The following is a 137,156-nucleotide window of genomic DNA, read 5'->3' on the forward strand; positions in this document are numbered from 1 at the left end:
TTCTATCAACAACTTGGATAAAGCCAAAGATAACTGCTTATCAACTGTGCAAATAACACAAGACTGGGAGGGAAGGCCAACACATTGGAATTATAGAATCAGGATCCAAATTATCTCAACAGGAAAGAATGATTGGTGGAATCCAACAAGATAAAATGTAACTGGAATACATGTAAGGTCCTGCAGTTAGCTCCAAAACTCGATTGCAAAAGTATAGGATGTGGTTGGAAAACATGTCCGACCTCACCCATAATCAAAGAAATGCAAATTGAAGCAACCATGAGATAATCGTTTTCTTTTATCAGATTGGCAGTGATTAAAAGAATGAAAATTCCCTGTGTTTGGTGGCTAGGATGTGGGGAAATAGGGTCTCTTGTAAACCACTTGTGGGTGGGTAGACAAAAGCACCCCTGCTGGAAAGTGATCTGGAAATATACAGCAAGAGCTATAGAATGTACCACTTGTCCTAACAGCTTCATTTATAGAAATGTATCCAAAGACAGGTATGCAAAGATTTGTGTACACGAATATTTATAAAAGCACTGTTAAGCAAAGAACACTTTTGGAGGTGTGTGTGCAGTTGGGAACAGAAGTCTGGAGCCTCAGAAGGGCACCACACAGGTATTGCCAAATCCTTGATGCTATAAAGAGGAAGGATCAGGGTCTGTGTAGCTCCTGAAGGCCAGACCAGGACTTACAAGAGGTAGATGTGGCTTAATAGTACACAGCAGATTCCAACAATTCATCCTGTTCAAAATCAGGATGAGCTGACCGCCTTGTACCGTTCCCCATCACTGGCACATTATCACCCCCAGATTATGACACTTTGTCCAGGGTGTCAAAGAGGATAGGCATTGCTCTTTAGCCATTGGGATGAAATGCTCATCCTGGTTCCTTCCAACACAAAGAGGCAATGAGTCTTTGCTGCATTAAATCATCAAAGGGTGGAGTCCCCACTCAAACTCACGGTGGCTGGGAGGTCACACCAGATTCTGCTTCCTGACACTGAATTCTAGGAATAAAGCGAGAAACCCTCTTGCCATCTAATGCCACTGTTACTGAGAGCCTGACCATCCCCATTCGCCCCAAATCTTTTAGGAGTACCTGCTGTGTATTGGTCCCCCCAGAGGTATACCTAAGGGAAGTTTTTGGCTGAACCTGAAGAAAAGAAATAAAAGATGTAAGCTCCTTCTCACCAAATCATTTCCACTGTATTTTGGCTTCCGGTAGGCAGATGTATGGGGTACGTCCATGTACGCCTTTTCTCCTTTGTGTTAATTTCATCTAAAACTTTCAATTTTTGGGGCACCTGTCTGGCTCAGTCGGTAGAGCATGCAACTCTTGATCTTGGGGTTGTGAGTTCAGGCCCCATGTTGGGTATAGAGATTACTTAAAAATAAACATTAAAAAAAACTTTCGATTTTAATCATAAACCACATCTGCCTCAACTATGTTAAACTAACTTATATTCAGCACCCCCAAATATGGAGATTCAGTACTTTTGGATGCCTATCCTTTGTGGGCTCTTATGTTTGCTTATCCCTCGGTTTATGAAGTCCCTTCCTGGACTCTTTTTCATTCAATCTTTCCATCAACTGTATCAGGCGGGCATTATTAAAAATACCCATTGTTAACTCTTTTTTAAAAAAGATTTTATTTATTTGACAGAGAGAGAGCACAATCAGAGGGAGCTGCAGAGGGAGAGGGAGAAGCAGACTCCCCACTGAGCAGGGAGCTGGATGTGGGGCTCGATCCCAGGACCCTGGGATCATGACCTGAGCTGAGAGCAGGTGCTCAACCATCTGAGCCTCCCAGGCGCCCCTCTTATTAACTCTTTACTGAGCCCTAACTGCAAACAGCTCACCAGGCACTCTGTCAGGTAGTCACACAACTCTGGAGCTGGGAGGAGCCTTCCTCCAACGCATTTGGGGTCAGAGTAATCCTTCCATAAGAAAACTTATCACATCATCACCAACAACAGACCTCGGTGGTCTCCAAGGCCCTGTACATTCTGCTCCCTCAACCCCCCGTGTGTCTCCTACCAAGACCCCTCCCTCTGAGCTCAAGCCACGCAGGCCTGTCATTTCTTCCAACCCGTCACAGTCCTCCCAGGCACAGAATTTCTACACATATTCTTCCCTCTGCCTGGAAGGTTTCCCTTGTCCCAGATCTCCTTCCTGTGCATCCTTTGGGTCTTAATAATCCTATGAGATGGATTGTGCTTCCCCACCCCTCAATTCATGTGCTAACCCCCAGGACCTCAGAATGTGACTATATTTGGAGATAGGGCCTTTAATGAGGTAATTGTGTTCAAATAAGGCCGTTAGGGTGGACCCTAACCCAACCTGACTGGTGTCCTTATAAGAAGGGATTAGGACCCCTAGAGAGACACCAGGGGAACAGGTGCACAGAGAAAAGGCCATGTGAGGACCCAGCAAGAAGGCAGCCGTCTGCAAGCCAAGGAGAGAGACCCCAGAAGAAACCAAGCTTGCGATACCTTGATCTTAGACTTCTACCTTCCGGGACTATGAGAAAACAAACTTCTGTTGTTTCAGCACCTTAACCCGTGGCATTTTGTTACGGCAGCCTGAGCTGACTAACACAACTGAGAAGTCATTCCCTCAGGGGCGCTTCCCCCACCCCTCCCCTCCTTCAGCACCATATGGCTTTTCCTCCATCACACTTGTCACAGTTTGTGAATAGTCATGTATTTGGATGACTATATGGCTATTGTCTGTACCCCTTCCTCAGGATGTAGACTCCGGGGGGTGGGGGTGTGAAGAAACATGTGCATTCAAGTTCTCCAGGGTGTCTTCAGCAACTAGCACAGGGCTTGCTGCTCCTATAGGGGGCTGTTCTATATCGCTGGGTGAAAGGCTAAGTATTGTGTCCACGACATTACACATGAGGAAATTGACGCTCAGAAAGGTTAAATTTCCTGAAGTTCACCAAGCAGCTAAGTGGCAGAACGGGACTGGAACCCAAGCCCCTACAGCTCTGGTTCTTCACCACTAATGACACTTTTTTTTGTTTTTTTTCTGTTGTTGTTCCCCCCTTTCTTTTGAATCTTAATCACTTGGCTGAGGTAGGGTTTGTGAGTGTTTGCCATTGCCTTTTTTCCTAAGTCACTAGCTGTCCAATTTTGAAATGCATCTGTTCACTCAACAGAAACTTCCTGAGCACCTCTCACATGCCAGTTTCTGTCTGGGAACTGGGAATACAGCAATGACAAAAGAGACAAAATTGCTGCCTTCATGTGGAGCAGGACATCGAATACGATCAATAAATTACGTGGTATATCAGAAGGTGATAAATGCAATAGAGCCCAATGGGAGTGAGGGACTGGGGAATCGGACTAGTGTTTAAAATCAGGTTAGAGGGGCGCCTGGGTGGCGCAGTCAGTTAAGTGTCCGACTCTTGATTTTGGCTCAGGTCATGATCTCAGGGTCCTGAGATCGAGCCTTGTGTTGGGCTCCATGCTGGCCATGGAGCCTGCTTAAGATTCTCTCTTGCCCCCACTCCATCTGCGCCCCCCTCCCCCAAATCAGGAAGTTAAGGAAGGCCTTTTTCAGTAAGGAATGTTAGAGCCAAGACTTGAAGGGGCTGAGGGAGGGTGCCCTGGGGATATCTGAGGACAAGTTCTTTGCAGAGGTAAAAGCAAGTTGTGTCCCAGAAACAGCCTTGCAAACGACCCATGTGGCTGGAGTAAAGTGAGTAAGGGAGTCACAGTTAAGGGACGGGCTCAGCCAGGTTCTAGGAGGCTGGTAGTATAGGACATTTCTGGCCACGGTAAAACTTTGCCTTTTATTCAGTGCAAACGGAATCTTTAGAAGGTTTTCACACAGGAGCCGCATGATATGACTCTTAACAGAATTATTCAGGTTGTCGTGTGAACACAGACTGAGGAGGAGAGGGCTAAAGGTAGAATCGGGGAGGCCAGTGAGGAGGCCAGTACGATAATCCATGTGAGAGATGATGGGGACTTGGTCCAAGATGGTGTCAGTGGAGGTAAAATTCTGAATAAGTTTTGGAGAAAAAGCCAATAGGATTTACCAATAGGACAGACCGAATGTGGGGTGAAGGAGAACTCAAGGTTTGGAGCCTGAGAAGCTGGAAGGAGGGAGGTGTCATTACAATGAACACAGGTAGAGCACCTTTTGGTGGGGGAAGGTCAGGAATTTCGTTCCGAACATGATGAGTTTGAGCTTGCCTACTAGGCATTCAAGTTTTGATGCCAAACAGGTAGTTGTACATTCAAGTATGGAGGGTTGGGGAGAGGTCCAGGCTCTCATCAGCAAAAACAGATGGCCTTTAAAGTCACGGAACTAAATGAGATCACTTAAAATATTAAGTGGAAAGAGAGAGAGAGAAGTCCAAGGAACTAGTCCCAGGGGGCATTGCTACATTTAGCGTTCAGGGAAATGAAGAGGAACCAGCAAATGTGATGGAGAAATAGCAGCCAGGGATACAGCAAGAAAACCAAGAGTGTGTGGCGCCTGGGTGGCTCAGTCGGTTGAGCATCCAACTCGATTTTGGCTCAGGTCACGATCTCAGGGTCCTAGGATGGAGGTCCCGCCGCCCCCCCGCCCAGGCCCCGCTCAAGGGGAGTCTGCCCAAGAGTCTCTCTCCCTCTGCCCCTCCCCCTGGCTGCTCTCTCTCTTAAATAAATCTTAAAAAACAATCAAAGAAGAGAAAACCAAGAGTGTGCTGCCCCACAAGCTAAGTGAAGACTGTTTTGTGGAGGGGACGGCGATAACTGTTTCAAATGTTGCAGATAGAGCAGATAAGGTGGCCACGGGGAAGGAACTGTGCCGGGAGAGGGTACAGTGGGAAGCGAACTAGGGACCCGAATACAGACACTCTTCCAAGGAGCTGTGATATTTAGGAAAAGGGAGAGAGAGATGAGCTGGGAGCTAGAGGGAGAAGTAGAACCACGGAAAGGTTTTCTCAGGAAGAAATAATATATTCATATGTTATGGGAAAGATCTGGAGATTTTCTTATGGAGAAGAAATTGAGACTCAAAGGGGTTAGGTCACTTTTGGCACTAAATCTCCTGGGCCAGACTCTGCTTCCCGCCCGACGCTGCTTAAGCGATAAATTTTAGCCTCACTGGGGCCTCCAGCCCTACACGGGATGCAGCCTAGGGCAGTTTGAATTTCTACTTTACTTGGGCCAGAGGCACATCCGGTATTTACTATCTTTGGTGAAAAAGCTCCTCAAATTGCATTTTGGGCTCGGACTCTAGCTTTGAGGGTTCCCGGGAATCGCCCGTCCGCAAAGCGCTAGGGCGTCCGGGTTGCCAGGGGAACCCGCGCCGCGAGCGCGCCACGGGGCCTACGCGCGCGCTTTCGAAACCTCCCCCAAATCAGCTGACCAGCTCTCCTCCAGTCCCGTCTCGGAGGCGGGGCCCGGCGCACCGTCTCCACAGCAACGCCGTTGCCAGCCCGCGCTCAGGGCTTCTGCACGGCAGGAGGCGCGCTCGGATGACGTCACACACCCGCGGCGCTTGCGTGACGTCACACGGGCTCCGCGGAGGGCCCCGCAGACCCACAGGTATGAAGGCGAACGGGGCGTCGGAGATGGCGCATGTGTCGTGTCAGGTTGGCGCATGTGTAGCTCTTAAACACCAAGTCGTGAGCGAACGTGGTGGAGGTTGGCTGGCAGCCGCGCCTTGCGTCTTACCCGGGAAATCGGCGGAGGTGCTGCAGTTCCATCTGGCTCTCTCGGAGCTATGTTAAGGGCAGATATCCGAGAGTCAGACTGTTTCGATCGCTTCTCTCCTGGGGCATTCCTCGTTGAATCCATAATGCCACCTACCCGTCTGAAAATGCTCGTTGAATTCCCAAATTGCTGTTGCCAGCAAGCGTCCTTAGCAGGCCACCTCCTTTCTAAACCGGCGTTTGTAAGATCAGCATGCAGTTTGTGGCTCAGGTTGTAAAGTAAGAGTAACCAGACTCCGACTGAGGGCCTCAGAAGTTCTCGGAGTCAGGATTTGAACTTACAAGGACTTGGGACAGTCGACCTGGCTAAGTAGATGCCCTCCAGGTGAATGAAGTGCGCTGTCCCCCAACTCCTGGCCCGCACCGTATTGACCCTTGGGGTACAGTGATGATGACATCCTGCCATTGGTGAGAGCTCATTTCATTGATTAATTCAAGAAACCTTTGTTGACCCTCAGCTGTGTGCTAGGCACAGTTTAGATTATTACTGTTCATTGAGAGAATGAAGTGTGATTTAGGATCTAACATGTGGCTGGGAGTCAGATTTGATTTTGAACTCAGGCTCTGCTGAGTGATCTTGGGTGAGTTAGATCCCCTCTGCACCTTGATCTCATGATTTCTAAAAATGGGCATAATAATGCCTACCTCCTACAGGTGACTGATAAGAGTTAAACCTCATGCTACAGTTTGGGAGGCCCTTTCTTTGTACCTTCTTGCGTTTCGTCTCTTCTCAGCCCCTGTCTATCTCAGGCGTACATGGAGGACCCCACCACTAGTGGAAAACAACTTCCTGACCAGCACACAGCCTTAGAGGTCATCCACAGATTCTCCTGAAATTGTTTTAAAAACAGCTTTCACGCAGACTCTGCTTTCTGTGGGTCTGTATGCTGAGGCCAAGTTATATTTAAGCAGAGCCCTCCCACCTCATCCCCAAGAAAGCTCCTCTAAAACCACCTAAATCCAAAAAAAAAAAAAAAAAAAAAAAAATTCCCTTTCTTCAAGTGCACAGTGACTTGAAGCTAAACATGTGCAGTGTGTTGGAGGGTGGCCTGGGAGATTGGGTCAGATCCTGGGTCACTGTCTGGGGAGGGACGAGGCACCAACAGGGTTGGGGAGCGAGTGTCTGGCTCCCTTGTCACCACAAGGCCTGTGGTTTCCAACCCTGTCTGCATCCACATCCCACTAAACAACAGTGGGAAAGAAAACAGACTTGCACACAAGCGGACACACACACACACACACCCAGACTTGCACAGCCTTCAGAGGAAGTGGAGCACCAGATGTTCTGGGTTTCCTGTTCGATGCTTCCACAGCTGGTCGAGTCTGTGGTTGTGGTTTGTCTGTCTCGGGCTCATGTGAGAGACAAAAGCTGGGCTGACGGGAAACCTCCCCTCCCGGCCCCCCTTCCTCAGCGCTAACTGATCAGTCACACGGAAACCTGGCAGGTCAGACATTTCCTGAAACACCCAGAGCTTGGATTCTCCCAGGAGGGGGCTGAATCCCCCTCTGCCTGAGAAGCAGCCCCTAGGCTGAGGGTCAGCCCTCAGAGAACCTAGGGATGACGGCAACGTCTCCGAATTCACTATTCATAGAGAGTTGCCTCCCTGCTGAACAGAAGGAAGCTGAGGCCAGGTGGCTACAGTCACTAATCCGGGGCCTGGCATAGAGCAGCCACCCAGAAACACTCAACGTGAGAAGGAATGAATGAGAAACAGGGAACTTCATCTATGGGGGTTGGATCTAAAAGCTCCTGCTGGCCCTCACTTCTTATAAGTGGCTTTGGATTCAAACAGACAGGGTCTGATGCTTCACAGTGCTCCTGATCTGCTGCAATTAATTCAACCTCTCTGGGCCCGGGTTTCCTCATCTGTGAAATGGGGACGGCAATATCTATTTCACAAAGTTGTGAGGCCCAACGAGACACGTGGCTTTGCTTGATAAGCAGTCTTGCCCATAGTAACTGCTCAGTAAATGCCGGTTCCCTTTTCTCTTTGAAACGCTGCAGTTTATTTAAGGGTGCGCCAGCAAAGCAGCCGAGACCACCAACCAAAGCATCGATCCCAGCACAACCGCCCGGTGGGGCAGTGGGGCAAGATTGCTGGTACGGGTGCCAGCACCCATTGTCGGGGAGGGGGACGCTAGCACAGGGGCTGGGGCCACCCTGGGGTCTCGAGGCTCCAGGAGGCAGCAGCCAGTGTCTTCCTCTGGGTGTGGAGGAGGGTTAGTACCTGGGGGCTGCAGGGGAGAATAGGTAGAGTGCTCCTTCACCCTTCAGCTCGGTAGTGATATTAATAGTTATGGCCACTGTGCAGCCTGCCTTTGGACCTGTGCAACCGGGACCCTGCCCTGAGCCCCAGCTTTCAACAGCATGCACTGGGGCCCCCTCCAGCCCTAGCCCTCCCTGTGAGATGAGGCATTCCCAGCTAAGTGTAGCATTAGGGTCACGGCCTCTGAAGTCTGACCAACTGGGTTCAAATGTTGGCTCTGACACTTAGGAGCTCGCTCTGCAGCCGTGGGCAAGTTACTTTACCTCTCTGTGCCTGTTTCCTCATTTATAAAATGGGTAAAACAATAACCACATCATCGGGTAGCTGTGATGATGAAACGGGTGAATGTATGTCAAGCACTCAGAAGAGCCCTGGCATGGGTAAGGGGATCACTAAAGGTCAGCTGGGGTATGCCCAAATGCATTTGATTCTTACAACATCTAGGGTCCGTGCCTAGTTCCATTTCACAGATGAGAACACTGAGGCTCGGGGAGATGAAGTAAGTTTTGCAAGTTCAAACGGGTCATAAGGAGTAAGGCTGAGACTACTCCAGTTCTTTCTCATGTGTGAGGTTTTAACCACCTCCCCCAGCTGTGCCTTTTTCTTCTCCTCGGAGCACCCGGGCCCCTGCACCTCTCCCCCTGCCCCCAGGATGCTCAGCCTCTTCCTGCCTCCAGGACCTCACCCCCTGCAGTCTCCAGCTGGATTTCAGCTCTCAGGGCAAGGTCTTGACTCCTGACTAATGTTTCCCTGCAGAAACTTATCTTGCAGCGTCACTTTTTACAAGCAATTGTTCTTTCTTTCTTTCTTTTTTTTTTTAGGTTTTATTCATTTATTTGACAGAGAGAGACACAGTGAGAGAGGGAACACAAGCAGGGGGAGTGAGAGAGGGAGAAGCAGGCTTCCCGTGGAGCAGGGAGCCCGACGCGGGGCTCAATCCCAGGACCCTGGGATCATGACCCGAGCCAAAGGCAGACGTACAAGCAATTGTTCTAGCCGAGGATAATGTGAGTTAATTCATGAGCAAGTCTCAAGTGTTTTCTAGGACAATTTGTATTTTAACCCAAAGAAATGGCCCTTTGGGAGAATTTCACAAAGAGCAGTCCAGCAGGGGAGACCTTTTGTTGTTGTTTTAGTTGGCGAGCTGGTCCCTTGCTGCACCCTCAAATCCCCCCACTCTGGTGCTGGCTTCATCTGATGGGAGAGGCAGCATGGTGTGGTGCCAGGGCCCTCAAACAGTATAATTATGGCCTGAGGAGCTTTGAAAATGCAGGTTCCCGGGCCCCATCTCAGAGTCTGTGAGCTACAGTTTGAGAAATACTGGCATCATGGCAAGAGACACAAAACCTAGGTTCAAGTTCTTTAATTAGCTGCGCAACCTCAGCCTCAACATTAAATCCTTCTGAGCGTCAATGTCCTCATCTTTAAAATCAGAAATAAGCCTCTGTCACTTGCCTCATGGGAGATCACCAGTGAAAGTACTTCGTGCTCTGTTAAATGCCTCGGGATGTAAGAGAGGCGTGTTTTTATGCGGGTGTCCAACCAAGTGCTGCAGAGACATTCAAAGGCAGGCACAGACCCGGGCCCAAGTGCAAGGAAGTTCCCTACATCTTTGGGGAGGTAGGGGCCCCTGAAGATACCCTCATTAGCTTTGGGTGAAGGCTGCTGGAGGAGGAGGAGTCTTCCTTCCACTTCTCGCATGCTGGTCTCTCCCAGTGAACCACATGGTAAAGTATACTGGAGTGTGCCAGGAGCGTGAGCCAGTCAGGGTATGCTGGGTAATGCTGCAGGCACCATCAACCCCGGGGTCTCAGCGCCTAAACACAATAGAAGTTTATTTCTTGCTCACCCTATATGTCTCAGCAGGCCAGCAGGTGGGTCTGCTCCACAGACTCACTCAGGGACCCAGGTGGACAGACCACCATCTTGGAGCCGCACCACCTGGAACACACAGCTTCCAGAGTTCCGGTGGCTGGGAAAGAGAGCCTATAGAATGGGCCATGGGCTTTTTACTGCCCTGGCCTGTCACTCACACCCATCGTGTGTGCTCAGTTCCCCTGGCCTGAACAAGTCATTTGGCCCAGCTGGGACATGCAGGAAAGCACATGGCATCTTTGGTGAGCATTCTTGTTTCTGCCACAGGATACTCCCAAGAGGTGGATCTGAAAACCCTTGGTCCAGATTTTCAGCTTAGGCACAAAGACCTATGTCCCTTGAGAGAAAAGGCAGGAAGACGTCTTTGTTGAGTTGCTCTTGTACCTACATTCTGAGAGGCTCAACTTTCCTGTCTGGTGGAGTGCAGCTTTATTTGTTTGAGAAGGTGGGTTTTTTTGTTTGTTTGTTTGTTTGTTTATTTTGCTTTTTCTCATTCTTGTCTACTCTCAAAACATGTGGGAAAAAGCCATCTGCCCCAGCCAGCCAGCAGTCTGGCCCAGGCCCCTAGGATGGAGAGGAGCCATTCCCCAGCAGGCCAAGAACTATCCCAGGAACTCCCAGGGTCCTGTGGGCGCTGGGGAGGGTGCTGCCACGGCCAAGAGGCGGCATGCCCGGCCGCCGACTCCATGGTCAGTCCGAGCGCTCCGTGCAGAGCATAGCCAAACGCAGTGCAAATATCTTTGAAAATGGAGAACACTGGACTGGGACCCAGCAATTTGGGGCAGCAGTTTTCTGGAGCACATAGCTTGGGAATTTGCCTTAAGAAATTTTTCATTCCTAGAGTGTTGGTGGATAAATGGCACTTATTTGTTTAACCTCAAATCAAGCCACAGCCCCCATTTCTGGGCTGATTTGAAAGGGTTGGTTTAAAATAGCTGAACAAGCTGAAAATCGTGGGCCTACGTTGCTGGAATGGCTTTGCAGAAAGCGGCGGGCTCAGGAAGTTCCTTAATTTTCCATAGAATGTGACTAGGAGGCGTGGGGAGTAGGGGAGAGGAGCAGAGCCCGGGGCCCCTCTCCTGGGAGACTGCGCGTTGGCTAGACTGTCTCTGCGGTGGGTTCAACCTTGGCCTGGCCAGTGTCTCCTTGGGGGTTTCAGGGTGGGAGGAAATCTGGAACAGTCCTTTCTGAGATCTCTCTTATTTGTCTGACCAGCTTCTACTTCCCCTCTTTTGGTACTAGAGTATCTCTGTCCTTAGGAGATTCCGTTTCATTGGTTTAGGTGGGGCTGACTCAGTGGTATGTGTAACGGATGGCTCTGGAGGGTGGGCTGAAAAGCCCCGGTCTGTAGCATCTGCCAATTTCCACGGTGTAAATACTCTCACCATAACCAATTTCAAGCTACAAACATCACTTCCCTGAACAACCAGCCCTCACAAAGCCCATCACTGCTGCTGATTTTACCCCATCCAGGGATGGGCACATGACCATGAGATGCCTTATCAGAGTTCTCAAGGGTTGTCAGAGGAGGTTGGTTCTAACCCTTGACATTGCTAAATAGATAGGATGTTAGTCTGAGGTGGCCAGCCACCAACTTGCCACTTCTAGGGCGAGAATTTGTTCGAGAGAGAGAAAGGACACTCCTGGCATCAGCTGAACTCCTGAATCCAGCCATACCTGAAGCCGGTATATTCATAGACATTCCGTTTGTACACATCAGTATTTCCCCTTCTCTGCCTAGGTAGTGTGACTTGAGTTTCTGGCACCTGCCAATAAAAATGCCATGAATAACACAAACCGGCCACTCATAGGAAACCAGTAAAATAGATTTTATGTTTGTCTCTTGATTGAGGTGGTGATTTTATACAGGTGTCCACATCCATAAAGACTCAGTGAATTGTACACTCTAAGTGGGTGAAGCTTACTGTAAGTAAATTACCTCTCAAGATGTTAAAAATACAGATTGGGGTATGAGTGGGGGGGGGGTGGGAGTGGCTTTTTCCATATTTAATTCTGCCAGGCAAGGTTTGGGCAGGAAAAGAAAATGAAAGTAGGACTGTTCTACCACTCATGTCAACTGGTTCTTACTCTAACCTGTGTCATGATTTATATCCCCCAGCCCACTTACTACCTCGGACTTCTTGGAGAAGAAGGAGAGGAAGGAAGGAGGGAAGGAGAGAAGGAAATGCCTCTCTTGGAAGTGGGAGAAGCGGAGTTCTTCCAAGCTGAAGTTCAGTGTTATCCTCTCTCAGGAGCCCTGGAAACCAGCCAGAGTTACCATTATCATTCCATACCACTGAAAGTAGCCTTGCAGGGCCGCAACCCTGACAAAAGCAAATGGGGCCCAGCAGAGCTTTGCAAGGTGCTCCTTTGAGAATGAGTTGAAACAAACCCGTTCTCCCTTTCTATCTCTGGGGTCTGGGAGAGGATGGGCCCCAGACTGCAAGGAAGGGAAGAGCCCACATCAGGCCGAGTGCCAAGTCCCAGCATTCAGTCTTGGCTTAGGGCTCTGAGGCTTCTGACCGACTCACACCCCCCTGCCCCCAGTTGCTTAGGGGCACCTGGAACAACATCTCATCTGCTACCCTGACACCTTAGTCACAAACAGAGTTGAGAAATAATATTGGTCACAGCAGCTACTGCGACTTCTATGAGACCATTTGGCTGCCCACCCTGTGTCTGGCTCTGCAAGCACGAGCTGATTTAATTTTCACAATTCTAGAGGTAAGTTCTCTGATAATCGCCATTATATAGATGAGAAAAGCTGATGCTCAGAGAGGTTAAGCCATTTGCCTGGGGTCACCCAGTGAAGAAGAGGCATTGCTGGTCTCAACTCAGCTCTTTCTGGCCCCAAACCTGGCTTCTGTGACCGCAGAGTGTAAAGCACTGAATTCATAATAATCCGCCTCAAACAAGAGTGAGCCATCCTAGGCAAGAGATGAATTCCAAATGGCTGCTGCCGGTGTGAGTGCCCTGAGCACCGTCACTAGGGTGGAGGTTCCCCAGCATATGCACTAATCCCCACTTGCACTGCTTCTTCTGCAAAGGTCCCGGGGAGATTACTGGGGGGCAGAGTGGGGCCACCCAGCTACCATGGATCAGATCAGCCCGGGACTGGCTCACGGCTCTGCAGGAGTGGCTGGGCACTCATGCCCTCCCTGGCACGGGCATTATTCCAAATGTGACAGGAGCCCTATTCAGTCCAGCCTGCCCCCCCCTGCACCTCCCAGCTGACTGCCTGGCCCTAGAGAGAGGGAGTGCAGAGATCCACAGCCATTGGCTCTCCTGCAGGAGGGACACAGGTGTGGCTCCTTGTGCCCAGTTCACTCTGGTCACGCCTGTTCTGCTTCCTGAAGCTCCCATTGGAGCCACCCCCTTCCGCACCAGCTCTTCTCTGCTGAGAGACTGCTCCAAGGAAAGAACCCTCTTTGGGTGAAATTTTAGCTGAGTTCCAGGGATGCTGGCCTGGTCTGGTTGGGTGGTGTGGATGGATGGGATGGGGGGGGCACGATGACCTGAGTGGGGGAGGAGTCATAGGAAGAGGCTCAGGTGTGGAGGAGAGGATGAGAGCGGAGGAGGAGGAGGGAATGGGCGTGAAGTGGTGGGGTGGTCCAGCGCGTGGGATGTGGACCGCCAGAGCAGGGGAGGGCCGTGAACTTAGTGGGAAAGATGGAGGCTGGAAAGCGGGGAGGAGGAAGCGGATGGCCCCCCAGGGCTGGAGAGAGGAAAAACACCAGAGTAATTAGAGCAAAGAGAGAGCAGAGCAGAGTTACAAAACAGTTGTAAACCGTAGTTATAAAATGATTATAAAACATGACTGACCGACTGGGTTAGCAGGTAGGGCCCAGAGGTCCCAGGATGGGGAGGGCGGAGCTGCCCCAGTTTGGGGATGAGTGTCTGCTTTGGGTGGCTGCATGCCACTGTCTGGGTGTGTCTGTGACTGGCAGGAAGCCAGGCAGGGGCACCACCTGCCAGGTTTGGGCTTCACTGTCTGTGGGGGCGAAGAGGGCAGCTGAGGGTCGCTCAGCCCTGGGGGGCCCCAGAAGCTGACCTGGTAGCTAGACGTGGGAGGTGTGCTGATCACGATGATCTTGAAGCTCTTCCATTTACAAAGCGTTGACAGTCTGTATGAGCAGCACTAGGTACACTCAGCGTTAGCATGCATTATGTCACTGAATTTGCCCTCCAGTGAAGGAGGCACTGTGCCTGCAGATAGGGAAACTGAGGCTCAGAGTCCAGTCTCCTACGAGGTAACAAGTAATGGACCTGGGCCATTCCTTTCGGCCGATGTCCGTGAGCAGCTTGTCACTCTGTCTCCGTGGAGAGGCGCGGGAGCAGAGGCAGGGGCTGCAGCTGCTGGGGGCCCTCACACTTGACCCTGGGGGCTACCTCCCTATGAGGGGCGTTGACCAGGAGTGCCTGTGTGTGTGTGGGCCAGGAGGGAAGGCGGCTCCAAGCAAGAGCGTGTGCTGGGTGTGTGAGCGTGTGCTGTGTGTGCGTGAGCGCATGAGCGCGTGCGGGGTGGGAGCGTGTGCTCTATGTGTGTGCCCATGTGTGCTGTGTGTGCGTGTGAGCGCGTGCGGGGCGGGAGCGTGTCGTGTGTGTGCGTGTGCGCGCGTGCGGGGCGGGAGCGTGTCGCGTGTGTGTGCGTGTGCGCGCGTGCGGGGCGGGAGCGTGTCGTGTGCGCATGTGCGCGCGTGCGGGGCGGGAGCGTGTCCTGTGTGCGCGTGTGCGCGGGAAGGTGGGAGCAGGCGATCCGGCAGCGGGCGGGCAGCGCGCATGCGCAGCGGCTCTGGGCCGGAGCCAGCCGGGAGGCGGGAGGCGGGAGCCCTGTCGTCTGGCGGCGGCAGGAAGTCGCTGGCCCTGCGTGTTCGTGTCGGAGGGCGGCTGCGGTCCCTGGGCCGGGACAGGATGCTGTGGTCTCCACAGAAAAGCGGGAACCTGGGAGGGAGCGGAGGCTCTGGCAGGGTGGGCGTGGGGCAGGTGCGGCGGCCTGGAGGCTGGAGGGGGTGCCCCCGGGATGGGGGGATGGGAGATGGGTGGGGGAAATGCCCTCAGACACTGAGGAGTGCGGGCCGGGGGCTGTGCCTCCTGTTCGCAGGGACCTGCGTGCCCACCACGCGTCCACCGCCTGCCTGGCATCTCATTGCTCTTTCACCTCCCAGACCCTCTGCCGCGGCTCTCACTGCCGGCCCAGAGCCCTGGAGCCCCCGGAGCCCCACGCCCCCACGCCCCGCCCTGGGACCCTGCAGGAACCCTGCTCTCTTAGAAGAGGCGGCTTCGTCTCTGAGAAACCTTCCCACTCACGGAACAAGGGTTTCGCCCTCGTGGTCCCAGCCGCTCCTTTGTCCAGATTTCAGCTCCCCAGCTACCAGGACTAATCTTTGAATTCTCTCCACCCTTTGCAGCAGCCTGTCCGCTATGGCCAGGGCTGAGCTCAGGGACCCCGTCACCACCTGTGTAAACCCCCCCCCCCGGGGTGGGGAGAGGGTCCCCAGTGAAACCTCATTCCCATTTTTCTCTTAATACCATTTGTTGGGATTAAAGATGGGGGCTTTGGCGTGACACCCATGTGGAACCCAGGTCACGGTGTTGTTTCACACCATAATCCTGCATCTGGAAATTTAGGGATTTGACTCCATCTGGAAATTTAAGAATCTTAAAAACGCAAAAGACTTTTCCATGTGAAGATGTTCACAGCGGTGTTATTTATAACAGTGAAGATTTGGAAACTCCCCAGATACGCTAATCTGGGAGAAGAGCCACACCAGTATGTACTATTCACACATAAATAGCAGACATTTGGGAAGACAGCATGATAACTTGGTGGTCACATAGAAAAGTTTTGGAATAATGGAAAATGATTATAACTGTGTCAAACGTACAACAACATCCCCACACTCAAAATGTCTGCATAGGAGGGACTGCAAAGTGTTAATAGTTAGCAGTACTTTGGGTGATTTCTGATTTCTCCCCTCACTTTCTGTAACAAGCATGAATACTGACACCAGGATTAATTCTACCTTAATAGTCTTTTTTTTTCTTTTTAGGATTTTTATTTATTTATTTTAGAGAGAGAGGGAAAGAGCACGAGCAGGAGGAGCAGAGGGAGAGAGAATCTCAGCAAGGAGAATCTCTGCACTCAGTGAGGAGCCCAACTGGGGGATCGATCCCACGACTCCGAGATCGTGACTTGAGCCAAAATCAAGAGTCAGATGCTCAACCGACTGAACCACCCAGACGCCCCTTAATAATCTGTTTTCTTATCTTGAAAGTCGTATCTATTTTTGGTAAGACAATCCAATAAGGAAAAGAAAATAAGCATGGTAATATTTCGTGTATTTCCTTCCAGTCCTTTCTCCATGCATATTTCCACATCTATAAATAGATACTTGGTAGACTAAGGAAGAAAAATCCTAAGGAATTTTGGAGGCGTTCTCTCTGGGCTCGGAGGTCCCGTTGCCTGGAAGTAAGTGTCCTGTGGCTTTGGGAAGTTAGGCTACTGGCCCAGGCTCGTGGGCCGAGAGCTGCTCCCTGCTCAGAATCTCGGGCCAGGGGGAGCCCACCACTTGGGAACCAACTTCTTGACCGGCGGTCCCCAGGCCCACCTTCTGCACCAGACCTGGTCCTGCTTTCTCCACTGCCTTCTAAGGACCGGCAGAGCAATCTGCTAATGAATCCTGACCTTTCCAAAGTCTGAAGTCTCCAACCAATGGGAAACTCGCCATTTTCAAGTGGTTTGGGCAGTTGTTGGCCATGGGTGGTTGGGGTGGGGGTTCTACCTTGGTTCCATGGGTTGGCCAACCAACAGCAGATTTGGCCAGGGGTCAGGGTCTGCTTGGCCCTGTCTTGCCCTGCTCAGGTGGGGACACTTGCTCCAGGCCTCTGCCAAGGCCGCTGCTGCCCTGACCCCCCCGGGAATCTGCTGTCAGGATTCAGGTGGCCCTACAGGGCTGTGGACTCCTTTACCCTCCCTGGCGGGGCCAGCCTAACTACCCCGCCCCCCACTTCTCAGGACCGGGACAGGCGCCGGGCCCTTGATCTCAGGGAAAGCACTGCCTTTGCCCTTCCTAGGAAATGCCCTGCACCCGGGGGCGGGGGGGGGGGGGGAAGGAGGAGGGGGATGAGGAAGTGTGTTCTCAGCAGACGCCCCCCTCCCTTCCCCATCTCCTCTCTCTCCCCACAGCCCATCCTGTGGCCACATCTGCCCCCATGAATAAGATCGTGTGATTCAGAGCTTCTCCATTCCCCCCCACACCCCTCCTCCTTCTCCGGCCCCCCCCACCCCCCAACCACCCCAGCCTCTCAGCAGCTTTCTGATAACCACAGCTGTGTTTCTGTCTTGGTCAGAGGTGAACATGAATCAAGAGTCACTGGGTTCTGCCCTGAGCTGACTTTCCTTTGCAGCAGCCTGTTTCCACTCAGAAGGCAAAACAGGTCAAGCTGGCCAAGCCCTGCTTTGCTGGAGCAGGACGGGGACAGGGCGGGGAGCCTGGGCTCGGGCCCAGGGCAGGAGTGGGAGGGTGGGACAGGGGCACCCAGCGACTGCTATCTGCACTGCCCTCCAGCGCCCAGCCCGGTGCCAGGCGCATCGGAGGCACTTGGGAGTATTTTCGCAGACTAGATGCTCCTCCCAAGCCCTTAGGGGACATGGCATGGGATATGGTCACGGTTTTATTTTTTAGTGTGGGCAGAAATTCTTAGGGGTCATTCTCTAAAAGCTTAAATCTACCCAAAAAAACTGCTAAGCACCCACGGGGTATAGAATTTGTGCTTTGTTTTCAAGGGAAATCTCTGTCATCCTGTTGCTGACCTGCCACCCAGCCCAGACTTGGAGTGTCATTGTCCCCAGTGTCTTAAGCCCTTAGCCCCAAGTGGGAGAGCAGGATGCTCAAAAGACGTGACCTTATGTCTAGGCCTGGCGTGTTGGAATTTAAATGAACTTCTTGGCAGGCCTGAACCACCCTCTGTGCTGGGATCGGGTCCTTCCGATTTCAGGGAGAGAAAGTCCACTCAGGCTTTCCTCAGAGACTGGGGGACCACTGGAAGGGTAACTGTGGAGCTAAAGCGGGGAGGGGCCTCAACCGGGGCACTCCAACCAGGGGGCCCTGCTGTTCTGTAGGCCCAGCAGCCCCTCCACCTGCTGGTAGAAGCCTCGCTCTATCAGGTTAGAGAATGGGCCACCACTGCTGAGACCCCGCCCTCCTCTCCTGGCGGTGGGCCCAGGACTCAGAGCCTGCCAGTAAGGGTACCCACTCCCACCTCTGGCCACAGCGATTGGCTTAGGAATACACACTTGACCCAGCTTGGTCAGTGAGAAGCCTTGGGGTGGGGGCTGCTGAGTCAGAAGGATGGCAAACTATGGGTTTCAGATGCCCCTGGTGATGGGCTTCTAGAGAAATCTTAATCTTAGAGAAGTGGAGAAAGATGACCTGATGACAGCATTTGCACTTGAAAATCATGACGTACCTGAAGCTAAAACTGTTCAGTTTTCAGATAAAGCTAATAGCTGTCCCCTCCCCCCCAAGCCGGTATGAATTGTTTCTGGCACGATTAAGTAAGGGACAAGCCCACAGGTACTGCTGCTCCACTCTGATGGATGTAGCTTGAGTGTCCTCAGGAGGAACGCGTTCAGGTTGATCTTTTTAAAGGAGGCACCTGGCTGGCTCAGTTGGTAGAGCCTGCGACTCTTGATCTGGGGGTCATGAGTACAAGCCCCACGTTGGGCATAGAGAGGACTTAAAAAAAAAAAAGTTCTGGGGCGCCTGGGCGGCTCCGTCGTTCAGCGTCTGCCTTCGGCTCGGGTCATGGTCCCAGGGTCCTGGGATCGAGCCCCGCATCGGGCTCCCTGCTCCGCGGGAAGCCTGCTTCTCCCTCTCCCACTCCCCCTGCTTGTGTTCCCTCTCTCGCTGTCTCTGTCAAATAAATAAATAAAGTCTTTAAAAAAAAAAAGTTAGAGCCTGTTGCACAAAGTCTGGATCCCTATTCTTTCTGCATCCCCACAGCCCCAGTCCCCCCAACACACTGTCCCACACAAGCTTCTCTTGGCCGACAGCGTGCTAGACAGAATAGTGGCCCTCCAAAGATGTCCACACCCCAGTCCCCAGAACCTGTGATTATGTGGCCTCACATGGCAAAAGGGACTTTGCAGATGTGATTGGAGTTAAGAATCTCGAGATGGGGGAGGCTGTTTTGGATTATCTTGGGCCCCATGTAATAATCTCCAGGGTCCTTATCAGAGGGAAGTGGGAGGGTCAGAGTCAGAGACAGAGATGTGACAACAGGAACAGAAGCTGGAGTGAACTGGGGAAGGGCCCAGAGCCACGGAATGCGGGGGCGGGGGGCCTCTAGAAGCTGGGAAGGCAAGGAAACAGGCTCCCCCTTCAGAGCCTCCGAAAGGAACCCCTTCAGTGCTCCCCAAAGCCCAATTCTAGCCCAGTGTGTTAGTGTATTTGGCTCTCGATAGCAAAAACACCACACTCTAGGTGGTTTAAACAATAGAAATTTATTTTCTTACAGTTCTGGAGGCTGTAAGTTCAAGGTCAAGGTGCCAGAAAATTTGGTTTTGGGTGAAGGCTCTCTTCCGGGCTGGTAGAGAGCTGTCTGTCTTCTTGCTGTGACCTCACATGATCTTTTCTAGGGCGTCTCTCCCTCTTCTTATAAGGACCCTAGTCTTATCAGATTAGGGCCCCACCCTGATGACCTCACTTCACCTTAATTACCTCCTTAAAGGCTCTATCTCCAAACACAGTCACGCTGGGGGTGAGGGCTTCAACACAGAAATTTGGGAGGAGGGACATATATCAGCCCTTAACATTCAGTGAGACTGATTCTAGACTTCTGACCTCTGGAACTATATATAAAAAAAATAAACCTGTGTTGTTTTAAGCCACAAAATTTGTGTTAATTGGCTACAGCAGCCACAGGACCCTTGCACATCCAGCCAGCAAAGCTCTGACTTCTCACACGCTGCGCCTTCTGCCTGGCACTCTTAGCTGGCTAGCTCCTGCCAGGCCTTCGAGATTCACCTCAGGTGTCCACGAAGTTTTTCTTGGCTCCATAAAACCTTCCATTTATACATCTGTCTCTCTCCCCGCCGCCACCCCCGCCACCCCGCCAGGCCCCAAACACCTGGCTCCCATTCCTCCAACGACATGTATATTATTAAGCCCTTGCTGTCGGCTCCGCACAACCCAATGCTCTTGCCCTCTTGGAGCTTTTGTTCCAATCAGGGAGCTGGACGTGGGGACAGAGGGCAGGATCGCCACCTCTCTCCCCTGTGTATCCACAGCACCTGGCAACGTCAGGCACATGCTGGACCCCGTAGCTGTCAAGTTGACGCCAGACCCAGTAGCGTGAGGAATGGGTGATAGTCTGAAAGAGGCCCAGCCTTCCAGGCCCCACCCTCGCACAAATCCCTAGGGCTGCCATTCTGGAAGAAGTCCAGACTTGGAGTCTCAAGGTTGGCTAATCAGTTGGGGTGTGCTTTGCTGGCTCTTGAGTTCCCTGGGTCCTCTCACACTTGCCAAGTTTTCTCATTGCTCAGCCAGCATCCAAGGCCTGGCCAAGGCTCTATCTGCCACCACGTTATCTTCCTTTGAAGGCTTTCTGTTGAAACTTTGTTCTGGAGGATTCTACACGCTGTGGGGGCTGTGGTGTCTGGAGGCCACACCAGACTGAGAGAAGTGTGTTCACTGGTTCACAACAAATCCCCAAGCATACCTGTGGTTCTGTCCCTGCTCATCTCAGCCCAGCTCAGCTGACTGGCGGAGGACTGAACTCATCTTGGCATTAAGACCCTCCCGGGGGCAAGCCTTTGTCCTGAGCCTCTGAGCTTCAGCTTCCTGATTCGTCAAACAGAGATAGTTAAACCTATCATTTAGAGCTGCAGGGTAATGAAATGTGAGTTCACCGGAATGTTGGAGCGGGCTTGTACTGGCTCATGAAAGGCAAATGTTCAATTTTCAGGAATTTTGTGAGCCAATGGTTAAATATAGCTCTCATTAATAACTCAGTTGTACAAACTTACAATTAAATGAATTATATTAAAAACAAAGCTGATGGATACTCAAAACTCATCACGTCCTGATTATTTGGCTATTGTCTCTGCTTTTAAAGATATTTATATCTACTGGAAATAAGATCAACCGTGGTAAGCAGTTCCAACATGGAAACTGACGAACACTCTTAGGACTTGCTTTATTGTTTTGCTGATCGTCTAGATTTAAGACAGTGACGGAGAAGGGGTGATAATGCAGATTAAACCTGAAGGTGAGTTGTGTCCCTGGTCCTTCCATTGGGAGGAGCACACAAAAAAATCAAGGAAAACCTCTTCCAGTATTCAAACACTATTATCCAATTCCGCCAGAAAGTGAAGTTCCAATAAACAGTTTTCGTCCTCTTACTTTTCCTTAGTCTTTCATTGAAATGGAAACATCGATTAAGCTTCAGGTCAGAATCCCACTCACTATTTCTTTTGCTGAGCTGGAGGGTAATCAAGCATTTGTTTGTAGTAAGATCGATTGACTGATTGATTGATTACTATTTTTTTTTTTTTTTAAGTAGGCTCCATGCCCAGCGGGGCTTGAACTCATGACCCTGAGACCGAGACCTGAGCTGAGACCAAGAGTCAGGCGCTTAACAGACTGCGCCACCCAGGCACCCCTATTTGTAGTAAGACTTATAATGAACTTATGCACATGTATTTATGGGGTCATTGTCCCCCAGAGAACCGGTTGTTAGACATCTAGCAGCACAGCATGGAACGTGAGCCTGGATGTGGAAATTCTTCACGCAGAGAGAAGCTTCCATAGGATCCGTAGCCAACAGCCCTGCAGCCGGAACTCTGTGTGTCTAAGCTGGGGTGAGGACTGGTTCTTAGAATCCTGGCCTGGAGGGTCCACTCTCCTTGCCCACCAAGACGCCCTGGGTGGGCCTCCTTGGGGCTACATGGCACACACAGAGGCTGTGTCCTCCGCACAGGTGAGCATCTGAGAACCCAAGGTGGGAGCCTCCTGGTTTGGGCAGGTCCAGAGCCTACCCAGTTTGGGAGATGGCCCAGAAGCCCCAGGTTCACCTGGACAGAGCGTGTTGGAACAGGAGAGTGTGAGTGTGGGTGGCCTCTTGGGGGTAGGGGGGAGGGGGGAGGGTGGGGTGGGGGAGGCCTTGAGGGGCACACTCAGAGTTAGCCCAGTCTAGCTGGCAAAATATTGGGCACCAGGTCATTTGCACTGAGTCACTCAGTCATTCAGACAGCATTCAAAAAAGTATCCTGTCTAGGGCCGCCTGGGTGGCTCGGTCGGTTAAGCGTCTGCCTTCAGCTCAGGTCATGGTCTCAGGGTCCTGGGGATCGAGCCCTGAGTGGGCTCCCTGCTCAGTGGGGAGTCTGCTTCTCTGTTTCCCTTTGCCCTTCACCCTGCTCGTGCTCTCTCTCTCTCTCAAATAAATAAAAAAAAAGTCTTAAAAAAAAAAAGTGTCTTGTCATCCGGCTCATTCATCTTTCTTTCTCTTGGAGAGAAGGTGTTCTAAGGCAGAAGGACAGGCCCCAGCGGCCGGGATTGGAGCTGGGGTGGTGGCAGCATGGCTATAGATGGGGTAGATGTGTTACAGTGGCCACTGTACAGAGTAAACTCTGAGCCCGGCTTGCAGCTGTCTGCCTTACTCGTCAAGCTTATAAGCAAATGTTGGTGGGGTGCAAACCATCAGGAGATGGGAAGATCACACTGAACTTTGTCGGGGAGGAAGGATCCCCACCCACGGGGCAGAAGCTGAAAGGACAATATCCTCAGCAGGACAGAGCTGCCCAGTGGGATGGTTGGTGCTGGGGGGGGGGGTCCTTTCCGAAGACCGCGCACCTCCTGCCTGGCAGGCCTGGCATGTGGGTACTGGTGAGGTCAGCAGGGTGGCCGAGGGAAACCCCCACTGTTGGGAAACCCCTCACTGCTTCACACACCCACCCCTAACGGAGCCAGATTTAGCAAGTAAAATAGGACTCCCAGTTACACTTCAACTTCAGATAAACAACAAATAACATTTTATTTTTAAAGATTTTATTTATTTGACAGAGACACAACGAGAGAGGAAACACAAGCAGGGGGAGTGGGAGAGGGAGAAGCAGGCTTCCCGCAGAGCAGGGAGCCCGATGCGGGGCTCGATCCCAGGACCCTGGGACCATGACCTGAGCCAAAGGCAGACGCTTAACAACTGAGCCACCCAGGTGCTCCAACAAATAACGTTTTAATCTAAGTATGTCCCCTGCAATGTCTGGCAACTCTATACCTCCCATGCCTACCTGAACCGGTCCCTGGGCCAGCACCCTTCCCCCCCCCCAACCCTCCCTTCTGTGCCGGCTGGCTGCTGAGCAAGGTGGGCTGAGCCAGCCCCCAAGCAGAGAGCCAGGGTCGGATCCAGAAGCAAGGAGGAGCCCAGGATCTGGAAGACAGAGAGACGCAGTGGGATCAGGCCAAACCTGTGAGGACGGAGCTGGACCTGAACCAGGATCGGGTCTCAAACTCCTTAACTCTCAGCTGCTGATGGGCATGCTAGCACCTAGCTTCTCTGAGCCCTGGGTGCCCCATCTATCAGATGGGGAGAATAAGACTGCACACAGGTGGTTGTGATGGTTACAGGGGAGGGAGGGCACTCAGCACAGTGCCTGGCCTATCCTGAGTGTTCAGTAAATGGTCGGCATGACCATATGCTTGCCCGTTACTATATTGATCATATCATGTCATTATCAATAATTATTCACCACAATAATAAACTATTATTGGTCTAGATTAGACTTGGGTTGTGCTCACTGTTATAAGGCCAGCATCTAGAATGCTGCCTGGAACATGGGAGGTGCTCAAGAGCTATGTGCTGAGGGACTCTGTCATGGGAATGAGAGCTTTGCCTCCAGGTGGCCAGGAAGGTGGCCAGGAAGGGACCAGGCACCCAGCATCACACCCGACCAAGCCACCCAGCATTGCCCGAATGATAAATAAACTAGACACGTGGGAACGTAGAAAACCCAGGCTGAAATGTGTCGCTCCATTTCCGCCAAGTTCTGGGAAATCAGACCTTTCTGACCTGGGACAGGAGGTGGGTGGCCTCCCGGTGCATCTGGGAATCCTGGCTCATCATGGCCCTGTGGGGATGGAGCATGCTGTGATCCATACCCCTCCCTCCCAACAGGTGGAGAAGAACCTGGGAAAACAAATGCAGGATAGACAGCCACAGTTTCTGTTCCAGATGTCCCCCTGTCTGCCCTGGCCCTGGTCGGGGCCCCACCTCCGTGGCGCCCAGCATGCCTGGCCGGCGCTACTGAAGGACACGGCAGCCCCCAGCTCAGGCCCGAGCTCAGAGTTCTGGTCTCCCGGTTATTTGGGCAAAGGTACTTGCAGATTCCTGGAGCCCTGAGATACCCCACAAGCTCCAAACTTGGCATGTCTGAAACTGAGCTCCTGACCTCCCACTTGGAACCTGCTTCTCCCCTAGTCTCCACCTCTGACAGCGGCCCCTCCACTATCTTGGATCTCATGCCGGATACTAGAGGCTCTCGTGACCCTTGCACACCGTCTCTCCCTACATCCAAGCCAGCACCAAGCCCTGTGAGCGCTGCCTCCCAAGAATCTTCTGATTCTTTCCACGCCCCCTGCCACCATCCTCAGCCCGCCGCACCCCCTCCCACCGGGCAGAAGCTGAAAGGACAATAACCTCAGCAGGTTGGAGCTGCCCAGTGGGATGGTGGTGCTGGGGTGTGTGGGGGGTGGGGGTCCTTTCCGAAGACCGTGCACATCCTGCCATCCCGTACTCAGCCCAGCTGAGTAATCCCTGCCGAGGCCCCACAGGACCTCCTGGCCCCAGCTTGCTCTGCGCGCAGCAATCTCTGAGTGCGAGCCTCTGTCCTGTGTACCCTCTCCCCTGCTTTTTTTTTTTTTTTTTTAAGATTTATTTATTTATTTGACAGAGAGAGACACAGCGAGAGAGGGAATACAAGCAGGGGGCGTGGGAGAGGGAGAAGCAGGCCTCTCGCCGAGCAGGGAGCCCGATACGGGGCTCGATCCCAGGACCCCGAAGGCAGACGCTCAACAACTGAGCCACCCAGTTGCCCCCCACCGCCCCCGCTTTGCTTTGTACCTTACTTCCCGCTCAGCCTCCTCGAGGAGCACCTAAAAATATTCAAGTCAATCACAGACACAACGGCACCTCACTCCTCAATGATTTCCACAGGGATCTTCTAAGATCAAGGACAGTGTCCTGCATGACCAAAATTCCGTTTTCCTTTTTTTTTTTTTTAAGGTTTTATTTATTTCAGAGTGAGAGAGAGAGCACAAGCAAGGGGAGCAACAGAGAAAGAGGGAGAAGCTGAGCAGGGAGCTCGATGTGCGGCTCGATCCCAGGACCCTGAGATCATGACCTGAACCGAAGGCAGCCATTGAACCGACTGGGCCACCCCAGCGCCCCAACATTCCATTTTTGTACCCAGCTTCTGCAATGATCTCCTTTGCCTCCTGAGCGCAGGATGGAGCCTGGCTTGGGTCTGGCAGTGTCCCTCCCACCCCTACCCCGGTCCCTGGAGTTCCTGGCGGGCGGACAGCACGCAGTCAATGCTCTCTGAAGTTGAATCGAGGAGATGACACACATCCTGGGTGCTCACAACTACCCTGTCCCTTCACTGTGAAATCTGCCTCCTGTAAAGGGGGCGCAGCTGAGGAAGCTCTCGGAACTCAGACCCTCACTCCGTCGGAACCAACTAAGCCGTCTAAGCCGTCTAAGCCGAGGGAAGCGTGAGCCATGAGGGGAGCAGGGGTAGCTCCTCTTTGCTGGGCATCGTGTTCTTGTCTGGCACGGAGGGAGGCAAAAGGGGACACCCGGGCAGGGACGGGGGGGAGAAGGGCCAACGGGAGCATCTTTCTGGCTCTTTCTGAGGGTCTTTCTTCTGCACCCCAGGGCCACGAATGCCGGGGAGGCCTGGGAAGTCCCCGTAGACGAGGAAGCGCAGCGAGAACACAGCAAATGCATCCTGGACCATGGGCTCGCTGGGTCACTCACTCTCCAAGGCCCTGGAACTGGCAGGGAGAGTGACACGCTGGCCAGAATAACAATGGCCCGGACTGGGTCTTTGGAGGGGCAGGAAAGCCTTAATGGCCCTGCGAGACGGAGAGGTCATTCGGAGTCACCAATATTTACTGACACAGCCATGACTGTTCCTGGGACAGCTGTGAATCAGAGGAACTGCCGGGAATAGCCCTCAAAGGCCAGACTCACACTGTCTGACCCGCGGCCGAGCCGCGTCCCTCCCTCACCCCTGCCCCCAGCAGCAGGGCAGGAGCTGCTGCCCCGACTCGGGCACTGCCCATGCGGGCTGGTCACAGCAGGGCGCCTCCTGCACCGTGCCAAGATGAACTTTATTCTTCACTTGCTCAATACGTCGTATGGAGCGCCTACTGTATGCCAGGCGGGGTCCTAAGCCCTGAATTTGGTTATCCGGTCTACATTTTTGAGCACCTACTGTGTGCCAGGCACGATCTAGATACCGGGTTCCAGTTATCGGTCCTTTTTGGGTGCGCCTACTATGTGTGTGTGCCAGGCGTGGTACCGGAGTGCCTGCCCAGGGCGACTCAAGGCAGTAAAGCCCAGATCCAGGCCCTGCCCTCACTCCCTTTGGGTCCTGATGGTGCTGCGGCCTGGGGCTGGGGGGAAGCAGTTTTCCCTCTGCCCAGTGGGGATCCGTGAGCCCCCAGGCCAGCCTGATGGGGAGGGGGGGGCGGCAGGAGGAGGTGGCCCAGCTCCAGCCCGGGTGGGCATCATGCCCTGGCCACTCACAGGGCTGAGCAGCCAGGCTGGCTGTAGCTCTCACCAGAGGGGCCCCCGTTGCTGGGAGACGGGCGCAAAACAGTGCTGGCTGTTCTGCAAACCTGGCGTCACCCCCCAGCCCCGAGGCCACTGCAAGGAGCTCAATCCCCTAATTAGAACCTGCCGGCTTGGCCCTCGCCCTCCCCAGGCCTGAGCTGACTTCAGTGGCCGTAAAACTTGCAAACTCTTTCCTGTGTGCTCTCCTGGGATACAGCCTGCAGGAGCTTCGGAGGCGAGTCACTTCCCCTGGCCAGGGACGGGGCAGGTGCAGCTCCCGGACAGCGGTGGGGTTGGCACACTGGCCCACGCCCCTCAGGGCCTGGCGCTCGGTGGGCACTTGGGAAGGAACTGCTGAACAAATGAGCACACCCCCCCCCCAAGCCCCGGCAGAGGCCTCTCTGCATCATCTTCTCCGCCCCAGCCCCCTCCAGCCCGCCTCCCGGTCCTTCAGGCGTTGGCCCCAGGGCACTTCCCGGGCTCTTCTCTGGGCTTCCACAGCCTCTGTGCAGACCTACTGTGTTGCCTGGAATTCCTCTAGAGTAGGAGACAAAGTTTCATCCGTCTCTGCATCTCAGCGCTCACCTCTTTGGGTCCTGGCTCCAGCGGGGAGGAGCCCTCCCTCTCCTCCAGGGCTCAGAGATACCAAAGCCCAACTTCTTCCCCCTACAGACCCCCAGAGGCTGGAGTGTCCTGGGCCATCAGTGTCTCCAGCCAGGTGGATCAGACTGGTTCCAGCTCAGAGGCAACTTCTGTCCAAGCCCGGGCCGACGTTTCTACTTGGAGAAGGTCCCCATGCTTGGGCTGGCTGAGGACCCAGTTCGGAATTTCTGACTAATCCCAGCTGTCCTACCTCTAGTCCCCGAGTGCAAGGGAGCAGGCTAGCACGAACCCTCCCCCCCCCACCGCACCCCTCCCCACCCCTCCCCCACCCGCCCCAGGTTCTCCTCGGCCTTGCCTGTGTGAGAAGTGGCCGGGAGCGGGTCTGGGCTTGGCACCCTGAGGTCTTCTGCTTCCCCCTTTGGCACCCCACAGCCCATGTCAGTTTGCAGAAAGCCATGGTCCCAGCCTCTAAGAACTGTGTGCAATGGTTTCCAGCAGGGCCAAGCCTGGCTGCAGGTTTTCTGGAAAGATGGCTTCTCTTTTCCGAGCTCTAAGGGGTGTTTGTCCACACCAGTGGGATTCCCTGGTGGGAGGCCAGAGGGAAGGGTCGTCAGCTAAGCCGGGGACTTCAAAGGGCTCCTCTGGACTCCCTGCTTGGGCCTCCAGCTGCAGGATGGGCCGAGCAGGCTCTGCTTGCTGGATGCACCAAATAGCAAACAAGGATGGTGCCCCCAGGCAACTTTCTAATCTGAGTGACTGTAGGCTGCTCCCAGGGAGTGGGGGATGGAGGGTGGCTGTAGGCTGCGGGCATAGGCAAGCATCTCCCTGGGGCAGAGGCGGTGGGATCCCCATTCTTTCAGCGTGGGTGTGTGTGCGCGACCCTGGCTGGTCCTGGCAGCCTCTTCCCCTGGGGGCAGACAACTCAGTTTATGCTGATGATTAGTTACTCATTTGTGAGTGACCCTACTGGGGCCAAGCTGGGGGACTCGATAGACTGATCATGACACATAAGGAGGCGAGGGATCTAGCATTTATTAAGCACCAACTGCATGCCTGGCTTGGTGCTTGATGTTGGGGATGGAAAGAAGGAGACGCAGCTCATGACGGTGGGAGAGAGAGGAGGGTGTGGGTCCAGGCCGCGGGCTGCCCTGGGATCAGCTGGGAATGGGGAGGCCAGTCCCCTGTCCCCGTGGGTGGGGCCGGCCAGTGCGCCCAGAGAACGAGGTGGGCCACGGCCCTGGAAAGGAGGGAGGTGTGGAGGAGAGGAAGTGCTATCTGGGCCCAGGCTGCAGCTGTACCCTCCCCCCAGCCTCTTTCCTCGAGGCTCCAGGCCCCCTCTCCTCCTGTCCCTGCTGTGATCCTAGCAGAGCCTGTGGCCGCCAGCACCCCCCCCCCCACCTGCCTCCTGGGCTCAGGCGTTCCCGTGTGACTCAGGAGGGTGGAGAAGCAACCTGACGCCTCTCAGCACCCCCTTCCCTCTCCTCTCGGCCGGCGGCCAGAACTCCCCACCTTTTCTAGGGGACCCGGATGGACTGCCCGGCTCCTCGGTCCCATGGAGCACAGGGGATTTGAACCCTGTTTCCACTCAGGAAAAGCCTGGTACATTCCACTCAGGAAAAACCTGGCTTGTCCGTGGGTGGGGCCGGCTGGCCTTGGCCAGGGGCCCCGTGCCAACTGAGCAGCCGCTGCCGTGTCCAGGCCCGTACACCCCCAGAAGGGCTCCTTCTCAGCCTCACTGACTTAACCAAAGAGTCGTTTAAAATCTCTCCAGGGGCACCTTGGCTGGCTCCGTCGGTGGAGCGTGCGACTCTTGGTCTCAGGGTTGTGGGTTCCAGCCCCACGCTGGGTGTGGAGATTGCTTAAAAATAAAATCTTAAAAAAAAAAAAAAATACAATAAAACCTCTCCAGGGCTGGGTCCCTGAGGCCTGGATGAAGGATTCCAGGCTCTGGAATCCATCCAGGGGCCAGGTCTGCAGGGTCCAGGAGACATCCTCTAGCTCCTGGCCCCCCATGACCTGTTCCTCCCGGAGGAAAGGGGCGGCACAGGCCCTGGCCAAGCCCGGTGACGAGGCTTGCTGGATGCTTCCATCCGCTGGGGTCCAGTATGACAGCACTCAGGGAGGCTCTGGGCTGGTATGGCGTGGCCCTCAAGAATGGCAGAAGGTCGCACAGCCAAGGGACTGCCAGGCCCTCTAAAGAAGCACTTTCCTTTCCTCCTCCACCCCCTCCCCCCGCCAGGGATGGCTGAGACCCTCCCAGGACACGGCCGGTGGGGTCAGCTCCTTGCCAACAAGTTCGCGGGATTCGCCCATTACGTCAGGCAGCCCTATAGGTGACAAGCCGGGGAACAAAGCTGGAACCCACCCCTCCTGTCCCTTTGCAAATCATTTACCTCTTTTCTTTTTTTCAATCTTAGAGGAGGTCTTTATTGGGTCTGAAGTTCTGCCCTGTGTTAGGTGGATATGAGAAAGTGTAGAAAGTGGCTGAGTTCCCTCCCTCCCTCCTTGCGGGGACTTCCTGGAGGGACAGTGACACTCCAGGGCACTTGGCTCTCACACCCACTAGGCTTCTGTACCTCTGCACCCCTCCCCACGCCCCGGGTGTTTTTTGGAGAAAGCTCTCCTTGGGCTGCAGGGCTGAGTGCTGGGCCCTGGTGCAGATGTCAAAGGTCAGGGGCATCATGGTCAGCTGCTGGACCCACTAGGCTGGCCCGGTCTCTGAGGTCGGTCCGAATGACCCGCTGCTGTAAGTTAGGGTGGGAAGGTAAGGGCGTTAGGATGAAGGCGAATCTGCGTAGGGGACGTGCTAGACAGAACAAGTCTGCCCGCAGCCCCCTCCCCCCGCCCCGCGGCCCAGAGCCCGTGACTATGGTACTTAGTGTGGCCAAAGGGACTTTACAGATGTGATTAAACGAAGGACCTTGAGGTGGGGTGATTATCCTGGATTATCACCAAGGTCCTTCCAAGAGGGAGGCAGGAAGGACAGAAAGAGCAGAGATGGTATGAATGTTTGTGTCCTCTTAAAATCCGTGTGTTGAAGCTGTATTTGGAGATGGGGCCTCTAAGGATGTAATGAAGGCAAAATGAGGTCACGGGGTAGGGCCCTGATCCCATGGAGTTCGTGCCTTTTTTTTTTTTAAAGATTTAAAAAATTTATTTGAGAGAGAGACAGTGCACGAGCAGGGGGTAGGGGCAGAGGGAGAGGGAGAAGCAGACTCCCCGCTCAGCGGGGAAGCGGCCGCGGGGCTTGATCCCAGGACCCTGAGACTATGACCTGACCCAGATTGTGTCTTTATAAGGGACACTAGAAAAGCTGTTCCCTCCCTCCTTCCCTCCCTCCCTCTGTCCCCTCTCCCCCTGCCCCAGGGCTGTGTACACACTGAGCAAGGCCCCAGCCCACAGTAAGAGGCGGTTGGCTACCTACAAGCCAGGAAGAGGGCTTTTACCAGGAACTGAATGGGCCAGATCGGTCCTTGATCTCGGACTTCCCAGCTTCCAGAACTGTGAGAAATAAAATTCTGTTGTTTAAGTAATCCAGCGAATGATATTTTGTATCGCAGCCTGAGGACAAGAGGGGGAGGTGGGCTGGGGGGGGACGGAAAAGGGCCCATGAACCATGAACCAAGGAATGCAGGCAACTTCTCGGAGCTGGAAAAGGCCAGGAATTGGAATCTTCCCTAGAGCCTCCAGAAGTCAGCCGTGCCAACACCTTGATTGTAAGACCTCTGGCCCCCAGCACTGCAAGATAATAAATGTGTGTTGTTTTCCGCCATTTCGTGGTGGTTTAGGACAGCAGCTGCAGGAAGCGAACACGGGGGCCGTGAGGTCTGGCCTTGCTTCCCCTTGCCCTGGTGACAGCCCCCGGTCCTTCCTCCCGGGACCTCCCGCCCCGCTCTCAGCCCCTCCCCGCATTTGGGTGGAGCAGGTGACCAGAGCAGGGAGATGTCAGAACCTCTCCCCGTACCTCTGCCGGGCCCGCAGGGCCATGGCCTGGAGTGTGGGGACTCTTATGGAAACCACGGGCGCGAGACAACCGCTCTTTCCACCAAGGTGGCTGACGATGAACGTGAGCCTGAAGCCGTTGCCGACGTCTGGTCCCTGTGGGGTGAGGGCCCGCCCCGAGGTGGAGGCCACACCGTAAATCGGAAATCAGGAACGCAGAACGGAGGGAGGATGCCCCAGTCCAGCCCCCAGCAACTTGAACTTTCTGACACAGGAACCACCAGATCCCCTGTTTTGCTTAACCCAATTCGAGGTGGCATTCTGTCCCTGGCAACCTGAAGCGTCCTGTAATCATGGCACACAGTCCCCCATGCGGGGAGCTCCATTTTCCCCCGTGGGAAAGAAAGTAGCATAGGAATCATCCTCACTCTGGCCTGTCTTATCTGGACAGCGGCCGCTTCAGTGTTTGTGGGGGGTAATTATGAGCTACCACACTTGAACAATTTCATTCGGGGGGCTTCCATGAAATCCCGAGTCCTGCCTGCTTGAATGTCTTCTACCATCATGGCACGGCACAGGGTGGGGGAACGGAGAGCAGCCTCTCCCCAGGTGAGCACCTGCTTCCGTTCTCCCGGGCACCCTACTGCAAATGGAACCCTTTGTTCCAATGTTTTTCCATTCATTCATTCATTCACCCATTCATTTATATGAAGGCTCCACGCCCAGGGGGGAGCCCCGCGCGGGGCTTGAACTCACGACCCTGAGATCAAGACCTGAGCTGAGATCAGGAGTCAGACGCTTAACTGACGGAGCTGCCCAGGCGCCCCTTCTCCAGCGTTTTATTCCATGACGGTCTGGAACAGAGTCGGTGGGGTGTGGGGAAGAAAGCACACGTGACTCTGGAGAAAACTCAGGGGTGCACGTATGACAATGGGCAGAGTAAATGCGCACGCAGGCCAAGGCAATCTCCGTCCGCGGCGGCACAGAAATGCGGCGGGCTGGGCTCCGTTGAGGTCTCAGTGGCTTTCATTCTCACAACCTTCGGGACAGAAGAGCCACCGCTTTTGCTTTGGCGTCTGGGTGTTGATAGCACTGTAATCATAACTATTATTTAGTATTTTCCACTGGCCCCTCAGATCTTGGCTCTGCCTTCCCCTGCTCCCGCCTCGAGGCTGCCCTGTGTGCACCAGGGGCTCCCGTGCCCTCCACCTTCTGGTTGGGAAGCCCCACGGCAGGCTAGAGAGAGGGAGGAGGCTGAGGGCAGGGGATCCCCTCTTCCTGGCTCTTTCCGTTCCAAGCCTGTTAGTTTCCTGGGGTTGCCATCACAGAGTACCCCAGACCGGGGGGCTTACACAACAGAAATTTGTTTTTGCACAGCTCTGGGGGTGGGGGTCATTGAGCCCGAAATCAACATATGAGCAAAGGCCACAGCCTCCCTGGAGGATCTGGGAGCATTTTTCCGGGCCTCTCCCGGCTCCGGGCGGCTCCCGGCGGCTCCGGGAGCCTCCGAGCGATCCTCGGCTTGGGACCGCACCGCTCCACTCACATGGCCGTCCCCTCACATGGCCGTGTCTCTCTGTCTCCTCTCCTTCTCTAATAGGGTCACCAGTCGGTTTAGGACCCATCCTAAATCCATGATGATTTAGCTCTTCAGCTCAGGATCCTTAAATAATCGCATCCGAAAAGACCCTATTTCCAAATAAGGTCACATTCTGAGGTCCCAGATGGACGTGAATTTTGGAGGACACTGTTCGACCCGCTACAAAGCCCTCTGGGACTGGCTGTGTCCCCCGATCAAAGGTCATTATCCTGCTCAAGGTGTCTGGATCTGCTTGACTCTTTTATTCTGGGCTTGGGTCCTTTGGCGCCTCTGGTGGTAACGGCTCTGCTGGCACTGGCCCTGGGTCCTACGTTCTCTTTACTCGAGGTCCCCCTTCTACACCCCACCTCGCCAATGGACTCTCCTTGAATGACCTTGAAGTGCCAGCTCCTTTCTGTTGTTGGGATGCCGATGGGCATACTGACCAGCTCTGGGCCCTCAGGCCATCTCCTTCCATCCTCAAGATTAGTGTCACTCCCTCCGGAATGAAGAGAGGCGCAGCAGTTCCTGCCCGAAGTTGAGATGGGGCTCAGGTCAGCCTCCGGGCCTCTGCTCATGACCATCACTCTCTGCCCTGAGGAATGCCCCCCTTCTCTCAGGATCCCCCGAGAAGCCAGCTCTGCCTCTGAGAGGCGTCCTTTGGGGCGTGGAGAGGTGGGGACGGTGGGGCCTGACTGCGGGGCCTGCTCCAGACTCTTGTCACTGTGGGTGACTGGAGCCCCCCTCCAGCTGGCTTCAAGCAAAGGAGAGAATGTGTTGGCTCGTGTGCATGAAAAGTCTGGGGTGGCGGCCTCACCCGAGGCACCTCTGGAGTCAGGTGCGCACATCATGGCTGGAGAAGGCCCGTGTCCCTCCTGTCAGCTCCATGTCTCTGTGCCAGCTCCGTTCTTAGGTGGCTGTGCCTGGGAGGGCCGGGGGACGGGACGGCTCCTGGCCTCCTGGCTTCAGGTTCCTGGCAGAAAGGGAGTTTCTCTCTCCATGGTGCCTGCAGAAGTCCCAGGGGAGATACTGGTGGCTTGGGTCATATGTTGGGCACGTGGCTCCCCAAAGGGAAATCAGGGTGCGGCTGAGACTTCTGGAAAGGGCAGGTGGGGAAGGTGGACAGAGGTCTTATCTGTCACCTGTGGCGGTGGGGGAATGGAGGGGCCAGGCAGACGGGGGACTAGGGCTTCTTCCGCTTTAGCCGAGGAGCGGTGTCTAGCCAGAGACTGGGAAGGAAGAGGTGGGTAGTCTGTCTGGGGAGGGGGACGAAGGCACTTGGGTGCAGAAGGACACTCAACCTGGCCCCAGGACTCAGCACCGTAAGCCCTCCCCAGGGATGGGGCTGCTACCTCAAAGTCTGCCCCAGCTCGGATGTCCCCAGCTGTTCTCCAGGAAGACTCCAACAGAGTGAATGAGCAGGATGGGCCCCATCTGCCACAACCACACTGTGTGACCTTGGCCCAGCACCCATCGCCCTCTGGGCCTCAGTTTCCCTGCTGTATAAATGGGGCCTGCTCCCCACTGTCAAGAGGACCAAGGAGGATCAGCAGGCATCTGACAAGCGCCCTGTGCGCATCTAGGAACCTGACCTCCGAGTCTCATCTTCAGGCCCGGCAGTGAGGGCCAGTGCGCCTCAGTGTCTTTTCCGGGTTCCCTTCGTGTCCTCTCTGGCCATCTTGTGGCCAGGCGGTCCAGAGGCCCAGAGAGGCTGGCCGCTGGTCGCCTGTTGTCTTTACCACCCTCCGCCTCCTCAGTCACTGCTGGCAGGCCACTGATGTGAGTCACGAGAGTCACGGCAGTGCGGCCGCGGGGGTGGGGGCTCCGCTTTCTCCAGGCCGGCTGGGAGGACCGGGTCTGGTGCCAACTTGGTGCCAGGCCAGCACAGGCCACAGAGGGGGCATCAGAGCACCTCTAGCCGAACCCGGGCCCTGCCTCCTCCCGGCCGGAGCCACACTTGGGGCCAGCCTGTCCCCTGGGTGCCTCGGTCTCCACCTCTGAAGGGGGGACCACTACCAATCCCGGGGCGGCACGTCCGGAGCCGAGGGAGGTGGAGTGCGTGCGCACCTTGCACGGGGCCGGTCACTAGGTCGGAGGCTTGGCGGCTAGTTGATCGAACAGCCCAGTCTGGTTTGACTCTGCTCCAGTCACTTGGTCCCCAGCTGTGCTCAGTCAAACCGTTCTTTCCTTGACTTACAGAATTTCCTTCGCTTTCAGTTTTAGCAAGCGGAGGCCTGGGTGCTCCGATTGGCCTCTCCCTTCACTCTCCCCTCTGCTCCGTCTTTGCCCCTCCTGGGTGCTGGGGAGGGACCGAGGGGAGCAGGGCTCGGGGTGTATAGCCTCGATCACCCTGGTCCTTGCTGTCTCTCCTCTGGAGCCCCTGGTGGGGGGGCGGGGGCATCAAGTCCCTTGTCCTTGCCCTCTGCTCCTGTCCCTGGTGAGATGCCCCGAGCCCCTCCCTGGGTGCAAGATCGGAAAGGATGACCTGTCACTCCCCGTGTCATTTGGTTGACCCCAGTGGGGCCCATCTCCGCCACACCAAGTCTCTTTGACTCTTCCTCTTCTGAGAAGTCCATCTCAAAGTATCAGCCTCTTGGTTCTGTGTGAGTCTCCTTCTGCTTGACCACTGACACCCTGGGACTCTCCAGCCCATACTAGAGAGTGAAATGAAGATTTTACTGACCAGGTTTTCTGTTCTAGAGACTCAATCCAGCTGGGCCTGGGGGAAGGGAGGGGAGGTGGCACAGGGCTGCCTTGTACAGGGGTTCAGGCTGTGTACTGCACAAGGGGGCCTCAACCTATGAGGATACTGTTGTCAGTGTACACATAAACTGACCTATATGAGGTGTGGGTAAGTGTGGGCATGCAGGCTTGTGTTTCTGGGTAGCTGAGGCAAGCCTCCTTTATGTGAACCCTGCATCGTCCTGGACACACTCAGGGAGGCACCTGCACATTTCTGGCCCGCACACACACACACACACACACACACACACACGTATGCGGCTGTGCTGTTCCCCGCTGAGCTCGGAGGATGCCTTGAGCTCCCTCCACCTGCTTGCTGCTCTTGCACCCAATCCCCACCCTCACTGCACTCCTTGGGGGCAGTCCTGAGGCAGGGTTCAAGAAATAAGTAGAGGCCAAATAAGTGAACGAATGGAGGAAGGGGCAAGCGGCAGGGGAGAGAAAGGAGTGGATAAGCTGCGAAGCGTCTGACCATGTGCCTTTCCTTCCTGGGTTGAGCCGCCCTTCGGACCCTGGCTAGCTTCAGGCTCTGTGTTGGGTGCGGGGATAGCTTTTCTGCCAGTTTAACCCCAAGTGGCCCTGGGCCTGGGTCTGCAGCCTCTCCCAGACCAGACCCGGGCCTTGGGACCAGTCGGTGGAGCACTGCCTTTGGAGTCCAAAATGAAAGCCCCCTGGGCCACCTGGGTGTCCACGGCCCCAGCAGCAGCTGCAAGCCACAGAGAAAGGGAAGCCCCGAGGAGAGGGCAGATGCTTTACCAGGGCCCCAGTGGGCCTCCTTTCTCCCTCCCACAAGCAGCATGGGCTCGCTGGCCCCCCTGGGAATGGGGCTGGGGCCTGGGGGCAGGGAGCCGTGTGAGCTCTGTCCCAGCCAGCCCGCCCGCGGGGAGTCTGCTGGCCCCTCCCTGGGCTCTGGTGAGAGACTGGAACACAAAGCTATTTTTATTTATGATAGTGTCAGTGGGCTGGCCTCCGTCTAGACAGCTGGTGTTATCATTCGAGGCCATCCTGGAATGCGCAGCCCCATTTATTGAGAACAGAAGACAGTGTGCAGATAAACAGCTCATAAAAATAAGCGAGGAACTGTCACTGGGCTGGGCAAACCAAGGTAACCGGCTAGGTCAACTGTCCACGTTGGTTTTGGACACTGGGATGTTTTCAGAGAAAACAAGCCTTGATGTGGCCCCGGGGGGGAGCCAGCAGGCTCCGTTGATCCCCTTCGGCACAGATGCATGCGGGGAGGCTGCAGGGTCTCTGGAGCCTCTGTGAGGAGCCGGCTGGCAGGCAGGGATGAACGAACAGCCATCTTGCTCAGGACAGGCCTTCTGGGGCAGCTGGGACTCTGTCTGTGGAAACGTCAGCCTTCCCAGGGCCACCAAGCACTCAGCCCCCCCCTTCCCCTGGGGCTTCTGGTTTCAGCCCAGAGGCCGGTGTTGGTCCTCCCCCCCCCCGCGTTGTCTGTCTTCATGGGGAGCCAAGCCCTGGGTGATTGATGGAGGGGACATGTGTGCAGATGGCAGGCTTGACCCTCACTCGCTCGTTCACTCATCTGTTTACCCGTTCTTTGGCTCATTGGCTCAGTCCATCCACAGATAATGTCCTGAGCGCTCAGTCCATCCACAGGTATGTCCCGAGCACTCACAAGGTGCCAGTCAGTGACTCGAGTCTTGTCTTCAAGAGGTCTCCAGACAGGCACGGGGAGACAGACATGAAACACAGACTCAGAGCCTGGAGTTCAGTGCTGGGGACTCTCACATGATCTGATCCTATCACTACCTCGGTTAAAGGGGGACTGACTCTGTGCCTCTGTGGGAGGCGGCACCCCGGCTCATCGCTTGCCGGTCCCAAGCCCGGGCCTGTCGGTGTGTACCCTCCTGCCCAGTGACGATGTCCACACCCACCCGCTGGGGGGGCCCGCTTTGCCTCAGAGCCTCTTTATGGGCGGCTTGCTCTGTTCTGGAAAGTGTTTCCCTGGTCCCCACCTAGAGAAACCCATCTCAGATGCCCCCACCTTGGAGAAGCCCTGGCTCCCACCTAGGCAAGGGTCCTCACAGCTGCATCTACGGGCAGTAAAGCCTCAACCCCTCCCTCAGGCCTTGGGGGTCCTGGGAGGCCCCAGGAGGCGGGAGCTGGCAGCCGAGCGCAGGGTGCGTGTGAGCCCAGTGGACATGACCTGAGCCTGCCGGTCCCCTCTGGATGGCGCACCTAGCTGCCCTGGGCCTCAGTGTCCTTATCTGTAAAATGGGCATGAACACAGAATCTCTGTTTCAGGATGAGGACTACGTGGATGAGGGGCAGAAAGAGTTTAGGAGGTGAAAGCTTTGCCAGGTCGGTGTCTCTTTAGCTCCGTTGTTATCCCTTTTCCCTTCACCTGTGAAACCGGGCCACAGGGTTGGCTGGGAAGCTCCTTTGTCTGTTAGCATCGTGGGGACCCACGTCTAAGCTCCAAACAGAACTGTCAGTTCCTGGGAAAGGGCAGGGCAAGGCAGCTGTAGCTGAGGCTCTGCTGTGGACGCGGTGGGGCCGAGTTGCAGGGGCCCAGACCTGGGCAGTAGAGAGCTCCGGTGCGGATGAAAAAGGCAGGGACCCAGCTCTGCCGCGGCGCACGATCCCAGCAGCCCCTGAGCCTCAGGTCCTGCTTCTGAGAAATGGGGGAGCTAGCAGGCCTGCCTGGGTCGGAGTGTGCCCGCTGCTCGGGGGGCAGGGGACGCCTGGCTTCTCGTGTGAACAGAGGGCCAGGTGCCGATAGAGTGCACGCCAGGTAAACCCTGCTTGCGGGGTCCTTTGGGTGGGGGCGGAAAGCAAGGTAACCTCTCCTGCTGTCCGCTGTCCCAAGCATGTCCTGCCCTCCCACTGCCGCCTTGGCTTTGGCTCAAAGTACAAGTTTGTTCTTCTGAAGGCCCTGCCCTTTTGACGTCAAGGCCCCTCCCTGCGCCGGGAGCCTGCGCAGTCGGAGAGGCCTGGCTTCCTTCTCCTTCTGCTTCGGAAAGCCCACTGGTTTCTCCTGCTAACCCTTCCCCCGAATGCGCAGCCCCACTTTCAAGAGCTGAGCCTCCAGCCCAGCCTCTTCTTTTGTTCAGCCGACACATATTTATTGAGCACCTACTACACGCCAGGGTCAAGCAGGGAGTCAGACATGGTACTCGCCCTCCCGTTCCTGTGGCAGAAGAACATCTGGGCCGGGGCCACCCTATCCCTGGGGGCCACACCCAGGGCCCACTGCATGAATGAGAACTAAGTTCTGCCCTCAACCACCTGAAGACGGCCACACAGCAGGTGTCAAGAGCCCAAGGTGTGGTGCCAAGGAGCGGTTTGAGTTCCAACTTCCCCATTTCAGCTGTGTGACCTTGTGTGTGTTGTGTGTGTGTGGGGGGGGCATCTGAGCAACCGAGGTCATGGTGGCGCACCCCCCCCCCCGGAGGACTGTCAAGGGGGTAGCACACATTAATGTGCGCACGGTGAGTGCTTTCGCTGGGACGTGGAGAGTCCTCAGGACCGGGCTGTTGAATAGAGGTAGATACTGTGATCAGACCTCCTTCGGAGGGTGGCTGTGGAGACTCACAGAGATGTGGTTTCCTTTTCCCAGGACCACCAGTGAGTCTCAGAGCTGCGGCTGGAGCCCGGATCTTGTACCCCGAGTCTTTTTCGAATCTACTATCCCCAGGAGGAATAGGCCCCAGTTCCCGCTGGGCTCCTGCCCAGGAATGACTGAGGAGGAAGGCAGCCTCGATTTACCGGGGTGCGCTGGGGTTCTGTCCACTCCCCAGAGGGCCCCACAGCTCGGTGGCAGCAACACCGGGCCGACCCGCTGACACCGTGGGTGCCCGAGGGACGCGTCGCCATGCAGAGTGGGCTGAGTGGACACCAGGGGGTGGGGCCCCGGGAGCCCCAGGGACCAGCTCAGTCCCTTCTCCAGCGCAGGGACTGCTGGTGGGTTTCAAGGATGGACCACCCAGGGCAATTCAGAGCCACAGCCTGGACCAGGAGCTGCCCAGAGATGGAAGAACTTCTGGATGTAAGCAGAATCCATGACCCAGTACCCGAAGTTCTGGGTTTAAGGCTCCTTCGTGGGGCGGCCTGGGGGGCACAGAGGCAGTGAGGTCAGACAGTACTGTTATTACTATTACTAGACCCACCCCAGCCTTCAAGGGCACTCACTGTGCCAGACACCGTTTCTAGCACCTTATAAAGAGCCACTCAATGAGCAGGTCCTATCCCCTTCCCCACGTCACAGAGGAACCTACACAAAAGGGCTCAATTCCCTGCCCTCCCCCTGGAAAACTCCTATTTATCTTTCAAAACCCTGGTAGGGCATCCCCGCCCTGATCTCCTGGTGGGGTCCATCTAGACCCCCTCTGCAACACTTGGAACCCTATCTCCCACACCTGCTGCTCTGTGCCCATCCACTGAGCTCCTTGCTCAGAAGCCTGCTTTTCTTTCTTTCTTCTTCTTCTTTTTTTAAGAGTTTATTTATTTATTTGAGAGACAGAGAATGAGAGAGAGAGAGAGCACGAGAGGGAAGAGGGTCAGAGGGAGAAGCAGACTCCCCGCTGAGCAGGGAGCCCGATGCGGGACTCGATCCCGGGACCCCGGGGTCATGACCTGAGCCGAAGGCAGTCGCGTAACCAACTGAGCCACCCAGGCGCCCTCTTCTTCTTCTTTTTTTAAGATTTATCTAGGGGCGCCTGGGTGGCTCAGTCGTTAGGCGTCTGCCTTCGGCTCAGGTCATGATCCCGGGGTCCTGGGATCGAGCCCCGCATCGGGCTCCCTGCTCCGCGGGAAGCCTGCTTGTCCCTCTCCCACTCCCCCTGCTTGTGTTCCCTCTCTCTGGCTGTCTTTCTCTCTGTCAAATAAATAAAATCTTTAAAAAAAAATTTTATCTCTTCATTTATTTTAATTTTAATTTTATTTTTTTTAAAGGTTTTATTTATTTATTTGAGAGTGAGAGAGCACAAGCAGGGGGAGCGGCAGGCAGAGGGAGAAGCAGACTCTTTGCTGAGCGGGGATTCCCAATGTGGGACTCGATCCCGGGACTCCGGGATCATGACCTGAGCCAAAGGCAGACGCTTAACCGACTGAGACACCCAGGCGCCCCTATTTGTTCGTTTATTTGAGAGAGAGAGAGAGAGAGGAGCCCCAGCAGGGAGCGGGGCAGAGGGAGAAGGAAATGATCTCAAGCAGACTCCACACTGACTGCGGAGCCTGACGTGGGACTTGATCTTCCCATCCCAAGACCATGACCTGAACCGAAATCAAGAGTGGGTCGCTCACTGACTGAGCCCCTCAGGCGCCCCAGAAGCCTGCTTTTCTGAGTCTGAATCCCTGGCGTCTCCATATGTCTGGCACAGACAGGGGGCCAAGACGCGTTTGCCAAATGGGACAACAGAGGCTGTGGCCTCTCTTCTCTTCGTTCCCGCAGGGCCTCCTGGAGGAAAAGGTTTCTCGTCTCCCTCATAGGTGGCCAGGATGCCCTAAAGAGCCTGTCCTCCAACGGTGTGTCTGGGCTGGTGTGCTGCCCCAGCTCATGCCCAGCTCATATTTCTAGGAAGCTAGGGGTGGGTGATCCCCAGAGAGGACCCCCAGCTTCCAGGGACGGCTGCAGGATGCCCGAGGAGAAGCCATAGGACCAGAGGGAGGGGTGTTCCCTTGGAGGGGCAGGCGTATCCGAGATGCTCTGAAGTCCAAACCCCAGCCCTCCTGTCCTCTCGCCTGGGTCTGTCTGTGCTTCTGCAGACGACTGTGGGCTTCACCCAGCAGCGGGCCAGCCAGGGAACTTCCTAAATTCCACCACCTTTTCTGGTTCTCGGGTGAGGGCTCCCTGCTTGTGATTTTTTTCTCTTTCCAGTTCTCTGGAGGACTCAGAGGTGAGAGGGGGCACAGGGGCTGGGGCTGGGGGACAGGGAGGAGGCGTCCCCTTGCACCTCAGGGGGCAGGGTCTCGAGGCCCACACGCTGTTCCTCTGTCTCTCGGCCACCAGGCCTGGCTCCTCCCAGCGCGGCCCTCAGAGGCGGCTGCTTAGAGGCAGAGCGCCAAACTCCAGTGAGCTAGCAGAGGATGTTTTCCTGCCCAGTGGACAAAACATTTCTGGCGCTTTCAGGAGGGGACTGAACACTCTGTCCACTTTGGCCGCGTTCGGGGTTCCTGGACGGACGCAAGTGTGCTTTCACATGCAACAAGATTAATCACTCAACCTCCCTCCCTCTGGGCTCCTCACCTGCCCCGCCCCTTCCCTTGTCATCTGCTCTGCTCCAGAGCAAACTTCTGAGAAGTCATTCCAAGTGGCCTCAGGAAGTGAACACTTGAATCACGGGCCTCCCGCCACAGGCCTCCCTGATGGGGGCAGGGGCTGAGAAACACCCCTCCACCGTGAGCCCTGTGAACCCCAACCGTGCCACATTGGGGCGCATCCCATCCCAACTGGCAGGGCTGGCCTCTGACCTGACACAGTGGCCTGGACCCCAAAGGTTGGTCCTACTGGGGCCTCCCTGGAACGTCCCTGGTTCATTCGAATTTCCAGAGGTTTGGGAACCTTCCAGAACCCTTTGGGTGAACTGTGGTCCCAGCGCTGGTCCCCCGGGTCCTTCCCCGCGCTCCATTGAGACGGGCTGGCCTCAAGTGGCCGCAGTGAAATCAGTGGGCGGGAGCAGGGCGGAAGATCAGGCGAGAAAGGGAGAGGTCCGTGTCCCGTCCTCCCAGGCCACGCCCAGGGCTTGGGGGACAGCCCTGGCCTGGAGGGCCTGCTCCAAGGGATGCCTCACTGCAGAGCTGTTCTCGAGGTCTCAAGGTCTGTTTTAGACCCTGCCTCTCCCAGAGGGCCCCGCAGTAAACATCAGACAGAACATTCCACAAGCTCAGGGTGCTGGCAAGACCCCCCAAAGTCGGGGCCTCACTGCCACCCCAGGAAGGCCTGATGCTTGGGAGATCGGGCTCCTACCCTGGCTCCGCTCCGAGGAGAACAGGCTCGGGCCGTGCAGGAAGGAGTAGTGGCGCCATTCTGCAAAGGCCCGTGGGCCGCGGCCAGGGCCCTGAACCCGCGGGGGCAAGCTGAACTCCGGCGGGAGGCAGGCTGCTAACCAGTAAGCAAGTTGTAAAAACCCAACTCAGACACAACATCTGGCAGCTGCTTCAAATAGTTCTCTGTCTGAAGCTGGAGTTGCTCGCGGCCCTCCAGTAAATCAAACCATGTGCAAAGAGGAGCCCGCGCCGACCTGAAGCACCCTGCTTGGCCGGGCCCCAGCCATGCCTCCAGTCCCTCTTGCTCTTTAAATAGCCTGGGGTTCACATTCCATTTCCTTCTACGATCAATTCGGAGCTGGCTCGGCTGGAGAGGCTGCAGGATGCGAGCTAGCGCCCCCGGTCCCAAAGAAAGATGGAGGCACATGGGCACCCAGACACCATCCTACCCTGGGGGCTCAGCCTCTGTTCCGGATGACCTCTGAGCACTGCCCGCACCTTCCTAGACCCCCGGACCGCTCACTGCGGCTGGCCAGAGGGACACCCAGGGAGAGCCCAAGAGCTCCGGCCACTGACGAGTTTCACGTTCTCCCCACATCCTGGCCTGAGGCGGGCCCCGTGGCTTCCACGTGCCGACTGGGTGCCCACCCCATGGAAGAACGGCCACCAGTCCTAGAGCAGATCTGCTCTGGTGGCACTGGCCATGAGAGGCGGGGGCAGAAGGGAGATGCCCGTGCAGTTAATGACGTGGGCAATCCTTACCTTAGCCCTCACCGGGCCTGGCACTGGGGTATATTCTCTACGCTCATCATTTCGTAAATCCTCGTGGTCAGCTTAAGAGGGAGTACTCTTATGAAGTCTGTTCTTTTTTTATTTTTTATGTAATCTCCACACCCAACATGGGGTTCAAACACACAATCCCCAGATCAAGAGTTGCACGCACCACCGATTGAGCCGGCCAGGCGCCCCTATGAGCCCTGTTCTAAAAGATACGTGAAGAGGGTCGGACGATGGCCCTCAGAAAGATGTGTCTACGTCCTAACCCCATGACCTTATTTGAAAAAAGGGTCTTAGCAGATGCCATTGAGTTAAGGATCTCAAGATGATTTCATCCTGGGTGGGCCCTAAACCCAGTGACGAGTGTCTTTATGGGACAGACACAGAGACACAGAAGGGAAGACCATGTGACCACAGAGGCAGAGGTTGAAAGTGATATGATCACCAGCCAAGGACCGCCTGGAGCCACCAGAAGCTGGAAGAGGCAGGAAGGATTCTCCCCTGGAGCCTCTGGAGGGAGGGAGCATGGCTCTGTCCACACCTTGATTTTGGACTTCTGGCCCCCAGAACTATAAGAAAAGAAATGTGTGCTGTTTTAAGCCGCCCAGTGTATGGTAATTTACTATAGCGCCCGCAGGAACCTAATGCAATGTGGAAATTGGGGGTCAGAGAGACGGGGCAAGGCCACATATCTCTTCACTGCTCCATACTCTGCCTCCCTGATTATGAAGCACCCGGGTTCTTATTTTTTAAATTTTTTTAAAGATTTTATTTATTTATTTGAGAGATAGAGAGCACGAGAGGGAAGAAGGTCAGAGGGAGAAGCAGACTCCCCGCTGAGCAGGGAGCCCGATGTGGGACTCGATCCAGGGACTCCAGGATCATGACCTGAGCCGAAGGCAGTCGCTTAACCAACTGAGCCACCCAGGCGCCCGAAGCACCCAGGTTTTTAGAAAACTGACCTCATTTCCATGTAGTAGGACAGAGGCTCTGGGGCGCAGGCCATTTCCCTGCAAGATGCCTTCCTAGGAAAGGCTTGTTTACCGACCTCTGATCACACAAGGGTCTGGGTGGCGGGGGGCCCAGGTGGTGTGAGGCATCCACATAGAGTCCGAATGCAGCTTGGCAGCTGCCAGGGGCTGGGAGAGGGGTAGGACTGCCAATGGACACAGGGTCTCCCCCGGGAGGAAGCCGAGGGGGTGGTTGCCTAACATCACGAATGTGCTAATGGCACTGAAGTGTCCACTTTAAAATGGTGAATGTGATGTTATTTGAGGTTCACTGCAATCTTTTAAAAAGCCAGTTGGAGGTCGCCTGGGTGGCTCAGTCGGTTAAACGACTGCCTTCAGCTCAGGTCATGATCCTGGAGTCCCTGGATCGAGTCCTGCATTGGGCTCCCTGCTCAGCAGGGAGTCTGCTTCTCCCTCTGACCCTCTCCCCTCTCGTGCTCTCTCTCTCTCATTCTCTCTCTCTCAAATAAATGAATAAAATCTTAAAAAAAGAAAAAAAGCCGGTTGGAAAAGGGTGATGAGGTACAGGAGGTTCTTGTACCCAGTACCTCGATGCACCTCGCCGTAAGCTTCTAGTGGTCTAAGAGGGCCCAGGGGGGCAAGTGCGGCGGCCATATCACAGATTCCGATGCAGGAGGAGCCTGTGAACTTCAGCCTAGGGACCCCACGCCGGGTCCTGCTCTCTGTGTGCTTCTAGGAGACACGATCTCAGGGACGGCTGTAAGGCCCACCCTCAGAAGAGTCAGGGGAGGGATAAATGAGGCCTTTGCCTTTCCTGCCTACGAAGGAGACCCTGAAGGGGCTGCAGCTGGGCCGGGCGGGAAGACAGAGCCAGGGCAAGTCAACGCCACCTTCCATCTAGCCAGCTGCCCTCAGCCCGGGCTTTTCCAGCGGGAACATTCCCTCCGCTCAGCAAAATCTGTATCAGACCAGCAGCGGCAGCTGTGCCCTGGCCCAGGAAGAAAGGTTCCAAAGAAGGGTTAGCTTTCGGTTTTCTTTAAAAAAAGAAAGAAAGAAAGAAAAGAAAAAAAGAGAAACAGCGAAGAAAGGTCAGAGCCCCGAAGAGGACACGGAGGTCCGAGGCTGGGGCAGGAGTGCGCGGAGCACACCAGGAGGACCGTCCGGCCCGCCTGCAGCTGAGCCCTTAGAAGCCCTCGGAGAGCCGTGAGCGGCTTCCTCTGGGCTTGCTCGGCCAGGACATCATTTGTTGATTCTAGAGCCCAATCCCTAGCTCATGATTTCCTCCCTGGTTGCCATGGCCCCGTACAGAAAACACAGCAAACTCCTGGCCCCGGGCAGCTCATTTATTTCAAATATTCCTTGCAGCTGGACTCCAACCATGTTTGGGTGTCTGGACTGGAGCATGAACTAATTGCTCTGTCTTCGGCCCCCTCCCCAGCTCCCCCGGCATACTTTATGGTTCAGTAAAGTCCACATTCCTCATCTCGCCGCGGAGAAGGCGCGGGAGGAAGGGTGGGAGGGAAGCCGGGGGCAGGACGAGGAGGGAGGGCTCTTCCCATCTACGGCCAAGCCCCAGGCCGGCTACCTGCTCGAAGGCAGGGTATTAATTACAACCACATGGGCCGGTCTGCAAGATGGTTTTATTAAGATTGCTCCTTCCAACGTGAAAGCCCGCTCCCCGAGAAGTCTCTGGGCGGTACAAAGGGTCTTATTTTCCCTGGATTTCCACCACTGCCACCCCCCCAACCTCTCCTGACCCCCTTCCTCCCCCTGCCACCTCCTTCAAAGCCAGCGGAGTTCCAACTGCAACCCAGACATGAACTCCAACCGAAAAATACTTTCGGGCCACCCCTTTCCTCCAAACGCATCTGGGGAAGGCATCTAAGGGCTCCCTTTTCCTCTGTACCCACCTTGATCTTTGGAGACTTTGCCCAAGAAGAAATAACATTTATCGGGAAGTTGGTTGAGGGATGTTTGCACCATTCTCAAAGACCAATTCCAGTCCCGAGGCTGCCATTTTCCAGAACAGAAGTGCATGAGCTTTTAAAGCATTTGTTTCCACACTTGCTAGCGTGACGGGCCCTGTTCTAAAGCCTCACTTCACCCTTGCTACCCTCCTACAAGATGGGCACTGCGAGGCCTGCCATTTGACAGAGGCTCATCCAAGAGCACACAGCGAGGGAGCGCGGGGTCAGAGCCAATATTTGAACCCAGGTCTGACTCAGGAGTCCCTGTGCTCGTCGCTGGGCCAACCCACCAACACACTGAAAGAATTTCCCTTTCCTCAGCAACTTGTCAGGAAAAAGAGCTGACACAGTTGCAAACAGTGGTCTCCAAACTCTCTTAGGCAAGGTCACTTGGGGAGTTCGAGAAAACTGCAGATCCCTGGCCTGGCCCCAGAAACGTTGATCCGGTTCATGTCAGGCAGGGCTCTGAGAAAACGCGCATTTTGGCCAATACCTCCCATGGGATGCCAATGCAGGTGGTCTGAGGAAAGCTGGCTAGGAGGGGGGCAGAGAAGGGGACACGGGACTTTGGTCCGAGGGGTCTTGGGCCCTCAGACCAGGGCACTTTTCATAGTACCGTGAGATCCCGACAGGCCCACGGGGAGCTGAAATGCATTCTTGCCAATTCTTTGCAAACTAGTCATGACATGTGATCGTATCTAGTAAATGTCTTGACTATTCACGTTATCACTCACCAGTCCTCTGAATCAGCTGGATTTTCCTGTCTCCTCTGCTAGGGGAAGAAGGGGGGGGGGCCTGCCCACAGCAGCGGGCAGAATGGGTTCCCCACGAAGGCTCATCAGCATCACTGCACACTTGGCAGTGGGAACACAGAGGTGAGTGAGGGACCAGCTCCTTCTACCACGTGTGCAGAGCCTGGACTCTGAGGATGCTCCCACGGGCTTCTACCCTGCCCCTAAAGAGCCCACTGTGAACCCAAGCTGTAGGATACCGATGAGCCAGAGGCTCTCACCAATGGGCAGAATCCTTCCTATCGGGCTCAGAAAGTCTTAGTCTGGGCTGCAGGCTCAAGAACTTCTGAAAAGGGATGGGGGCATTCTAGGATCACCTCTCTAGGATTCTCCTCCTCATTGGGGCTCTGGCTGGCCTCCCACCCTGTGCCATGAAGTCCCAGGGGATCACTTCATTATCTATTGAAAACTGGACCCGGGATGGGGCGGGGGGGGGGGGGAGGGAGGGCTTGGCCACACCCCTTTCCCTTCCCCCAAGGCACAGAAAGTACTCAAAAGTGGTTTTGTATTTTAATAAACTTTCCTTTATTAGGTTACTGACTATTATTAACCATCATAAAATAGAACGGGAGTTTTAAAACTGTACAGGTCACAAGGTTCTGGGCGGAGAGGGAAAGAAGGGTGGGGCTGAGGTTTGGGAAGCCCGGACAGAGGTGCGGCGAGATGACCACGAGCCCGCCATTCATCCAGCGTCGATGGCAGAACGCTGGCTCAAGGCGATGAGGCTGGGATCTGTGTCAGTAAAACTCGCTCGTGTGCAACATTCATGAGAACATGACCCACCCTGAAATAGGAGTGAGGAAAAGTCTCTAAAAGTCTTACAGGTAAGGTTTCTCCCCCCACCTTGGAAAAAAACTCAAAACAATAAGGGGGTAATTTACATTCCTCACCCAGACTTGGCACCAATTTTGTGCTTTAAAAAATATACTCCACTGGAAGACTTTGTTTTTTAAAGGTACCCTACAGCAGCTGTTTAAAACGTAATTCTTACAGACAAATATATATGTATATATATTAAACATTTAAACAAATAAAGTCATCTATTGTACCTGTACAGAAATGAACAGAAGTCAGATTCTAAGCGAGTTGACTTCAAGATCAAGGGAGCAGTGAGTGCGGCGGCAGGGGCTGGGGTCTGCTACGTGGGGGAGCTGTGGCAGGGCGCGAGGGGCCCTCTTCTGCTGGCTGCCCCGCCCCACCCCACCCTGCTCCTCGTGTGGCTCTGGGGGGTCGGGATGAGCTGAGGCTGCTCCCCCTGGGCGCAGAGCCTGGACGGGGGCACGAAGTGGAGGCCGGCGCTGGCTTCCGAGGGGCACGACCTCACTCTGGTCTCCCCACCCCGCCGCGCGCCCCTGGCTTCCCTGGGGCTGGAGACCCACTCATCATCCTCCCTTCTTAGTTCCGGCTCTGGGAAGCCAGAGCTTCTGAGGATGCACATGGGAGGTCTCAGCCGGGAAAGCAAAAGCAAACACAACCCTCCTCCCGCCCCCCACAGAAGACTAAAGAAAGAAAACCACGTGCAAAGATGTCTGTCTCCTGCCTGGAGACACGGGGAGCGCCACAGCCCTTGCAGACGGGCCCCCCAAGACTCTCATACTGCATGTGCTCGGGAACCCAGAGCAGAACCCCCTGGAAACTGTAGGTCCGGGGACCCACACAGGGACACCCTTGTGCCCACGTGAGGACACACCACAGCCACAGCCCCACGAGAGGGACGGGTGAAGCACACACATCCCAGGGAGGGGCAGGTGGAAGCAAAGCAACAGAACACTCCGGAGAGAGGGAAATGAAACCAGGTTTCCTTTCTAAATGGAATAAATAAATGGCTTTTGTCATTGTGAAAAGAATAAATACAGGGTACCGGGGGGCTGACAGCCGGGGCCGACGCAGGGCACTCGTATGTGCCTGTGGAGGTTCCGTTTTGGCTTCTGCCTCGGTGTCCATGGTGAGTTCCTGACGTCCTGAGTGTTGTCTGCTGTGGCGGGGCCCCACTGGCCTCAGCACCAGCCCCCATCTGAGCACCTCTCAGCGCCCCTGGGATCTGCTCTTGGCACCAGGGCACCTCCTCCCGGGACCTGGCAGGTCGGGGCGGGGATCCCCGTGCCACCCCGAGGGCGGATCGGAGCTCAGTGGAGGGCTTCCTAGGAGTCTGTTCTCTGGGTCTTTTTCCGAAGAGGGACCGTGGACACGGCGTGCGGGGGGGCGGGGGGGCTTCTGCCAACGTGGGGACAGGGAATGGAGGAGCCTGTGTCCAGCTGTTGGTGGCCGGCAGGGGCAGCGGGCAGGATGGGGAGGAAGAGCAGGGCCTTCCTCCCGGTGGCCGGATCCCGGTCCGAGGCGCAGGGTACGGCGGCAGGCCGGTGAGGTGGCACCAGGTGGCCGGCGTGCTGGCGAGGCCGGGGGGCAGCGTCACTGGTAGAGGAGGTAGGCCTTGAGGGAGGCCGGCAGTGGTAGTGTGTGGATGTCACCCAGACGCTCCTTCCCCAGGGCCAGGCGCACCGAGCGGCGGCAGAGATCCATGAGCGGCAGGGGCTCGGCTGGGGGCACGGAGGAGAGAGCAATGACGTGTTAGCACAGCTCTGGAAGGCTCTAGAACGAACAGTGCTAACAAGGACAGCCATCGTAGCGGTATTAGCGTCAATAGACGATTAGTAACGAGGCAACTTTACATTTTAAACCAGCTGTTAATCGCTAACACGGAGAACCTGCTCTGGGCCAGGCACCTTTGTGAGGCCTCTGGAGACGCCAACTCAGTTGACGGTTTACTACGGTTTGTTCCGAGGGACTTAACAATCCCAGGGAGGCTTCCATATTATCATTCCCATTTTACAGATGAGGACGCTGAGGGATAGAGTCCAAATACCTTGCCCAGGGTCACAGCACTGGTAGGAGGAGCTGGATCTGAACCCAGGCCGCCGTTCCTCTTATCCCCCCGCCCCCCCCCCGCCCCGCCCCGGGACAAGCCTTCATGGCGTGTCGGACCCGGTACGTGGAAGACAGCCCATCCCAGTACAGGCCAGAGCTCCAGACCCTGCGCGGGCATTCGGGAAGGGAATCCACGTTAGCCCAGCACTGAGGCAGAGGGGGCCTGATGCGTCAAGGTTACACGCTGCGGTCCGAATCCAGGCAGCCCGGGCTCAGCAACCAAATGCTGGTCCAGAGACACACTCTATAGGAGGCAGGCCCAGCCGCCCCACGGCCTGAAGGGGGAGTGTCTATAGAAACCCTAGGTCCTCGCACTTCTTCCCACCTGACAGAGTGGAGCCGAGAGGCCCAGGCAAGGGAAAGTGGACATGCCAGCCCAGTCTCTGCACCCGGGACTCTCGAGGCTGCCCCGGGCACCGCCAGAGCATCTCACAGCCAGGGCAACTGAGGCCAGGGCTCACAGCGGCGCTGCCTTGGGCACCTGGATTTGAGAGGGACTTCCAGCTGCAGCCTGCAAGAGCACTTCGGCCCTTATGTCCCCAGACGGCCCGGACACCTGTCTTCCCCCAAGGGATGCTCATGCAGCCTGAGTCTCAGATAAACTCTGCTCCAGAAGGAGTGTGAAAGTCACTCTCTCCCAGGCCCTGGAGGCCGCGGCGGGCAGAGTGGGCCCCGCTCTCCCTGCCTCCCTGCAGTTGACTTTTCCTGGCTCTCTTCCCAGAAGCAAGGTGAAGGTGAGCACGCCTGGAGCTGCTCGGGGCTGCCCCACGGCGTTGCGGATCTGGAAAGAGCCGAAGGGAGCGTGACTGTGGCTTTGGCCAGGGTCTCCCCTTGACACTGAGACTGCCCTCTGACCAGAAATCTGAGAAAAAGAAAAAAAAAAAAAAAGCATTTCCCTCGAGACCCCATGCCCCCCATGAGAAGTGGATCCACGTGTGTCTCCGAATATTAAAAATAATATTTAAAAAACTGAACTATTGGGGCGCCTGGGTGGCTCAGTCGGTGAAGCGACTGCCTTCGGCTCAGGTCATGATCCTGGAGTCCCGGGATCGAGTCCCGCATCGGGCTCCCTGCTCGGCGGGGAGTCTGCTTCTCCCTCTGACCCTCTTCCCTCTCGTGCTCTCTATCTCTCATTCTCTCTCTCTCTCTCAAATAAATAAATAAAATCTTAAAAAAAAAACTGAACTATCGATGAGCAAATGCTACAGCTGGAGGTGTGGAGGGATAGGGAGAGGCTGGGGATGAGTAACGGGTTTGGGGGGCATGCAGGTGCGCTAAAACCGACCGTAGTCATAGGGGCACAGTGGTCGTGCGCTTTAAACGCGGAACTAGTACAGCCTGTGAATTACATCTCAACAGAGCTGTTATTACAAGAGTAAATCTCAGGCTTGGTAACACATTGACTAAATTCCTGGCTTTAAAAGAAGGCGAGCAACTGCTCTTCCTCTCCCACGGGCCGTTAGCCACAGCGAGACGGGAAAGGGAACTGAACTGGTCAATGTTTTTCATGAAAAGCTTTGAAACGGGGCCGTTCCTGGACAGCACAGGGTGATTAAGGGGAGCCCTGCCTGGAGGCAGGAGGATGAGCTAAATGATCTTCCGCCCTTTGGGGGCCAAGCATTCCAGACTCCCGGTGAGCAGGGACGGGCTTCTCCCGCCTGCGAGCCCACACAGCCTCGGGTCTCCCTCATCCTAAAGCATCCTGCGCGTGCGGCCCCACATCTGGCTCCTCATTTCCACCCTGTCCAGCAGCCTGACCTCGAGTAGACCCCTCCCGCTGCCTAGGCCTCAGTTTCCCCATCTGGAAGATGAGGAATCCGGACCAGATGCCTCAGTCTCCTCCCGCTGGGATCCCGAAGGCCAGAAATGCCTCCCAGTGGCTCTTGGCCTGGACACGCTGAGTGGCCCTTCAGTGGATCGAGTGGGGGAATTCGGCGGCCCTTCCTCTCCTCCACGCAGGAGCTCTCTCCATCTGCCACAACGGGCCAGCCCCTTCTCCCTCCAGAATGTGGCTCGGCCCCCATGGGGAGGCAGAGGGGCTTCCCCTGGTGGCTGCGGACACTTGAGAAAGCATCAAGAGCCACTGAATGTGGCCAGAGTGCCATGTAGGGCTGTGGAGGGAGGGTTGAGAGGGAGTTCCCATCAGAGCCTCTTAGCTTAATGGTTTCTCAGGCACCCCATGGGGACGCTCACTAAGAAATGTTTCTAAAGGGCAGAGCCCTGCAGAGCCCCCCACTCCAGTTCCCTTATTTTGGGGGACAGCCCACCTGAAATTAACATCGCAGCACCAGCAGCAGCTTGTGGAACACAAATCAGGGGCCTGGCAGGGACTGTGGTCCCCACCCCGGCCCAATCCACAGATGGGGAAATGGCTTGGGGAGGGGAGAGCCAAGGGCTAGAACGTGGATATACACCCAGGTCCAGCCAATTCCATAGTCTGGCTCTCTCTACGCCAACACGGGAGCTTCCTCTGCCCGACCATCTTTGGACCACACTAAATAATCCAGTTAGGGAGCGGTTGTGAACCCAGAAGGGATGTGTCCTTCAGACATCCCAGATCTGCCGGGATGAGCTGCAGAAGGAGCAGCTACAGCAGATGGCGTGATGCACCCGGAGCCGAAAATACGGCCAGTCATGCAAGCGTCCCAGGGATGGGTCTGTTCCTGGGGGCCGCAAACACATGCACAGGTCATCCCTCTCCTTCCTGGCTCTTGTAGGGGACAAACGATGATGCACAGGGTCATGGTCTGACTGCTTTCCAAAGGCCGGGCAGAGACCAGGAGTGCAACTGGACGTGGGCACCAGGCCACGGAAAACGTCTGTCCTGATTTCAGCTGGTCACTAACGGAACCCGAGAAGGCCTTCCCCACCCCAACGCTTTTGACAGGGGCCTGCAGGCTCTGTATCCAGCTCCATCCACAAAGCCAGGTACCCCCTGAAGTTCCACCAAAGAAGTTCCCAAACAGGGAAGGCCTGTGCAAGGGGCCTCAGCTGCTAGGCCCGCCTCCAGGAAGCTGAGATGCTCGTCCTAAACTTTACATGGTTTATACGAATGGCGGGGGCGGGGGGGCACTGAGTACAGCACAGAAATTGGGAAGTGAATCAGGTGCTATTTATGAGAGCCAAAGGTTGCAGAACCGGATAGGTCTCTGCACTAACTTCCACATGTCTAGGAGGAAAGATTACCTGGTGTCCTGACCATGCACAGCCCAGCACGCCGACCTGTGGCTGTCCCGCACTTCTCAGAGAGACTACAACCCAACTCACGCCTTCAGAGCCTGCTGCTGTGCTGTCACGGGCTCAGGGAATGAACTTGGGTCTGTGAGGTCAAGGACAGATGGCTCACGTCAGGAAGTGCCCCTGATCCAGCCATGTTCCCATTCTCATCCATCGTCTTCACCGGTCCTGAGACGGACTGCATGCTTACTCCTGCACGTAGCTTACAGTGAAAATGCTCCGTGAAATGGATTCTAGAAAGTCATGGGTGGGGGCTGGCCATTCTGGAGGACCATCAGGATAGGTGTGCGTTTCCCCTTGACAGTAAGCGGTTTTTACAGAAAAGAAGCAAAACAAAACACTGACCCCTTGTTCTTGGCAACCAGGGAAGGATGCCTGACACCCGGCTGGGTGGCGAGGCAACTCTGGTTCCCTGTTCCCCCGACTCCGAGAGCCTGCTGTCCTCATATGCCCAGACTTTTGGGGAAAAAGGGGCCCAGAACGACCCCTTCCCTCCTAAGTGGCCTCTCTCCCCCAGAAGGAAGCCCTTGCAGGTTGGGGAGATTAGTGTCCCTGCCTAGGCACTTCCCTGGAGCCCAGCTAGAATGGGGGTGCAGGTAGGAGACACCATCCGGTGAGGCGCCCTGGGAGGGCATCTAGGGAGGCCAGGAGGACACCCGGAGGAGGTCACCAAGTCAAAAGCCTCTTGAGGAAAAGAGCTGAGCCCTCTCCGAACCCACAATCACAAAAAACCTCACCAAACTTCTCTGGGAGCTGTAAAAGGGAGAATTTGAAAACAGAGGAATGCAGACAAAAGCCTTCCTTAGTGGGAGATGCAGTCACAAGCGGTGGGGGCAGCGAGGACCCATGGGCAGGGAGTCTCCCTTGGGTGACGGCCAGTCTGCGGCTTGCAAGCAGGTCTTTTCCTTCTGCATGTCCAGGGAACGGGCAGGCCTGGGGCCGTGCTGGGCCCTGTCTCCCCCTACAATGGTCATCTCCACCCTTTCACCCCGGGAAAGAGGAAGGTGACACCAACGCCCCTCTAGCTGCGGCTTCAGCCCTAGAAGGTCTCAAGGCCTGAGGAGTCAGAACAAGTGGCCTGTGGTCAGAGCTGGCTGGCGGGTGGGGGAGGTCACCCAGGGACACACTGATCACTCTCCGCCTTTGCCCTGGCCCCTGCACGGGCACAGGGACTCTGCTGGGAGGGCCTGCCCGGCGCACAGGGGAAGGGGGCAGGGACTCTGCCCGGCGCACAGGGGAAGGGGGCAGGGACTCTGCTGGGGAGGGTCTGCCCGGCGCACAGGGGAAGGGGGCAGGGAGTACAACAGCACCCAGGGAGGCCTCGCTTAGCAACTCTGGCTGACCAGCTCTACAAACCACTGTTCCCTGCTGAGGTCAGGACCTGGTGGCTGGGCTGGGTTGGGGCGGGGAAGGAGGGCATAGACGATTTCCCAGACAGCCCTTGGAGGGCTAACAGGTCAGACTGTCTCCAAGGCTGTGACCCCCAGATGTCTCTAGCCAGCCCTGGCCAGACTTTCTGCCTGTCACACTCTGCTCCCCTGGTGGACCTCAGACCTGGTCTAGCCATGACATTCCCCCTTCCTCAGCTACCTTGGAAGGTAAGGCAAACCCTCCTGGGCAGAAGACTTGGGCGCCTTCGACCTCACCCAATGGATACCCCATCTGACTGCTGTCTCACCTTCCCCTCAGGGGGTGGCATGGGGGTCCTGTAGGAGTGGTCTAGAGTCACTGTCTCCACATCTATAATGGGGGAGGAGAGTGTCCCCCCCTCCTAAATTCAGAACCGCCTGGATCCTCAGAATGTGGCCCTCTTGGAAATAGCATCTTTGCAGATGTAATCTGCATCTTAAGATGAGGTCATGCTGGAGTAGGCTGGGCCCTGAATCCAATGGCTGGTGTCCCGGTAAGATGAGGACAGACACAGGAGGCCATGTAGGGATGGAGGCAGAGACGGGGTAATGCGTGCATGAACAAGGACTGCCGGCAACCAGCAGGAGCCAGGAAGGAGGCCTGGGGAGGTTTCGCCTCAGAGCCCTCAGAAGGAACCAACCCTGTTGACACTCCGATTTTGGACATCTGGGCTCCGGAACGGTGACAGAATGCATTCTGTTGTTTTAAGCACCCAGCTGGTGGTCATCTGTTCCAGCAGCCCCAGGAATCGAACACACCACCCTTCCTGTTCCTCTGTAAACCCACTGCTCTGTCAGGCTTCTGACCCCACCCGACCCTGACGACTTCTGTCAAGGTCACCAGTGATGGCCTTGTTGCCAAAGCTGATGGACAATTCTCAGCCATCACTGTTCTTGACCTGGCATCGCCTTGTCTTTCTGGAAGTCCTCTCTTCATTTGTTGTCCAGGTCACGACTCTCCCCCTAAGCCCCACGGCCACTCTGCCTTCTTTCCCCTTCATCCACCTGACCCTGAAACATGGGTGCGCCCCAGCGCTCCACCTCAGCCCTGTCCCCTCACTCCCTAGGTGATCTCATCCAGGGGGCTCAGCCATTGGTGACTACCCCACTGATCTTGTCTCCAGATTTGCAGAGCCACCTAGATGTGTGGAGTGAGCATCTCAAACTTAACCCCCCCCACCCTGGCCCGAGCCCGGGTCAGGTCACCTCTCCCATGGACAACCGCCATGGCTCCTCCCTGGCCTCCCAGCAGCCACTCTCGCCCCCACCGTTCATTTCTACACGGCAGCCAGAGTGATCCTTCTAGGGCATGAGATGCTCTCAGTACAGAACCGAGGTGTGGGTAAGCAGGTTGAGGCTGGCGTTTATCCCGCTCTCCACACGTGCATCGGGCTGGGGATGCTGTGTCACCCTCCTGGGTTTTCCCATCTGGATCCCCCAAAGTCACCTGGCTGTGCAGAACGGGGCCCACTTAGGTCTGACCAGGGCTGGAGAAGTTGAGGAGGCAAGGGAGCGAACCCTGGTGTTGCCTGGTATCGAAACCAGCAACCAGAGGTCATGGGACTGATCGCAGCGGCAGACGACCAGGGCAACTTTTTCCCCAGACATTTTCCTTTCGCCTTTAAATTCCCCTGACTCTCCCTTCAGGGAGGTGGATTTGAGGCTTGCCCTCCCGTCTCCTTGTCTGACTGCCTCTCCCAATAAATCCTTTCCTTGCCGCACCCCAGCGACTGTCTCTGCTGCCCAGCGGGGAGGCAGACTCGGCTTGGGTTACAGCATGGCATTTCTGGGGAGGCAGGGGTCCTCATCATTAATCAAGAGAATGCAAGGTGGGCTCAAGCCAACGGGCACTGGGAGTCTCCACCCAAGACCCAGCTCAGAGATGCAACTCTCAACGACACATTCCCATGCCCGTTCCCACTCCCCTTAATCCTTTTCCATTTCCCCTGACAAGAAAAACTATAAAAGCATCCAATGTCCCATCTGATGCTGAGCTGATGACAGGGCATCTATCTGGTTACAAGACGCCTCCAGGACTGTTCTGGCAGAACCTTTGCCGAGCCTTGCCCTGACTCGGCGGAGGAATAATTCTGCTTGAGTGTGCCCTGACTTGCCACAGTGAACAGGCTAGTGTTCCCTCTGGGCCCCTCAGGGGTCTGTGTTCTGTATTAGAGTTGGCTAGGTGAACAGTGAGTGCTGATGCACCTGTTCCTGGAGGGGATGAAGGCTGCGCTGCTCGTGGAGACCAGCAGTCTCAGTGACTGGCAACAACACAGGGAGACCAGCAATTCATTCCTCTGCACAGAATGGGCATTGAACTAACTAGGGCCATGGTCACTCCTCTGCAGGCCCAGGGCTCCTGACATCCAAGGTCCTGGGCAAGATGTGCCTGGTTCTCCCAATCCCTGCCCATCCCGGCCTAGGGTAGATTTGGCTGTGGACTTTCTATTACCATCACCTGGGGAGACAGACTCACAGAACTTGCTCTGCTGGTTCCTTATATGAGATCTGAGGTTACTTCCTTGGGGAGGCTACCTGCTGGGTGCACACCTGGCTGCCCCTGCCGGGAGCACCATGACCTAGGGGTCCTAGGCTGCAGAGATGAGGTCACTGCTATCACCAGGCCAAAGGCAGAGACAAGGAGCAAGGGAAAGGGGGGTGGTGGAGACTTCCAAAGAGAAGTGTTTAAGAGTTCCCTCCGACTTATGTCCCTAGAGACTTTCTCTGGTATCTTCCAAGGCTGAAGTAGGGACAAGGCATGGGAGAAGCTGAAGGTTTGGAGGCTGCAAGACCAAAGTAAGCGTCTGTGCTTCTGACCCCAGCAGGGGCTTCCCTGACTGCTCACCTGGCCTACCAGGTGCCAGGCCAAACCTGCCCCATAGGGACAGTCAACATGTGGGTGGGCAAAGCTTTCTGCCCACCCCCTTTCCAAGGTGGGGTCTGCAGATGGTAGAAAGGACCCATGAAAGAGCAAGGGTCAAGTACAGGGATGGATAGTTCCGGAACCCTGGGACCTCTTGCCACCATGGGGTACCAGCCACAAAGCCACAGAGTCCTCCACCTCCTAAACTAAGACAGTGTGCCACATGTGGGCTATTTTCCCATGTGGTCTGAGAAAGGCCACTCCCTTTTCCAAAGGACTGGTGGAAATCACTGCTGATTCAGCCTGTTTCTAATCCACATGCTCTTCTCCAAAGGTCTCTTGACATCATGACTGAACAAGCCCCTCCCAGGGGACCATGGTCTAAAGGAACCAACTCAGAAGATTCCAGCACCAGAAGAGAGAGACCCTAAGCCTAACGAATAAGAGAGGCCACTGGCTTTCATTTATGTAAGAGGTCCCCATAACCCCAAGACTGCAAACCCCAACTCAATAATATGCTGGCTACTGTTGGTCAACTGCAGATCAAAACTGGAGGCAGGTCAACCAGAGACAAAGAGCATCTAACCATGCATCCATCCATCTATCCACATGTCCATTCATCCACTCATCCATCCATCCATCCATCCATCCATCCATCCATCCATCCACTCATCCATCCATCCATCCATCCATCCACTCATCCATCCATCCATCCACTCATCCATCCATCCATCCATCCATCCACTCATCCATCCATCCATCCATCCACTCATCCATCCATCCATCCACTCATCCATCCATCCATCCATCCATCCACTCATCCATCCATCCATCCACTCATCCATCCATCCATCCATCCATCCATCCATCCATCCATCCATCCACTCATCCATCCATCCATCCACTCATCCATCCATCCATCCATCCATCCACTCATCCATCCATCCATCCACTCATCCATCCATCCATCCACTCATCCATCCATCCATCCATCCATCCACTCATCCATCCATCCATCCATCCACTCATCCATCCATCCACCCACTCATTCATCCATCCATCGGGTGCTGGCAGGTAATCTGGCAGACTCCAGCTAGAATTCTTCATTTAAGCAGAGGCAGGCAAGAATAGCCTCTGAGGATATGAATATGTTGGGATATCTACTTAAAGACATTTTAGTTCCAATGGCTATAAATTTTTGGTCAGGTGCAGCCAGGACCCCGGGGCCACAGGGAGTCCGGGAACCCTGTCACACTGGACAGAAGAACATAGGACACTTACGGTCGAGTCCATTCAAGTAGCGCATGCGGATCTCACAGTGGCCCCAGACGGCGCTCACTACAGGATACAGTTTTTTGCCCTTGAGTCCTCGAAAAGCCACTCCCATGTACTGTCCATCCACAATGAAGCTCAGAGTCCCATCATCCATGTCCAGGGCCACGAGGAACGAGTCAGGGACAATAAATGTCTCATCCGGCTCCAAAAAGGCCGGGTATGTTTTGCTCGGTTGGTTTTTGCCATCGTGGTAGAGCCGGTTGCGCCCCAAGTCCCAGCCCCAAGACTCGTGGTTATTCCCCACGAGGGTTGTGTACCCGACGGAGTGCAGGGGGGCGTCTGCTGTCGCCACCCCCACCACAGCATGTGTGCCCCGCTGCCTCATGGCCCACGTGATCTGCCATACGTGCAGCCCGCGCGTGTACCCGACTTTGCCCCTGATGGCGTCTGTGCTCTGGGCCACCGGATGCCGGTGAAAGATCAGCTTGTCGTCTTCCTTCACAAAGACGTTGAGCGATCGGTCATTGTTGTTCCACGAGTGGAGCAGCTGGACGTCGTAGGACACGGGGGGCATGTCTAGCAGCAGGTCCAGGCGGGTGGGCTTGCAGTAGTCCAGGCTCTGGAGCTCCTGCTTCAGGGGCCGGTACGTGGGGTCCCTCATGTCCACAGTCTTGATCCCTCCGGTGACCTTCTGACCCATGTTCGCCTTTGGTTTCACCTTCGCACTGACTCCCAGGGCAAACTCATCAATCGTGGGGTCTCCCGTCCAGTTTTGTGATGAGGCCCCCACAGAAGTCCCAAGGAAGGTTGGTAGGCGGCCTCTGGCGACTGTGGGGCCCTCAGTGTTGCCTGATGGATGGAAAGAGAAACAGGAGGCCGGGTGAGCAGGGGGTGCGGGAAGAAGGGGAACACGGCAGTTAGGAGTACAAGGCTGCCCGTGCAGACAGGTCCCGGCAACCTGGCTTCTGGGCTCCCGGCACACCCGACGCGGGGCAGGCTGCAGCCGTGGCTCTGTCCCTGAGGCTACACTGTTAGGAAGGAGGCAGCATGGAGAGGTGGGCTTGGGAGCCGGGCATCATGCTCGATGGTGTTGGCGGCACGACACTCACCAGATACCTAACCACGGTTTCCCAGGGCAGAAGGCCAGCTGGCCTGGATCCTCAATCAGCCTTGAGGCAGTGGGTATCCTCCTTGGTCAAAGCAAGGGGAAGCTTATTCCCCTTGCCTGTGGTCTGGGGGGAAAGTGAAGCCGTGAGAGGCAGCAGAAGCGGCCAGGCCTCATTTCCCTGCCCCTCTTCTTTTCTAGCACAGCTGCTTCCGGGGGTTCATGCTAGGGAAGGGGACTCCGGTGCAGGTGGAAAGCTCACTTGGGGGTCTGCATGCGCACTCAGCTGGGAGGCCCTAGGGGGCTCCTGGCTTGCTGGTCCCCGAGGCTGCAGCGACCTCTCCAGCAAGTCCTATGTCCCTCCTGGGCCAGGGCCACCAGTGACACTCTTCTCATGGCCCCTGGTCAGGTGAGAACAGAGGCTCTGACCCCCCCCTCCTCCGCCGTCAAGTAGTTCTGGACCAACACTTAAAGGACTGACACTTTTCCCTACCCACACCCCTCAACCAGCAGCCAACATTTGGCCCCTCGGGTCCCAACGGCCCATCTGGGGAAGAAATCTGACTCCAAGAGCCCTTGTTCCCACTCTGACTTCACCATCACTTGGCTCCTCAAAGGTCAGGGTCATGGGTTTGGAGGGGAGATTTCACTGCATCTGTCCCAGTGTCTCCATTAGCAGTGCCAAGGACGAGGGTCTGAAATGTGGGGCCAACTGACCACCCCCGCCATTCCCGTCCTCAGTGTCCAGCCTTGGATAAGGGAAAAGAACATGCCATTTGGGTTTCCTGAGCCTCACTGAAGAAAAGCTTCTTTCTGCCATCACAAACCTCCTTGGCCTGTGGAAGGGACTCTTGGCTGCCTGGTTTGGGGGAGGGGCTCCTGCGACCGACCAGACAAGGGAGAAGGCAGGCTCCTGGCTAAGTAAATGTCCCTGAATGAGCACATGGAGGAGCCTGGGCGAGAAGCCATGGGTGCCTGGCTGCTGGGAAAAGCATCACGGGGGTCCCTGGTTCCAAGGAGCACTGCGGTGCCTGGGATGAAGACGGTCCAAAGGAACCCGCTGTGGGGGGGCGGGGTGCTGCGGGACTCCCTTCTGCAGGTGGCAGGGAGAGAGTACCCGCTGGGAGGGGAGGGAGAGCTGTGCAGGGGAATCTGGGAGAGGGGGGCCAGTGGGGCCAGGGGGAGGGAGGGATCAGCAACAGGCTTGCTGTCTCTGGTTGTCCGTCTTCTTAGCCGACCCCAAGCTGCCTCCCTCCGCTGGGACCACATCTCCAGGGCGGCCAGGCCTCTAGGAGGTTGGCTTTCGGCAGGATAAAGGTCCCTGTGTGGGAAGACTCGATTGCAACCCCCACCCCCAACTTCATTGAGCACATCAAGCTTCTCGTCTTCCCCTTTCTGCTGTGGAATGGAAGGCTCACTCACTCCCTGAGGCATGGTCATTTCTTCAGAGACAGGTTAGGACATCTTGTGTCAAATGTATGCAAAGCTGGTATCGTGCAGAGATGTCCCTCTGCAGCTAGAGGACCACCCGGGTTCTGGAAAGTTCTGTGGATATCACGACTTTACGTCCTGGATCCCCCAGGACAATCCCAATTTCAAGCCTTCAGGCCCACTGGCTCCTGAGAGCCTTCAAAACCTCCAGCACTTGCCTGTGGCCCTGCTGAGGGGGCACTCCGTGGCTTTGGCACCTGCTTGCCAGGCTCTGTGGGGGTGGAGAGCTGGGGTTTTGGGGTACAAACGTGGTCCTCATAACTACAGAGACTGGGGGCCGCCCGGCTACAGCCTTCCCTGACTTCTCTCTACCGTGCCTCCCCAGACTCCATTCGAGTCTCCTCTTGAGGTGGTCAGGGGCAGTTCTCAAAGTCAGAAGCACCCATATCCGTCTCTGCCTGGACGCCTCACTCTGGCTGGTACCCAGCGACCTCTCCGTGCAGGACCCTGTGGGGAGCTCTCCAGAGGACGAGGAAGGAGCTGACTTCCTAAGACAGCTCATTTTACTGCTTCCTGGAACAAAGAGGCCATTGCCCTTCCGTGGGCTCTATCCCAGCGTCTTGGCACCGGAGATCCCACCCCTACCCTGGGCATAGGTGTGGAGCGTGGAGAAGGCTGGGGGTCGGGGGAGACACTGGGCAGGCAGGACGTGTGCGAGAGGGGGGTGATGGGGAGAAGCCATCCAAGGGGGAAGGTCCTTTCTGGCCCCTGGACCACATGGCCTTGACCAGCGGGAGGCCCTGGGAGGAAGGGAGACAGGTAAAAGTGTGTGCAGCCCCGTGAGAAGCTCCCGCGCAAGGGCATCCCAGAGCCTGGCCGGGGGCTGTGGCCCACCCACTCTGCTGCTTCTGGGCCATCCTGCCTTCAGAGTCATCCCCACGTGGTCAACCACCATAGCAACCCTGGAGCCACTCTCGATTCACCTGTCGCCTGCCTGTTCCCCGCCCTACGTCCAGACTACGGTCAAAGCGGACACTTCCCTCTCGTAGACCTCCTGCTATCCGTACCCAGCCACCTCCTTGCCGTGCAAGGCCACCGAAGCCATCCAGCTGCCCCTCTCCTCCCTTCTTTTTTCAAATGTGGCCGCAGAGCTTCACCCTGCTGCAGGTCTCCTGCAGCTCCGCTACCCCTGCCTTGGGGATGGCCTATAGGGTTCTTCCCCTGCATTTGCACCCCCCTACTTTGCTCTCCTCCACCAGCACTGCTCCTGGGGCTTCTAGTCCTGGGAGGAAACCCGCTCACTGAAACAGTGCCTCGGGCCGCTGCCTAGGACTCTGCCTGAGCTTCCTCGAGGCTCTGTCTGGCCCTCCATTAAGATGGGTGCCCCATGCTTCCGAAGGCTCAGCCGAGACAGTGTTCCAGAGAGGACCTAGGACGGCTGGCATTTTCCCTTTTGTTTTGTTTTTGATTTTTATTTTCTAGTCTCTGTTCTGTACACTGAACAAAGATCACTGTTATCCATCTTCCTGGTCACTGCACTTGGCCCTATGATGGACGCTGTCTTTGAGCCAAGACCCATGTGTCTGAGCAGAACAAATTTAAAGTCCCTTCCAAGCCAGGGGTTGGCAAACGTGTTCTGTCAGGGGCCAGACAGTAAATATTCTAGGCTTTCCCGATAATACAGAAATGAATGGGCATGGCTATATTCCAACAAAACTGTACAAAAAACAGACAGTGGGCCAGATTTGGCCCAGGGGCCATAGTTTGCTGACCCCTGTTCTAAACCCAGGCAAATCGGCCGACACGATCTCCAAAATGCCTGGACATGTTGCGCCACCCCCCAGGTGTGGAGTCACAGAAGCACTGGTTCGGCCTGTGCAGCTCCTGTCAACATGGCCAAGGAGAGAGTCCCCAGTGGGTACCGAACCTCAGGGAGGCACCGGAAGCAGCAGCACAGGCCCCAGCTCTGGGACCAGTCCCCTCTCTTGCCTTCTGAGAGGCAAATGCACAGGTCCAGGCCTTTCGCGGCCTAGGGCTGCCCTGGGAGTGTCAGGGCCTGGGATGGCTCAGTAAGTCCTTAGTGGGTCTCCACGAATTGAGAGGACCCAGGCCTTGTCCCTCCGGGAGAAACAAAGCTGCAGGGGGTGTGGCCGTGGAGTGGCCTAGAACAGGAGGGATGGAGGACAGAGACGGCCCTGCCGCCGCCCCCACCTCCTACCGGTCACACGTAGCCACACGCACCCTCAGAGCCCCGGCAGCTGCAGCATTGGGGCTAACGAGCAGGGGAGGGTGTGCAAGTCCAGGCGGGGCCGGGCTGCAGTTCTCTCGTTCTCTCTGCGGGAGCTCCGTTCCGAAGGCTCATACACGCATCAGCCGCGGGGCCCCCAAGGCCACATCCCCCTGGTCCTGCTCACGGCCGTCCCAAGCCAGCCCTCAAGACAAATTCCGGGCGGGCACCCCTCCCGCCCCGCCAATCTCTGATTGCCCAAATAATACACTGTTCCCACTGTCCCTCAGTCCCTGGTGCTTCCCAGAGACCAAAGTCACACCTGGAGCAGGAGTGAAAAGGACTCCAGTGTGACCGAGGCTGGGGGCGCCGGGGGGAGGCAGGGATTTGCCGACTGGGTGGGTGGGTGGATCGTTGTCCTGCTCAGCAAACACAAAGGCAGCAGGAGTAAGAATGCATTACACACACACACACACACACACACACACACACACACACACACACACCTGTGTGCGCAGGCACTGAAGGGGAAGCAAAGTAAAGTATGTTCAAAGAAGCTCTGACTGTAGGACTATTCTTCTTGCATGTTACGGGGAGTCGACGCATCATTCTGGGTCGGGAGCTCCCAGCAACATTCTTCTACAGGTAAAATCAGATTAAAGACCAAAAAGGGTCCAAGGAGAAAAAGAACCATAAAAGGGTGTATTGAAAGGGCCCGAGAGAAAGGACACCTGACAACTGTCCGAGAGCGCGCAAGTCCTAACATAGAACTGCGCCTTGTTTGGGGTCAAGTTCTAGAGCCGGTGCTGGCGCGGGGCTCTGTGCGGTCAAAGTCGCCCTCAGTGGTTCTGGAAAGGCTGCTGGGACGGCTTGCTCACCTGGAGTGGCAGGCAAGCTGCAGTCATCTGCCCCTGGGGAGGAGCGGCTGGGCTGGGCTCACTGAGGCTGAGCGTGCTCCCGAGGCTCCACGCTTCACGCTCCACCTTCCCCTGCTCCCCTGCTCCCCGCTCAGCCGGGTCCCTCCTCCCACTCATGCCCACCCCAAGCCTGGCACAGCACTGGCCCCCCGTACCACAGGGATAGAGAGGAGGACCCGCCCCAGCATCAAAGCCAAGCACACGGTTGTGAGCGTGTGTCTCCAGCACTGGAGGGCTGGGGGGGCGGGGCACACGGTGCAAGGGAAGCGGGGCTCACAGCCACAGGGCGGGGACACCTGCACTTCACACCCTGGCCCTGTAAACGGACTTGTTTTACCCTGAAGAGGGACCCAGAGGGACATGAACAAACACACTCTAGAAGCTTTAAGATTTTGCATTTACTCACAATCATGTGGGTGGGTAAGATTAAAAGCTCTGGGACTAGGGATGGGGGGTTGGGGGTGGGGGACTCAGCGGGGGTGTCTACTGTAAGTGCTACGGTTTGACTCGGTGGGACCCCTTTCCCTCCCCTGAACACCCCTTACCTCTCCCTCACTAATGCCGCATATGCATCATCTTCGAGGGGTCAAAAGTCAGTTCATGGATCACTGCAAAAGGGGATGCCTCTCAGACCCTCTACTGGGCAAAAGCATCCCACCTAGTGTACCCTGCAGCCGCCATGGGATGGGGTGGCCTGTGGCTCCAGGACCCATCAGAGCCACCTGTCCATAATGGAATTCCAGGTGGACCCCTGGGCTCAAAGTAGTTGAGCTTCCCAAAACCTCCCGCTCCCACTGCTGCTAGAGAGAGCAGGTTGTCGGATGTGCCGTGCTCTCCTCTCTCTCTCTGAGTCACAGAATCAAGGGATGCTGGCAGAGTACCATCCATGAGAGGGGACAGGGAGCCATGTGGGATGCAGAGGGCTAACAAGGTTGGGGGAAATCTCGAGAGAATGTGGGGGAATGCCACTCACGCACAGGTGTGGGGGTGTGTCCCAGACAGGCCATGTGGCAACCCCCAGCCAGGTGTAAAACACTCAGCAATCCCCCATCAGGATCTTGTCTAGGAAACCCAAGAGCCCTGCACAGGGACGCGCTCACTGCCCTATGACCCCACAGCCCTGGAGAGAAGGAGAGAGCCCCTCAGACTGCTGACTTAAAAATGTAACGTGATGCTGTTACATTTTAAGAAAGTAAATTGGAGAACAATATGCAGAACGTGATCCCATTTCTGTAAGAACAATTTAAGAAGATTCTCTGTGTGCGCATGTACGTCTATAGGCATAGAGGAAGGTCTAAATGAATGAACGTCAAACCTTTCACAATGGTTAACCCTGGAGGGTGGGGTGGGAGGAAAGATGCATTCACTTTAAACGTGTTTTTTTGTTTGTTTGTTTGTTTGTTTGTTTTTAAGGAGGCTCCACACCCAGCACGGAGCCCAATGTGGGGCTTGAACTCATGACCCTGAGACCAAGACCTGAGCTGAGATCAAGAGCCAGACACTTAACCGACAGAGTCACCCAGGGGGCCCGACTTTGAACGTTTTTTGAATTGAATTTTTTTAAATGCATGTCTTACTTTGGTCATGAAATGATTTTTAAGCACACACCAAAAAGAATAAAGACTGAAAAAATACTGACTTTGCACTTCCACAAACAAGCTGTTCCCAAAGTAATTCCTAAAGGCTCTCCACTCGTGTCACTTCTTCTCAAGCAAGCACAGGATAAATGTTTGATTTACCCGGGAAGATAGGAAGGATCCAGAGTCGGCAGGAAGGCATTTAAAATAAAGGATGAGAATCCCTCGGTGCAGCCCTGGGGCCATCCCAAAGAGAGACATTATTTCTACAATGATTTCTCCCAAGACATCCAATTGCATTGTTTCTAAGTCACAATTTTATTTTGCCCTGTAAAAAATAGGGTAGCTACGGTCTCTGCTGACCCCAAACAAGATCAGAACTGCTGTGTTCCAAGCCCTGAAACCCACGGCGGCTGTACAGCGGTTCTGTGCTCGGTGAAGGTCAGGCGCGGAAGGATGGACCTCAGTGGGCAGGGACTGGGGAGGGGCAAGCATTTCAACCCTTGATGCCGACAGGACAGCAAGCTCAGCACCGGCCTGCGACACTATGCTAGCCCTTCAGTTAAAGCCATTTTCCATAAAAGCACTTTGGGATCCACCGACCCTGGAGCCCACCTCTACTCAAAAGTATCCTTTTGTTTTGTTGTTTAAGAAAAAGTCTGTCGAAAGGGCAGTCCTCTCTGACGGAGACACATCCAAGGTGACCGGTGGCGGATGGATGTGGTGGGGAGGGGCGGGCACACGCTGAGGTGGGCCACCGGAGAGTGGCAGACACACACTCACCTCCTTTTAGCTCCAGTGCGTGTCCGATTGACCCCAGAACAGTAAAACCATTGTTTTGACCCAAGATGGGGAAAGAATGAAATTCAGGATGTGGAACAAGGTGACCTATTTATAAAGCCTCCTTTCACCTGAAGATCAAATAAACTCCCTCCCTCCGCCTCCCCACCTCACACATCGGTGGTTGCAGCCCAGAATTTTGCAAGAGAAGCATGCCCGGAGCAGTCTGTTATTATATCAGAATACAACCGCCGCAGCCTGGCTGAGTGGCCGCCCCGCTCTGCCTGCTAATTGGGGTTTCGGGCTCCTGGGAGCCAGGACTCGGGAACATGCTCTGGTGGGGGGCGTGCTCGGGGCGTGGAAGATGGTGCCACCGCCTAGCAGGACGCGTCCCCCACCCCATCCCATCTGCCCGCTTGAGGAGAGATGCCTGGGGACACCCAGGGGGGCTGTGTTCCTCTCAAACAGGGATATCAAAGTAAGTCTCTGCCCCTCGAACCAACCAAAAGTATCGGTCCCTTCTGGGAAGTTCTGACAAGTGATTTTGGAGAGAAAATCCCGCACGGTCCAGAGCTCTAGCCTCTGACCTCAAAAGACCAAGAATGCACCTGCTGTAAACACCTACGGAAGGACCCAAATTACTCACGGCACTTTCAGAAAGGGCGCAAATCAGTTGAACCTTGCCCCTGGGAAATCAGCCTTACATTCATACAGAGACTAAAAATTAAAATAAAGACTCACGGCTGCAGCCCCAGGCAAGAGTGTGACGACAACTACCTGTCCCTCGTTCGGATGAGAAGCCCTGTTCTGGGAGGGCCCTCAGTGACACACAGTGACACACGGACACCTAGCCAGAAGTTTACCGAGATGAGCCTACACTGGGGGCTGGGTGTCCATCAAACTGGGCCTGCCTGGTACCCCAGAGACAGGGAGCAGGGAGGCAGGGCAAAGAGCTGCACTCAGCCAGCTCCACCGGGACGGCCCACGGGAGCCCAGCGGAAAGGCTCGGGCACGCCGGGCCCTTCTTGCCCCCACCTGGCTGGGGACAGAAGCCGGTGAGCCCTGGGGGGACTGGGTGGCCTCAGCAGGGAAGCCTCTCCTCCCTGAGGCAGGTGCCCAGAGGAGCCTCCGCAGGGAAGCCCTGGCGTGCCTACAAGACACTCGCTGGCCCGCTCGCTCCAGAGCCCACTGGCCTGGAGTCATTCCCCCTGCCACCTGCCTCCATCAGGGAGGCCCCAGGAACAGAAGTCTGACCAAGCCCAGGCTTTAGGGCCCGGAGGCCTGCATGGGAGCGGGTTACACTCTGGCCTCCTCCGGTGGGATGGGCCAGTTGGGAAAGGTCACCTCTGGGAGTGATCCCTTGAGACTTGATGGGCTGGCCGCCAGGGGGGTTAGAAGGCCCGTCTGCCCATCCCACCCTGCAGATCCAGGTGATGCTCTCAAACTCGCCGGAGGGGGAGAAGGAGAGGAAAGGCAGTACTCGGGATTTCAGTGTGGAAAGAGAAGCTGAAGCGCTCGAAATGGCATTGGGCATACACAGTAGGTGCTTAAGACACGCTGCTCCCTGCCTTCTCCGGCCCCCTTTTAACACCAGGGGACACAGATGGAATCTTGAATGTCTAGTGCTGAAGAACAGTGAGGGAATATACCACGGCAGGCCCCAGTTATGGCCTTAAAGGGTGGCCCGAGGAGCCCAGCCCCACAGAGGGGGTGCCTTGGGAGCGGCCAGACGGGCAGGCATCCTCCCCGACGCTGCAGGAAGAAGGTGGGGAGGCAGGAAGCCCCACGTGAGGATGAACAACCTCAAAGACTGCAAATGAAATCATGTGAGCTCCTTAGGTCGAGAGCAGGGGCAGAAGTCCCAAGAACTTTCTCCAGGAGGAAGAGGCTGTGGGGATGTTCTCCGATGATTACGCTCACGGGAGTAGTTCTCAAAGTGGGCAGTCCCCGGACCGGGAGGCCAGCATCACCTGCTGGAGAAGCAAATGCTTGGGCCCCCACCCTTGACCCACTGAATCAAACTCTGGGGGTGGGGCCCAGCGGTCTACATTCCAATGAGCCCTCTGCAAGATATAGGAAGCTGCGGGTTCAAAGGCATTACAGTTCAACATTCTGGAATCTCGAATCCATATGAAAGAAGAACGGCCGGGCTCGGATTTACAGCGACAATTTTTTAAGAACTGCTTGTTCTATCTTGATTTGAAATATTTCAAATGTTATGCAGGCTCATAAGAAATCGCAATCCAGAAACGTATAAAGTAGAAATTAAAGTGTCCCCCTCCTGCCGGGGGCAGTCCACTTAGAGCAAAGGATCACACCCACATACCACTCCCCAGTTTGCTTTTTTCAAGTCATAATAGATTAGCTCCTGTGTCCATTTTATGTGTTAGGAGCCACATATTGTTCATTATGATCATCTCTGTCACTGGTCTGTAGAGACGAACGTGGAGGTTGCTTGTAGCAATGGTCCCGTGTGGGGTTAGGGATCTCCCACAGCAGGGTGGTCTTAAAGTAGCTTCCTCTCATGAGTTCGTGGCCCCCTCTTCCCTCATCACTCTCAAAGTCTCAGACCTCAGAGCCCCCACCCCGCTGTCCATTTTTAGTAGAAGAAGATCAAATGTCAAAGCAACCTCCCACCGGGCTTCCTGGTGTTTGAACGGGCCATGGGGGCTGAAAGGTGCTCAGATTTCTGCACGGCTAGCCAGACTGAAGGCTTGTCACCTGGACCTCAACTGGACTGCAGCCAAGGAACTTGGAAAGGAATCAGGCCTTGTGTCTCCTAGTGCAACCTAATCACCATTCCCTGTGTGCGATTTCACGGAACTGAACAGGATGCTGAGGGAGAGGTAAATCCCCACGCCTCACCGGCCAGCCGACAAAAGGACTTAGCTCTACTTCTAAAGCCACGATGGCTCGCAGACTTCCTGTTCTATGTCTCTGGACCTCCTCCTCTTCTCCTGTCCACCGGGAAAGTCCTGAACATCCTGGGCCACCAACTGGACAAGAGGGGTCTCAGCAAGTCCAAAGGCAGCGAGTCAATCAATCCTGAACTTCCAGGCTGGTCGAAGGGTCCAGGTGCCAGATCCCCACGGCACCACCTTGTCACAGGGGGAGTGGGGGTAAGGCAAGGAGGCAGGAAGCGGCCTCCCCAGCTAGGGCTGCTAGGGAGTAAGCACGACGCAGTCGTCAAAGATGCTGGCTGGAAGGACCACTGCAGGAGGAGAGGCAAGGAAAAAGGCTTGCGATGGCAAGTGAAATGAAGAACACCAACTATACGTGCCCTAAGAGTGAAATCTAGAACATATTATACAGGCATGCATGGGAAAAGGGAAGAAAAGGAACCCAGAAAATTGAAAATGTGTCTGTGTTTCGGGTGATGCGCTTATGAATTTCCCTTTCGTTCAAATTTCTTTACTGGTGTTTTATTACTGTAGCAAAAACATACATGGATGAACCCCCATGCCCATCAGTGGATGAACGGGTAAGCCAACTGTGGATTACACACACAATGGAACGTTATTCAGCCATAAAGAAGAATAGAGGATTGACACATCCTACAACCTGGAGGAACCTCAAATGAAATGATGCTGAGTGAAAGAAACCAGATATAATTAAAGGTCACACGTGGCATGAGCCCACTGATACGATAAAGCCAGAATACGTGACTCCATAGAGACAGAAAGCATATTGGTGGTTGCCAGGGGCCAGGGAAGGTGGGGTGGGGTGGGGTGGGGAGTGGGAGTGATTGCTAACGAGTCAGGGCCTCTTTGCAGGGGGATAAGAATGTTCCGGAACTAGCCAGAGATGGTGGCTGCACAGCATCATGAAAGTACTAAATGCCGCTGAATGGTACTCTTTAAAACCGTTGTTATATTATGTGCATTTCACCTCGACAAACAAAAAAAAAAGCATACACGGATGGCAAACATCTACCCGTCCAAAATCCACACAGCAGGAGGTGGGTGTGGAAGGCGCTGCAGAGCTGAGGGAGGCCTGGAGCTTGAAGAGGTCTGGCTGATGGAAGGAGGCCTGTTAGCCAGGGCTCCAAGCAGGGACATGGCCAACGACACTCCTATGAGGGGAGTAGGGAGTCTTCTAGAGACGGGCCGCTGGCGCTCAGGGCTCCCTACCCCACCCCCTTTCTTTCCTCCACAAGAAAAAGTGCAGAGCCGCGGTTTGGCACGCGAGCCGCCTGGACCCGGCACCTGTAGATCGAGTTTCTCTGGAGGAATCTGGAGTGCGTGCCTGCATCTCCGCGCCTGCACCCAAAATGTGGTGGGGGGAGAGGCGGACGACAGAGGCAGAAGCATCCCGGTCTGAGGATGAGGCCACGGAAGGATCCCCACATCCCGGTGATCACTGTCTGCACACTCCCCGCTTGGGGACCGAGGCAGGGTGAGGAGGGCCACACTAGAGCTCCCAGTCCCCTGCTTTTGCACAGAGCAGGTCAACACCCCGAGGCCACGCCAAGTTGGCAGAGGCCCTGCTTTGCGATACCAGGAAACCGTCCTCGTGGGGCAGATCCTGCTCACACCCTCCATCGAGGACGCTGGTGCCCGCCTGTCAGCTGCAATGCCGCACCGCAGAAGCAGGGCTTTGGCACGGTTGGACTGGACCTGTCGCCACATGAAAACCTGTTCTCATGGGCTGAGTTTCTGGATTCTCGTGAGGATTCTCGCTCACAGACCTGGAGAGACCTAAGCCTCGCGGGCTGGGCGCCCCCCTCTCCCACCGACCCTCTCTGGCCGGACTCACTATGAAAAACATGGGAAGCTGGGGAAAACAGGACCACGTGCAAGGCCTATGTGCATACAGCAGGTGCTTACAAAACATCCGGGTTGCATACTCACCCCATCCCATAAGCACCTGCTGAGCCCTGATGGGGGTGGGGGGGACACGGGCTTCCCAAGACCCTTTCTTTGTTCCCTAGTCCCTGAGGACCCCAACTTTGTGGATAATTCAAAAGTGTGGGCCACACATGGTCGGTGTTTAGGAGAGTGGGAGAGTGTTCAACCGACGTGGGCAGAGAGCATCTTCCCCGGGTGGAAAGTGGTAAGAGTGGGCAAAATCAGCAAGACAGTGGCCTGCAGAAGTGATCCAACCTCAGAGGTGGTCCATACATGTTCAGCTGATGAACAAGTGGAAAACACCCAAGTCCAAATAAGAAGCCTAAGGATCAGCATTCATTCCAAAAATATTTATTAGGCACCTACTATGTACATACAGGTAGAAATCATTGCCTTTGTGGAGCTTAGTCTAGTGGGGGAGATGGATAGCGATCCTTTGAACAATTAATGGAAACTTCGAGGGCAGAGATTTGTATCTGTTGTGTTCACTGTGGCAGCCCCAGGCCTAGAACACTGCCTGGGGCATAGCAGGTGCTCAATAAATAAGTGTTGAATGAATAAATAGCTAATGCAGGGTCAAGTAATATGTGTCAAAGAAAAATAAGGCAGCATAGTGGGGACAGAGCAAGTGATGGGAGCAGGTGGTAAGGGAAGGTTTCTCTGATACCGTGAGATGCGGACAGAGACCTGGATGAAGGAAGGGAGAAAAGCACGCGCCTGCTCCAGAGGAAGAGCATTCTGGGCAGAGGGAACAGGAGGTGCAAAGGCCCTGAGGTAGAAGCACGCTTGGCATGCCGGGAGAATAACAGAGGGGTCATAGGGCTGGAGAGCAGGGAGGGGAGGCTGTGGAAGGAGGCAGGTAAGAGCTATGCAGAGGGCAGGCACACGGACCTTGAGGGCCAGAGTCAGGACTCTGGATTCTGTTTTCAGTGCGATGAGAAACCAGCAGAGAGCTTTGAGCAGGCAGAGGACCCAGTGTGACTTCTGCTCTAACAGGATCCTTTTAGGCTGCTGTGTTGAGAAGAGGCTGTTGGCAGCAGAGTGGAAGCAAGGAGATGAGCTGAGGTGTCAATGCAAGGATGCAGCTTGAACCTAAGGGTGGGAGAAGCGCAGGATCCAGAATGTAACCAAAATGAAAGATCACCCAATAGGTGATATTAGGCCTTGTCTAATGAAAGGGCTTGTTGAAGAAAGGGCTTGTTTAAAGAAGCTGGTGGTGAGTGAGAACAGAGACCCAGAACCTGGGAAGATGGCGGCTTAACCTACGGACCCACGGACTCCAGCTCTTGTTGCATCTGCCCCCCACGGTGACAGCAGAGCTATCCAGTTACAAAACAGGAGGGCTATTCAGCCAGCTTCCCTGAGCTCTGGTTCTGTGCTTCCCATGTGCCACTTGTAGAGGCGACACAAATCTTTAGCACACTTGACTGTCTTACTCCTTACTGTAGGTGAACAAATTACTCAGGTTTATACCTCATTCTCTTGTGAGTTTGGTAGCTATCTCTAAATGGTATCAAAATTGGAGACACTGGGGGAAAATAATCCAGTTCCTGAATCTACAAAATTTGGGTGGACCACAGTGACCCCAAGGGCCCAGCTGGCTCTCCTGGGATTATCATCTGAGTAGCCCCACTGCCTCTATCCAAGACTTCTTGGAACTGAAACAGGATCAATCAAGGGCAACTTGTTTAGTTGCCTTTGGAGAAGACACAGGCAGTCTGGAGTTGGGCCACTTGGGCTTAAGCTTCAGCTCCACGAGCTGGGAGACCCTGGGCCAGTTCTCTACCCTCTCTGAGCCACAGGTTCCTCCTCCACCAGAATGCAGGGCGGGGGGGGAGGGGCGGGGGGGGATGACGGCTTAACGTCATGGGTTTGCTTTGAGGATTAAATGAGGGGCCCGTAGAAAGCCTGGCACTTAATAAAGACCCAACACCGGTGATGCATTTGTGATTTAGGGGTTTGAGGAGACGGAAGGAAGGAAGAGAGGAAGGGAAGCAGGAGGGTTTCTGGGGAGAGCATCTCTGGTAGCTCTCCAGTGGTGGCTGGAGAAGTCTGACCATAACGTGACCACAGAGAAGAGCCGCCTCAGGGTGTCAGTGACTCAGCTCAGCGGCCGCCTCTCCCCATCTCAGGCTCATTAATGAGGGGAGAGGCCTCCTCAGGAAGCCCTCAGGTGCCGATGCTGCAAGGCCAGCAGAGGTCTGCCTCTACAGGACACTCCCCTGGTGCCTCCCCAACATCCCCGGCGGTGCCTGCCCCAGGACGCGGTGGCGGCTGTGGGGTGGACCTGCGGTGTCCTGGGCTCTGCTGAGGCCAGGTGGCGGTGGCTGGGACACACGCATCTGGAGAAGTTTCTTGGGAAAGCAATTTGGACCTGGGCTGAGTCTATCCCACTTGAGCAAGCAACTTCGATCCAGGCTGAGTCTAGCCCACCTATCACATCTGAGAACGCAAAAGGAAGAAAGGGGAAGTCGGAAAAAGGGAAATTGGCCCGACATCCATTTAATGGGCTAGTCCCGGAGGGCAATCAGGGTAGAGGGAAGAAGAAACCAGAATGAATGTGTTTGCTTCTCCAGCAAGCTCGTCAGCACAACTTTGGAAATGTAAGCAAGCCCAGGATTGGCCATCCGGGCTGGGCCCGGTCCCTCTGGTCCTAGGTCCCCATGAGGGCTGCAGGTGCACATCACGTGTGCTCGCCTTGGCAACATCAGCCAGACCGCCTTCAGAAAGGTACTTCCTCTGCAGGCCGGACTTGCCGTAAAACACAACGGGCAGCAGGTTACCTTCACAGGGAAAGGGAGGGCAGAGGACACGCCCCACATCCCTCAAGGTCACGGCCGCGTGCAGCTCAGACCACAGACCTGAGTGTGGGGACCTCCTCCCCGCTGTGGCCAGCCCCGGGACTGCCTTCCTGGCTGGGCAGCGAGTTTCCACAGCTGGAGGAAGACCACAGCTTTTCTCTCCCGCCGAACACGCTGGATATTTCTAAGGCCGTCCCAAGTTTCCGTTCCCATATCAAGAGCGCCTCTTTTCTGCTGAGGCAGCAGGACCTGCCAACAAAACAAGCGGCCGGGACCCACGTTTTCGTAACACAACGCCTTCCTTTGAAACGCGCTGGAGTGAATCACAGAGGTTTAATAGTATCGGCAGCTGGGCCAGTGGAAGGAATCCGTGTGAAAGGCGGACGGCGCAGCTCGGGCCAGTCCCCACGCGTCCTGCCCGGCCCCCACCCACATTGCCCACCTCTCCTGATTGATGGCACCCCCTCTCCGGGTCCCCCAAACGGAAAACCAGACATGACTGCGGTCCTGGATGCAGAGCCGTCCAACTCCTTCCCCGAGAACACAGCCCCTTCCGGGGCCAGGGAACAGTACCCCCGCGCCCCCCATCTGGTGACGCCTGGAGCTGGCTGCAAATGCAGAGTCTCGGGCCCTCCCCAGGTGCTCTGAGCCCCGGTCCTGGGCGGGCTGTGGAGCGGGCCCTCCCCAAGGCAGAGGCCTGGAGGGAACACGCATCAGAAAGAAAACAGAGGTGCGCCCACCCCTCTCCAGGAAGCAATCCTGAAACAGCACTGGCTCCTAACAAACCAAATCTAGAAGCCGACAAGTTTCACAGAAGGAATGGGCAGAGCCTGTCAGAGCCCCGTCCTTCTGCCAGACCCCCGGGAGCAGGGGCATATAAAACAGGCTGTAGAGTCCCTGGCCCACACCTTCTAGAAGCCCCCGGCCACTCGGGGTCGGGGAAGACCAAGGTTTTGGTGACACCACTCCGGACCCCTCCTCTGCTCACAGTTCATCAGGGGCTCCCTTCTGCCCACCCTCCAAGGCCTCCTCAGCTCTCCAAGTATCCTCACCTCACCAACTAGCCACACCAGCTTCGCCACCCTCCGGGGGCCTCACGCATTCTTGCAGCCACACCTGCAGTGATGCCGACCCTTTCACTTCAAACAACCCCACCCGCTGGAATCGCGTCCCTCTGTCTGTCCTGCCACCCTTGGTCACAGAGCCGATCCCGGTCAGCCTCCCGCACATCTCCTTCTCCCGCAAAACCCTCCCCCGGAGTCACCTCTGGACCCTGGGTCCTGCCAGAACCTAGAATGCAGGTCCCTTGTGGCCCCAGGGAGCATCCTGGCTGAGGCCCACAGCCCTGCCCGAGAGCCGTCCCACACGGTCCGCCAGCAAGTGGCCTCACGGTCTCCCGGACACCTACCAGCAGATCCGGAGCTCTGGAATGTTTCGGGCCAGTGCCTGGGGAAAGCGTCAGGAGAGAAGCCCACGGGCCCTCAGGCTGGGAGCAGAACTGAGGAGTAGAGGCAGCCCCTGGAGCCCTAGGAGCAGGGTGCCCTCCCTGCCAGTGGCCAGGCCCTCAGGTCCCCCGGGCCTCCCTCGCCGGGGCTGGATCAGCCCTGGCCTGAGTGAGCTCCACCGTCACCAAGGGGAAGCGGCCCTTGGTTACCACCGGCCTGGAGAACACAGAAGGCAAAACAAACACTGGAGCCGCTCCTCCACAGGCTTGCTCCTCGCTGCTGGGAACAATTACAAGGTAATAGGGCCAGTTTTTAAAAGCCCTCCAGAAGGGAGGCTGCGGGCCCAAGGGGAGGCCACTTTGTAACCCGTTCCCTTCCTCCTGCTGCTGCTGCACCCTCCAAGACCCGGGGATCCTCCCACGACCCCCTTCAGGAAAGCCCAGAAAAGCAAGGCTGGAAGTCACAGAGGAAATGGGGCAAAGGCAGAACCTCATGCAGACGCTGTACCCATTTCAGTAGCCAGTAAGTCAAGGTTTCAAAATGACAGGTGGGCCCAGCTTGGCAGCGGTGGAGGTGATGTCCCCGTAGAGCCCAGCCTGGCCCGCGGGGGCAGGCTCATGACAGCACTGTTCCCTTAGCCGCCTTCCCAGGCCCCTTCCGCCAACGACCAGCTCTCTTGTCCCCAAACAACTTGCCGTGAAATGAACAGAAACTCACCAGCTTACAGGGCTCCAGGAGGGGTTGGCAGGAGATGGGCCAGGATCACACCGAGGCCACGGCCATCCCCCCAAGGCCATCCTCGGGGGCGGGGGGATACTTCAGGCCCAGTCTGGGCACTGATCCCCACCCGCCTCCCATCAGAGCAGACCCGGAACCCCAGGCAGTTGGGTCTCCCCCAGGCGGAGGTGCCTCACGGCCGGGACCTCGCCTGTGTCCCCGTGAGCGGAAACTGGAGGGGCACTCGGAGGGAATAGCGTAGGGGGGGAGCTGAGGGATACGCCTCACCCCCTGTCTCTAGGTGTCCCTCAGGTGGTGGGGGGAGGGGCACATGCAAGGAGGCGTTTTCTGCCCCCACCCTCCCCCACCGTGGATTTATACCCGAGCCTTTAATATTTTCCGGCACTGATTCAAGCCATGCTTTCTCTCCCCTACTTCCACACTGAGAAGGTGGGAGCTTCCCCCATTTCCCTGCAAGGGACAGACTGCTAACTCTGGACAGGGAACGTGGCAGCAGGTCCAAACCCCCAGCACAAGGAAGGGGGCCACTAGAACGATCTGTCTTACCCTCTGGAATTACCCCACCCCACCCCACAAGGTACACGGGGCAGGTTTTCCCCAGTGTTAGTCATGCTGGTCTCAGGCTAGAAGAGCCCACCCTGGCTTCAGGGGGCCTCCCGGGGCGCAGAGACAGAAGACACAGAGACACAGAGAGAGACATAGAGGTAGAGAGAGACACACAGAAACAGTGGGACCGAAACAGATGCAGACAGAGAGACAGAGGGACAGAGGGACAGAGGGACAGAGACAGGATGATGTGGGAAAGGAAAGACAAGGCACAGGGGGTGGGAGGCTGGAGGCCCCGAGCTCTTAACAAATGTCCACATGGGGCCCCAGGTAGAGCCAGAGTGTTCCCATCAGGAGGGCAGGGCTGAGGACGTGAGTGGGAGCTGCCCAGAGGGGCTGCTGACCAGCGGACCCTTTCCCAAGCCAGGCAGGAGGGGGAGCGCTCGTGACCGGGGGGGAGAAAGGTAGCAGAGAGCTGGGGTGCACCTCTGCCCACCCCGAGCCTCGCCCTGCTCTCTCACCCCCCCCAGAGAGGGTTTTCCATCCCCAAACCAGGGAGGTCTTGAAGTTAAGACAAGCCAAGGACCTCAGGGACCAGGCAGGCCGGTGGCCCCAGGGCCAGAGAGGGGTCCCCTGGCCAGGTGCAAAGTTCCCGCCCGGTCCGTGCTCTGGGCAGAGGGGGGTACCAGCAGCTGTGGCAGCTCCGCGGGGAGGGCCCGGCGCCTTGAAGGGTGCCCCCTCCCCTTTTAAAAGAAACCAGTACTTTCGGAGGTGAAGGTCTGGCTACCCTGAGTATCAGGAGCCAACCTCCCAGTCTCCCTGCCCCACCTGGCCAAGTCCCTGCTTGTCTTAGAGGGACCAGGGGCCAACTTCCATCCCATTCCGCCCCTGTCACAGAGCTGTTCTTTCAGGATGGGGGGGTGGGCAGGGCTGAACGGCATGGGGTGAGTCTCAGATCCCTACTCTGACATGCTGGGAAGTGAAATGGAGAATTTCTAGGACAACCAGACAGAAATTACCAGAAAGCTCCTCCCCCCACTTAACTGAGTGGTTTCTTCCAGACCCTCAGGTGTGGACTTCGTTCTGAGAGGGGTAAGTGAAGGGGCCAAGAATCACTGGACTAAGACCCCAGACCCTCCTTGGAGCCCCCGTTGCCCTTCGTCCCTTGAGGACTCTCCCCTAGGGCAAGGCACCATTGCTCCTTTCCCCAACAGGAGCCCAACTAGGGAAGATGTCACTGAGCTGTGTCTCCTGTTTAAAAACCCATAAACTGGCTTTCCTGTTGTGGTCTTTCTCCTCACATGGTGAAGGAAAAACGTAAAACCATCAGGAAAAAGTAAAAAAGCTTCTTGACACAGCCTTGCCCTTTTCTAACCACTAATGATCTGTCCTGCAAATGCGACGATCTGCCTGCCCCGCAAGGCAGAGCCTGGTGTGGGGAGACTGAGGCAAACAAGCCACGGCTGTCTGTAGCCTCACAGGAGAGTCACAGCAGAAGCAGATGCATGAGCTGCGGGGGCTGCAGAGACAGGTGGCGGGGGGCGGGCAGGGTGTGGGTAGACAAGGGGCGGGATTCGCAGGGCTGTGTCCTTTGAGGGGTCCTGACAGAGGGCTGGGGTTTTAATAGCAGAGGTGAGCCGAGGGAGGCAGGCAGGAGAGACACTTTGGGCAGAGAACCTGGCCCATGGTGATGGCGTATTTGGGAACCCGAGGGAGGTCAATGCGGCCAGAGCATTTAGGGCAATAATTAGCGAGCATGCGCATGAGACAGGGTCTGGAGCAGGATGGCCAGGGCCTTCAATGCCACTCTAGGGCATCAGGACTCAGGCACCGGGACCAGCTAGGGAGGCGTCAGACCAGCTGCTTCTTCCTCTCCCACTCCCCCTGCTTGTGTTCCCTCTCTCGCTGTGTCTCTCTCTGTCAAATAAATAAATAAAATCTTTAAAGAAAAAAAAAAGAACCAGGAAGGAAGATTAGAATTTTTTTTTTAAGATTCCATTTATTTATTTGACAGACAGAGAGAGAGAGAGAGAGAGCACAAGCAGGGGAAGCTGCAGAGAGAGGGAGAATCAGGCTCCCCACCGAGCAGGGAGCCCGACATGGGGCCCGATCCCAGGACCCTGGGATCATGACCTGAGCCGAAGGCAGACGCTTAACCAACTGAGCCATCCAGGCGCCCCAGAATATTTCTTTTAGGTAAACAAAATTTGAAATGCGTTACAAACCCAAGAAATACCACTTGCAACCAACAGCATGAGAAAGCATTGCTAACTTTTCACCCAGAAAAACAATAGTGAATACGTAGCCTGCAAGAGGTCAAAGAGAAGCAAAACAGTAATATTTGTGAAGAGGCCAACATTTCCCAGCACACAGTGGGTCCTCAACTCAAACAGTACCAGATGTTCACATGGACCTCACCACGAGGAGGACACTTTGAGGCACTTTGCACTTGACACATATTAATGCATTAGGTGGCATAAAAATTATTGGTCACATGATCCGTAGTCAAATCCAAACTCCAAAGATCATCTTCTAGCCACTGACCACACAACCAGAGAACCACCACCTTCTTTTAAAGCACAAAGAGATCTTAAAGACCACCTAGTCAAAATGCTTAGTTTTGTAAAAGGGTACTGCTGTTGTGATACCTAGTATGGGGCATCCTCAAAAAATGAAACAAAATTACCGGTAACATTCAACCCAGCAACTCCACTGCTGGGCATATACTCAAAAGAACCGAAAGCAGGGTCTCGAGGAGATATCTGTACACCCACGTGCACAGAAGCACTATTGACAACAGCTAAATGGTGGAAGCAAGCCAAGTGTCCACGGACAAATGAACGGAGAAGCAAAGTGTGCAAGATCCACACAATGGAATAGTATTCAGCCCTAAAAAGGAAGGTTGTTCTGACACCTGCTGTAACACGGATGACCCTTGAGGACATGATGCCCAACGAAAGAAGCCAGTCACAAAAAGACAACTACTGATGACCCCACTTCTATGAGGCGCCTAGAATAGTCAGATTCATGGACGGGAAGTGCAATGGTGGGTGCAGGGACTGCAGAACGGGAAGGGGAGTTTGTGTCTCATGGGGACAGAGTTTCAGCTGGGGAAGACGAGACAGTTCTGCGGGTGGATGGTGGCGAGGGCCGCACAGCAGGGCGAATGTGCTTGATGCCACTGAACTGTGCGCTTAAAAGTAGTAAAAACAAGAAATTTTATGTTATGTATATTTTAGAGGCACCTGGGTGGCTCAGTTGGTGAAGTGTCCGGCTCTTGATCTTTGGCTTGGGTCATGATCTCGGGGTTGTGGAATCGAGTGCTGCTTTGGGCTCCGTGCCTGGTGGGGAGTCTGCTTGGGATTCTGTCTCTCCCTCTCCCTCTGCCCCTCCCCTCTGTGCACGTGCACACTCTCTCTCTCTCTCTCTCTCAAATAAATAAAATAAATCTTTTAAAAAATGCTTTGTCTTGTATGAAAATAAGGAAGAAAAACCTGAGGCATGGAAAAATTAAATGAGGAAAGTGGGGTCCCTCTACCCTGAGCTACTAGAACAAATGCTGAACAAGGCGAAGGCGTGTGGCCAGCCCGCCCTGGCCGCGCCCCACCCGCCTCCCTCAGCCAACCGTGGCCAAGGCTGTCCACACATGGAGCTGTTTTCCCAGGAGCCAAGCTGGAGGGGGAATCGGCCCAAGCAGAGATAGAATGTCACCATTTATTTGGCTAACGGGCTCCTTAGACCTCTCTGCCAACCTCCCTTCCTCTCAGAATAAGGAAAAGAAGGGCTTGGCTCCTGGCAGGCCTCTTCTGGGCCCAGGCCGTGCAGGGGTCTGGGGAGCCGGGGGGGCTGGGGGGGGCTCATCCGCTATTTCACACTGTGGGTGCCTCACAAACCTGGCAGGGAGGCAGGGACTGGTAGGAGCTACAAGTGGGCTTGAAAAGGAAGATAATTTATGGAAGGCCGAGCCCAAAATGGCTAAGAAGCTGGGACAGGTTGCTGTCCAGGAAATGACTCATGTCTCCCCTGGTCCCTTGGGGCCGCTCTGGGAACAGACGCTGCAACAAGGAGACCAGGGTTCTTGAGGTTCTCACAGGAAGGCGGCTTCTGGCAGATTCCGCCCTGGACTAGGTGCGAGACACCTCGGGTGGCTGGCGCCCTGCATGGGCTGCAAGGGTGGCTCGGTCCTTCCTCCCGGCTCAAGAGCACAGAAGCCGAGCAGAGCGCCACCGGCCCAGGGTGCCACATGGACTTGTCGCCCTCTCCTGCCACCACCCACACTTCCTGTGGCCTCCATCACCCTCCGAGCGCTCAGGCTGTGGAATCTAACACACTGACTTTGGGCCCCAGCTTCAGGAAAGTGCTCTTCTAAAGTCATGACCTCCTCACCAATAAATCGAGCCCAAAACAGCATCTTCTCTGCCTCTCAACTGCGTGTGAAAAATACCGACCACGACCTTGACCTTGAAACACTGGTTTCCTGCTCGGCGAGGCTCCCACCCCGGCTTCCCTGCAGGTTTTCCTCCTGCCCATTAAACACACATGTTCTTGACGGTCCCTCCCTCCCTGGGGTCCTCCGCCTCTAGGGAGCATCTCCCCTTGACCTTGACACATCCAGCAAATAGTATCACTCTAATGGCAACCGTGCCCCTCCCCACGGCTGCCCCACCCCACCCTGACTCAGACGTGGGTCCCTCCCAGCCTCCACATCTTGGCCAATTTCTGTCCTCATACCCCCCATCGGTCACCCAGATTCAAACCCCTCACACTCCCCTGGGCTCCTCTTCTTCTTGGCTTCCCACATTGGCACCAAATGGTGTAAACTCCTTCCCCCCATAATTGCTCCAATCTGTCCCCACTCTCATGTTTAAGTCACCATCACCGGCAAGGCAACCGCAAGAGTCCCCAGACTGGCCTCCCTGCCTACAGTGTCTCTCCAATCCAGCCCACATTACCAGTCTCCCGTTTAGCTCTCACTTCAATGGCTTTCTTCATTTTGAAAATCTGTAATTCAAAAATACATACAAGGGGCACGTATTTTCAACACCTAAAATGAACAGCTGTCAACAGTTTGTCACACTTGCTTCTGGTCCTTTTCCTGCACAATGGTCAAATGGCCAGAGGACTTGAATAGGCAATTCGGGGGAAAAGGTAAAAGCAAATGGCAAATACACTTGTATGAAGAGATGCCCGACCTCCCTGGTAGACAGAGACACACAGAACTGAAGTAATAATGAGCTGTCAGTTTGTACCTCCAGGTTTCTACATTGTCAATGCAGGAATCATGCCTACTCCTGGTGGGGAGAGAGGAGAGGACATCCATGTGGCCAGTGTGGTCTGAATTGGTGCACCTTTGGGGAGACAAAATTGAAACAGAAATCATCCCAGCAATTACACTCCTGGGGCTTGGGCCCATTAGGGAGAAAAGCACCCATACTCAGGATGTCTGCATAGGGGTGTTTATTACAGAGGCACTGCCATTGTCTGCTCCTCCAAATTAAGTGTATTGTCATTGATGGAAGTGTCATCAAGTGGACAACTCTGGCACATCTGTACCATGAACCACTGCGCAGCAATTTAAAAAATAAGGTTTATCCTACAACCCAGCAATTGCACAGCCAGGCATTTATCCAAAGGATACAAAAATAGTGATGCGAAAGGGCACCTGCACCCCAATGTTCATAGCAGCAATGTCCACAGTAGCCAAACTATGGAAAGAGCCCAGATGTTCATCTACAGATGAATGGATAAAGGAGATGTGGTCTATATGTACAAGGGAATAGTACTCAGCCACCAAAAATATGAAATCTTGCCATTTGCAATGCAGTGGATGGAACTAGAGGGTATCATGCTAAGCGAAATAAGGCAATCAGAGAAAGACAATTATCATATAATCTCACTCAGATGTGGAATTTAAGAAACAAACAAATGAACATAGGGGAAGGGAAAGAAAAATAAAATAAGGTGAAAATAGAAAGGGAGACAAACCACAGGAAACAAACTGAGGGTTGCTGGAGGGGAGGGGCCGGGGGCCAGGGTAACTGGGTGATGGGCATGAAGGAGGGCACGTGATGGAATGAGCACTGGCTGTTCTATGCAACTGATGAGGAAAGCAGGGTCTGAAACTGAAGTCTACCCCTGAAACTAATAATACACTATATGTTAACTAAATTGAATTTAAATAAAAAATGAAAATTAAAAAAAAAAACAAGGTAGAACCATACCAGTGATCCTGGAGGCATTTCCACGTGCATTTAGAGAGAAGAGCAATGGGGAATACGGAAGGCGAGCCCGTTTTAACGAAAGAATGCTGTCCCCAAAGATACATGCGTATATATCACTGGGCAGGCAGGGAGGTGTGGAGCTCTCTGGGTGTATTAACCTTCAACGAAAAGGTTATGTTAAAGTAAAAACAACTAGAAGATAACATTGTTGGAAAGGATGTGGAGAATTGGAACCCCTGTACCATCTTGGTGGGAACGTAAACATGGTGAAGCTCTTGTAGAAAACAGTATGGCGGTTCCTCCAGAAAACTAAAAATAGAGTTACCGCACAACGAAGCAACCCCACTTCTGGTGATATACCCAAAACAATTGATGGGAGGGTCTCAAACAGATACTTAGACACCTGTGTTAACGGCAGCATTGTTCACAGAGCCAAAAACTGGAAGCAACAGGAGCATCCCTTGATGGGTGAACGGAGAATCGAGACGTGGGACTCACACACAATGGAGTACTATTCAGCCTTAAACAGGAAGGAAAACCTGTCACATGCTGTAGTGCGTATGGCGCCTGAGGACATGATGCTAAGTGAAATAAAGCAGACATAAAAAGCCGAGGACTGTACGATTCCACTTACCCGAGGTTTCCAGAGGAGTCGGATTCTTAGGGACAGAAAGGAGAATGGCAGTGGGGTGGGGGGGCGGGGAATGGGGATAACAGAGAACACTTCCATGATGAAAAATAAATAAATTTTTAAAATGATTCTTTAAAAAGCTATTCTATTTAAAAAAAAAAAAAAGTGTCAACAGGCAGGAAGGAGCCCAGAAGGGGAGACTGCTGCCATCGGGGGGTTAGGACAGCAGGTTCTCACCCACCCCATGCCCGAAGGACAAACTTCCAACCCAAGCACAGGTATTCCAGAAGAATCTGGTGGTATGCTGGAAGGCAGCAGAGGCCTATAGACGGACACAGCCAGCGCGAGGGACCTCACAGGGACCGAGACAGGGTCCATCCCAACTTTGCTCTTCTCCCTCCCTCCCTCCCTCCGAGCCTCCCACCTGCTGATCCCAGCCGGAAGCCAAAGGGAAAGGGAGACCCTCGAGGTGTTCCACTGGTGCAGCCCCCAGGGTTGGGGGCAGCACGGGGAGTGGCAGGGAGTGATCTGGAAGGGTGTGGGAGCCCCAACATAAGCCCCAGGCCTATTTCTCTAAAGCAAAGTGCAATAGATTATAATACAGTGTGTCACCATTTCAGGGAGAAAGAGGAAAACAGTGTATTACATGCATGGTTACATATGGAGAGCAGATCTGGAGGGACCCCTCCCCAAGAAAATGACTACACTTGATGCTGTATGGAGGGGATCGGGGTGTCTGCAGAACAGGAGCCGATGGGGGGAGACTGTCCACTATCTACCTTGGGAATTTTGAACCCTACAAACAGTTCAAAATGTTACAACTTTTGCTTATATTAAAAATTAGAAATAGGGGCGCCTGGGCGGCTCAGTTGGTTAAGCGTCTGCCTTCGGCTCAGGTCATGATCCCAGGGTCCTGGGATAGAGCCCCGCATCGGGCTCCCTGCTCAACAGAGAGCCTGCTTCTCCCTACTCCCTTGCTCATGCTCTCTCTCTCACTAGCTCTCTCTCAAATAAATAAATAAAACCTAAAAACAATTAGAAATAGGGGCACCTGAGTGGCTCAGTCGGTGAAGCCTCCGACTCTTGATTTCAGCTCAGGTCATGATCTCATGGGGTCATGAGATTGAGCCCCGTGTTGGGCTCCACGCTTGGCGGGCAGCCTGCTTGAAGATTCTCTCCCTCTGTTCCTCCCCTCCCCCACTCTCTCTCTCTATCAAATAAAGAAAGAATTCTTTTTAAAAATTAGAAATAAAATTGAATTTTTAAAAGAAATTAGAATGGTGGCTGCCCAAGTTTGGTGTGTGTGTGTGTGTGTGTGTGTGTGTGTGTGTGTGAGAGAGAGAGAGAGAGAGAGAGAGAGAGAGAGAGAGGGAGTCATTGTTTAATGAGGACAGAGTTTCAGTTTTACAAGATGAAGTGTTCTAGAGACGGATGTTGCCAGTGGATGTAAAACCCCGTAAACGTGCATAATGCTACTGAGCCGTATGCTTAAAAATGGTTAAGAGGTGCTCCGGACTCTCAGGGTGCATCCCCCAGAAATGTATGTTGAAATCCTAACCCCCAATGTGATCATATGAGGAGAACAGCCTTTTGGGAGGTGCTGAGGTCAAGAGGGCAGAGAGCCCTGATGAATGGGGTTAATGCCCTTCTAAGAAGAAACCCCGGATCTCTCCGCCAGGTGAGTACACAGTAAGTCAGCTGTGTGCCGGCCAGGAGAAGGGTCTCGCCGCTCACACCTGCCAGCACCCTGATCTCGGACGTCCAGCCTCCAGAACCGTGAGACATGTCTACGGGTTAAGCCCCCTGCCCGTGGTACTCTCTTATAGCAAACCAAGATGACTAAGACAGATGGTAAGGTTTATTATGCGGATTTCTCTGCAACGTGAAAAAAAAAAAAAAAGAAGGCTGGACAGACATGCTCCGGGTTACCATCAATTTGGGGTGGGGATAAGAGACAAAAGGGAAGCGGGTCGTAAGCAAACGCACAATACGCTCCCTAATGTGTCCGCCTGAAGATATACGGATGTGTGCGTCCCATCGGCCCAGCATGGTCAGGCGTCAGCAGGTTCGTGTGAGGACCTCAGGGTCAGGTGATTCGTACTTCTTTGTCTTGACGTATCACGTATCACTCAGAGTCTTCACAATGAGTGCACACCGTAAGCAGGCATAATAAAGCTCTTTTCATGGTGGAAAAAATTACATACAGAAAAGCACGAGGGTTGAAAGCACCAAACCCCAGATGTTTTTCTGGGCAGAACTGACAACTGTAAGCAATGCTGATTCAGATTGAGTTGTGTCTCCTGGGAGCGTCTTGTGAAAAAAGCCCGAGAAATATGCACATGCCATCTCCTTCAAACGTGCATCGTTGTTTGTCATGATGTCCCCACTCTAAAGCCTTCAGTGGCTCCATCCTGCCTGTAGGCTCAAGTCCAAACTTCTGAGCTGGGCCCCACAGGCTGTTTCCACACTCACCTCAGCCCCCTTTGTCACAGAAAGGCTCACTCTCCCCAGCTCTTCCCAGCGCTGCTGCCCCCCATTCGGCTCACACACCTGCCAATGTCAGGTCACCCCACTCACCTACCTGGGAGGCTGCCACTACAGAACCAGGTGACTCTCCGGAATCCCCTGCAAATTCCACATCACCTTGAACAACAACTAACTAACTAACCCACCAACCCACCAACTACAAGCTGCAGTCCCTTTCCTCTCCATGAACTTGTTAGTCTGTGAAGAACCTTGGTGTATGCCCCGCCCTAACTCAGACACCTAGCAATGGTTCAATAAACTTTGCTGAGAAAGGCTACCTGCCTACCCAGGACAGTGGTGTGAAACCCACACGGACCGTCTGGTTTCTCTTTCTCGGCACACTCGTGGCCACCTGCTCGTGGGCCACTTCGAACCAGCCGTCTGTCACTCAGGGCAACCTTCCTCCCTAGACTCTGGGAATCAGTCCCAGAAAAGGCTCCAAAAGCTTCATACCACCAAAGTTTTGGGAAGAAAACGTCTGTAGAGTGACACTACCCACAGAATGTTGTCCACAGCCCTCCCATCCACACCCAAGATCACTGTCCTTCCGGCCGTTTGTCCAAGGCCTCCCAGACTCCAGCACTGCCTTCTGGTCGGCTGTGAGGCTCACCTTCCAGAACACTCTCCACCCCACTGTTCCGTGCCTTCCTCTTACATCCCACCCACTGTCCCACGTCGCCGTTCCTGAACACTCCATCACTCTCTGCCTGTAAGCTCATTCTGTCCTGCCCTGGCGTGAAGTCCCTGCCCGGGCTGTATGCCCTCCATCCACTCCGGATTTCACCTCTGCCTCCCTCTTCAGCGGTGTCTCCCCATCCAGGAACCCCTCCACTGGTGGCACCCAACCCTAAGGCAGCACAGAACCGCCCGTGTATTTTCTTATACCTTTGGGACTCTTCTAGCTTCCTGCCTGGGATGCCTCTCCTACCACCCTGCGCCCCGCCCCCAGGGAGTCTCCTATACTCGGTCGGAGTGCCAGCACAGCTTTCTACCACGATCAGCGATCCCAGAAAATGCAGGTTCCACGCTTACTAGCTTAACTAAGAGCCGTGGTTCTCCACTGGGATGATTTTACATCTCCCCAGGGGACATTTGGCCGTGTCGGTGGCCACGGCTATGACCAGGGGTGGGAGGTGCCCCACTGGTTCCCTAAATATCCTCCAGAGCAAGGACATCCCCCACATCAAAAAGTTATCCTCCTTGTAATGTCACCAGTATCCCAGTTGAAAAGCCAGAGAGGAATGGACACAGTGCCCCCCTGGACAAAACTGTCTTCGTGTCGCCGTGGCCAGAAGCACAACCCAGGACACCCGCATCTGTGATTCTATCAGGGCAAGGGGGTGGCACCTCAACTCCATGGCTCTCCCGAGCCAGGAGGGAAGTGACCGAGCAGAAACACCATCCCCAGCTCCCTGTGTCACCTGAGTGAGACATTCGACCACTATGGGCCTTAGGTTTCTCCAGCTATAAAATAAAGCGTCGAAGGAGATTGGCTCTTCAGCAAATGGGGCTGCACAGGTTCTTAAAAGCCCTAGAAAACTCATTTCCGAGTTGGGGGAAATAGGGTACGCCCTCCTGGAGTCACAAAGCCCATTAGCATCCTCAAGGCTCGGAGAAAGTCCTACAGGACAGACACTGGCAAGGGTTGGTTAACTCTGGTGCTTCTGTACCTGAGAGAAGGGGACAGTCTTCCTGCAGCACATTTTCCCACAATGCTGCCAGGCACTCTGGTTTGCAGGGCTCTGAATCTTGCGGTAGTGCTTTGTGATTCTACGATGAGCAGGGGGCCCGGACTCCTCCCGCTGCCATGATTGTCTGGCTCTAGAGGAGTTGGTGCAAGAATGTGCTGGAGTTGGGGGTGCTCTGCTATGTCACGGAAAGGGACATTTACCTGCTCCAGCTCTGCAAACTCTCTGCAGGGTCCATGCCATACCCCCGAATCCCACAAGTGTATCTTGCTGGAGCATTCACTTGTGAATGCAGGGTCAGGGGCTTGCTTTTTGGTGGGTGAGCCACGCTGGGCCCCATCCTCTTAATCCAGGCCGGGGTTTGGCCAACGATGACCCAATGGGCCAGTGTGGACTGCTGTCAGTTTTTGTCAATAAAGTTTTATTGGTACACAGCCATGCCCTTTTGTTGACATACGATCTCTGGCTACTTTCCTCCTCGCTATGAGTAGTTGCAAGGGAGAGATCACCTGGTCCACAAAGCCTAAATATTTACTATCTGGCTCTTAGAGTTTGATGACCCTTGGTCTAGGCCTTAGGAAATGGTGTCTACCATGGAAGAAACGGACCAAACCTCTCCCCCAAATTCTTCCAAGGGCCCGTTCCACCAGGCCCAGGCCCCCGCATCCACGTGCATGGGATGACACACGATGCCCGAGCACAGAGCGGGGCCAGGATGCTGCTGTCTGCCACGCCATCCCCACCCACGCCCTCCTTCCCCAGGGCACCTTCCCAGGCCCACTTCCCCACCGCAGCCTTCCCTGGACCCTGGGGATGCCCCCTCCCTTCACAAACCAGAGCCCCATTCACAGCACCACGCACCAGCCTTTTTTTGGTTATGCACCAGATTAGCAAACTTTTAAGCATATAGCCCCCAAAAGATAAATTATGCATACATGATACTCACCTGTTTCTGTATTGCTAGATGACATACATTTGAAAACACACATCAAAAAAATAGAAATTAAACAGGAAGAGGTTAAAAAAAAACGTCAAGCTACGAATTTCTTCCCCCACCCTGGCAGACCATCTTAGGAGAGGCACTCTGGAGGCTGCGGGTTCCCAGCATCACCAGCACCCGCAGGTGCTCGGGCCTCGAGGTCGGGGCCTAGGCTTCTTTCCCAGCAAAGGGCAGTGGCTTGATCAAAGGACGAGCAATCATCCTGCCGCCTACCCAGCCCTGAGCACCTGTCCCAGAGGACCCCTGAGCTGGGGGAAGCTCAGGGTCTCCAAACCCAGGAGCCACCTGGCTGCAGGCAGGAAGCGAAGGATTAGGGACCCCCCACCCCCAACCCAGAGAACGCACTAGCTCCTCCCTCAACAGCAAACACTGCCACTGCAGCACATCCAGGGGGATTTTTGTGTTTTGACTCAGAGGCAATAAGTCTTTCAAATTAAGCCAACGCAGACTAAAGTGCGGTAATGAGGAAAGCCCCTTGGACACAGCCAGCTTGGGGTTCGCACCTCTGCCAGGCCGGGGAGGGAAGATGGTGGGCGAGCGGGGGTGGGGAGCAACCTGAGGCTCCCTTCTGGGAGGTGTTTCCTCTGGCACGGCAGCTTCGAGGGGTTCTCAGACCTACCCCCCTGTTCTCACACGGGGCCTCCAGCAGCTCCCGCTCCAGTCCTCCCAGGCCAGCCCACCCACCAGGAAAACATTGGGCCACAGGCAGTGACCCCAGGGGAGCTGAGGCCCCATCACTCCCCTTCTCTTAGCGACTGCTCAAGGGGTGGTTTGGGGTGCCCACTTGGATGCCACCCACTGACCTTTTTTGGGCACTTCAGGGGGCTCCAGGGGCTCCCACAGGGTGGTCTGGTGGCCCCCTTGGCACAGGCTCAGAAAAGTGACCTGAGTAGCCCTTGGGGAGTGCTGGGACCAAACCCAGGTCTTCCCCAGCAGGCCCGCGGGGCGGTGACGCCTCATTCCCCAGGAAATCTCAGGCGCGCCAAGAGTCCCACCGACCAAAGGCAGGGAAGGACAAACTCAGCCCCACGGAGAACGTTCCACGTGACCTCTCCAATGTCAGGGGCCAGCCCAGCCACAGCCCTGGGGACAGACAAGAATGCACTCTGACCTCAGGAACCCCAGACCTCTTGTAGCATCTTCTCTCTCCCGGGAGGAGTCAGGGCAGATGCAGGGACACAAATACATCTTCCCTCGAGCTTTATGAAGCAAAAAATTCAACCGCAGGGAGCTTAGTGCCTGCCCAGGAAGCAGGGCCACCCAAGTGAAAAGGCGGCCTGGCCTCACCGGGCAACTGGCTGCTTTTTGAGAAACACACCCTGCTCATCCACCACAAACATCAGCCTGCAGCTAGGAGGGAAGCGAAGGCCACGGCTCCCCAGTAGATGAGGGCCGCCAGGATGAGAATGCCGGGCTTCAACTCTGCCACCCGAATTGGTCCCGACTGCCTCCCAGGGAGAGGAGCATGAGAACAAGTACGGGAGCCCGCCACCAAGGAGGCAGGAGCAGGGACGGGCCTCCCCTGACCCCGGCCGTGCGCGGAGCCCGCTCCTGAGGTCCGGACTGCCCGCGCCCTCCCAGCCGGCCCCCGGTCCGGCCCAGGCCCTGCGCCGGGCCGCCTCGAACACTCATTCCCCTGTGCTGCTTCTCTGTTTGGAACCATCTGGTGGCATCCGTGAGACAGGTAGTGTACTGAGCGACCATGATGTACCAGGCACAGGGCCACCTCAAAAACAATGGTCAAACTCTCACGTATAAGAGCGTTCCGTGACCTGGTTCTGACTACCTTTCTGGCCTCATTCCCAATCCTTCCCTGCCACCAGCCTCGCCCGCCAAACAAACACAACCACCTGATGAAAACAGGCACGGGGTCCCTAACAAGTTGGGGTGGGGGTCTGACTCCTCTGCCCACACCCGGCACCTCGATTCTGTCTAGGAGGGCTCCCCCTCCCTGCTTCCGGGGTCCTGCTCTACTCCAGGCTCTAGGGGTGGGCACCTAGGCTCAGGCAACTGCATCAGGGATCAGCATCACCCACCCCTGTGACAATGAGGGTGCAGACCAGTCAGAACCAATCCTGGGACCTTGGCTTAAATGACCTTCTGAGAACCAGGCCAGAAAGAAACAAGGCAGATGCTTAAAGGGCGAGAGGCACTTGCCGATGCCAGGGTTTGAGCCTCTGGATCCAGCTATGCCTGAAACCTCCTGACTTTTGAGCTGCTGCATCCAGTTCAGCAAACCAGTTGCTTTTTGCTTAAGGCTATTTAGACTGGGCTGTCTGTCCTTTGCAACTGCGAAAGTCCTAATCGACTCACAAGCCAAGCTTTTTGAAGACCACTTTTTTGCTCATACTGTTTCTTCCACGCAAGCATCCTGGGGGTACCAGGCTTCTTTTCACGGAGACTTTGAAGCCACACTCAGGTTCCCTCTGGAAAGCCTTCTGACCTCCTCCCCTACTCTGTGCCTCTCAGTACCTGTGTGTTCTTTCCATTCATTAACCGGTTTCTCGAACATGTGCTGAGCACCCGAGCCCTGCCCGTTGGTCGGCTTGCTCCAGGGGGAGACACTGTGGCTGGTGTTCTTTCCTGTCTTCCCCTCCTTGAAGCAGGGACCAGGCTGCTCTAGCAGCCAGCCCAGAGCTTGGCACACAGCAGGTGCCAGATAAATGTCAGCTGAAGGAGGAAGGAACAACCTGGCCTCACAGCAGCGCACCTTATCCATGGACATGTTATATACAACATTTCTGATGGGGCAGAAATCCAAGCCTGTCCAGGAGCAAACCCCGTCAGGCCTACCCTCAATCCATCCAGAACCCAGCCATCCTACCACCTCACTGTCCCCTCCTGGGCCTCAACACCAGCCTCCTCTGCCCAGACTCTCCAGTGGATCCTCCCGCTGAAAGGCAGGTGTCTCATAGTGGTTCGCAGGACCTCACAGCCCAGCCTCCTGCACCCCCTCTCCCCTTCCACATTCTGTCCTGCCTCCTTGGCCTTCTGGCTGTTCCCGGCACATGCCAAGCCCCTACCTTTGGGCCTTTGCACATCCCAAACCCTCTGCATGGTTCCAGGTGCATTGGGCCTGGGTACCCGGGTGGCCATACCCTCACTTCCACCAGACCTCCACTCGAAGGTCGCCTCATCACAAAGGCCTTTCCCAGCAACCCTACTTTATTTTTTTTTTTTAAAGATTTTATTTATTTGACAGAAAGAGAGAGAGGGAGAACAGGAACACAAGCAGGGGGAGTGGGAGAGGGAGAAGCAGGCTTCCCGCGGAGCAGGGAGCCCGAACAGGGGCTGGATCCCAGGACCCTGGGATCATGACCCGAGCCGAAGGCAGACGCTGAACGACCGACCACCCGGGCGCCCCCCAGCTACCCTACCTTAAATGGCAAACATTCTCTGCCCCCAGGACTCCAGTCCCCGTGCCGGACTCAGCTCTTCCCCACAGCACTTTCCGATGACAGTCTTGGTTATCTGCTTAAGACCTGTTTCCCAGTGAGAATACTTGCTTTATAAGGGCAGGTGTCTTGTTCACCACTATGTTCCAGGGCCTGGTACACAGTAGGTGCTCAGTGAATACCTGTAGAATGAGTGAGCAGCTCCTTCCATTCTATGGTGCCGCCTTCCACACTGCCAAGCTCCACAGAAATGCTACCTACATGGACCGCCTTCCAGAAGGTGGAGTCAGGCATCCCCCTCTCTGTCCCTTATCAGCTCTGGAAACTTCCCCCAACGGATCTGCAGCTTCCCTGCCCCCACTTGCCTTCCAGCCCCCTCATTCCTTGAGAACCCAGTCTCCAAACACGGCAAGAGCTCACCTCTAAAGAGCCCAAACCATCCCTAGTGTGCAGGGCAGGCGAGTGTCCAGGCAGCAGGAGACAATCTTGGCCCCTTTCCTCGGCCTGCACTGGCTGTTCTTTCCTGGAAAACCCCGAGTCAGCAGCGGGAGCAGAAGCAGGCTCCGTCAGCTGCCACACGCGGAGCCCTGGGGTCCCAACTTCAAGGATCCACACAAGCCCTCCATTCAAGGGCAGCAGCTGGAAGGTGGCTGGGCTTCCAGACAGGACTCCAGCAGCCCCCCACCGCCCCCCACTGCCCGCCTGGCACAGCACCACTCACAGGGCACCTCCCACCCCAGCCTCATCCCTACCGCCCCCACCCACTCGGGTTTCCAAGAAGGAATGTGTCTGGTCTGGATCCGACAATGCTGGCCCCGTGACACTGGGAGAACAGACCGATTGTCCCAAACGCGACGGTCTGGCTGGTGTCGGCTCAGAGAGGTTAAGGATCGCAGGAGTTATCATCACAGTGGGCTGTGCCTTCCAGGCGGTCACACCCGTTCCCGGGGGGGGGGGGGGGGGGGGAGTTGGGTGCTGGGAGGGGCTGGCCACCTCCCCCTCCCACCGGGAGCCACACACAAAGTTCCCTTTATGGGAACACGGCGGCCGGGCGCTGGCTGTTCCAGCCTCAGGGAAACCAGGTTTGGGTTTTCTCTGAGGGCACAACCAGGCCTTTGTCTTGACTTTGCCCCATCCCCACCCGTCTGGCCTCCCTGTCGGGGACACAGTGTCCGGGACCCAAGCCCTTCCAAGCGGGCCCTTCTGAGGCTGGGTCCAGAGACACCAGAGGACGGCAAGGCACGCGCAAACAGCACCGAACACAACCCACGTTCCCCACCAAGACCTCCGTGAGGACCTACTACGTGGTGAGCAATGGGATGGTGGTGGAACCCGCCGCAGAGGAAGGCAGCAGATGTGACCGCAGCTAATCGGCACACAATTCGTCGCCGTGAGGAAATGCGCAGCCCCACTGTGTGCCGGCGCCGCGCCCGCAGTGGGTCCACCAAGTGCTGCCCACCCGAGCCCATCCCGGCTGCATCGAACACATCAACTTGCAACTTGCTAAGAGAAGCATGAAGGCGTGATTATCCACCGGGATTTGGTCCCCTGTTTTGGCACGCATAAAAGATACACCCTAAAAAACGTAGGAAAAAGAAACAGAGAAAACCCCCAGGAATTGTCCCTGAATGGAGCAACCAGGGTGCTCCGATGAGGGATTCTGGAGCTGGATTTCAGGTGCCCCACCCCCGGCTGGTGCGCATCGAGCCTGCACGTGACCCCCTGCCTTGGGGTCTGAATCCTGGTTCTCCTTCCTGCAGGAAAGTTCCCCCCGAACTTCCCACCGGCCACAGGGAGGAAGGAAGGGAGGAGGCCCACAGCCCACGGCTCCGAGGGCCCACGCGGCACGGCACCCCCATCTATGAGCATCGCAGCAGACCCTGACTCCTCATCCACTGGACGCCCAGCAGGAGCATCGGTGGTGTGGACACAGCCTCGTCTCATGGAGGCCGGATCTGCAAAGGCCACTTCCCCAGAATCTGCCCAGCAGGGCCCTAGGCGCCCAAAGACACAGGCAGCCAGCTATGAGAAAGAGACTACCTCCTCGAGGGGAGATGGGTCTGGTGTTCTCCATTCTCTGCTTTGTGCACATCTGGATCCCAAGACTAAAAATTAAGCCCAAGTTAAGCCCTCCATGGCAGACAGGGCTCCAGGCCCAGGGAAGGGGGCAATGCAGCCCAGCACTGCCTTCTGGGCATCAGGAGACGTCGAGCAGGGACCTTTGGGGTCATCCTCGGCACCCGGGCTACGTGGAAGCATCTTCCAAGATTCACCGTGATCTCCGCCTGCAGGCCCTGAGGGACGGCTCCCCAAGCCAGCCAGGGGGAGAAATGGAAAAACCCCAGTGATTTTTTGGAAGGAACGTCCACTGCTGAGCACTAGGCAGAGGGGCTGGAGGGCCAGAGAGGGGCCTGGTGGAGCCGCCCATCCCCGTCAGCTCCAGCCCAGCAGGAACTGGTCTGTTCCATCCAGACGGTCAGAGCTGCCAGCCCAGCCAGGGCACTTCATGGAGGAAAAGGTCGGATGCTCAGAGGGTCAGGAGTGTGGATTTCCCCTTTCCAGTATGGCAGAGGGGAGGAGGGGCTGCTGAGGTGGTGAGGTCCTCGAGGCCAGAGCAGGGGGTGGGGTGGGGCGGGGCACCTTCCCCAGACATTCGCGGCCCCTCCACAGACAGCATCAAAGAGGGACAGCCAGACACTGTCACCACGGGGAAGGTCACACGGGGGTCAGTGCCGGCAGCACGGGAAGGGAGTGACCTATTTCCAAGGCCCATTCAGGAACCTCCCTGCAAGCCCAGACGTCTGACGCAGCCAGACGACAAAGGAAAGGGGGCTGGGGTGGGGGGGCTGGAGGTGTCTGATGGTCCAACACGGCACTCCCCCGCCATCACGGGGGTCCCCACAGCTGCCCCTCCACCTCCTGCTGACCATCGGAGTGGCCAGAGCAGGGCTGATCACAGCACAATGACCTGCCACCTTACTCTGGTTCTCCTGGCCCTCTGGAATATTCTGCCAGTTTTCAGCCTGGGTGGAACCAGAGGTGGTCCTGGCCTCCCCAGAATGTTGGCCCAGGACCCCGTAAGCACACCTCTCCCCAAGAATTACGCCATTTCTCTTACAGCTTTGAGGAACACTTGTCACCCTGGGCCTTAGTCATAGACACCTGCTCTCATTCAACCATCGGTCAGGACTTGGTCAGGTCACCATACGAACTGGGGAGGAAAAACCAACGCAAATCTACGGAAAACCTGTGAACATCACAGATGGGTTTAAATTCCAGCTCTGCCCCTTCCCCAGCAAGGACCTGAGATGTTCTGGTCCTCCGTTTCCCCATCTGTAAAACGAGGCCAAGAACTCTATCTGTGTCACAGGGATGGTTTCAGGGTTAGGCGATGGTACACACGCGTCCCGGTGCCTGGTTCGTACCGAGTGCTCCTGAAAGGGAAGCCACGGAGACGGGTCCAAGGCAAAGAAGGAGCTCAGGCACCAGGGACTAAGCCCCAGGGATTTGGGTCATTCCTAAAGAGCCACCACATCCCTCCCGCATAGGATGGGAGCTCAGGGGAGCAGGTGCTGAAAGCCCCTGCCCCTTGCTATTCCCAGGTGTGCGTAACGCAGGATGGCTCTGCCCTTCTGCACAACAGACACCTCGTGGCTGCTCTATGATTGCGCTGGAGGCTGCAGAGCCCAGCTGTGACCACACCTGGCGAGCACGGACCTCGCTGTTGCTGTTGTTCACTCCCCGGCCCCACTCTGCCCGGAACTGCCACCCAGGTTACCCACCGTAGCTGAACGAACCGCCCCCGTGAACCCGACCGTGCCTCTGGCCAGTCCCATGCCCCCATCCTGTCTCTCATGACTCAGGATGACTCACGGTTAACATCGCCGAGATCAGGCTGGTCCTGGAGTCCACGGCAGGGTCCGGTGACCGTCGGCAGCTTATTAAAAAAAAAAAAAAAAGGTGACCCTTCCTCTCTGTGGGTCTCAGAGGTGATCAAGTACAGTACTAATGAGCTGCCATAGTACTGCCTCCCTCACGGCTCCTCACGGCTCCTCATGGCTCCAACGGCCCTCCTACCCACGTTTGGCTGAATAGTAAGTGTTCCTCAAAGGTCTGCAGAGCCGAGCTGCCCAGACACCTCCCCGGCAAGTACCAAGGTGATGGCCAAAGGTCAGGGCACGCATACAAAAGTCACTTGGGGTCTGCTCTCCGCCCTCCCCGCCCCCCGGGGTTTGGAGGCCACCCTGTGCCATCCAGGATATTTGGAAATTCCACCACACACATGCTTACAGCATCGGCTAAGCCCTAGGAATGCAAACCACCTGGGATGCCTCTGCAGACTGAACTAGAAAGGTTTAAAGGCTTTTGTCAGGTGTGGGGGTGGGGGGTCAGAGGAGAAGTTTCGAAGGGGGACAGGGCTGTTTCCAGCACCTGAAAAAGGCACACTGATGCCTTTTTCAGCCAAAGTGTGTCCCTTGCCTTGGCCTGGGGAGTGGGTCAGAGACTCAGGGAGTCCGAGATGCGAACAGAGCAGAGGAGAAGATGCCTGTTTTAAAGGGGGAGAGGGTCTTCTGCTGGAGCCTGGGGGGGGGTGACCCCTCCCAGTTACACCAACCTTTCATGAGCAGAGCATCCCATAATTCCATCCCACCTCAACCAGCCACGAGAGCAGGTACCAGCGACATAAATGAAAAATCCACCCCCAAGGAAATAAGAGACACAGAGCCCATCTTTCAGGGCACCTTCAAAAGGAAGGTCATGATCAGCTGGAGTGGGGGGCAGCCACCTGGGAGTGTGGTCAGCCCCACAGCCAGGATCAAGCCAAGTCTGAAAAGCAATTGGCCCATTCAGTCCTGCATGTGCCAGGCACTGTCTCAGGCACCCGGGGCTGCCAAACCTGGTAGACAGAGCCCCTCCCCTCATGGAGACACACAGACAGCCACAGGCAACCTCGGAATATGAGCTGATTGGATCAAAGACGCTAACTTCTCCATTGTTGGTGAAAAGGTCGGCTAGCTCATTCATTCATTCATTCGACAAGTTCCCACTGAGCCTTCATGGTGCCCCAGCCACGGTGCTAGGACCAAGGTGTCTGCCCTGGGGGGAGTTTCAGCGACTCCCACCACATCTCTCAAGACCCCACGGTGCGGTGCCTCCTGGCTTCCTCACAAGCCCCCAGGACAGGCACTGAGCATGGGGACCAGCCCCAGCTCCATATCCCCAGCCCCCTCAGTGACGTGGGGTGAGCCATTTCTCCTGCCCCACTGCCTGAAATACTCGCAAAGCGTAAGGGGGTGGGCACACGCTTCCTCCGAGGGTCAAGGAATAAATTGGGAACAGCAGGCAAACCCACTGGGTACAAGGGGCCCCATCTATCGAGTGCTCTGGAACAACAAGATGCAAAGGGGTCTCCTGGCTCTCTAGGACCTTCCAAGACCTGCTAGACAAGGGAGCAGGGATACCCACATCTGTAAAGGGCAATGGGGAGGACAGGTGAGGTAGCTTAAAGGCCAGCAGGGGGAGGGAGGGAGGGAGGAGGGGTTGCAGGTAGACCCACAAGATAGAGATGCTCCCGCCACACAGAGGGCGGCCCTTGCCCCAGAGACAACAAGGGTTGATTATCCCTCTCGGGTCTGTTTTGTTTCTGCTGTAACCCCCTGCCTAAAACAATGGCTGGCACGTGGCGGGTGCTCAGTAAGTATTTGCAGAAGGAGTTTCTGCTATGAAAACTGAAGAGGGAGGCAAAAAGAAACCAAGGTCGGGGGTGGGAGGTGCCCAGAAACAGCGAGAAAGAGACACCAGCCTGGACATCTGGGATCCCTGGCAGGGGGCTCTGGCCCTGTCCTGAGCAGGTGAGTCTGGCTGTCACAACAGAAGTCATTTGACCCAGGGGGACTGGAAGTCCAGATTCCCCTCCACGTTTTGGAAAAGGAGGGTGTCTTGCCTCTGACCCCAGGAGCAGGCAGGCAGGGGGCCAGCCCAGGGCCAGACCCGGCCAGGGTCCTCCCTGGAAGTCTGGGGCTGGAGGCCTGGGGACAAGCTTCCCACCCAAGGCCAGCAGTTCAAGCCACCGCAGGACCAGTGGGTATGGACTCCAGAGCTCTCTCAAAATGGGCGAACCTGTCTCTAACCACCAGGCTGGACAGTGATTGTGAAGCCCCACCCTTCGAGAGGGGGCCCTGTCCACATCACTCCCCCACCGAAACCACACCAGCCACACCCGGGACTGGACGGACCCCACACCTCGGAGCCACATGAAACCCATCACCCCCTGGCGCCCCCATCCAGTTCCCCCTCTGCCCCATGTCCCCACTCCACATGAGCCCTGCAGGCCAGGCGGCTTCCCGCAGCCTCTAACCCAAGACGGTCTCCGCCTCTGCCTCAACTCAATTCAGTGGGGTCCCACGGAGTGGGTGGAGCAGGAGGGCCCCTGGGACTCTCTTCATTCCCACCCCCCCGACCTCCCCTCCCCCGTCCTTGCACTTCAAGGCCCCAGATTAGGGGTAGCATATGAGGTGAAGCCCCCATCGGGTAGGGACGGGGGGCGTGTTCCACGGGTACGGTGAGCAACACGAGGCCCGGCCTCCGTCTGCCTCCTCTCTGGCCAGCCCGCCAGGTCCACACACCGACCTGCAGCCCGCGTGGTGTTCCTGGGCTCCCCATGCTGCCCCCTGGCTCCCACCTCTCCGTCCTTACCTACTCCTTAGGGCTTGCCACAGGACGACCCTCCCCAAGGCTGGGTTCCTGGGCTGGGGGGGGGGGGCCCTCCTATTAGCTTTCCCTGCTCTGGTCACACCATGTTGTAATTACAGCTCAAGTGGCCGTCCCTACCACAGACAGCAAATCCTCCGGGGCAGGCGCCTGCCTCATCCGGCCGCATCCCCAGCCTGCACGGAATGGGGTGAGCCTCCCGGATGGCGCATGTGCCAGGGAACAGTTCTCTGAATAAAGCAAACAACTGCCCACTGTCCATGGGGCAGCCACCCCGCGAGCTTTGCGGAGCCCCTGCGGCGACTCTGCAAGGTGAGTTTTTACAGATGCGGAACGTGAGAGTTAAAGAGGCTCCAGGTCAGAAGCCAGAATCCAACCTCATGGTCTTCCCGGGGCACGGGGAGCCTGAGAGCGGAGGTTGGAAGGTGCATGGCAGGGGCGCCCCGTGGGCCACAGGGGCAGGACCCTGTCCCCATTCCCGCCCCTGTCCCCCCCTACCCCTGCGGCAACCTGGAGGGCCGGGCAGCCGGAGAGCGACCAGAGGGGGGTGGCGGAGCCCCCCGCTCTGCACAGCGGCCGTGGCCCCGGTGCCCTCGCCCACCTTCACCCCTCGCCCGCCAGCAGCCCAGGCCCACAGCCCCTCCCCCAGCAGGCCACAGGAAACGCCATCCCTCCCCACGCCGCAGCTTCCCAGAACAAACGCCATGTCTCCCCAACCTGCCCGGAAAGGGAGTGAATGCACCGGCTTCCTGTGGTCCCCACCTGGCTGTCAGGGGCCGAGCCCGGCCACCCCGCTTCTCCTGGCTCCTGGGGGACGCCCAGTCACCCTGTCTTACCCAGCCTGGGCTCTCCGGGGCAGGCCCCCAGGGTACTGGAAAGTTCCAGAATAGCATGGGCTTAAAAACCCAAGGAGGGCAAGGACACAGAGGCAGGACTCCCCTTCAGTCCTGGCTTGCGTCTGTGTTTGCCGTCCGCATGCCCCACTCAGCCGCCAGGGCAGAACAGAGCCTGGCACACAGAGGCCTTTGGCCAACATGTGGGATGAAGGGAGGGTCGATGAAGAATAAAAGGCACCCATTCAAGAAGCCTGTGGAACTGCAGGGGCTCCCCTGCCACAGGAAATCAGTTGCATGTGGCTTTGAAACGGTCTTTTCCCACCTGATGACGTGAAGATCTCCCTCCTGTGTACACACACACACACACACACAGACCCTCCACCCCTCAGCCCTCGCCCTGGGAAGGCCATGAGTTTTGATTCTAGCTTCCAGCCTGGGTCCCAGACAAATTACTTGGCCTCTTAGAGCCTCAGTTTCTACATCTATAAAAAAAAAACAACTATAAAAATAGGTTCCCAAATATCTAAACTAAAAATCCCGGAGCCCTTGATTTTGAGGGTATTTATTAAGCACTTACTACACACTGGGCACCACCTGTGCTCCTGGTGGTGTGGGATACGGACAGCCTCTAAGATCCGCCAGTGGCAGATCTCTTCCCTTCTTCCTTTCCTTCTCCCTCTCCAGTTCTTACACATCCTAAGGCTCAGCTTTAACATCGCCTCCTCCAGGAAGCCTTCCTGGATTCACCTGCTGAGACTAAACTCCGAATCCCAGCTAAGTACTCTAGAACTCGCTCACCTCTCATTGCCTTTATAACCCTCTGCCTAACGTGATATTGTTGGAGAGTTAACTGTATATTTGCCCTCTTCCCTTCCAGAAAGCACACCAAGCAAGTTCTCCGAGGCCAGGACTAAAGATTATAAATTCCAAGGCATGTTCCCTCGCAGCAAGAAGGCACCCCACCTCAAGCCTTGAATCCCAGTTATAGGAAGGACAGCACCTAGGTTCACCCATGTCAACACACTCCATCCATGGGGTACTCTTACACCCCCGTTTCACAGATAGGAAACCGAGGCCCAGATCACAGACGCAGCTAGCCCAGCAGGACTCCAGCCACCTCCACCTGACTCCCAAGCCAGGCTCCTAACTGTTCCAGCCCCCACACCCAGACTCTACACGGCTTCCCAAGGGGGCTTCCTCCAGAGGCGAAAGCCGTGAACCAGAGACATCACACAGGGCTGCATTGGTGTCCTGGGGCCATGGGACGCATATGGGCTCCAAGATGCCCAAACAGTCCCCAATCTCTCGGTAAACAGCAACTGCCCCGAACCCCCTAGGTACCCCCTCCATCAATCAGCCCCTTTGCCACAACCTTCACCCCCTCACCCTCCACAGCAGCTGAAGGGGTCACGCCTGGCACAGCTGAGGCCCCACGATCCTGCCCAAGGCTGACACAAACGTCTTTCCTGCATGGCCAGTGCCCTCGCCAAATCAGCATACTAATAGTATCTGGTCAAGCCTGTGCGGGAAGACACGCCCGCCCACACCCACCCCTCCTGTGTCCCCTGGGGACGGCCTCTAACGTGCCTGGGCACACCACCCTCTCCAACTCACCTGAAGCAGGCGGCTGGGCCTGCTGGGGAGTGTCTCCTTCCCAGGCCAGGTCCCCCAGGGTGGTGTCCCACGGTGGGCGAGGCCGGCTGTCCCACCTGGCACCGATCCCCCCCCCCCCCCCCCCCCGCCGCCTGCAGGGCTGAGTGGGGAAGAGCATCGGGGCCGCTGCACCTCTCTGACCTCCCACACCTGGTCCCCGCTTGTACATGACTAAGCAATTTCTCCCTTGGAGTCTGCCTGCCAAGAGGCCCCGCGGGCAGCGGAACCGCACCGGGACGCCCGGAGCTGCATGCACTAAACCCATAACTGGCGAGTCCTCTTCTTGGGAAAGAAAACCCCCTCCATGTTTTGTTTTGTTTTGTTTTCCCCTTAAATGAAACAAATCCACCCACGTAGTTACTGGAAACTCAAGCATGTGAAACTGAACCGTTTGCAAAGGGAATTAGTCAGCAAGCTTGTGAGCAGCGCCGCGGTCCCGCCCGTGCTCTCGAGGTTCCCGGCCAGGAGGGGAGCGGGTGGCCCGATGTCCCCCACACCGCAGGTGATGCCCTGGCCGCGGCCAAACGTGAGGGAGCGTCGGCTCGCGCCAGGTCGAGGGTAGCATGCGCTCCTTACACTTTGTGAAACGCGGCGATGAGCAGCCCCGGCTCGGGAATCAGATCCCACTGCATCCAGTGAGCTGAACGCCTGCGGGTCTCAGTTTCTTCATCTGTGACATGGGGGCAACAGAACCTCCCAGGAGCACTGTCAGGATCACGGGGACGATCTGGGTGACGTGCTTTGGGTCTGGCGGCCAACAGGCAGCAATGTGTGGGGACTCTGCAGTAGGCGCCTTTCATCAGGAGCTACGGTGGGTGGAGGACTGTTGTAGGGCTCTGTCCCTCCAGGTTCTGTCCCTCTTGCTGCAGTGGAATTGGCTGACTTGATTTCCAGCCCTGCTGCCTTACCCAGGAGGCGGCCTGGGGAGGTGGAGAGGGACCAGGCCAGGCACCCACAGGTCCAGTCCCAGATTCCTGAGCCCCAAAGCTCCGTGACCCACTGGGCTCCTTGGCCTTGTCCCTCTCACTGTACAGGGAGGGCTCAGACATTGTATTCCGTGTTGTTTCTTTAAAAAACAAAAAACCCTTGGGCGCCTGGGTGGCTCAGTTGGTTAAGCGACTGCCTTCGGCTCAGGTCATGATCCTGGAGTCCCGGGATCGAGTCCCGCATCGGGCTCCCTGCTCGGTGGGGAGTCTGCTTCTCCCTCGGGCCCTCCCCCCTCTCATGCTCTCTCTCTCTCTATCTCATTCTCTCTCTCAAATAAATAAATAAAATCTTTAAAAAAAGTTAAAAAAACAAAAAACCCATTAAGTTATTTGCCTATATTAAAAACAAACAAACAAACAAACCAAAAAAACGCCTGGATTCCTGGCTTCCCTTAGGGGGACAGAGAAACGGACACTACGGTGCACCGGGCTCCACTGCCCTGGGTAGGAGAGGCCACTCCCTGGCCCAGGCCACACGCACTCCGCTTTGCCACAGTCCTCGGGAGCGGGTGCTTCCTTTGTGCCTCCTTCCCGGCCCCTGCGGGCATCTGAGTTTGTGACCCAGTTTAAAACCCTAATTTTATGGAGGAGCATGACCTCAGCCACTTGTCACTAGAAATACCCACAGGAAGTGTCCCTCGGGAAGGTAATTAAAGTCTGATGCTGTGGGCTGATTTTTCTTGGAGAAAAACGAGACGATGTAAGAAGACCTCCGTCCCAGTCTGGCTGAGGGCAGCTCGGGGATGAGATAGTAATGGTCTGGAATTCTTTCGTGACTTACTAGACAACAAGCAGAAGCAAGTGTCCGGGGTCCTGCCCTCACTTCCCTAATTTCTTCCCTCTCCTTTTGCTTATGAACCAAAAGAAAACCTCGCTCTTGCCTCTTACCCCCCTGGGCGTGCAGAAGGTGGGTGGTGGGGGTCAAGATGCTGGGGCGTGGGCCCTTCAGGAGGGGCTCCAGGACAGCTGCTTGCAGAACCGGAAGCCCCCCCAGTTCTCCCAGTTGGCCAACTTGTTTTGTTTATTTGAGGGGGCAGGGGAGGTAGGATTCAGTGGACACAGCCGGATCTACTCACAGCCCAGCAGAGATGGAGAAAATGTCAAGTGAGCATTTGAGGGCATTGTCAAGTAGTCTTGGTCACTCCTGAGGGGGAAAACACAAGATTCAGGATCTTGCCTCTCCAATAACACATTTTCATTCAGCCTCCGCTGAGCATCTGCTAAGGGCTGACCAGCGAGACACAGTGGGGACAGGCCGACGGGAACCAGTTCTCTCCCAGTCTGTGCTCTGGCACCTCCTCTACCTGGGGACCCCTCCTGTACCCTCTCCTTTGCCTGGCTAAGGCTTCTCTCCTCCAGAAAGGTCTCATCCCCCCAGAGCACCCCAGGCACACCCAAATCACATAATTTAACACGGTGTGGTGACCCAGTAACTCCTGCCTTTTGACCCCACTCCCCATTCCACCAGATCACGGGCCTCTACATGCTCAGAGGCCTCGTGGGGCAGTGATTCGGAGCACGGACGGGGTCTGCATCCGGCCTGACTTCTGACTTCTGGCTGTGTGATCCCAGGCGAGTTATTTGACTTTTTTGGGTCTCAGTTTTCCCATCTGTAAAATGGGCATAATCAACTCCACTTAACAGGGCTCTCACAGGAGCAGTACATAAGTTAATGCATGGAAAGTGCCAAGCATGGTGACTGACACATAGTAAGTGCTCGATAAACAGTAAGCAAACTGGTCTAAACCCGGGAGGAAAAGGTGGTCAGTGTGCACAGTCCACTGGGGAAACACATAACACAGCCTTGGCCCGGCTTTGGACAATCAGCACGCACTACTGCTGGTCACCTCCCCTTTATATCCTCCGAACAGCCCCAAACTCTGCCTGGGCAGCCTTCAACAGGTGCTTTCCAGGACTGTGCCGCTCAGGGAGATGACAAGGTGCGAGACTGTCTGATCCTCACAAAATGCAGCTCATGAGCTGCTTACCCAAGCAACCTCCAAGACAGTGCTATCTCTATCGGTGCCGGTGCTCACAAGACTAGAAACTGCAACCCCCCAATGCCAACCCCAGTTTCTACCGGCAGAGCGGGCTGGTGTAGCGAGAAGTCATGAATTCGAGGCTGGGCTGCTGGTTGCCCAACTATGCAGTCACTAAAAATCATCAGAGTGGACACTTACAATGGGTGAACTGCATGGCATGTGAATTTTACCTCCATAAGAATCCTGCATTAGCTCCTGCTGTATACACTCTGAGCCTTGAAGAGACAGCACCCCACTATAATACCCAGAAAAATTAGGTTCTCCCTGCTTTGTCTTTTTAAAAATTCGGGGGGAACAAGGACACTAAGGAAAAAACTTGGCCATCACAAGGGCTCCTGTATCTCACGGCTTGCTTAATCTCTGGCTTAGGCAGCGAAAGCCAACTCCATTTTTCTACTTTGCCTAACATAGCTCTTTTATCTGGTTCCCCACGGAGGCTCTAAACCCACCTTCCCAGAAAGAAAACAGAGGTCACATCCCTAACACCCAACACATGGCGCATCAAGCCACATCTCGTGCCCAACACCCAGCAAGTCGGGGCAGGACCATCCTGCCTGGCCTGACATTGACCTTGATCTACTCCTGCCGGTTCACCAAAATGTTTTGGGGGAAGGGCAAAGGCAACAGGAGGAGATAGAAGACCACCCCCTAGTCTGCTTCTAGGACAGTGGCCCCCAAACTTATTTTCAGTTCAATTTTCCCCAAAAGTTAGGTCTCGCACAGAACCCTACTCCCCTCCAAAAAAAAAAAAAAGATCAAAGTCAGACTGCTCTGGTTCAAATGACGCATCTTCCCATTCTGGCACGGCAGCCCAGGCTCTGCATGAAACCAAGGGCCAGGGGATGTGGCATCCAAAGCACAAGAGCCCCATCTGGCCTTTTCTGGGGCTTCAATGTTATCCCCTGAGCAGGACCTTTCCAGACGGGAGGGTGCCCCGTGCACAGTAAAGAGACACATGAACAGTGGTACCATTGCGCTGGGTCATGGACATGTGGGGCTCATGAGACCAGTCTCTGCACCTGCAGGTGCTCCAAATTTTCCACTTAAAAAAATGCACGTTAACATAGACAGCAAAGAGCAAAACCTCAGGGGTGGTGAGCCACCTGAAGGATGGGGGGATCCGGTCTCAGTTTAGGACTTGGCTCGGACATGGTCGCCTGGGTCGGTGCTGTCTGCGCGCTCCCTTGGTGTAGGCACCATGACAGCCTGGACAGCTTGGGCATTCTGCGAATGTTGGCTGAATGATGAAGGAATTAAAAAAAAAAACAACCCATGGGGCGCCTGGGTGGCTTAGTCGTTAAGCGTCTGCCTTCGGCTCAGGTCCATGATCCCAGGGTCCTGGGATCGAGCCCCGTGTCGGGCTCCCTGCTCAGCGGGGAGCCTGCTTCTCCCTCTCCCACTCCCCCTGCTTGTGTTCCCTCTCTCGCTGTGTCTCTCTCTGCCAAATAAATAAATACAATCTTTAAAAAAATAAAACAAAAAAACCTTTATCCTGAGATGTCTAGACACCCCCAAGGGTGACACAGTGGTGAGGAAGACAGGCTTGCTGGATCCCTGGGGAGTACGGGGCAGGAGGACAAAACATACAAAACACAAAACAGCTCAAATTTGGCCCAACAGGCTAGATCTGGAAGGAGAGGGGGGAAATACCTATCTTTTTGAACACCACATTTCTCCAAAGACGATGAAAGTTGGTTCAAAGAGACCCTGACATTTATATATAATTCATACATAATTAAACATATTTCACACTGGCGCTGCCCCTTAGAATGATTCCTCCAAGCTTCACAAAGGTAAGATGACTTTTCTCATTAGAGCTTCTCAAAATTTCCAAATTGCGAAGACCCTCGGACAAGCAAAAACCCTCACAGATTTCCCCCTGCCCCCCAACCTCAGAGTAATTAAGCAAAGGGCTTCTGATTCCCAGATCTTCTGGATCTGTCCAGGGGCTTATCCCCCTGAAATCCACGTAGGTGCCCCAAGAACGTGGCACAGGGCCCCTCACCCTGCCATCCTCTGAACCCTGTGTTTTATGTCAGGATCACATGAGGCTCCCTGGGATCAACCTAGCAGGCAGATCCCACCAATGCGGCCCGTTGCCCGTGTGGCCTTCCAATGGCGGGAAGTTAGCTCTGGCGGGTGCAGGAGCTTCAAAGAGCCTCCCCATTCTCTCACCCCAGGAGAGGTTCAGCCCACAGGTGCAGCATCACCCCAGCCCCAAACCCCAAACTTGGTCAGACCCGCAGCCAAACTGCCGATGGTTAATGGTCTGCCGGGAGAGCCCCCAGCGTGTCCAGGAGAAGGACTAGGGGCTTGATTTGGACTCCTAAGAGGACCTGGCCAGAGTGTTCCATGAAGGAGGCGGAGGCAGATGGAGACAAAAATTTCTAGTTTGTCCCTGTGCCTCTTAGGAACAGCTTTTGGGGTGAATGGGCCAGGGAAGGGATGCAAGGGCACCTCCTATCCACCCCCTGCACCTGGCATTCCAGGCCTCCCCGATACACAGCAGCCTTCCCGTGATCCTCCTCCTAATGGCCAGTCCCTCCTCCTTGGGGTCACCCTACCTCCCTGCCCCCCCCCCCACGAGACCCCACCCGCCAGCCTAGCACAAACCCTCCTGCCCAGCACACCTGACCGTCAGCTAGTGTTTCCTGCCCACACCTGCTCCATCAGACTCCTGAGGGCCTCGGGCTGCTTCGCACGCCTCCAGCGTTAGGCCTGGCGATAAGCAGGGGTAAATGACCCCCGTGTGTGCATCAGTCACAGTCGAGAGCCCAGACTGTGGAATCAGGCCAGCCTTTTATCACCCACGCGGCCGTGTCCCCTCCAGTGACTCAGAAAACGTCTCGGAAGCTCACTCCCCTCATCTGGAAAGGGGGAGGTCAAACCTGACTCCTCGGGTTGTTTGAAGCCTTAGGAATCCAGCCACAGAAGCAAGAACAGTGCCTGACACACGGCAAGCGTCTCATAATGCTCACACTATTTCTGAAAGAATCCGACTCCGAGCAGACAGGAGTCAAGACAGCCTCACTGAAACGTTAGCCAGAGAACGGGAAGAAAAGGCGGTGGGGGGGGGAAGTCGTCGGGGGCTCCAACAAGGGAAGAGCCAATATCCCCTGAGGTGTGACAGCTGGGGTCTTCTCCCACGCGGGGGGCAACCCAGCGGTGTCCTTTCTATAAACTGTCCCCCTACCCCATCCACAGTGATGGCACCGTGGCTCTGAGGGGGCCCCCGAGGCAGGACCCACGGCCAGGGTGCCGCTGACCCAGTCAAGGGTGGACACAGAGCAAATGTGGCCTGGCAGAGAAGAAGCTCCATGAGTTACTGACCCCCGGCCGCAGAGCCAGTCCACGTGGGGACACATGTGGCATTGCTGATCCAGATGGGGGGTGGCGACATCAAGTAAGCCTGAGACAAGGTCATGCCTTGAAGGCCACGTCACAGGTTTGGGAATTTTCCCTAAGAGCAGCGTCGCTGTTGATGGGCCTCAAGAAGGGAGTGGACATCATCAGATATTCATTTTAAAAGGAAAAAGTTTAAAACAATGAAAAAGATGGCCATCAGCAGGACAGTGGCTGGGCCTTCGGCGGCAATGGATACGGGGAGAAGGCAGGTGCTTACAGCTGGAGGCGAGCATTTCAGACAAGCCGTCTGAAGGGAGCTGTCCCCACCTCCAAGTGGCCCCCAAGTGAGCCAGGAAGGGAAATCCAGCTTCTATTCAGGAAACACTGCAACCTTCCATGCCAAACGTAATTAGCCAGAGCCAGACACAAAAGGTCCTGGAGTGGATGATTCCATTTATAGGAAATGTCCAGAATGGGCAAATCCATAGAGACAGAAGGCAGCCTCGTGGCTGCCAGAGGCTGGGGGAGGGGGCACGCAGAGTGACTGCTAGCGGGTACGAGGTTTCCATCTGGGCGACGAAAATGTTGGGAAGCAGGTAGACGGGGTCACAAAGCATTGTGAAGGTACTAATAAATGCAACTGAACTGTTCACTTCAGAATGGCCCCTTTTAGGTTATATGGAATTCACCTCAATTAAGAAAAAACAGTCAGTAGCACAGAGCATATTAAGAGGCCTCTCCACTGAGCCACCAATCCCATTTCTGCTGGGGGTGCGGTTGTATCCCCACAAACCGGGGCCCCTTCTGACTCAGTGACTCCTCGCATCCAGTGTATCAGGCCACCGTGATAACTGGTCTTCTGGCCTCTCAGGTTCCTACTCATTTCTGCTGCTCTCCCCCTTCCTCACGGCAGAGCTGGGTGGGTAAGGGTGTAGACCCGGGAGCCAGGCTGTAGGGCTGGGCTCTCAGCTCCTCCCCTTACGGCCCAGTGGCCCTGAGCGTCTGTCTTCCCATCTGTAAAATGGGGCTGCACCGCCCTCCAGGCCTCGCCGACAATATGAAGACTGACTTCATGCACGTGTAGTGCCCGGAAGCCCAGAAGCACAGCAGGACCCACCAGCCTCCGGGTGGTAACCGGTCCGTTGTCACTCACTGGGCTCCAAGCCCAGCACGATGCCTGAATTTCTGTGACCGGCCCTTCAAAGCTGTCTTTTCTCCACCTGAGCTCTGTGTGTGCCCTTCTTCCTCCATTACATCCAAACCATCCAGCTTGGCTTTCCAGGGCCCCTAAGCCCGGCCCGTCTGCCTACCCCCAGGTCCCCAACACTCCATCCATCTCCACCTCCCCCATCTGGGCTGGAGGGTGAGAGGCATCCTGCAGGAAAATGAGTTCTTCCCAGCACCCCCACCCACCCCCCTCCAGCTCTGCTGTGCCCAGAACGCTCTCCCTGGTCAAAACTTGGCTATTTATAGTGAATGCGTGCTGGGCAAACTAGTGACTAGCACAGGAGGCTGTGTCCACCATGAGGAGGCCATCCTGCTGTAGGGACCCATGGCCGAGAGGGTAAAGACGACAGACCCAAACGTGCAGTCGCCCCAGAGTCGCCCCTCAGCCACTGCCTTGAGGAGACCACGTCAGAGCTCACCCTCCCAGAGCACCCTGTGCCCTGGCCCCCTCCCCACAGGCCCCCTCCCAGTGTCCTTGGGGCCCCCACCCGGCCACACGCCAGGCCACGCTCGCCTCCCACACCTGATACCCTTCCACCCGGAATGCCCACCTACCTCCCCCGACCCTCTCCTGGTCAGCATCGTGTCCACCACACCCTGTGGGAAGGTCATCACCGGAGACGGGCTGGCCTCCCCCACTAGACAGACAGGTCTCTGAGGGTGACACCCCCCCCTTCATCCTTTGCATCCCCAGCCCAGCAGATTGGCTGCATACTGTAGGGGCTCAATACATGTGTGAATGGGAGAATGAATGACAAGCAGTCCAAAAATAGCTCAGGAGAGGAGGCTTATTTTGGACTTCTGGATCTCCCACAGGGTCACAGGGGAAATTCTAGTCTGCAAATTGTAAACTCGGCAGTCAGGTTCTCTGATGGGCGGGTCTGTGGGGGACACGATGCCACCACCCCCAACACGTCGGGACTAGGCACTGTGGCCAGCGCTAGAGCACGTCACCCCCGAGACCTCACGGCCACCCCACAAAGTGGCTGCCACACTGTGTGGTCAGGGCGGCAGAGGCTCTGAGGGAAAGCCTGGGTCTGGGCCACCGCCCCTGAGCCCGGATTCCCGTCTCTCTAAGCCCCCTGCTCAGAAGCACTACCAGCCCTGCCCGCACCCATCCGTCCAACGGGTATCCAGTAGGAGCCTACTGTGTGTGCCGAGCACCGGGGACAGAGGGATGAGCGAGACCCACGTGGCCTGGCCCTGCCCACCCCCCAGCCCACAGTCCAGTAGGACGCCGGCCAGCCGGCCCGTGGCGCCTCGAGCGGGGGAGTGCGCGTCTGGCTTGCGTGTCTGGGTGGACGGTGGAGGCCCGGCTGCCCGCCGCAGGAACACCACGTGAGCCAGCGGGCCAGGGAGGAGGGAGACATGTGGAACTCAGGTTTTAAAAGTTTAGTGGGGGTGGGAGGGCAGAGTTGGGGGTCAGCGAGACATAGATGCAGGGGACGGAGGCTATGAGGGACATCAGGAGGTGGGTGGGTGGGAGAGCTGTAAGGACAGGGGTGGGGGTGGGAGGTGGGGAAGTGGGGAGCAGGGGAGAGACGGCGGTGCTGTGAGGGAAGGACTCCCGGCAGCTGGTGCAGAGAATTCTCTAAGCACTGGGGAGGGGTGATGGCACCAAAGCAGCAGGGTCAGTGAGTATCCACAGTTGGGCCAGTGATATCCAGGAACTCCTGGAAAGATCTAGAAGTGCCAGGGAAGCGAGGAAGTGGAGACCAGTTGTACTGACCTACGAGTGGGAGGCAGGATGCTGGAGGAGCTGATCCTCTTGCCCCGAGGGCAGCTCTGGGGGCTCAGTGACCAAGGGGTCCACCCCACGACCTAGGCTCCCTGGGCCCTGTGAGCTCCCACAGGCAGCCTCGCCTTATGTCTGACGAGCGGGGGTGGGGGGGAAGGGCAGCAGCCTATGGGGTTTACCCGCACTCTACCCCCCAGCACCCCAAAAGCCCATGGCGAGGCCCCTCCCAGGAGCCTGTGCCCTCAGGGAGTGCAAAAAAAAAAAAAAAAGAGACTAAGTGTTCACACACACATGAACGAATAAGCAAAATGTGGTAGCTCCAAACAAGGGAGTAGTAGTCAGCTTTAAAAACGAAGGACGTTCCGACACAGGCTGCGACGCGGACGGACCTGAGGACATCACGCGGGGTGAGATAAGCCAGTCGCAGAAGGACAATGCGTAGGATCCCATGCATCTGAAGGACCTAGAGGAGTCAACCCCACAGAGACAGAAGCGGAATGGAGGGTGCCAGGCGCTGGGGGAGGAGAATGGGGAGTCAGCATCTAATGGGGACAGAGTTCGAGTTTTGCAGGCCGGAGAGAGCCCGGGAGACGGACGTGGTGGCGGCCGCACACCAGCGGGAATGCGCTTCACCCCGCGGCGCCCTTAGCAGTGGCTACGATGGGGGGTGTGATGTCACGTGCCTTTTACGGTAAAACGAGAGGTAAGTATGAAACCCCCAACCCAAGAGAGGCCTTCCCACGTGGCTCTTGGGCAGCCTGGCACCACTGTGGGGACCCCACACACACCCTCGCTGTCACAGGCGGAACACGCAGGAGCACTAGGGTCTCTCCCCTGGTTCTAGATGAAAACGCCAGAACAAGGGTTCTATTCCCGGGCACACCTCATCTCATGCCAGATGCTCTTCTGCTGATCCCCTTGGAAAGAGGGTTCCAAAGTTTCTGTCTCCAGCCCAGGCTTCTCTCTAGAGCCCCTGGCCTAGCTGCCATCTGGACACATCCATAGACCATTTCTACCTTGGGAGAGGCTCAAGGCACCTCCATGCCCCTGGCCCCCAGCCCTCTCTCTAGGGTCACCATCCACTCAGACCCCCAAACTGGCCAGGAGGCTCCCAGACATTTGCAGTTCTTCACACCCCGTGTCCAAACAGTTACCCAACCTGTGGATTCCACCCTGAAAACGCCGCCAGCCTCCATCCCAACCAGTGGGAAACAGATGCAGCAGGACACAAGGAAACATTTTTAATAATCGCAGGCCTGAAAGCAGAGCCAGGAGCTGTGTGGCCACGGCAGCCTGTCTGGCAAGGGCTCTTCACAGCTGGGGCAGTTGTCAAGACTTGTCACTAGGTAGATCCTGGATCCCCCCCGCCCCCAACCCCGCCGTGGCATTTACGTCCCACATGCCCTGAGTCTTGGGCTCAAACCACCCACCGCCTCCCAAGGGTGGCAGGCGCCTACACGTTCCTCCATCCGTTACCCGCACCGTGGGGACTTCAATCAAGACGATTAAGCTTGGTTAAGTTTAAGCTTGTTAACAAACCACTTCCACATCCCCTGCCGCCCAGGCCCTATCTCGAATGCCCATGCCCACCCAAGGCCCAGCCTCGATGAGGGGCAAAGCAGGGCTGTGCCTTCAGGTCCTCCTCCCCATCTCCAAGGGGGGCCCACAGGGAGCCTAGGTCTGTTCTTGATGTGGTCTGTCTCATGACCAGTGGACTCATTTATTTGTAATGTTGAGCAATGAACAGGACTTTAAAACACAAAACAAGCAAGAAGCCTCCCAAAGACTCCGGGGGGTGTGGTGGCGGCGGCAGCAAGACAGATCTCCCAATGAGCCATCCTCCCCTTGCCACAGCCAGGAAGGACCCTCAAGTCCAAGCCAGGCAGAGTGCGCTTACCCCAACCTGCCCCCCATGGCGTCAGTCTACCTCTCTGAGACTTGAGATTTCGCTTAAATGCTTAGCAAGTACTTACAGATGACGTGATACCATGTCTGAGATTTGCTTCAGAAGAGTCCAGCATGAGTGTGTGCACGCGTGTGTGGACACGTGCGTGGGTGTATACAGAGGTGTGTGAGCGTGAGGGTGTGTATATGCGTTGACACTTGAAGCCGGTGGGGGAACCTTATACCCTTCTCCCAGCTCTGCTATATATTTGTAATTTTCCGTAATAATAGACATTTTTCATTAAAAAAATTAGCACGTGCTTCTTGAAGAAAAGGTCAAGGGGATAGAGGGGGGCATACTATACTAATTAAGAGAGCTTAAGCACCAGGATCAGGGTTAGAGTTCCGTTCCACCACCCAGTAGCAGCAAGACTTTGGCCAAGCTGTGTAGCTGGCCGTTCCAACCCCAGGAGGAGGTGGATGGAAGGAGAACCTGCTCGCTGCCCCAGGTTCTTAGGAAAAGTACAAGGGTTAATGTCTCAAGGACTCAGATCAGAGCCTGGAGCTAACACAGGCTATAAAACCACTTCCTACTATCGCCACCATCACCATCATCATGACATCCAACAATGTCACGCCTGGGAAGCACATAGCACGACACGCCTAGCACCTGACTACGAGCTGGACTTTGACTCTTAGATTAGGAGGGACTCACTCTATCAGCTACCTGGGAAAAGGGAAAGCGCTATGTGGGAAGTCCAAAATAAAAGTGTGGATTTCATCAGTCATGCTTGTCGGGTAGGGACAGGCTTACACATCCCGAGGCGTACAGAGGCACATCTGCACCTGCCCTGTGCTTTTCTCTGATAAAGATCCTCGTTCTCAAACTCCTCAGGCACCAAAACATAAACGGATTATGCCCATGAGCCATAAGCTATTTCTTGCAAAGAACTGGTGTGAAATTCCTGGACAAAACTCTCAACACTATAGAATTGGAGGTTTTGCTAAATGTGAAAACGCATCAGTGGGCAAGTCTCTGCTCATCCCAGGATGGGGAAGGTCCAAGAAGGGGACCAGGCCCAGCCAGGGGAGCACAGTCTCCATTGTCCCTAGTGAGCAGGGGCAGCGCTGGCCTCCATCAGCTCACCCCCCCACCCCCCATCCTGTTCCCAGGCTCCAGAGGAGAAACGAAACCTCTACACTGATTGCCCAGGGGCCCAGAGTGTTTCAGGAGGCAGCCCCAGGAGCCCATTGGAGGGTGGTTTCAACCTTGTTGGAGCAGCCCAAGGAATGCAGTCTCACCCAGGAACACAGTGACATCACCCAGGGCCCCTGGCGGGACCACTCCTTCCTAAGAGCCGTGCAACCCCCAGAACCCACCATCTCCCCATAGCCCCGACCTCCCTGAAGCCAGGTCTGCCCCTGCTTGGCTCGTGACTGTCAGAACCACTGTGGTTGATTCTGCTTCCCTGGTGGTAGCCAGGCTGGGAAAGAAAAGGATTTATAAAGTTATTGCACTGGGCCACTCCACACCTCCCCACTGGCAAGCTCTCTCTCCTGGGTAAAGTACTCTTTGCAGAAGGAAAAGCAGTAAGAGAACAAGAAGTGCTTAAAATGATCTAATCCAGTCCATCACCTTACAGCTGGGGGGATGTGAGGTGCCTGGCCCATGACCTCAGCACCAGAGGCAGTAACCTGGGGCAACAGCCAGGGCTCTGGAGACGGTCCACAGGCCTGGCTCTGCAGTGTGTAAGTCAGCCACCCTCTCCGGGCCTCTGCCGGGAAGGGAAAGCTTGGCCTACATAGATGCCCTGTAAGTAAGACAGGGCTTCCCTCAGCTCCGTGATGCCTCAGCAGAGGGAAGCCTGTCTATGCCCCTCATGCTTAATCTAGCACTTTCCACCACCCAGAGGGGGAGTATCAGAGAGGAATAGGGCCGAGAAGGAATGCTTGCTGTCCTCACACCCAGCAACCAGGGATGAAGTTCTGGGCCCCCTCCTGTGCCGTCCTGCCCCAGCAGAGAATTCTGCCAAGGACACCGATCTGCAGTCACCAGGGATGGCGTTTTTTACCATCACCACCTGTTAAAACTCAGCTCATGACCAGTTTCTGATGCTACCGGCTGGAGTGTTTAATTAAATATTACTCACTCAGGAAGCAGCCCCTGCCAACTCACCCCCAAACCGCCCGGTGCATTTTCAGAGAGGAGGAGAGGGAAGGAGAAGGAGCCTGTGTTTTCCTCAGCTAGCACCGGCGGGGCGACCGGTCTGCACAGCCCACATTTGAGAAAGAACCAAACGAGGAAAGTCAAGGTAAGCAGCTCTCGGTCACTAGCAGCCCTATGGCCAGGTTACCTTAGATGGTGCACACACACACTCACCCCAGGCACACACACACATACACACTCACTCACCCCAGGCACACACTCACGCTCACACACACTCACCCCAGGCACACACTCACACTCACCCACCCCAGGCACACACTCACACTCACACACACTCACCCCAGGCACACACTCACACTCACACACACTCGCAGACGCACGCTTACCCCGAACAGACACACTCACACACACACACCCCAGGCACACACTCACTGATGCCCAGACACACAGAAACACACACTGCACGCACACGTAATCTCACACAGACACACCACCCTGACTCGCTGAGACACACGCACACAGGCAGGCTCAGAGACACACAGACACTCGGTCGCCAGACCTCTCACACACAGCTGCACACTCACTCACACACTCACTTGCAGTCTCCCATCAGGGCAAGCCAGCGCGCCAGGGGCCAGTTAGCATTCCAGGAGCCCTTGCCTTGAACTCGAACAGGACAGTTACCAAGTCCCCACACACCCTGGCCGCGGGCTGACCCTTCCCGCGGTGCCACCGACCGACCCAGGCTGCTCTGGTTTTTCTGTTTCAATCGATCTGCTGACACAGCACTCGGCTCCCCCCTGGTCGCCGGGAGAGGCTGCGGCGGCTCCCGGATGGCGGAGAGGGAGGCGCCGCCCGGGGTGTCGCCCCGGCGGGCTCCCCGGGGGAGGCGCGGCGGGCAGGGCAGGGGAGCCCCGAGGGGGCCAGTAGGGCCACGCTGCAGATCCGGCTCCCGACTGGCGGGAAAAGCGAAACTAACTGCGCGGAGCAGGGTCGCGCTGCCCCCGTGTGGGAGGGGCAGGTCAGTGCCCCCGCCTCGGCCGCGGGGACAGCCGCGGGACCGGAGCCCGGGGGCGCCCGGGCACCTGGAAGTCGGTGGGGGCCGCCGCGCGCCCGGGGTCCCCTCCCCGGGTCTGCAGCAGCCGAGGCTCAACCCCGGGCGCGACAGTGGTCGCGGCCGCCGGGACCCCCGCCCTGCCTCGCCACCGCAGGTGGGACCCCCGGGCCGCCGCGACCCGCAGGCGCCCGCAGCCGCAGCGGCTCTGGGCGGCGCCCTGGCCCCCTCGGCCGGGACCTGTGGCGAGAGAAGGGTTCCCCGCGGACCCCTAGCGGGTCCCCAGCGGGACCCTCACCCACCAGGCCCCCAGCGCCCGGCCCTGCGCCCACCACTCGGTCCCCGAGTGCCGCGATCGCCTCCCGGACCCCCACCCGCCCGGTTCCCCGTGCCCGGCGCTGCCTACCGCGCCAGGGAGGCCGCCGCCGCCGCCGCCGCTCTCCGGGGCCGAGGAGGCCGGGGCGCCCGGGCCGCGCCCGCCGCAGGGAGCGAACTCGCCTCCTCCCGCGGCCCCGGCGCCAGCGCCTGGAGCCTGGTTCCTGCTGCGAGCGCGCGGGCAGCCCGAGCGCGACTTCTGTGCAAAGAAGAAAAAGCAGGAGAAGGCTTTAAAGTGAGGGGAGAGGAAAGCGCCGGGGGGCGGGGCCAGCGTGCCCCGCCCCCTCGGCCCCGCCCCGCCCCCTCGGCCGCGGCTTGGGCTCCGGCTCCGGCTCCGGCTCCGGCTCCGGCTCCGGCTCCCGGGCTCCGGCTCCGGCTCCGGCTCCCGCGCGCCGGGTGCTGTGCCCCCCAGGGGCGGGCGCGGGGCTCGGGGCGGAGGGGGCACCCCCTGTGCCGGGCGCTCCCTCGGCCGCCCCCTCCTCCGCCCGCGCCGCCGCCCCACTCGGAGGCCGCCGGGGCCCGCGGGGCTGCACCGGAGCTTCGGTCCCTCGGGAGGCGTCTTTGGGAAACGCCGGGCAGCCTCCGCTGGGCGACAGGCCGGGGTTGCAACACCCGAAGGGCCGCGGCCGTGCGGGGGAGGGGGGCTTACTAATAATAATTTTTAAAAAATCTCTTGGGAGGGTGGGGGTTGTTTCAATAACTTTGGGACCAAGGCCTTGCTTGCCTCATCTGAAATTCCCAGCAGTTTAAAGTTCCGTAATTCGAAGGCGCAGGAGAGGAGGACGTAGGCCAGCAAGATAATACAGGGACTCTCCGCCCTGCCCCCGTCCCCATGCGTTTCCCTTTCGGTACCCACAGGGACTGGCCGGGGTCTCTGAACTCCCAGACCGCCCCCCCCCCCCCCCCGCCCGGGCTCTTCAGCTCAGAGCATACAGCAGGCAGCGCTCCACGAATGTTTGTTGAATGAATGAGTGAGCGATTGCCTGGTAGGTCCTCCACCCCCAGGACTTCTTGAAGAGTGTCTGTGGCTCTTGGTTCCTCAAAGGAATTTTCCTCCGCAACCCTCGAACCAGAACTGTTCTGGGTGCCTGGGTGGCTCAGTCAGTTAAGGCTCTGCCTGGGATCCAGCCCCACATCTGGCTCCCTGCTCAGTGGGGAGTCTGCTTCTCCCTCTCCCTCTCTCTCTGCCCCTCCCCTCTGCTCGTGTTCTCTCTCTCTCTCAAATAAATAAAATCTTTAATAAAAATAAATAAATAAATAAATAATAAATTAGTGTTTTAAGAGCAAAATCTCCCTGCCTTTCTCCACCCCTGTGTAGTGTCCACTGAATTATTTTTATTGGAGCTGTAACACGAAATGTGGTTTCATGTTGTTTCATCTTTACCATAACGCTATAGGGCAGGACTGCTGTTATACTCCTAAAGTGAGGGAGCCCTACCTGGTGCAAAGGCCCTGCTGGATCAGAGCCGCAAGCCCAAATGGATTCTGTTATGGTTTCCAGTTTCTCACTTCCCTGTGCTGAAAATCAGTTTTGTTTTGAATTTAAAAATTACTAAGACTGGGGTGCCTGGGTGGCTCAGTCGGTTGGGCATCTGCCTTGGGCTCAGGTCATGATCTTGGGCTCCCTGCTTCTCTCTCTCCCTCTGCTGCTCCCCCTGCTTGTGCTCTCTCTCTCTCTCTGTGTCAAATAAATAAATAAAATCTTTTAAAAAAGAGTGAGCCTCAGTGGGCATTCTGGCGGCCCAGTTAACACTCCTGGTTCCCGTTTTCTAGGAACCCAGGCTGCTCAGGTGGACAGCCATTGTCAGCAACCCAGGGGCGGCTGGGATTAAGAGAGCCCAGGACTCCCTTCAGCCACTCTGCAATGTGAGAATTGTTAGTTGTCCCAGGGTGTAATAGCACTTGGGAGAACTGTGAAAACATCCGGGATGGCAAGGGGATCTTGCCAAGTTACTGGTACACCTTGGGGGTTGTCTAATTCCTAAAAAGTACAGCCCCTTCTGTGCCTGGGATCTCTCCCTTGGAGGAGCAAGCACGGTGGAGAGTGTTATGCAGGAGGTGTGCACCCCTGGCCCGGTGCTGCCCTCTCCTGGGGCTGGTGCTGCAGCCCCATGGCCCCGGGGCCAGGCTGCTGTCAGCCTCCTGAGTGGGACTCCTCCAGGCTTCACCTCTTATTCTGGAGGAGACCTTCTGGGGCAGACTGGGGCAGACTGCGTGTAATTCAAGTGGCGGCATCTGTTGACTGAGGGCCAGAGACCCCACCTTTGAAATGAGGGCCCTGAAACAGATGGTTCCCAATTAGGAGTCCTCAGCCCTCCCACTCCACCCTCCTTCAGCATTAATCTTGAAATCTCAGCTCTGAGCCAGTCGGGTAATTAGATCCTGCTGACCTAAATTTCCCAAAGGAATCTCTGGGGAGTGAGCCTTCCTCTCTGCCAGGGCTCTGGGCAGGTGGGCAGGACCATGCTGGAGAGCTGGTCATCCAGCCCTGACCCACGGCAGCAGGGAGCATTGTTGCACAATCCTGGAGAACAGATTGTGAGAAAGGGGCGTATACTCACCCTATCAATGCTGATGCTATTGTTTGCTAAAAAGACACAAAATCTTGAAACATTGTGACATCAGCTGATAAACATCCAGGAATTTGAAGACTGACTCAAGTCTTAAACTAAGTATCTGTGCTCCACAGGGGGTGAGTAGGGAGGGGGTGGCTCTGGGCTCCTGGTGATGCCATCACCTGACTCCACCCCCACCCCCACCCCCACATTTCATCCCTGGCATCGGCACACACAATTTGTTCCCTTCTGTAATCTGTTTCAGGAAAATGACGGGAAGAAATTAGTAGATAGCAAATTAACATCAGCTGCTTTCTCTGATGATGGAAAATCTGTCCAGAGATGGTTTGGACACCTTTGAGCCCTCCGAGCCGAATCTGCTGCCCTCACAAGCTCTTGTCTCCTGCGGGGTGGGGTGGGGGGCACTCATCTTCTCTGGGTCCCTTTTGCCACCTGGAGTGAATGGACGGATAAGGGATTTGGAATTAGACAAATCCCAGCGCTGTCATTCCCTGCCTGTAGGACCTTGAGCAAGCTACTTCACCTTTCTGAGACTCAGTTTCTCCATCTGTAGGGTAGCTCTATGTGTTCCGCAGGATTTGCTGGGGAGGGGAGGGGCAATCATCCAACAAATATTGAGGGCAACAACAATGTGTTAGAATGAAATCAGAGGTTTTTGAGGAATTTCAAAATAATAAATGCATTTTAGATATTATTATTACTGACAATTAAAAAAAAAAACTTTCCTGGTAAAAGCACAGATCCATAACATGAAAGTGTGGCAAGATCCACCAGAAATGAAAGAACACTGAAGCATGTTAATAAAATATAGGCCCATTCTGCATCCGTAACATAAGCTATACTTATCTCATGAAGTGAAATTGAAATGGCGGGGACCTTATCTTACAGAATTTTGATCTTACAGCCTTCATGAATTAGTACACTGGTTCATTTCATAGACTCGGCCTTAAAAGGCTGGGGGGCGGGGGTTGGTCTCACACAAGGTCATGTATTGTTAGACAGCGACACCTGCTGGCAGACTGTGATATTGCAGCGTAGCTCTATCAGACATTATTAATCATCTAGAATAAAGGGCGCCTGGGTGGCTCAGTTGGTTAAGTGACTGTCTTCCGCTCAGGTCATGATCCTGGAGTCCCGGGATCGAGTTCTGCATCGGGTTCCCTGCTGCTCAGCAGGGAGTCTGCTTCTCCCTCTGACCCTCCCCCACTCATGTGCTCGCTCTCTCAAATAAATAAATAAATAAAATCTTAAAAAAAAATAGAATAAAGGGAAAGATGCAAAGCGGAGTTTCCGTAGTTTTAAATGAGACACTAGGTGATAACCAAGATTGAGGAGATTTCCTGTGACCTTGAGAAGATTCTGGTGATCTTGGGCTTGTGACACTAATTATTGCAAAGTTTTTCAAAAACACTTCCAGAGAAGTAAAAGTGAGCAGGCTGTGATCATGGTGCCTATCTTAACTTTTTTACCAGAGTGTTTCAGTGTATTTTTTTCCCGTGGGACAACATCTTCAATATTAGAGAAATATAAAACCCCATAAAAGAAGTGAAGCACCCCTCCAAGTATTTATTCATTTGCTCCTTCAGTATTTTTTTTTTTAACTTAAATAGTGAGGGACTGAATGAACAAATATTGAACAGCACTACTCTACATGCTGGAGGGAGAATAGTAAACAAAACAGACCAGGTTCCTGACCTTAGAGAATTTCAAGTTAAGTGGGAAAGGCAGATAATAAACAGTAAGTAAGATCATTTCAGACAGTAGCAAGTGATAATAAATAATCACTTTATGTAAATTTGCTCCATAGTCTATTTTTCTTTGGACAGAGAGCTATAATCAGTGGCCTCGGTTCATACTTAAAGACTCTGCATAAAAATTCTAGAAAGGTCATCCTTCTATTCCCAAATGACAGAGCAGAGACCTCCAATAGTCAGGGACTCGTTTTTCCTTCCTGTCCACCACAGCAGGGCTTGCTGTGTTTGGTAGACACCTTGAAAATGGGTCCAAACCTCCTGGTCCAGCCTCTCTGCTCCATCCTCACCTCAGGGTGCCCCAGTCCCCAGCCAGGGGGTCAGCCGCCTCACTCCCTCAGCAAGCAGTTACCGGGAAGGAGCTATGTGCTCCTCTGTGCCAGGAGCTTGTGAAGTTAGCATTGATCCCACGGGGACCAGTATGAAGCATCTCCAAGAGCTTGGAACATTGGTCCTGCCACCCTTCTGCACAGAGTCTGGCCCATTCTGCTGGGCTGTTTCCTCATCAGGGATGTCCTGAATCTTTCTCTCCAAGGGACATCAGTTTGGAAGAAGGAAGACTTAAGGCATCCAAACCCATACAATGGCCATATATACAACATATAACATATATATATATATATATGTAATATATAAATATATATATTATGTAATGCTTACCATATGCCAGGAACTGTGTTCTGTGCTTTACGTGTCTCACCTCTTATGACCCTCCTATGAAGTAGGCACTACGATTATCTACATTTTACAAGGCAGAAGCCAGGACACAAAGTGCTTAAGCAGATCGCCCAGAGTTGCCTGGCCAGTAAGCAGCAGAGCCAGAACTTGAACCCGGAGTGACTTCAAAAGCCCCAGCTGTATGTTGGCCCAGGTCAGACGGATGTCTGTGAATCCAGGGCGCCAGAGGCACCATGTGGCGGAGAGAAGGGTAAGTGCAGCCTGCAGAAGGGGTCAGGTACAGAACAACAGCCAAGTGGGGGGACACCCCCCTCCAGGGGGTGGCTCTACAGCCAGGTGGAGGGTCAGTGGGGTGATCGAGAGAAGCGTGAAGGCCCAGATGGCCAGCAGTGGGCCCAGCTCCAAGTTCCATTCACCTTACCCCCTCAGTGACTCCCCACCCCGTCTGCTCCTTGTCCCCGACTCGACACACCCACCCTATGCCATGTGCACTGGGTTGAAGAGCTTGTCCTCCAAATCCTTGCTCATCCACATATTGTGAACAAGATCTTATTTGGAAATAGGTCCAAAATGTCGTCCAGGGAAGATGAGGTCAGACTGGATGAGTGTGGGTCCTAATCTAACGGCAAGTGTCCTGACAGGAGTGTGACGGGATGTCCGGGATTGGAGGGGTGCATCTACAAGCCCAGGATCGCCAACAGCCACAACAAGCCACGGAGGCCAAGAAGGAGTCTCCCCAAGAGCTCTCCGAGGCAGCATGGACTGGCTGATGCCCCGATCTTGAACTTCTAGCCTCCAGAACTGAGGGAGAATACACGTCTGTTGTTTTAAGACGCTCAGTTCGTGGGACTTTGTTAAAGTCACCCTCGGGAACTGACGCTTATGCCCTCATCCCCTGTCCCCATCACCCGGGCCGTGGATGGCTGCCACCGCCTCCTCCTCCACCTCCCCACTGGCACTCACGGCTCCTCTGATCCGTTTCCCACTCAGCAGTGAAAGTGATCTTTGCAAGATGCATATGGCGCGTGCACCCCACTCGTGCTCTTCAAACAGCATCCGGGATTCTTACCGTGCCCCCGGCTCTAGGTGGTCTGGCTTCTGCAGCCCCACCGGCCAGCCCTGCCTGCTGTCCTGTCTCACCTCTCCTAGCTCTGCGGCTTTCCTCCCAGTCCCAGGCTCCCTCCCGCCCTGCAGCCTCTGCGCCTGGATTTCTGTCCCTTGCCTGATTCCTCCTTCTGCTCCCGGCTCCCATCCTACCTGACCTGGTCATTGCCTCCTACTGCACACTCTCCCATGTACGCCCCCCACCCCACCCCCTGCACGTGTCACAGGGAGAATTTTACTCTTACTCTTCTCAGACCAAGGGCATACCGTGGGCCCTTGTAACAGTCAGCCATTGCTGCACAACAACCCACCCCTGAACTCAGGGGCTTCCAACCACGATCATTTATACCCGCTCACATTTCTTGGGCGGATCCTGCCGGGCCTGACCAGGTGACTCTGCTTGGGACTCTAGGGCTGCCTGGCTTGACTCTTTGATCTTCTGTGTCTGTCCATCCTGGGGCTCAGGCTGCAGGGGCACCGGAAACCCCTGGGAAGCGCTTCTGCTGGCAATGGCAGAGGTGCCGAGAAGGAAAGCTCAAGACTGCTTTGAGAGCACATTTCAGTCTCTGCTAGAGTCCTGTCTGCTCACCCCCCAGGGGTCAAGACTAATCACATGACTGAGCCCAGGCTCGGGGTGTGGAAGGAGCTTCTGCAGTGGGTGGAGTGGGAGACAGTAAATATTTACTAAGCAATAATCTAATCTCCTACAGTCCTCAGTCAATATTTGTGGACTAAACACATTTGTTTGAGCAAGATTGGTCATATGGAAAGAAAAGGATAGTCATTAGAAAGAAAGGGACAAGGGACAGAGAATTCCAGAATTCTTGGGAGGGTCTTAGATGCTCTGCTCCGTTGCCATGGCCTGGCTCTGGTTCTGGCCTTCAGGGAAATGTCTCCCAGAGACCGCACAACTGTCGGCACTTGCTCCTGGGGGAGAACACAGGGCACCCACCACCTTCCCTGCGGGGTGAAAAACAGCATCCACGCCTCCAGCCCGCGGCTGCTGTCCCCCACCCACCTGCACCGGGCAGTGACCTGCTCACCCTCCCTCGCCTTGCGGTGAGAGAGCCCCGTGTTCCCCGCCCCCGAGACCTCCTCCCCAGAAGCAGCCACGGTGCAGGGGGGTGGGCAGGCCAACACTTTCCTTCTTCACATGGAACATCAGCTGGGGAGCCTTTGGCTCACAGAATCCCTCAAGGTCAGCACTGTGGGAAGGGAGGATCCTTGAACACCGTGACAGCCAGGTGGGGAAACTGACGCATACAGGCATAAGTGACGAGCTCAAAGTCTCAAAACTAGCTGGCACAAAAGCCAGAGATTAACTTCAGTGCTTTAGATTTAAATTCCAAAACTGGAAGCGAAAATATTTGCTATGACTCTCTTTGTACCGCTCAGAAGTCGCCTTGGGGAGCCCCCTTCCTTCCTCCAGAGCGAGCCCCAAGCATAGCCCGAGACCCCTGTATAGGGGACTATTATTATCATTATTTTTTTATTATTATTATTTCTGTTGCACCGGTAACTTGGAAAGGCAGGGTGGCCAAGTGGACTGAGGCACCCAACCAACAGGGTTGAATCCTAGCCCAACCGTGCCTTTAGGAGAATCACCTGATCCCTTTGTTTCAGGCTCTTCACCTATGAAAGGGGGATAAGAGTAGAGACCACGTGAGTGTTCCAGCAGACCTCCCTCTCCCCTACCCCCCGCCTCCCGCCTTTGTCTTTTCCATCTCCAGACCCAGGCATCCTTTTGACAACAACCCAACCTGCTTTGCAGGTGTGCTGGCAGGTTTCCACAGGCGTCAGCTAGCCGTGACCCTGGGCGCTCCTCTGACCTCCTGCGTGGGGCTTGGGAAACGGCGGGACCCTGGCTGGTTTGCGTGGGGACAGCCCAGAGGTGCAGGTGGTCCCTGCCTGTAGGGGCAAACCTTTGCCTAATGGGACGTGAGGGCCAAAGGAGAAGTTCTTGTTTCTACAATGCAATTCTAGGGGTACTTTAAAGAAGGGGACTTCTGATGACACATGGCCGACCGAACACTCATACTTATCTGTCTCTCCCCCCAAAATGGGGTCTTTCAAGCATGAATGCATGAGGACAAAGCAGAAGGGCACAAAGACAGCTGATGGGGGATGGCAACAACATTTCAGAGCGGGCAAGGGGTGGTGGGCAGAGCAGAGCCAGTGCCTGTGGGGGGAAGCACCGAGAAGCCAGCCACCACACCCTGTGGGGCTGAGGCTCGGGGACTCAGGAGGCTCAGGACCTGCAGTCCGGTCCGGTCCCTCCCTCCGCAAGCAGCAGGAGGCTGCAGAGAAGGGGGATTCCTGGTTGAAAGTGCATGTGAAGGAGCTGGATTCACAACTCCCTCCTGACCAGGGGCAGCCAGGCTGTCTCCCACCCGCCCTGGAGAAGCAGGTAACCAACCTAGAGGTGTCCTGGGCTCCAGATAGCAGGCGGAGTGCAGGGCCTGTGGGCGAGGGGCATGCCTCACTGAAAACAGCCGGGTGAAGCCTGAGTCTGCCCTTTGAACTGGGACCTCACCCCCTCCCCCTTCCCCACTTCCCAGGGCCGCCTTCACCACCACCCCCCCCCCAACAGAAATTCCCAAGGGAATTATCTTAGGAAATGGGCCTGTCCAAGAGATTTGTAGGGAAGGGCCGTCTGGGTGGCTCAGTCGGTAAGCGTCTGCCTTCAGCTCAAGTCATGATCTCAGGGCCCTGGGATGGAGCCCCACATCGGGCTCCCCGCTTGGCGGGGAGTCTGCTTCTCCCTCTCCCTCTGCCCCTCCCCCTGTTCATGCGGCGCACTCTCTCTCTCAAATAAATAAATAAAATCCTAAAAAAAAAGAGATTTGGAGGGAAGAATTAGTAACAGGAATTGAAAGACAAGGTAATACTTAACTACAGAAACTACACACACACACACACACACCAGAGAGGAAATATAACCATAGTATACTACATGGCTCAGGTGTAAACAATATTTAGGGAATCAAAATAATGGACGCAGTGAGTACCTGACTTACCCCAACACTGTGATTTAACTCTATTCTGAAGTTGGGAGGAGAGTGCGGGTTCTCATCAAGATGATGACAAGTATAATAATGTCAATGGCCAACACTTACTGAGAGCTTACGTGCCAGGCCCAACGTGCACGTGCCGGGCCACTGCCTGTGCCCGTGAGCCCGGGGGCGGCGGGGGGGGGGACTACTACCCCCCACTACAGATAAGGAAACTGAGCATGGCTGAGGTAAAGAACTTGGTTGGGGGTTGCACCGTCCTATGTGGCAGAGCCTGGTTTGGGACCGGGGTGATCTGGCTCAAAAGTCTGCATCTTAACCTTTATTTTGTGTAGTTTCTTAGACTTGAGACATTTAGCTAAGGTCAAACATGAAAAAAACAAAACAAAACAAAACAGGAGTATAGGCCGGCTATTGAGAAATATGGCAATAAATATTCAAAATAATGGCTAAAAAGAGTTGCAAGTAGTCACCTCTTGGGTGTTACCACTGGGTGTGGGGGGTGGGGCAGGAAATTGCTGGGGTGTTTGGTTTTGCTTGTAGCCCTCTGGTATTTTAAAAACTGTCTGCATGTATTATTTTGATTCAAATACAAATCAAATCAAGAAAAGGAGCTTCAAAGGGCACAAAAGGGATCTCCAGTTTCCCCACCTTCCCCGAGAGACAAGCCCAGATCTGGCCGGCTTCCTGTGTGTCCTCCAGCCATGCCCACGCTAACCTGGGGCCGGCACACCACACCCACCCGGGTCCCCCTCCTGCATCTCTCCCCCGGTCTGTTTTGGAGATGGCTTCCATCTGGGCACAAGGGTCTCTCGAGTGTTCCACTGCATGGTTGTGGCTGCACACCTAGCCAGGTCTGCCAGCAGCAGGGGGCCCTGGGGGAGCTCTTCCCCAGGTGCCTAAGGACCTGTATGGAGTCAGCCACCAAGTCGGGAGCAGAGCCATCAAGCCCAGTGGCCTTTCATCCCAGGCAGAGTTCAGACCCAGAGGGAGAGCTGCTGTCCCGGCCACAGGCCACGGTTGACACAGGCCCACGGAGGGATCTAAGCAGTAAGCCAGGTGGCCCTGAGCATCAGAGCCTCCCTGCCCCCTTCTTGTTTTATGGGTCATCTGGTTACCCTTGTCCTGGGATGTCTATGTGCCACGGATGCCCAGTGCCTCTCTGGAGGAGAGGTGCCCTGGGATATTGGATCGGCCAAATGCCAGTCCGGTGCTCCCAGCTGCCCCCAGGAATCCCCTTAGGAGCGAGGGAGTCCCCTCCCTGTCCTCCACCCTGTCATTGCTCCATCCCCTCGAAGAGAGAGCGGGCGCCACATCTGCTCAGTATCCAGGAAGCTGAGTCTGGGTGAGGTCCCCAGGGTGCCCACTCAGAACCCAGGAGGAGGAGAACTGGGGTGGAGTGAGCTGAATTTCCTTTCTATTTAAAGAAAAAACCCAAGTCAATATTTTTAGGTGCCAGCTAAGAAGTAGCTTCCTTTGCACAGGGTCTTCCTCTGTGGTGTGGCTGAGTGGTAGCTGACCCAGCCTGCAGAGTTGGGGGGTGGGGGACAGGAGGAAGAGGCGGGGGAGGGGGCAGGCGGGGGTGGGGGTTTCCACCTCCCTGAGCTGGTTCAGGACAGACGCTGACATCTGGTTTTAAGTGAGGGATCTGTTTTTTCCTCAACCAGTGGGTTTGGGTTTGCCTGGAGCTCCAGAAGAAACCTTCAGGAAATTGGTGGCAATTTCGAACCCAGGCTCCTTCTAGCCTCTGGATTTGGTTCAGATACCAGACCACCCAGGTGGCTGGTGCTTAGCAAGAGGGGGCTGAGCCCTGTCTGGAAGCCACATCTGGGAGACACTCCACAGCGGATGCTAAATCCAGGGCCATCTGTAGGATTGTCAACCTGTGTTTTTCCATGCCCAGCAGGGCCGGCTGCAAGAAGGCGCTTGTGTGTGGGGGGGGGGGGGGGGTGGGGGGGTCAGCGCTGTCCCCCAGGGCAGCTGGGAAGGACACAGGGGCTAGCGAAGACCCAGAGAGAAGCTCTGCGCACCGCCCCCCTCCCCTCCCAGCAGAGGGTTCTGAACTTTGGGGCAACAGAGAGGGAGGTGGGGCCTCAGTTGTACTGAGCAAGGCACACGGGCCAAGCGAGGGCAGGGGAGAGGCTGAGCGGCCCACCTGGGCTGGGCTACCAGATGGACAACTTTGCTGGTGACCCGGGTCCACGGCTACTATTGTGGCCTCCGTTCCAAGGACACCGAGAAGACTCTGTGTCCTCCAAGGGCCCAACACATACTTGTGGGGAATGTGAAATCCGAACAGCTGATTGGTGGCCCTGGAGCCCTGCGGCCGCCTGCCCCACCTGCAGCACCTGAGAACAGGGGGGTTCAGGCGGTTTGAGTCTCCTGAGTGAGGGCCGCGTCTCAGGCACCCCCCCTAGGAGACGACTCCCAGCACACAGGAGATCTGTAAGTGCTGGAGGAACAGGCTTGGCGGGTGGGCCCGTGGCCCCTGCTTCCGCTGCGGCTGTGCCTCCGGCCCCCGTGACATACTGTGGGTCTCTCGTGCGACGGCCACCCTGAACCCCGGCTCCGCGCCTCCTTCCCGGAAAGCAAGGTTTGTCATCCTGGTTAATAAAGGAGGAAACGGGGCTCACGGGGGTCAAATCAGCCCCATTGCTCGGCAGCCAAACAGCAGGGCCCGGCTTTGAACCCAAATCTTTCTGACTCCAGGGGCCAACTCTTCACCTCCCAACATGCCGTCTCCTCCCAGGCGTCTTGCAAAGGCCAAGGACAGTGGGGATCCCGTGTCCTCGCTCCCAACACCCTACTGAGGGGGCAGAAATGTGCCCGAGGCTGCAGGGAGCATCACCCGCTGCCGGGCCCGGCCTCAGGCCTGAAAGGAGATTGCTGTTGGCGGCTTCGCCTCTGAGGGCAGGAGCGGGTGGTGTGGGCAGAGCCGACAGACACTGGCCTCTGGCTGACGCGAAACCCATGGCCACACGGCCTGGGGACCTGCTACCAATCCAGTCACTGACAGAGTCGACAAGCACCTACTGGGCGCCAACTGTGTACCAGGCAGCGGGGGCCATAGCAAGGAGGAGTCGGCCCTTGCGGGGCTGATGGGGAGGGTGCCAAGTGACAGGTCACAGCTTGGTGTGGAAAGGGAGGCCCCGGCCACCTCCTTCCCAGCCGGGACCCCGACACGCATCGCTGTTTGTGGAATGAATGACGTTGGGGGTGAGCTGGTTTGGCAGCAGGGCTGACCCCCTTCCTGGGGAGCCTGCACGCCACAGCCAGACCTGGCATGAGAAGCTCCTTGAGGAGCCCCTCCGCCCGGGAAGTGATGCTCAAACGGGCCCCCCCAAAGCACCCTCACCCACCTCCGGTGGGAATATTTTTGAAGTCTCGTGTTTTATAGTGGAAAGGGATGGAATTTCGCTTTTTGCCCAGGGTGGGTTGTTTTAGCATAAAAATATTATTTTTGTTCAATTCTTGCAGCAGGTGGTTGGTTTTTTTGTTGTTGTTTGTTTGTTTTTTTCTAGGATTTGGTGTTTCATTGGTCCTGTGTCTTCAGGTCTTCCCAACTCTGGAGGTGACCCAGTCTGAGAAGCTGGGACCGATCTGGGAAAATGTCCATGCTCCTTGGCTGGCTTTAAGACCTGAGGGCCTGGCCTGTCACCTCTGCTGTCCGCATGCATGGCCGGGATGGTCCTCTCCAGCAGCACAGGACTGCATGTGGCCCCCCCCCCCCCATTCAGGCTGCTTTAGGCCCCCTGCCTAGGGTTCCCTGGGTGGCCCCGCACCTCCTCTCCAGGCCTATGTCTACTCATCCTTCAAGACTCAACTCAGCACCTCCTCCTCCAGGAAGCCCTCCTAACGCCCAGCTAGGGCTCAGTGTACTGCCTGTGTCCCCCGTGATGCCCTCTAGTATTGGGCTTCTAATTTCTAATTTTAGAATGATGTTTCCAATCTGTCCACACTGCATTATCCAGGACTCTTTCATTGCAAATGACAAAAATCAAAACCCTTTAGTTTAAGCTGGAAAAAAGGTGAGATTGGGAGGCTCACAAAACTGGCGAAGGCATGGGAGGGACAAGCCTCTGGGCGACAGGGATGTTAGGACCCCTCTGTCCCTCTTGTCTAACTGGCTTCTCCCTCTGGGCCGGGAGCCCTGGCTGCCTGCTCCCCAGGCAAACACACAAACAGCTCCTAGTCACAGGAGAAAACACTCCGTTTCCAACCAGCTCCAGGTAGAAAAATTCCAGGGACGGTCTATCAGCCCAGGGCCCAGGCTTTGGGTGCACACGCCTTCGGGTAATTTGAGCAGAGCTGTGAAAGCAGCTCTGTAGGAAGGTCTGGGCCCATCGTGGAAACCTCGGGGGGCTGGGGCAGGCCTGGGCTGTGGGTCGGGGAGGAGGGCTGTTCCCACCGCCTGGGCCTGAAGGGGAGAGACACACGGGGGGGGCGATGCTGCACCAGCACGGGGACCTCCCTTCAAGGACATGGCCATCCTTCGCGCCTGGGGTGATAAATGACCCACCCCACTCTTGTCCTGTGAATGGATCCGGCTGGAGCCAGAGATGCAGCCTGTGCAGACCAACCTCTCAGGGCCTAGGCTGGGTGGGGGGAGGCCGGGAGGCTGCTGGAGGCGGGAGCAAAGAGATGGAGGGTGGGCGAGCAGAAGACACCTTGCTGCATCAGCCTCCCCACTGGTGGGCCCAGCCTCTGGCATCTGCCCTCCTTCTGGAGTGGGTGTGCAGGCGTGCTGGGAAGGTCGACGCCACAGTCCTGCAGCCCCTCAGCGCACACTGGGTCGCTGGGGTCAGGGCCTACAGGGGGCCCCCCCCTCTCTTCAGGGTTTATCACAGATAAACACACGGTGGATGAGGCTACAGCAAGGCCGGGCAGAGCTGAGCGCCGACGTGTCCGGTTGCCTGGTGGGAGGCCTTTCTGCAGGGTGTGGGGGCAGGCCGAGGTGTCCTGAAGTTAGGCCCTGGGAAGGGGTCCGGGGGTCGCTCTGCTGGGCCGGGCCGAGCCATCTGGGGGACCCGCCCGCCGGAGGGGAGCTGCTGAGTGAACCCCAGGATGGGCGCGGGAGGACAGGGCGGCCCGGAGCCCGCTGAGGGAGAAGGGAGGGCAACAGAGGAGTCCCTTGTCCGGACGAAGGAAGCCTGTTTCTGGAAGAGTCACCTGAGCGCTGGTTCTCGGGAAGCTTTCCGCCGAGGGGCCCTCGGCCGTGGCCCTCAGAGGGGAGGCCGCAGCCCAGCCCACAGCTGCCTCCGTGTCCCCTGAGGTCCCGCCCAGGGGGCTTCCCGCCTCAGGGGACCGGCCGTCCGAGCCGGGAATGTCGCCCAGTTCAGGAGACAGCAGCTACACCTCCTCGGTCCTGGCCCCCTCTGCTACGTCTTGGGGTTTGTGAAAATCCTCCCTGGCAACGCACGGGGTCCCAAACCCCAATGTCTGCAAGGATCAAATCCTGGCCAAGAAGGGGGAAGGTGCGGAGGCCTTGTGTGGGAGGCACCGAGGGTAATTTTAGCAGTTAGCTGCGGGGGAACCGTGTCTGTGTTGGAGACCGGAGGCCGCTCCCGGGTGTCTCCCCGGTAACTCTGCTCTCGGCACTGGTGGGCGTCAGGGCAGGCCGCCTGCCGCACTGGTTCTGTAAACACGGCCCTTGGTTTGGGTGTCTCGGGGGATGATGGCTTCTGAAATAACTTTATAATTAGCAAACCTTTCGGGTGGCTGTTTCCTTCTCTGGCACGTGGAATAACTGCTGAAATTATTATTTCTATTAACCAGACTGCCCTGATTTCTAAGGACCTACAGGCACCGAGTGAGACGTGTAAACCTTTCCACAGGTGATGGATCCATGTGGGTCTGGGGCCATCGTGTTCTTGGGGAGCGACCCACCGGGTTGACGCAACACCCCAAGGATGAGCCACACCCCACATCCCATCCAGCCATCTGTTCAGAGACGGGTCCTACCCAAAGCCCCATAAGGAGAGACGGGGCAGGAATCTGACGAGGAGAGGGAGTGTGGGGTTTGCCTTGAAGCTACAGCCACGCAGGAGTTGACAAAGCCTGAGAACATCTCAACTCACCACATCCAAGAGGGGGTGCAGTGGGGGAGGCTGACGATGGAGTCAGGGGGAGTGAGAGCGTTCTCCAGGCACCTCCCGGTTGGAGGCACTGCGATGACCCACGCTGGACACACCAAAGCAGTCCCTGGGCTCCCGGGCAGAGCCATGAGCCCCACGCCCTCTCTTCCTCTGGAGTCTCAGGCCGTCCAGACGCTGTGAGCTGCAGGGGGCCACCTTCCCTCGCAGGAAAGCCTGTCTGCACACACAGTATGGTTGGCCAGGTTAGACCCAAGACACCCAGGTAAATTAGAATTTCAAATAAACAACAAATAATGCCTTACTATTCTATGTCCCCAATGCTGCATGGGCCATATGTCTACTAAAATTGTATTTTCGTTCTTTATCTGAAATTCCAATTTGCCTGCGTGTCCTGTAGATGTCCCTGCTGACTCAGACGACCCTAATGAAAGCGAGCAGAACTCGGTCAGCTTCTTGGCGACATGGCCTGACTTCCCTGAATCCGGGGCCTTCCACGGACAGGAGCCGGGCACCTCCTTGTTCTTTTGGCTCGAGTCTGAGTTCGGTTTCTGTCACTCGCCGCTAAAGGAGTCCAGGTCGAAGTAGCCCGTGATGACCACAATTCGGGGGAAAAAAGTAACCTGGGAGTCCAAGGGCTTGAAAACCCAAAGGGTAGCACCAGGGGCTCAAGAACACTTGAAGGAGGATTTCTGGGGCTGGTTCCCTGGCCTGCAGCCCGGCAGGTGACCCCAGCTGACCTGCAGCGTTCCCTCCTCCTGCCTTCAAACTCTCCCCTCCTTTTCTTCCTGGGCTGTGGTTATCACTGCTGTCCTATGAGTCTGTTGTCCGATTACAAAGTAAGTCATGTTTACTGGGTCATTTTAAACCCCACATTTCCATACGTTTAAAAGAATTTTGCTGTATAAAAACCTCTTGTTACAGCATTACCTCCAGAGGGCAAATGCTAGAAATAATACCCATGTTCAGTGACAGGGGTAGGAACGTGCATCAGGACGCTTCCGTTCCATGGGCTGTGATGCACGCGTGGAAACCAACTATGAAGACATGAGGAAACACGGAGAATGATCGTGCCTACCATAAAGCAGCATAAAGAAGCCTGGGATGGCAAAGATAAACTGTCCTGGGGGGGCATCCCTGAACCCGAGAACAATAGGTAGAGTGGTGGGCAGGCATTGTGGATAATTTTTCCCATTTCACGGGTTTTTATGGTATTTTTATACATAACTAGAAATCCAAAGGGTAGAAAATTCACCTTTACGAATTGCTTTCCCTCTTGGTTCGAAGTGGGAAGGGAAGAGACCTCAGCTTTGCAGCCCTCGTAGTTGAATTAACGGAGGGGCTAAATGAGGAGGAAGTGACAGCAGTGAAAACAGAGGGGTCGCCCTCCTGCCTGGCCCCTGCTTTTCTCTCAAGGTCAGTGACCAAGTCCCCCCGAGTTTGGTGCAGCCAGCAGGTCTTAGTGACAATGGTCCCCACCTACTACCTCCCTGGCTTAATGATATTCTCTGCTGTGATCAGCGGGAACAAGCTCTTGGGAAGAGTAAGTGAGAGGCGACCAGAGTGGAGCCCCTCTCTCAGCTGGAGCCCAGGGCCGCGGGTCTGAGGGAGGCTGGGGAAGTGCAGATGGCCCGGCCGCGGGTTGGCCACTGGCTGAGAGCTGCTGGTTTACCCAATGGCAGCGTGTTCTTTCCCGGAGCATCTGCTCCTGAGATGACCCCCTAGTTAAGGGGGTTGACTCGGATCAGACAGACCTTAGGGGCTTTGCCACTTGATAGCTGTGACCTTGGGCAAGTTAGGGAACCCCTTGTTGCCTTGGTTACTGATGAGCAAAGTGAAGTCTTTTACCTGAGCTGCGTTAGCTGCTGCCGTGGTGGCAGTGGCCTCTTACTGTGGCCACGAGCTCCGAGCTGTGGCCGTGTCCAGTAGGAGGTCACTAGTGACCTTCAAGGGCACGTCTAACGGAGCAGCGCAGGTGGACGTAGCTAGGAGGCCACTAAGAAATCTGCTAGTGCGGAGGGCATTCCTGCAAAACAGTCTCGGTGTTGGAATGGTGAGAACTGGTAGAAGTGGCTGAGGAGGGGGAGGTGTTTCGTGAAGACGGGGTGTGAACCCCAAATAAAGGAGAGAGGGAGGACTTGAGAGAATGAGAAGCACAGGCTCCATGAAGGCAGGGTCTTTGGTCCCTGCGGGGTGCCCTGGGCTGGAACAGAGCCTGGCCTTATGCCAGCAGCTGCTCAATATCTAAACTGAGCACCCCTTTCTCTGGGGCCTGACCCCCTAAGGCTGGGTGGTGCAGGGCTGTGTGGGCAGCCTGTGGCCCCCGAAAGTGCAGGTGGAGGGATGCATGCAGCCAGCACATGGTGGAGCCCCGGCCCCGATGAGAGTGGGCACAGAGAGGGAGGGTGCACATTCAGGAGACAAAGGAGATACAGTTATGCCTCTGTGTTCCCGGACGGGAGAAGGGGAGTTTGGGTGTCAGAAGTGTGATGCGGTTTGGCAAGGAGCCCACAGGAGGCAACGTCAGACAGAGAGTCAACTGGGAGAAACAATTAGGGACCCTGGGCAACAGCAGGATAAAAATCATAGAGCTACCAAAATCCAGAGCAGGGGGGGTGGCAGGTGATGGGAAGCTGTGTGAGAGCCAATGTCTCCACCTTTAGAAGTCAGCAGACCCCCAAATTGAAATTGGGGCATGGAATTAAAAAGCCACGTTAAAAACCAGTGAGGACTCCAGCCTCTTAATGTTTTCAGACACTTCTCATATTCAAGAGACCTTTTCGGATACAGTATGTCTTGTGTGACCAAGTATTTATGTGGAGTTCAGCAGCGTCTTCAAATTCAAGTAAAATTATTAGTGCACTAATGAAATTGAAATTACCTTCAAGAGAAGGAGCCTATCTTTACAAAATATTTTTAATCTCTTCTATCTGTGTCCATGTCTTGCAAGAAGTTCACCTAATGCCACTGTTGCTCATTTCCGGGGGATTGAACCGCAGGGAATATTATTATTATTATTATTATTATTATTATTATTATTATTTCACATTTTGTTTGTGTACTTTTGGGCGCTGTTAGAATTCAGTTGTAGCAAGAATGTGTTATTTTTATAAAAACATGTGTTATTTTGTTTTTCTCCCCAAAAAAGCCAATATGCAAAAATCTTACAGTGGTTAATGCTGAGTGGAGGTGATCTGTGGGGACAAGTGTTCTTACCTTTGCTTTTCTGTATCAGTTTTTCTTTCAGTTAAAAATAAATGCAAACAGAGAGGCAGGGAGGGTGTAACCGGTAGCATGAGCCTAGTTCTGTGGTTTTTATTTCCAACGATGCCTCTTCAAACAAAAAATATGATGACAGTGTCCACGAGGCCCAGTGGGGGTGTCACACCTGCCAATGTCCGGCAGCCGCACTGCCCTCCTGGCCTTGCCCTCCACCTGCAGCAAGCGGCAAAGTCCCAAGCGTGGGGGGCAGACCTTGACCCCTTGTCATGCCCCCCGTCACCCCAATATAAGCGCTGGCCCCCGTTGCAGCCACTCCAGCCCACTGTCAACATGGGAGACGCAGTGTCCCCCCGAGGTGATGACATGTGCCACTCTCCCCTCAGCCATGCCCGCCTTGTCCTCTACCCATCGGCCTCTCGCATCGGCTACCCTGGCTTTGAGAAGCTCTGCCAACCGCGCCCTGTGGAAGCCTCGCGGTCCCGGGCGCCAGCCCTGTTCTCTCCTCACCCACAGACACCAGCCTCAGAGCCCACAGCTGACCTTCCTGAGCCTCTCTTGGAGACTCACCCTCAGGCCCCTGCTGGGGTGGCCCTGCTCAGTAGTTGCCGATTCTTGCCCGGCTTTCATGATCGCCCTCCGGCCATTCATGTACACATTTACTGCCCCGCAGACGCCCAGAGCCTCTGCGGTCTTGGTCCTCGGTGGACATCTGGGCAGATGGGGGAGAGAACAGAGGGCAGCCAGGGGCGCCCAGCCACACCGACCCCCTCTGCCGGGCGCCCGGCAGGCAAGTGGACGCCCTCCAGGGCTCTGGCTGTGGTTCCGCAGAGCTGGGAGGAGACTCAGGAAAGGACATTTAGGCCAGCGCTTCCTGAGCTTGTCCACCAAGAGCTTCTTCGACTATCTGCCCATCCCTGGCTTCTGCCCTTCTGACTTGCTTTGCCAAAACTTTGATCAATCAGGAAAAATGGCCCAGATGAAGCAATAACCAACAGCCAACATGGTATAGCCCTGGGCCAGCCAGCACTGGTGGGGCCTCCCCGGGGCTGATGAAAGCCTGGCCCCAGACAGAGAGATCTGGCCTCCTGATTGGCCCCAGCCACCTCCCGGGTCAGCGCTGGGTTTCTGCTGGGCTTCCTGAAACACCCAACAACCCCCCAGCTGCGAGGCCTCTTGTGCACTCCCCACCACGGGTGACAGCCCTATTTTCACGAACCGAAGCACCCGCAAATGAATGGTCGGCAGGCAGAATCCCGGCATGCCTGGAATCTGGGGAGGGCTGCTTGGCTCTGCTCTCTGCCAGGTCCCTCACTCTCAGGCTCCCCGTGGTGGGCAGAGGGCCGCCGCCAGCTCCAGGGCAACTCGCCCTCAGGTTGGGGGCCAGAGACATGGGGGAGTTTCGGCCCCCATCCTTGAGTTCACTCTGATTTGACCAACTTGGGCCACAGGTCCCCCTGAACCAGTCACTGCAGCTGTGGGCATTGGGTGTCTTGACCCACCAGGACCCCCGAACACAAGTACATGGAGGCTCCCCAAGGTGGGGCAGGGGCAGGTACCCGTGCCTCTCCAGTGCTGCCATCACAGGCGCTAGCAGGGCCCCAATGTCTCGAGTGTTGGTAGGCGGGGAGCCTGCCTCCCCAGGTTTCTATAAGGACACCACCACCATCCCGGCAGAGAGTGGGAAACCCACACTGGTTTCTCCCCAAGCCCTGGGCCGCCTCCTCCAGGAAGCCTGTTCTCCATGTGCTTCCCAGGCAGATACTGCCAAGGGCTGACTGCAGCCTCTGGTTTCCAGCCTTCTTTACTGCCCACGGGCCTTCCCCTTCTTCCCCTGGGGACTCTGGGTGTGTGTCTGCCCCCCGTGCCTCTTGGTCCCTGGGGACATCACCCCTTCCGGATGAGCCTGTGGTTCCTGTCGCCGCCTTGTAAGGTCACCACTCTGCTTGGGTCCCACAACCAGCAAATCTCTGGCTCCTCTACCCCCTGTGGTTCTGCAGTTTTATTTGACTCCCCCCAAAATCTTTATGTTCCTGGGAACACGACCCAGGTGGGAGGCGAGAATCAGGCAGAGGGCACAGAGGCCAACAATGGCAACAGG

The 137,156-nt window shown here is 55.8% G+C and overlaps 1 protein-coding gene across 2 annotated transcripts; it reads right to left on the minus strand.

The window, feature by feature from the left end:
• Positions 1-49,254: 49,254 nt before the first annotated feature.
• Positions 49,255-116,665, minus strand: SPSB1 (splA/ryanodine receptor domain and SOCS box containing 1). Of its 2 annotated transcripts, none has more exons than XM_088022620.1 (3): positions 116,656-116,665; positions 58,738-59,580; positions 49,255-49,559 (listed from the first exon to the last, which is right to left on the minus strand). In XM_088022620.1, the coding sequence occupies exons 2-3, from the start codon at positions 59,429-59,431 to the stop codon at positions 49,432-49,434; spliced, it is 822 nt and encodes a 273-aa protein (XP_087878746.1). In that variant the 5' UTR covers positions 59,432-59,580; positions 116,656-116,665; the 3' UTR covers positions 49,255-49,431. The 2 variants fall into 2 exon arrangements, with proteins under 2 accessions (XP_087878746.1, XP_027964420.1); XM_028108619.2 differs by lacking the exon at positions 116,656-116,665 and adding an exon at positions 96,480-96,540.
• Positions 116,666-137,156: the final 20,491 nt, after the last annotated feature.

The sequence above is a fragment of the Eumetopias jubatus genome, unplaced genomic scaffold (genome assembly GCF_037043125.1).
Source record: "Eumetopias jubatus isolate StellerSeaLion01/CBP00866 unplaced genomic scaffold, mEumJub1_p1.0 scaffold_4, whole genome shotgun sequence".
NCBI classification, from domain to species: domain Eukaryota; kingdom Metazoa; phylum Chordata; class Mammalia; order Carnivora; family Otariidae; genus Eumetopias; species Eumetopias jubatus.

Coding starts and splice junctions, on each gene's coding strand:
- SPSB1 (XM_088022620.1), bottom strand. CDS start 59,431: ATGGGTCAGAAGGTCACCGGAGGGATCAAGACTGTGGACATGAGGGAC. Junction 49,560..58,737: donor CTACTTGAATGGACTCGACC/GTAAGTGTCCTA, acceptor CCGTGCCCCCAG/CCGAGCCCCTGCCGCTCATG.